General features: G+C 40.4%; 1 long non-coding RNA gene across 1 annotated transcript; it reads right to left on the bottom strand.

Moving 5' to 3' along the window:
• Positions 1-79,169: 79,169 nt before the first annotated feature.
• On the bottom strand, positions 79,170-143,095 carry LOC129636301 (uncharacterized). The gene is made up of 5 exons (XR_008706861.1): positions 142,980-143,095; positions 90,087-90,209; positions 80,887-81,017; positions 80,626-80,788; positions 79,170-79,312 (listed from the first exon to the last, which is right to left on the bottom strand). It is a non-coding gene; the product is annotated as an uncharacterized LOC129636301 (long non-coding RNA).
• Positions 143,096-144,179: the final 1,084 nt, after the last annotated feature.

Raw genomic sequence — 144,179 nt, 5'->3', positions numbered from 1 at the left:
GTTGGGAAGATTCCCCCAGAGAAGAGAAATGGCTACACACTCCAGTATTCTTGCCTGGAGCACTTTATGGACAGAGAAGACTGGCAGGCTACAGTCCATGGGACCACAAAGAGTAGGGAACAACTGAGCGACTAACACATACTAACCCCCTCATTATGGTAGTTATCAGCTTAGAAAAAATTCCTTTTACATGTGAGCATTTTGAGTTTTTTTCTGCTGTGACTAGTTTTAATTTTAACTTAACCAGTTTGTCATTGATAACTTCAGTGCAAAGACATCGTATCAGCTTTGTTATTACTAGTATTTTAAATTAAATCAAGAAATGTCTAACATTTTCCCAAAGGGTTCAGATGTCATTCATTCATATGACTTAATGCAAGAACCTATTCACCACTTCTATCAGAAATTTCTCTCTTCCTCTTAACTATTCTTTACTATGCTCTGAAAAACTTTTGGTTGTAATTATATGCTCAATGTTAGCATAATTTCTATTGACTTCATCACTCACTTTTCATCACTTTGGTTCACATTCATGCATTTTTTAATCTGAAATTACTCTCAGTTAATAAGTAACTTTAAGATGACAAAAGGGATTCATCATATACATCTAACACAGGTCTAATTGCTCATGTTTTACTAAAACATCCCAAAATATCTTTTCAAATTGCTTAGTACCTTGTTGTGTTAGGACACTTGGTCGGTTGGCACACTGGGCAGTGGGAGTATTGCAGGAAGCCACGGAAAAGCCAGGACAGTTAGCACTCATGCAACTGTACTACACAGAAATGAAAACCATGCCAACATGTCCCATTAGACTCAACACAATCTAGTCTTAACTCAGTTATACCGTAGCTAGGTATCAAAATGTCTGCAGCCACCAGATACCACTCAATGTGAGGGTAAGAGGTAATAGAAAGGAAAGAGATTGGAAAGGACAAAAAATTATACCAACTCGGTAACCATGCTAAGACCCAGTAGGGCCCCTTTGCTGGTCCTGGAAAGTGTTTGCACTCATGAAGCCTATCTTCATTAGTCTTTGGGTCAATCCCCCTCTTACCCTTCCCCAAGAGATGTGTCATGCAGCTAAGTAGTCCCCTGAAATACTATCAACCACATTCTCTTGACCATTCTATTCCACAGATAGCCAAAGTTGAACATTAAACAAACAATATTCAGGAGGGAGCTAATGAGAACACATGTATTCCACTTACAAATTACATAAAAGGTATTTAAAAAAAACACACACAAAGTACAGTAAACACTCAATGGTTTAGAAAAAGAACAAATTAGAAAAGTCATCCACTGAGGTTTGAATGTGATGTGTATGCTTAGGACATTTCATTCAACAAAGCTTAGTAGAAAATTTTATATCACAGTCACACATCATAATTACTGATTCTAAATTAATTATGTGATTGCACATATATATTTACTCCAGGTACTACAACAAATATACTGTAATTAAAGAGCATAACAAATAAAAGGCTAAATTTTCAAAGGAAAACAAGAAATTTCACAAACCCTTTTGCAGTTAAATAAGTTTTTGAGAGTGGCAGGTTGAGAGGAGAGACATGCTGCAAAGAGAACATGTTTTAAAGTCAGCATTTCAAAACCAAGGCTTCTGTCTGATGGAACCTGTTACACCTACATAGAAATAAGAGAAATGTGTTTCACGAATTGAGTTGCTCTTGACATTGTATGAAGTCATCTGAACCAATGTATTTGTTCATAAAATAAAGAAGAAGCCACCTAAGCAATGTAATTGTTCATGGAATAAAAATAAAATGTTTTTTGCTGTTTAAAAAAAAATTGAAAAGGTCAATTACAAGCTTACAAAAGCAGTCTATTATGATTTGAAAGATAATTGCAATCAGCTCAATGCCTTTCTCTACTGTACTAGACACTCAGGGAAGCTCAGTTAGTTAGTCGCTCAGTCGTGTCCAACTCTTTGTGACCCCATGAACCACAGCATGCCAGGCCTCCCTGTCCATCACCAGCTCCCAGAGTCCACCCAAACCCATGTCCATTGACTCAGTGATGCCATCTAACCATCTCATCCTCTGTCGTCCCCTTCTCTTCCTGCCCTCAATCGTTTCCAGCATCAGGGTCTTTTCCAATGAGTCAGCCCTTCGCATCAGGTGGCCAAAGTATTGGCGTTTCAGCTTCATCAGTCCTTCCAATGAACACCCAGGACTGCTCTCCTTTAGGATGGACTGGTTGGATCTCCTTGCAGTCCAAAGGACTCTCAAGAGTCTTCTCCAACACCACAGTTCAAAAGCATCAATTCTTCAGCGTTCAGCTATCTTTATAGTCCAACTTTCACATCCATACATGACCACTGGAAAAACCATAGCCTTGACTAGACGGATCTTTGTTGGCAAAATGTCTCTGCTTTTTAATATGCTGTCTAGGTTGGTCATAACTTTTCTTTCAAGAAGTAAGCATCTTTTAATTTCATGGCTGCAATCACCATATGCAGTGATTTTGGAGCCCAGAAAAATAAAGTCAGCCACTGTTTCCCCATCTATTTCCCATGAAGTGATGGGACCGGATGCCATGATCTTAGTTTTCTGAATGTTGCGCTTTAAGCCAACTTTTTCACTCTCCTCTTTCACTTTCATCACTAGGGTCAAAGGAAGCTCAGGTACATCTTATATAGCTTGGAAAGCAACCACATTCATAGAGATCTCCACACAATTCCCGTCATTTGAAATTTAATTAATCTGCAGCTCAGACCTTTGTCCTTTTTTCTCGCATTTAGAGTCTTTGTAATACTTTTCTGGCCTTAAATCCACAAGCTTTTGAGAGTCTATTGCTTTCCTAACATAAACCTAATAGCTTTTTTTTTTTAGTATTGTGGTAATTCATGTAAAGGATAATTAACTCCAAGAAACTACTATTTTTTAAGATACTATAGGAAAATTATAGGTACACCCAAGTGTATTTTCCATACTATTAAATACTATGTTTAATTTAAAAATAACATTAAGAAGTCTGCCTGCATTGAAAAAAACAAATATAAGACATTAGACAAAAATACCAAAAGCAGTTTAGAATAAAGTATTACTCATACTACAGAGAAAATACTTCATTATTTTGTCAGTCTATGGTTTCTCTAAATTACAAGCTAACCTATGGCATTTAAAATATCACTTTTAAAGCACTATACACAATATAATAATTAAACTATCTCCACCTTCCTTAAGCCTTTATCAAACATCCTTATCAGGGTATATTTCTAGTCTATAGCAGTTAATGTCAATAGTAGGATTGTGACTTCATTGAGATCAAAATAATATTTTCATGATTATATCCTCCAGATTTGTTAATTTCTAAGAGCTAATTTCTAGGAATAATTCTATTACTAAGTAACAGATTATTTACAAACATTATAGAGCTTTGAGGAGTATGTGTGGAGAAAATGCTTAATTAAGCCATGGTGTGAATTCTGACATCTTTCTTCATGGTTCATAGAATACTCTTTTGCTGACACATATCTTCAACAGTGTGGTCAACTGAAAATTTTATTATCCTAATATTAAAAACAGCATTACAGTGTCACAATATGGTAAGAAACAAAAAAAAATATTTTTAAAATAAATGTTATCTTACTCACTAAGCCAAAATGATCTAGTAGCACCAAAAATTGCACTGAAATATACCACTCACAAAACATGCTGGATTTGTGATGGGTTAAAACACCTTTGAATCCAAGAAGCTCCATTTTAGCTGGGACTAAGCTTGGGACACAGACATGTTGCTTCAGGGGCTCTGAAGCAATTCACTCACTGCTTCATTATACTATCAATACTGGCACTTTGTGTGTGATAATTTTCCTCCCAGAGGATGTACTAAACTATGGACTTACTAGGTAGGACCCAAAATGGTATCAAAGAGAACTTAGGCTAAAGAATTTACTTTCTTCTTCATTTTCCTCCATTTATATAAGCCATGCAATTCTACCCATGAAAGCATTAATGGAAATCACTAACATCACATCAGAATTCAAGTTTCTAATTCACAGGCGGTTAAATTCTAAAATGCTATTAATTAGGACCAAACCACTAACATATAGTGTTAGTCACTCAGTTTTGTCTGACTCTCTGTGACCCATGGACTGGAGCCCACCAGGTTCCTCTATGCATGCATGGAATTCTCCAAGCAAGAATACAAGAGTGGGTAGCCATTCCCTTCTCCAGGGGAACACATATCGACTGTGATTCAACTCTTTAGCAATTTAGGTATTTCTTTATATTCTAATAGTCCATGTCAGGTTTTCAGGCACAGTATGCATATGTGGTCCATTGCCAACTTCTACACCACTTATAACAATTGCAATGGAAACTGGTAAGTGTTCTCAGTCAGTTTTATTAGCCAAGAAACTGTGTTATAACCAAATTTAAATGGGGTATGCTGTAAATCAGATATTCTCACAACATTCTCACTAACTTCTCACTAAGGGACCTTTATATGTTTGAAAGAGAAGCAGTATTCAGACAAAATTTTGTGATTCATAAATTCAATTTGGCCTCAGAATCAGAGCTGTTCAGATGGGAACCAACTATTCTGCCAATATAGTATTTGCTATTCAGATATTTTTCCAGTATTTTTTCAAGTATTTTTCTAGTAGTTATATATGAATGAGTGTTGGATGACAAAGAAAGCTGAGTGCTGAAGAACTGATGCTTTTGAAGTGTAGTGTTGGGACTCTTGAGAGTCCCTTGGACAGCAAGGAGATCAAACCAGTCAATCCTAAAGGAAATCAGTCCTGAATATTCATTGAAAAGACTGATGCTGAAGCTCCAATACTTTGGCCACCTGATGCAAAGAACTGACTCATTGGAAAAGACCCTGATGCTGGGAAAGATTGAAGGTGGGAGAAGAAGGGGATGACAGAGGATGAGATGGTTGGATGGCATCACTGACTCGATGGACATAAGTTTGAGCAAGCTCCAGGAGTTGGTGATGGACAGGGAAGCCTGGCGTGCTGCAGTTGCAAAGAGTTGGACACGACTGAGTGACTGAACTGATTCAAATGCAGCTGCAAAACACGTCTCTCCCCATTTCAACATAGTATAATTTCTTAGCCCCTCCAAGAAAGAAATACAGAAGCTGTTCTTATTTGAAGGTTTTATTTTTTAAACGTATTTATTTTTAATTGGAGGATAATTGCTTTACAATGTTATGTTGGTTTCTGCCACACATCAATATGAATTAGCCATAGATATACATATGTCTCCTCTATCCTGAACCTCCTTCCCACTTCCCACCCCATCCACCCCTCTAGGTTGTTACAGAGTACCAGGTTGTGTTCCCTGAGTCATACAGCAAATTCCCACTGGCTGTTTTATATATGGTAACATAAATGTTTCCATGCTACACTCAGTTCATCACACCCTGTCCTTCCCCCACTGTGTCCACAAGTCTGTTCTGTCTGCATCTCCACTGCTGCCATGCAAATAGGTTCATTGGTACTCTCTTCGTTTTTATAGCTGAGTACGTATATATTATGTACCACAACTTCTTTATCCATTTATCTGCCAGTGGGTATCTAGGTTGCTTCCATGTCCTAGCTATTGTAAAGTGTGAAGTCACTGAGTCGTGTCCGACTCTGACCCCATGGACTGTAGTCTACCAGGCTCCTCCATCCATGGGATTTTCCAGGCAAAAGTACCGTAGCAGGTTGCCATTTCCTTCTCTAGGGGATCTTCCCAACCCAGGGATCAAACCCAGGTTTCCTGCATTGCAGGTGGATCCTTTACCAGCTGAGCAACCAGGGAAGCCTAGCTATTGTAAACAGTGCTGCAATTAATATTGGGGTACATGGGTCTCTTTTGGTTATGGTTTTTCCAGGTATATGCCCAGTAGAAGAATTGATGGTAGTTCTATGATAGTCAAAGGTAGTTCTATTCCTAGTTTTTTAAGGAATCACCATGATGTTGGAGGTTCTATTTTTTTTAAATCATGTAGTAATAAAGAAAAGAGACTTATATAAAGTTACATATATAGTTCAATCTTCTGTTCAGCTTCCAAAACTCCATATGCATACCCATTCTAGCCCAACCAAATGGTTAGAATTCACCTTCAGGGTTCCAAAGACACTATGAATCAGGTGGAAACAGTCCAAATGACAAATGAAAGAATATACCTGTGACTATCCTATGCAGCTGAGTTTGAACTAGTGGTGAAAAAAAGGAATTGGTGGGCTACATTTTATGAATTTGAAGAAATAAGGTTTTAAGTACCTAGAGTCTATGCTGGAAACATATGACAAGTACAATGAAGTCGAGAAGGCTCTGAAAGAAATCACCCCAGCTTAGTATTTAGTAAAAATGAAAAAGTCATTCAATGTTTCTCATTTCAGACGAATAGTAGGCTTTTATGAAAAGCTCAAGTAAGTCATACTAATTTTAAAATATTCTCAGAAAAGTACCTTGCTGCTTTCAAGAGACACATTTTATCTCATTCCATCACCAAATAATGGAACACAAGGTAGTTTTGACTACAAGTCTTCCTGGGTCTATGGGTTTTACTGACTCTGACTGAGGTTTCCACCCACCTGGGTAATTCCTGGCAAGTTCTAATAAAATATCAACTTACACATTGACAATACTCTTCATTTCCAACATTTCATTCAAGCAATGAAAAGTTTTTCAGAAGTCTTGGGAAAAACTAGAAATTAGCACTAATTCAATTTTACTATCACTAAAATTATATTAATTATGTCAATCATATTTGGTTCCAGTGTAACAGAAGTCAATATTGTAATATATTATGTGAATTAAATACAGATTCTGGGCATTTGGGTAATTCTTATATGCAGCACCATACTGCCCTATGTTTGCCTTTGAAAAAGATTTTCCTTTGTGGATCTATGCTTATAAGGTCCATAAAAATAGATGCATAATCAAGCTGAACTTTTCAAAAATAGTTTCTGAACTTCCATCATGACCCTCTGCCTCTCCAAGATTAGACGGTTCTGATATACCTAGCTAGACAACCATTGCCTCATCTCCTTCAGTGAACCACAATCCTTACCTACCCACCCAACCATCTTAATCTGCTCAGGGTATAAAAAGTTCATGTGTGGGTTTAGTATTTTCATTCTGTTCTATCCAGTACTTGTATGTTCAATCAATCCATGTATCTTAGATAACTGAAGCAAGCATGGTACCAATTTTCTCCTTTAGCACCTGGTTCCCAAGGTTGCTTACTGGACCCTGGGAAAATGGGAGGCTGCTGCCAATGTAAATGTTCTGTCAGTAACAAGAGCAATTTACAAAGCACAACTATGAAGCAGTTCTCAAGTGAAGAATCAGGCGTGGATCCTGGAATCTGTATTTAACATGCACCCCAGGTGATTCTGAAGCTGGTCACTGGCAGCCAGGTGTTCAAAAACACTGCTATCAAGCAGTCAGTGTCGAGTTTCTATGCAATCCTTGTACATTGCTTTTGACACCATCAGCTTGGTATCATCTATTTTTCTCTTCTAAAAGATTTAGCAACTTGTCCTTTGGGAGGTTCTCACCAAGCAGTGGCCTAGAATTTGAAGTTAGTTTTTGTTACTGCAGAAGAACATCAAAGAAAAGCTCCCTGTGATGCAAATGTGTGACACCAAGGTGCTCTGCTGGGTGATTTACAGATGTTTCCTAATCTAATCATAGGGCTCAGTGCTTTCTTTGACATGGATCTTCACAGGAACGATTTTGTGCCAGACAATGCACTGACTGATGAGGATACAGTAGTAAACAGAACATACAAAACTCCTGTCATCATGGAGTTTATCATCTATTAGTGGGGGAAATAAAATAGACATACATTGTACACTAAATGGAAAGAAGTCCCAAGTACAAGATAACTCAGGACAAAGGAAAAGACAGAGAGATATGATAGAGTGATCAGGGCAGGCCTCTCTGAAAAGATGCCCCAGGAAGGGAAGGGAGTGAGAGATGTGATTAGATTTGGTTTATTGATTTATTTTGATCATAGAGTTAATAGGATATGGTGATAGCTAGAGAGTATAACAGGAAAGAAAGAGAAAAACTAAGGATGACTCCAAAACTCTTGAGCAAAATGATGAAATTCCCACTTACTAAGCTGGGCCTTACTGTGAGAGATGGGGCTGTTGCTTGCATTCTGTGTTGAAAGACAGTGAAAGTCTTAGTCGGTCAGTTGCATTTGACTCTGTAAGACTCCATGGATTGCAGCCCACCAGGTTTCTCTGTCCATGGGATTTCCAAGGCAAGAATAATGGATTGGGGTGCCATTTCCTCCTCTAAGGGATCTTCCCAAACTAGAGACTGAACCCAGGTCTCCTGCATTGCAGGCAGATTCTTTACCATCTGAGCCACCAGGAGAGCCAAGAATTAGTAAAGCTGGGCTCCCCTGGACTGTGGCTTTGCCTCAGGTAACACAGCCTGTTTGTGGTGGAAGTGGGCCTGGACCAAGTCAGGCAGACTCTGGAGGGTATACAATCATAAAGGCAGCTCTAAGACCCCTTATTCCACTCCTGACCCAGGCTGGCCTTGAACACAGCCCTAGAATCTCAAGCAGTTCAGAATAAACATGGATGGAAGAGCAGGGCTCAGTCACAGCACAGGGTTTTGAGAGCACAGCCATACCCGTCTATCAGTATCCCTTCACATGGTCCCCCACAGAGCGAAGGGCCCTGCCTGTTCCCTTGGTGTGACATTTCAGAGATGCCTGCTGCTCACGTCTGTCTATATATAGGCAGGTCCAGCCCCAGACAGGTGCAGGATGCAGAACAAATCTCAGTGCCTCTCCTGTCCCCCACCCCCCTCCAGCATATGGTCTGTGGGAGGAATGAGGTTAAAAAGAACATCAAGGACAACCTTGGAGGAGAAATGAAACCATCCCCAAAAGGAAACATGCAGTGGAATAAAGGGGGAGTTGTCGATGATAAAGGAGGTGTTGGAGGGCTGATTATATGGACAAGGAATGACCATCTGCCCGTTGTTTTTCAAAAGCATCCATATAGGTGATTAAGTTTCAGGCTAAGTAGAGGAAGAGGAGGAAAGGAAAAAAGCATCTACTGATCATCTGCCAAGAGCCAGACACTGGACTAGGTGCTTTGTGCACATTTTCCCGACACCGTGTGGCGTTGTCCTTACTGCGCCGGTTGTGTAAAGATGAGGTTGCTAGAGCTGAGACTTGAGCCATCTCTACCGCACAAGGTGAATCTGTACGCTCTGTGCAGGGAGAATCTGTCCCCTTCCAGGTTCACGCTATACTGCCCAGCACAGTGCCTGGCACTCCGAGGGGTGGGGACAGTGGGGGTCCTTGACTCTTCCATGAGTCAATGCTGTCTTCTTTCCAACTCTCATTTCAGACCTGGCATCACCTTCCATTTCACCATAAGGAGAGGCAGGTCTTTGATTCTCAGGGCCACCTTTGCTTTGCCAGTGGCTGAGGCTGAGGGCAGCAGGAACACCCTTCAGCAGTGATGGTGACCATCAAAAAGGGAGTCAAGGGGCAAGAACTAGGCGAGGCGGGTGGGCATTCCTGGACCACTGCCGCTTGTCTGCTCTCAATCTGCACAGGCAAAGGGAGCCCTTCCTTTTAAGCAGACAGTTGTGTCTGCCTGCAGAGGAAAAGACATCCTGAATAATCCATCATCTCCCAGGGGTTCTGCTTCGGAGTCTAGCTCTGGACTGACGCCTCCACCACCCAGGCTCTTTTGGCAGCTGATCCAGCAACTTCCTGTTCTCCACCACCTGCCTCTCTGAGTCACTGGTTTTTATGTCTCTGAAGTAACCCAGGCCCCCAACAGCCTTAATTCACTTGTTCATTCCATTACCAATGGTAATTCATTCTTTTATTATTTATTCTGAGCAGAGGTAGCAATTAAGAATGTGAAATGGTGGCATACACACATGATACAAGCTAAGGAATTGTATAACAATCCATCCTTGAATTTGCAAATGGAAACAGATTTTTTTAAATTTTTGTTCTATATTTACATTCCTACTCAGAAGATTAATTTGGGATGGAATTATTTTATAGCCCAGAAAAAAAAAAAAAAAGTCAGAGGACCAGTGTCAGACTATACTACTGGGAAATTGTCCCAAGTGGCTCAGTGGTAAAGAATCTGCCTATAATGTAGGAGATGAAGGTTCTATCCTCAGGTTGGGAAGATCCCCTGGGTCAAGAAGGAAATGGCAACCCAGTCCTGTATTCTTACCTGGGAAATTCCAAAGACAGAGAAGTTTGACGGGCTACAGTCCATGGGGTCACCAGAGTCAGACACAACTTAGAGACTAAACAAAAAATTAACCAGGCAAAATCCAGCAGCAGTTGTAACCAGTTGACATGTGGGTAGAACTAATTCCTAAAATGTTCAACTTTAGAGCTACAATTCAAAACACTAAAACATAGCATTGTCTAAATAATCAAAAGTAAACAGAGCAATGAACTGCCCATTAGACAATGCAATCTCCCTTTCACTCAAGTAACACGATCTGAGAAAAAGTTCTCCTTTCTTCATCTACAATGTGATGCTTGCTTCCCAGTCTTAAGTGTTTCAATTTAGTCTTACTTGTTATTTGATGACAGATTTAAAGTTGCCTCAGATTCCATTTCCTTCTGTGCTATACAATAGGGAGGGGAAAAAAAAAAAGCAAGCGTGTATTGGGTCTCTTTTTATGCCCCTTACAACTATTCTTTTCAGAATACATTTTATTATTGACCAGAACAGGGCATTTTGTAGTTATAGAAAATCATGGGAGATATATCATGTTCTGAAGTGCTCTCAGAGAACCCATTCTACCCTCCAGCCTGGGTGTTCCTTCATTACAATCCCCTTTTAGAACTTCACAGGCACGAGCACAAATACCAGAAAGTGCTACCCAGCTAGAAGACTCCACCATCAAATTTCTCACTGTGCCAACACACCTCACTTGTCACATCACAAAAAAAAATATAACACTGATGCCCCTGATAAACATTAATAGCAACTGTTTCCAGAGAGAAAGAGGAAAAAAAAAAATAACATGTTCAAAAGCACCTGCATGAAACAGATGCCTTCTAGGAGGAAAATGTGAAAATTAGATATGGAGAAGTCTTAAGATAAGTTTTCACAACAATTAAATGTGAGAAGGTAAAGCAACGGTGTCAGTTCACATTGAATAGGCGTACAACAGGGCTTATTTATGAGAAAAGCATCACTTCCCTAGTAGGATTACAGTCTGAAGCCACTCAAGTCCTGGGGGCCACCCTTTGGAGCTCTGTGAACTCCGTCCATGGAGGCATGGTTCCAGAGCTGTTACTTTCTGTCAGAACGTAAAGACTGATGGCATGTGAGAAACACCCCTAATGGCTTTTACTCAACAGACAAAGATTGTTCCCCACTAAATCAGCCAGGGGCATCGCTTTTACTTCTTGGAGAATTAAGAATAATGGACAACACATTGTGTTTATACCCAGCTAAGGAGGAGACAGTTCAACACCATATGTCTGTTGCAATAGGAAGTGCTGTGGTTTTGTGTTAGGACCCAAGATCTTCTCTCATTTTCCCGCCTTTTTATCTGCCTCAGAGGAAACACAGCCATGAAGAGTTTCAGAGTGGTGGCAGTGGTGATCACAATGCACACACACACACACACTCTCACACACTCACATGATGTGTATGTGCACACACACTTGATGGGGGGGGGGGGCATGTTATTTTATCTCATACCAAAAACAAGCTTGAATATTCTCAGTTCTGTTTTTTCAAGAATATTACCCAAGAAAATTTAATAAAAGGATAAAAAAAGAAATAGACAAAATAAATATCCTTCTGTCACTTGGAGTGAGAACAAAGTTCAGGGTCTCTGAATTCATCCAAGTCCAGACCTCTATTAATATAACAGTTAATGCAGTTAATGTGATCAATTTATCTAATCAAATGTATTAAAATAACCTTTCTAACCTGTTTGAGTACTACCTAACTACCAAGAATTAGGTTCTATTATCAAGATTTATGAAACACTGGCAAATAACTTCTCAGGATTCAAATATACTACAATAGAATGATTGGTTGAGACTTGGGAGAAATGCATATCCATAAAAATGAGATAGAGATAGTATCTGATGAACAGAATTAAGAGGAAAGAATATTTTTTGTCATCTTTTTTCTTCCCTCCTTTCTGTTCTCTCTCTCTCAAACCAGAATATAGCTTGACACAACTTTTAATTATTATTTTCCATACCCTTTTTTTTTTCAATCCTGGTACAAATTATGAGGACTAAATATTTTCTTCTGGAAATTTAATCTTAATGTTTATTCCATATCAGAAATACCATGAGCAATGATGTTTAACCAAGTATCCCATAAAAATTGAGAAGCCTGAAAAAAAATGAGAAAAATACTTTCACCTTTAAATGTCTGGCTTATCTGATATACATTTGGTGACTGTATTTGTTTCTAAGCCTCTGGATTAAAAAAGGTATATGAAATTTCAGTGGATTGATGTTAGTAGCAATTTGTTTTCCCTAAGGATAAAATGAGAATATTTCAATTTAAACAAACAAAAAAATCAACATCTAAAAAGGGGTTAGCACTGTCTACTTATTCAAGGATGTTCCTAGAATTTTATAGTTCTTAAAATTACTTATCAAGCTATACGCAGATCAGATGCTGCTATAGAATGAGTCGTTATTCAAACTGGACAACACAGAAGACTCTGAAGATTTAATGAACATCTTCTCACAGTATTTGGCTACAAGAAACTGAATGTGGCCTCATAAAAATTACTAAGTGGGGGAACATGATCCCGGAACCATCACTTAGGTTTTGGTCATTTTTTTTTACCATCCATCATAATGCTGCCATAGAGGAAATATTAACTGATAAGAAGAATGCATTTTTAAGGTTCTTTAAAAATTCCAAGAAAAAGTGATCCAATCTTCTAGTGCCTTATGTAAAAGTTGCACATAAAATTGCTAAAGAAAGAAAAAGAAAGATCACAGCTCTTCTTCAGTCTCCACAAAGAAGACCAAACTTTATCTTCAGGAGTAAGACAATTTTCTTAACAATCACAGATATTGTAGCTAGAAAGAGTTTCAGAGACTACATCTCCGGCCTCTTCATTTTGCAGATGAGAAAACTGGGCGCCAGACAATTTAAGTGACTCAGGGCCATCTTCATTCTTAGCTTTTAATGAGATACCGTAGACATTCTAATTTTTTAAGACTTGTATTGTAGATTTACTTCACTAAGATGTAAACCACAAAGCTAAGAAAGAATATGCACTCTTGCTTAGAACCTAGAACTGACTGTGAACAGTCAGCCAAGTAAGTGCCGGCTCCTGTGGTTACTTATGAGAAATTCAACACTTAGGTCACTGCCGGCCCTTTCCTCTGCTTTGAAAATCAAGTACTACACTCTTTCTCTCCTTTTACTTTCTCCATATTACTAGTTGTACCTGCCAGCAGAAGCAGGCGAAGAAAGTGAATAGTATATTTACCTTGTGGTTTTCTGAAGACAAATAATCTGGGAATTAATTTAGGAATACTGCTTGCTCAAATAAAATATTTCTGTTTAAAAAATGCTAATTGCTACCTTTAAGAGGACTTATGTTTGGTGGTGACTTTTGTTAAGTTTTCTGGTATTTTTCTCATCAGTTTCAAATGTTGGCCTACTGCCTGGGATAGCTTGGCATGGAAAAGTGTCCAAAAGAGCCACTCCTCAATTGTTAAGAGTCTTTGAGGTACTTCTGAGTGTTGGGATTCCCTGGGGTGTGGACTTTCCTTCCTATAAAGCTCGGTTTAGTCTACATACCTAGGAAGACCTTTAAAGAGTGAAAAAGGAAACATTTGGAGAAACAAACCTCTGGATCCTGTTCCACACTGTTCTCTCCAGGCCTGGAAGACACAGGCGTGATGTTAAAACCATGGGTGTGAGGTCAACACCAGAGTGACCTCTGCTTTGCTGTGAGTTCCTATCTATAAAGGCCCTTGTTGTTGTTTAGTTGCTAAGTTATGTCCGACTCTTTGCAGCCCCATGGACTGTAGTCTGCCAGGTTCCTCTGTCCATGGAATTTCCCAGGCAAGAATATTGGAGTGGATTGCCATTTCCTTCTCCAGGGAATCTTCCCAGCTCAGAGATCAAACTTGTGTCTCTTGCATTGCAGGTAGATTCTTCACCATCTTAGTCAGTCACCAGAGAAGCTATCATTGGTTAGCTATGCTTAAAGCAAAATAGAGAGAGTTGGCCCAGGCCTGACAGCCAAGAAGCGAACCATCACACATGAAGCAAAACTTCCAGATAAGAAAGGGGACAGAGCAGTTTTATACTATTCAGATTCTTTTTTCTTTATTAAGAAAAGTGCCTCCAAACTTAAAGCACAATGAACCAGAACAAATCCTGATATATTTCTAGTGTGAAAGAAAATCTAATTACTCAAAACAGAGTGAATTATATTTCCAAGTTTTGAACCATCTTATAAGTTTGATCAAGAACCATTTGTGATCATCTTTACAATTAGGGGGAATAGAAGAAAGAATAGATTGAAGATGTAAAACATCTTGAACCAAGTTTCAAAAACATACATTTTAGAAACTGTTGACTGTTCCACTTGACTCAGACTCCTGATAAATTCTATAAAGGATTCAAGAACAAGTGGTTTAGAAGACCTGAGCAAACAAGTCACCACAGTTTACTAGGAACAAATCCCAAAGGATTTCTGTTCATTTTGAACCATACATCAGAAAAAGAAGTACAGAATAAAATAAGATTTTTCCAATATATCTGATAGTTTCTTGTGATATTCTCATGAACACCATGGAGAAATATGGATTGGGTAATAATAAACAATTCATTTAACCATACTAATTAAACAAGCTTATTCAAAAGCAATTGGTAGGGCTTCCCTGGTCATCCAGTGGTTAAGAACCCACCTGCCAAAGCAGGAGAGGACATGGGTTTGATCCCTGATCTGGGAAGATCCCACATGCTGCAGAGCAACTAAGCCCATGCACCACAGCTACTGAACCCGCATGCCCTAGAGCCCGTGCTCCACAACGAGAGAAGCCACTGCAATGAGACACTCACACACTACAACTCGAGAGCAGCCTGCATGCAGCATTGAAGACTCAGTGCATAAATAAACAGAAATTTTAAAAAATCAATTGGTAATTCAGAAAGAAAAAAAGTAATCGAAACTTCATGCTAGAGACCACCTGTTCTTAACTAAAGTCATTCCTTCCTGTATCTGCTGTTCTCTTTGACCTAAAATGTTCTCTCAGCTCTTTGAAAAGCTCTTTGAATTCTTCGGAAACTTAAGGCATTAGTTTAAATGCCACCTATTTAGCAACTATGGCCACCTATTCAACCTTATCTTTATCTAACCTACCAATGTTTACCTCCTACCACATTCTGTTTATACTCCTTCTCTTCCACTAAAATATCAGCTTCACAAAAGCTAAGGCTTTAATTATTTATAAGGCCTAACACAGTATCTGGCATGGACTAGGCTTCCATGAACATTTGAATGAATTAATGAAATGAAACCCTATGTTGTGATATTATATCTTCTATTTGGTCTTCAAGAATATATTTTCAGTCATCGTGTATCTCTTATATGGAGATACTCAAGGCATGGCTGGGGGTTCTTGATTGGTTTGGGTTTGGTTTCTTTTTTTCTCATTACAATATCCTAGATAAATACACTGCACAAGGAAATAAGAATTCAAAAGAAACTTAAGGGATTGAGTCCAAACCCACATGACAAAATGACATAATCAGGATTCATGAAAAGTTCTACACTTAGAATCAAAGGAATTGTTGGTGCCATCACAGGATATGGAGACTTGGTTTGTCATTGGGATTTGTTAAAAATGGTTGGGTTTTAGTTAATCCCAGTCTTGTTATAAGCCAACAGCATGATGCTAAAAAGCATTAAGTGCTGGAGTCTTGAAAGCAAATGCGGCACCTCCAGACCAAATTATGTATAATACTTGTTCAATTCTACTACTAACATTTAAAAACATTGGAAAAACTACAAAGGTGGTTGAAAGGAAGATAATGATTATGCAAGGCATGGAAAACCACTCATAAGAATCAAATGTTCACCAATAAGTTGAGTGAGAAGGAAGGATTTTCTAAGTGTTCAGTCACCTCAAGATATGTTGGATTCTTCCATGAAACAGCAAATAAAAAGTGTAAAACCGTACACTTTTCGGTTCCTATGGTGATGTCGTCTATAATGGACGATTCAAGAGACTCAAACCAGCCATGGTGAAATATGCCTCAAGGCTGCCTTCTTCACCTAGCGACTCTAGGTAAATTCACTTTTCAGGGATTCTGATACATTGTACTCATTCAGTTCAGTTCAGTCGCTCAGTCATGTCCGACTCTTTGCGACCCCATGAATCGCAGCACGCCAGACCTCCCTGTCCATCACCAACTCCCAGAGTTCACTCAAACTCACGTCCATTGAGTCAGTGATGCCATCCAGCCATCTCATTGTACTAATCTCCCCATTCTAAACACTCCTTATGGCTTATCATTTTAGTACCCCCTTGGAGGAGGAAATGGCAACCCATTCCAGTATTCTTGCCTGGAAAATCCTGTGGACAGAGGATCCTGGTGGGCTGTACAGTCCATGGGGTCGCAAAGAGTTAGACACAACTGAGCTACGAAGCATACCCTTTAGTGTTACATGATTGATTAGCATGAGTCAGCCCTTCCAATTCCATAAAACATGGAACAACATAATAGGGAGGTAAGTGTGTAGGCTATGGTCATACCACAACATAATGGTACTTTGGGCAGCTCTTTGGTAGACAACCATGTAGACCTCATCTGACCATGCTGACATTCCCTTTCAAACCTACATCATTTCATATGGACTACATGTTTTAACCTGAGCTGTTCACTCTGGCAGAGTTAAGATAAAAAGATGTTTGATTCTTGGTATGAATAGCAACCACTGAACCTAAAGGTCAGTAAAAAGCCTACGGGTTAGAAAGTAACTTAGAGTGCTAGGGAGCACATGAGATGATTTGGAAAGGAAAATTTCAGAGAGCAAAGAAAAGGAAAAACTTAACACTTGGTTATTTTAAACCCTGGAAGCAAGCAACAAAGCCCGACTCTCACCGGGAAAGGACTGACACTGGACAAAAAGGTTAGCGTGAAGCTCGGCATGTGAAGGAAATATATGCAATGATCTGAAGACCTGAAATAATTGCACTCTGAGATGTCAGTGGAGAAACCTCAGATGGGAACCCCAAATGACACAGAGAGAGAGAGACCGTGGAGAAAAGGCTGCTGAATCACGTCCACAAATTTAACAAGAAAGAGGACAAGGCAGTATTCACCCTCGGAGTTCACCCTCAGCACATTTTGAGAAACACAAAAACTCCTGTTTGCATGTTTTTCTTCCAGAAGAGTGGAAGGAGAAACTATTCTGAGTGCGACTTGTGAAATGCATCAGCTGCACAATAGAGCATTCAGCACCCAACTTCTGACTCACTCTCTCCTCTGTCGTGAGGGGCACAGTCTCATTCCACCCAGAATTTATGTGACCCAGGAACGACAGTCCCGAAGAAGAGAAAGTGAGCCTGTCTCCTTGTGTTTCTTATGCTTCATTTGCTTTGGGGAATGATATGGTGACATCACAGCCCAGCGTTTATAAATGATACGTGAAATGTTCTTGACCACTACACACAGAGATCATCATCACAGACTGCTAAGTAATCTTTGTCATGGTGCATTCAGCTCACAGAGCTGTGAAAAACCCACACCCACCACTGCACCCACACATACACACACATCATTTGTTTATATTCTAAAAGAATTTATTATCTATGGTGGCCCCTCTCATTCTTAGACAGTCACTCCAAGATGTTGGACTATGACCTTGGAGAACAAATTACATCCATATACACAATGAGCAGTCCTATAGATTTCATAAATAAAGAAGCATTTTTATTCCACCACCACCCCCCCTTAAATAAGAGCTTTTGAAATTTAGATGGTAGAAGCATGAGACAAAGATGAAAGAGTAAAATAAAGCCACTTGACTTTCTAGTTGGTGTATCTGATGGATAAACTGAAGTTCTTATTTGCCCAGTGACTCCAGGCCAAGCATCCAGCTACTTCTCCAGCCCTAATTAAATCTGTAGCTGACCTGCAAGGAAAGAACAGAGCTTGCCAAGCAGAGAAAAAGAAAGGAGGCATGATCAATATCAGTTATTCCAGCAAATCTATGCTAGAGGCAGAAATTAAGAACTGGTACAACCAGTTCCTTCTCCCAGTCACTAGGTTTAATTTTAGCCTTCAGATGATATAGCAGCTGACCAATAAGAAACAACGATATTATTCCTGCCCATGTATGTATCTTCCAGGGACAAGTATTTAGAATTTTTACAGTACTGACAAATAAGCATACATTACTTTATATGCAGCAAGTAATTTAAGCATCTGGAAATATTTAGAAGCATGATACTGAATCATAAATAAAAACTACACATTTTTATTATGGGATCTGAGCTGTCTATTAACACCACTATAAAAACAGAAAAAAATAATAACAGCCAATTCAGATCAAGATATATGAGCCTTTATTTTTTTTTACCATTAATTTGCTTTTGAAGATGGTCATTTGTAAAACATCCGGACCTAATTATTTAAGTAAACAAGGGTAGTCGTCGGCTTCAGAAGAAAACAAAATATTTACTTTATGGCTACTCCTTCAGTTATGGTCCCCTCTTTCTAGCAGTCTTGGATATTGACCAGCTATAGCAAACAGCTGAAGCAGAGATTCAACCAAGTGGCAAGAATCTATTTTCAATGCCACAAAGGAACCACAGCCAGCATTAACACACACAAGTAATGCAACCTACTGTGTGAAAAAGCCTAACTCCTGGATGGAAGTAATGAGAAAGCTAAGCTAGGAAGCCAATTTACAGAAACCATTTTCACCTGTCTGAAAAGGCACCCACTGAGAAATCATCAGAACATCTCAACAGCCTGCCAAAAAATTTGGAGCAACTTTCATCTGGAAAGGATGCTCACAGCAGCACTGCTTGGAAATTGTTTCAAAGACAGAGCGCAACCGCCACATTGCCCCAGGACTCCACCTAGGCTGCTTATCTTGAGATGCATGGACTTCGTACCCAGGTTTAAAACTCTGCTCAGTGACTGAGTGTCTTGGCTTGATATAGTCTGGACTGTCATTAAGCCTCAGAAATAACCAAACTCATGTGTTAGATTTTGCCATCGCCACTTAGGAAGGTCATCTAGCCCGTGTCAGATGTTTAAAGTATGAAGATCACGGATGGACTTAAGAGAATTCAGTTCTGAGACTTAAAAAAAAAAAAAAAGGGGTTGTGGCTGGGGGAGCTGTTGGATACCTGAGAAAACATGTGCTTGTTTTTTCTGAAATGAATCATTTTGACAAACAAGAGGTTTGTGGCAATTGGGTAAACCTAACACTCATGGTTGGAGTTAAAATACATTCCTCCAAATTTTAATTCAATTCACAGTAGACTAAGGAGTCTAAAGTTCTTATTTTTAGACATCATTGGGTGATGTTTTTATATGATATGGACTTCCCTGGTGGCTCAGACAGTAAAGAGTCTGTCTACAATGCAGGAGACCTGGGTTCAATCCCTGGGTTGGGAAGGTTCCCTGGAGAAGGAAATGGCAACCCACTCCAATACTCTTGCCTAGAAAATCCCATGGACGGAGGAGCCTGGCGTCCATGGGGTCCCAAAGAGTCGGACATGACTGAATGACTTCACTTTTATATGGTATGGGTACTGAAGAGACGAAGAATTCTTCCTTAGCATAAAGACTCGTTTTACTCTGAATGCAAAACGCTCTTTTACTCATTTTCCTTACGTAAATCTGCAATGGTGTTTTACCATCGGAAACTGCCATCCATGAATTTGAATGTCTACATCATTAAATGGGCAACAAGCTAGTTCTGGCTGATGAAAATATGAGCTGGAAGATAATAGCACCATATGGAATGAGGATCACATCATGAACCAGGAAGCCCAAAACTGAGTGAGTCAGCCAGCTTAGAAATACAAAGTTATAGTACTCTTGAAATTACTACTCTCACCAATGGTAAAGAATATTACCTTCCAAATTACCACCTCAGATCAGCATGTCCCCAAATCATTCCTAAGGATGTGGGAAGTTCTCATGAAAATACACACACACACAATATTGTATTTTAATCCTTCCTTTTCAATAAAACTTGAGGCTATGCTTTTGACTGACTCTGTTACTTTCCCACTGACAGGGAAGGCATGTGCTTGGTCACTTAATCATGTCCAGCTGTTTGTGACCCCATGAGCAGTAGCCCACCAGGCTCCTCTGGCCATGGAATTCTCCAGGCAAGAATACTGGAGTGGGTGGCCATTTCCTTCTCTGAGGGAAAGCATAATGATGTGCAATATTATTTTTAAGTTTGAAGCTCTAAACATATAGTCATAGTCAAAGGCTGAGATTTATATAACCAGAGTGTGATTTTACTAACAGAAACCAGTTTCACTGAGCCATGAGTCTTGGAATGATGGTATTATAGGCCACAAATCACGTTTTCTCTAACTTGGTTTAACTCAAGAGACTTTGGTACTTTATGGTTTGGGAAACAACTACTCAATGGTTATGGCGTGAGTACAACAACAAAAAAGTAGTTGAATATACTTTAATAACACACATGCAGTAACATCAAGCAACATATTAAGAGAGTAATAATGATCGAGATTGCTCCCAACGTCTAAACAGCTCCCAGAGAATGATGGGTGTTACGAGTTTAGGATGTGCTCATCATTTTCAGTCACCAGAATACCTTAAATAAAACACTCAAGCCATAGATAGCCTGCCATAGTTAAAAGCAATTGCACACTAGATCGCTTCATGAAATATCTAATTTAATTCTCATGAAAAGCTTGTGAGTTATGTGAGATGCGAATAATAAAACCTAAGAAAGGTTAAAGGATTTACCTTGGATCACATAGCTAATAGAATATCAAAGTAAGCCTGGAAGAAGGATAGTTACACTTGTATTGTGCTTATTATGTGTCAAGCATTGCTCTGAACTTGCTTCACTTAATTTAATTCTCAAGAGGGAAGACTGAGGTCCAACGTCACAAGATCTGGGTTGGCAGAGTGTCTCCAGAATCTGTGCTCTCAACCACCACCTTCTGCTTCCTTCTACTGTCTCCAGGAACTTCTGGAAGAATCAAAGAAGTACTGAGACCCAGTGTTTTGAGATTCTAGCTGACTGTTATGTAATACAGTTAGCCAAATACAAATAGAGTAGTAACAATGGTTAAAAAGCTTCAATTCCCAAATAAACTCTTAAGATGCTAAAATTCTTATTTCTATGTCATTCTCTTGAATTCAATTCATCTTCAAAAAATAGCTTCTTACTGGATGCTTGGGGCTAGTGCACTGGGATGACCCAGAGGGATGGTATGGGGAGGGAGGAGGGAGGAGGGTTCAGGATGGGCAACACATGTTATAGCTGTGGCGGATTCATTTTGATATTTGGCAAAACTAATACAATTATGTAAAGTTTAAAAATAAAATAAAATTAAAATAAATTCTATGTGTAAAGATAAAAAAAAAAAAAGCTTCTTGCTTCAGTTCAGTTGCTCAGTCGTGTCCAACTCTCTGCAACCCCATGAACCACAGCATGCCAGACCTCCCTGTCCATCACCAACTCCCGAAGTCCACCCAAACCCATGTCCATCGAGTTGGCGATGCCATCCAGCCATCTCATCCACTGTCGTCCCCTTCTCCTCCTGCCCTCAATCTTTCCCAGCATCAGGGTCTTTTCAAATGAATCAGCTCTTTGCATCAGGTGGCCAAAATATTGGAGTTCCAGCTTCAACATCAGTCCTTCCAATGAACACCCAGGACTGTTCTCCTTTAGGATGGACTGGTTGGATCTCCTTGCAGTCCAAGAGACTCTCAAGAGTCTTCTCCAACACCACAGTTCAAAAGCATCAATTCTTCGGCGCTCAGCCTTCTTCACAGTCCAACTCTCACATCCATACATGACCACAGGAAAAATCGTAGCCTTGACTAGACAGACCTTTGTTGGCAAAGTAATGTCTCTGCTTTTGAATATGCTCTCTATGTTGGTCGTAACTTTCCTTCCAAGGAGTAAGCGTCTTTTAATTTCATGGCTGCAATCACCATCTTCAGTGAATTTGGAGCCCAGAAAAATAAAGTCAGCCACTGTTTCCACTGTTTCCCCATCTATTTGCCATGAAGTTTTGGGACCAGATGTCATGATCTTCGTTTTCTGAATGTTGAGCTTTAAGCCAACTTTTTCACTCTCCTCTTGCACTTTCATCAAGAGGCTCTTTAGTTCTTCTTCACTTTCTGCCATAGGGGTAGTGTCATCTCCATATCTGAGGTTATTGATATCTCTCCCAGCAATCTTGATTCCAGCTTGTGTTTCTTCCAGTCCAGCGTTTCTCATGATGTACTCTGCATATAAGTTAAATGAGCAGGGTGACAATATACAGCCTTGACGTCCTCCTTTTCCTATTTGGAACCAGTCTGTTGTTCCATGTCCAGTTCTAACTGTTGCTTCATGACCTGCATACAAATTTCTCAAGAGGCAGATCAGGTGGTCTGATATTCCCATCTCTTTTACAATTTTCCATAGTTTATTGTGATCCACACAGTCAAAGGCTTTGGCATAGTCAATAAAGCAGAAGTAGATAATTTTCTGGAACTCTCTTGCTTTTTCCATGATCCAGCGGATGTTGGCAATTTGATCTCTGGTTCCTCTGCTTTTTCTAAAACCAGCTTGAACATCTGGAAGTTTGTGATTCACATATTGCTGAAACCTGGCTTGGAGAATTTTGAGTATTACTTTACTAGCGTGTGAGATGAGTGCAATTGTGCAGTAGTTTGAGCATTCCTTGGCATTGCCTTTATTTGGGATTGGAATGAAAACTGACCTTTTCTAGTCCTGTGGCCACTGTTGAGTTTTCCAAATTTACTGGCATGTTGAGTGCAGCACTTTCACAGCATCATCTTTCAGGATTTGAAATAGCTCAACTGGGATTCCATCACCTCCACTAGCTTTGTTCATAGTGATGCTTCATAAGGCCCACTTGACTTCACATTCCAGGTTGTCTGGCTCTAGGTGAGTGATCACACCATCGTGATTATCTGGGTCATGAAGATCTTTTTTGTACAGTTCTTCTGTGTATTCTTGCCACCTCTTCATAATATCTTCTGCTTCTTTTAGGTCCCTACCATTTATGTCCTTTATTGAACCCATCTTTGCATGAAATGTTTCCTTGCTTCAAACCACCTAAAAATGTTTCAGAAATGACAATATCTTTATCCCCAAGAAATTCCAAAAGAAAATATTGTCAGGAACTGTGCCATTCCATTACCTCATTGGGGGAGAGTTTTGTCAAAACCAAGAGATACAGAATGGTCATAAAATTGTTTTGATGTAAAATATCCTACATTTGCTTCCAATGATTTTGCTATGAAAAGAGGTGAGACAAGAAGTATACATGTTCAATTAGAAAGGACTAGGTGATTAGCTATTTTTAAAAGCAGTTTCATCAATTAAAAAAAAAAAAAAAAAAGCAGTTCATGCACTGCTTTTCTCCCCATATTTGCATCTTGAATTTTTTGTCAAATATATCAGATGAGCTCTTCATGTACTTGAGCATATTCCTTGCTGATATCCTTAAAAAGGATTTATCATTAATTATGCACAGAAATAGGAATAAAGTTCTTAGTTACTCTAAGAATAAAATTTATAGTTGTGTGTGATTTTTAAATATTTATTGAGACTGACAGGTAAACCAAGCATTTAGACATGATTCTTGTCTAGTGAGCTGGAATTTCAAATTCAACATGGCAACAGGTCACATGGGACAGTTTACAAAAATGCGTTTAGAGGAAAGTGGAATTTCAAAAGGCAATAACCAATTAACTTTCCATTATACAGAAAATGTCCATAATATGATTTATGGAAAAAAATGGTCTTCAAAATAGCATTGTCATTGAAAAATAAAATGAGTTTCTAAAACAATCTCAGACAATCATTGAGATATGTGATAGGAAGTTCCCATATGAGACTTCTTCACTTTGTATTCTCATTTACTGAAAATTTAGGAAATACTGAACTGCTTCAATATGGATGTTGTTGGGGGGAGATGGTAAAAAAGGAGCAAAAGAATAGCCAACATAATGACGTCATTTACTAATTGCCATTCTGAGCCTTACTGATCAAAAATCACAAAGCATGTTCTCAAAACAGATGTCGTCTCCAAAAAAAAAAAAAAAAACAGGAAAAAAGTTAGACAAAGCAGCACAGAGGTCTCATCTCAACAATAAAATCCGAGAACAAAGTTTAAGCCTAACTTTATCCTGCATGCATGTGACTGTTCACAAGAGGAAATACTTTTCAATTCAATTGCTTCCTCAACTACAAAGTTTGTATTAGACTATGAACATTCTAGGGCTTCCCTTGTGACTCAGCTAGTAAAGAATCCACCTGCACTGTGGGAGACCCTGGCTCGATCCCCACTCCAGTATTCTGGCCTGGAGAATTCCACGGACTGTAGAGTCCATGGGGTTGCAAAGAGTCGGACATGACTGAGCGACTTTCATTTTCATGAACATTCTAATTCCTAGTAGGACTCTAACAGAAGAGCATCTCTACATATTAAATTATGATTATTCTAATGAAGTGCTCCAGAGAGTGTAAGCCACACTTGAGAGAATAAAGTACTGTTTTTAATAAGAATAGTCATCCCCAAAATGTTACTGTCCTTGGGCAAATGTGTTCCCCAAAAATAAAGACTGAATTCTAATCCCAATATCTCAGAACATGACCTTCTTTGGAAATAGCATCATTGTCGCTGTAAACAGTTAAGATGTGGTCATACTGGAGCAGATTGGGGCCCTCATAGGCTGGCTGTGTGAAGATGGAGGGACACAGGGGAAAGGCCGTGTGAGGACAAGGACAGAGACTGGAATCAGGCCACTGCCAAACAAACAGCAAAGATTGCCAGCCAACCACCAGGAGCTTCCAAGAGGAATGGAGGGATTCTACTACAGATTTCAGAGGGAGGGGTCCTGCCGACCCTTTGATTTTGGGCTCCTAGCCCCCAAAACTGTGAGACAACTGATTGTTGTTTTAAGCCACCCAGTTCATGGTACTTTGCTGCAGAAGCCCTAGAAAACTAATGAAGGCACATTATACATTGTATTTCTCTCCCTTGTTATCCTCCTCCTGGGATTTTGTTGTGTTTTTAAACAGAGAGCAGGGTGGAAGGTATCTGATACACCTGAGTTTGAATCCTGATCCTATTATGCATTTGCTCTCTTCAAACAATTCACTTAACTTCTCCAAGTTGCAGGTTACTCACATAGCAAGTGAGAAGTCTTCTCCATAAAGTTCCCAGAAGATTAAATGAAATGATCATCTAAAGTGCCTGGCATATCCTAGGCACTGTGTACACATTAAGTCTAGTCTCTCCTTCCTCCATCACACTGTCGCAATAAAACTTAAGTGAGGCCAGATGTGTAAGTGCATTAACCCTAGGCACTACCATACACTGTATTAGTCTAAAGTCATCCAAAACCTGGGCATGCCATGAAAGTCCCCAAAGAGTCCCATCACAGGGACAGTTGTTGAGACCTTTAGAGCCAAGGAAAAGAACTTGGGATGGGGTGGAGCTGAGTTCTGCAGGATCAGAAAAGAAGTGAATGTGTTAGTCCTCAGTTGTGTCCAGCTCTTCGTGATCTCCTGGACTGTAGCCTCCCAAGCTCCTCTGTCCATGGGATTTTCCAGGCAAGAATACTGGAGTGAGTAGCCATTCCTTTCTCCAGGGGATCTTCCCAACCCAGGGATCGAACCCAGGTCTCCCACATTGCAGGCTTTACCATCTACAGAAGCCTCAGTGAAATATAATCCCCTTCAGAGCCCTAAAAATTCCCATCAAGCATCAGAAAGGGCAGCCTCACATGCCTTTCACAGCTTCATTCCTTGAGAATATGCCCTGATCAAAGGAAGCATGAAACTTTTTTGAAAGGGCAAAATCACATCCTGTTGGAAAGAAAGCTACTGAAAGAGAAAGGACAAAAACATCCATTGGCTATATTTGCTGCTCCAACAAAGACAAGGCAGAACTAGCAGTTGGTGTAAAATGTCCCCAACTGGGATCAGTAGTAACCATTGCTGGGCAAGGTCAATACAGAGTTCAGAGGAAAAGCAGGATCCAGCCATGGAGAGGTCAAGCCACAGACCTAAAAGCAGCACCAGGAATTGTTACATCCACACCATGGATATTACTGGCCAGCAAACAGGAATAAGCTAGTGATACAAGTCGTCACTATGGAAGACAGTATGGAGCTTTCTCAAAAAATTAAAAATAGAACTGCCATATGATACAGCAATTTCATTCTGAATATTTATCTGAGGAAAACAAAAGACACTGATTCAAAAAGATATGTGCCCCTCCCATGTGCACTGCAGCATTACTTATGGCAGCAACCAAAGTATTCATGGATCCACGGATAAAGAAAATGTCAAATATGTATACAATGGAATATTATTCAGACATTAAAAAGAAGGAAATCCTGCGACAAATGGATGGACATCTAGGGCATCATGTTAAGTTAAATAATTCAGATAGCGAAAGATAAATACAGTACGATCTCAGTTATACATGGATTTCTTTATTAAAAAAAAAAAAGACCCAAACTCTTAAGTACAGAGAACAGATATGTCATTGCCAGAGGTGGGGTAGGGTCAAATGGGTCAAGACAGTTGAAAGATACAAACTTTCCACTTAAAAATAAACAAACACTGGGGATGTAATATACAATATGGTGACAACATTAATACTGTACTGAAAGTTGCTAAGAGAATAAATCTTAAAAGTGCTCAACACAAGAAAAAGATTTTGTGACTATGTGTGGTGATTTATTATGGTGATCATATTGTAATATATGCGTGGATTGACTCATTATGTTATTCATCTGAAACTAGTTTTATGTCTATTGTATTTCAAGTTTTAAAAGTATTGGTATGTACAAGTTGGATGATTCTCAAAGACATCGTGCTGATTGAAGAATGCCAGTCTCAAGCTGTCACATACTGAACGATTTGCAATTGTATAAGAGTCTTGAAAAGATAAAGCTATAGTGACCGATGATAGATGAGTGATTGACAAGAGTTAACGGTGGAGGAATATGTGACCAGGAAGGGACAGCACAAGGGAAGTTTTAGAATGGTGCACTTACTCTCTACCCTAACTGTGATGGTGGTTATGTGAATATATCCCTGTGAAAAAATTCTAGAACTGTACATCAAGAGAAGGATAAGTGTACTATACGCTAATTTGTAACATAAATTTAGCTTAAAAACTACAGTTAAAGATGTGGTACTTATATACAATGGAAAATTACTCAGCCATGTAAAGAACAAAACTTGGCCATTTGCAGAGAGGACAAAAATGGGCCATCCATCCACATGGATGAGCATAGAGACTGTCTTCACTTCAGAGTGAAGTCAGTCAGAAAGACAAAAACAAATATCAAATGCATTCCACCTAATGCATTTAGGGGGAATCTACAAAAATGGTATACATCATCTTATTTGTAAAGCAGAAATAGAGACACAGAGAACAAATATATGGACACCAAGGGGTAAAGGGCAGGTGGGGTGGGATGAATTGGGCTTGACATATGCACATATTGATACTCTGTATAAAATAGATAACTAATGAAAATCTACTGTATAGCTCAGGGAACCCTACTCAATGCTCTGTGGTGACCTAAATGAGAAGGAAATCCAAAAAACAGGAGATATATGTAAATATATAGCTGATTCACTTTGCTGTACAGCAGAAACTAATACAGCTTTGTAAAATGACTATACTCCAATTTAACAACAAAACAAAACTACACACATATATCACCAGGACTCAGAGGGGCCCCAGGAGGTCGAAAGCCTAGTTGATTCTGCTCTACTACTCAAGGAACCTCAGCTCACCTTGAGTAAAGCATCAGCAATCTGCAAGATGGGGAGGGGGAAAAAAAGATTGTTTCCATGAAGGCAAGACTACCCTTTGGGAAATGAGGAAAAAAAAAAATCCAGAATGTGAGCAAATCCTTCTGAAATCGAAGGAGGCAGTCATCAGGAACCTAATCACTGGTTTCCCTATTCGAGAGCTTTAGAGAAGAAGGACCACTTTCTCCCCACACAAGAGTTACTCTGTGCCACGTGGCTTCCCCTTCCTAAGTCCTCTCAGTCAACTTAAGTCAGATAAAGACGAGAGCAAAGGCAGCAAATACATCATTAAAACTTGTGCACCCAAAGCAGGTCTCTAGGATACACTGCTAAGAGAATTCTTTTCTCAGTCATTATTCTGAATAGAAACATCACCCCAACAGTAGGCAAATAATTGTAAGAACTTTTAAGAATAATTAAGAAGAACTGGCAAAAATACACAGAGAAACAACACAAAAAAGATTTGAATGACCTGGATAACCATGATGATGTGATCACTCACCTAGAGCCAGGCATCCAGGAGTGTAAAGTGGGCCTTCGGAAGCATTACTACAAACAAAGCTATTGGAGATGATGGAATTCCAGATGAACTACATCAAATCCTAAAAGATGATACAGTTAAAATGCTGCACTCAATATGCCAGCAAATTTGGAAAACTCAGCAGTGGCCACAGGACTGGAAAAGGTCAGTTTTCATTCCAATTTAACACCACCAAAGAATGCTCATACTACCACACAATTGCACTCATTCCACATGCTAGCAAAGTAATGCTCAAACTCCTCCAAGCTAGGCTTCAATAGTACATGAACTGAGAACTTCCAGATATACAAGCTGGATTTAGGAAAGGCGGAAGAACCAGAGATCAAGTTGCCAATATCCACTGGATCATAGAAAAAGCAGGAGAATTCCAGAAAAACATCTGCTTCATTGACTACACTAAAGCCTTTGACTGTGTGGATCACAACAAACTGTGGAAAATTTTTCAAGAGTTGGGAATACCAAACCACCTTATCTACCTCCTGAGAAACCTGCATGCAGGTCAAGAAGCAGCAATTAGAAATGGACATGAAAAAATGAACTGGTTCCAAATTGGGAAAGGAGTATGTAAAGGCTGTATATTTTCACCCTGCTTATTTAACTTATATGCAGAGTACATCATGAGAAACGCTGGGATGGATGAAGCACAAGCTGGAATCAAGATTGCGGGGAGAAATATCAATAACCTTAGATATGCAGATGACACCACCCTTATGGCAGAAAGTGAAGAGGAACTAAAGAGCCTCTTGATGAATGTGAAAGAGGAGAGTGAAAAAGCTGGCTTAAAACTCACATTCAAAAAATGAAGATCATGGCATCTGGTCCCATCACTCCATGGCAAATAGATGGGGAAACAGTGGAAACAGTGGCAGACTTTATTTTTTGGGCTCCAAAATCACTGCAGATGCAGACTCCAAAATCACCACGCTTGCTCCTTGGAAGAAAAGCTATGACAAACCTAGACAGCATATTAAAAAGCAGAGACATAACTGCCAACAAAGGTCTGTCTAGTCAAAGCTATGGTTTTTCCAATAGTCATGTATGGATATGAGAGTTGGATCATAAAGAACGCTGAGTATCAAAGAATTGATACTTTTGAACTGTGGTGTTGGAGAAGACTCTTGAGAGTCCCTGGACTGCAAGGAGGTCAAACCAATCAATCCTAAAGGAACTCAGTCCTGAATATTCATTCAAAGAACTGATGCTGAAGCTGAAACTCCAATACTTTGGCCACCTGATGAGAACAGACTCATTTGAAAAATAAGACCCTGATGCTGGCAAAGATTGAAGGCAGGAGGAGAAGGGAATGACAGAGGATGAGATGGTTCGATGGTATCACTGACCCAGTGGACATGAGTTTGAACAAGCTCCAGGAGTTGGTGATAAATAGGGAAGCCCTGTGTGCTGCAGTCCATGGGGTCACAAAGAGTCAGACAGGACTGAATGACTGAACCGAATCAGTTTCTAGGTTAATGACTGTCTTTGGTAAGCATGGTTTCCAGGGCTTTGAAGAGGCTTAGAGGTTCATGTAAGAGGTGACCCCTCTTTCACACAGGGCATCTGGAGGCAGATGGCACCCTGCCCTCCTGAAAAGGGAAATCGCATAATGGAGAGTTCCCTCCTGAGGAGAGCAGCACGTGAATGACAGGTCACGGAGATCACACAGGACACCAAGAGAGGATGAGCTGCAGGTGGGTCAGCTGCACAAATTCCTCCCACCACCTGGCTGGTCCTCTCACCCAGGGCACAACCCCAGGGGAGCTCCAAGAGGGAGAAGGCGGGAGGGAGACACGGAGAAGACCATGCCCTTTCCCTCAGCATGTGGAGCTCCCTAGAGTCAAGCACCACTCCTGAACCATAAAGGGAGTCATGACAGGAGTTCTGAAGCAGAGTGGCCAGGATTTTAACAGAGGCGAGTGAATGGACCGCTGTTCCAGGTATCAGGGGATGAAGGAACAAGTCTGAAGAACACAGTTTAAAGTGACGATTGAATAAAAATAAAATCTTTTCATATTTGCCTCCTCCCCTGACCCACCACACCGAGTGCAAAGCCACTTCAGTGAACACAGAGGAACAGATCTGGAGAGAAGAGCTGCTGAATAATGCAGTGACCAACTTCCGGGAACGAGTCCAGTGGGGCTGTGTGAGTCAAGGTAACTGGTGGGAGCCAGGCGGGCAGAGACTCAGAGCCGAGACTGGGAAGTGCTGCTGTTATTCTGAAGTAATGAGCGGCCTCCAATGCCACTGATGTTGGGGCCGTCACTTGACATTTTAAGAAGCCAATTCTGACAGTGGCCTAGAGTGTGGAGGAGGAACACAGGCAGGGGTGAGAGCCAGGCAGGAAGGCCGAATATGATTTGAGTCAGCTAGTCCTTCATCAGCCCCTGGATCTAACCTCTGTGGAGGGAGTTCAAGGACAAAATGGAACCCAGAATGGCAAAGGATGGAGTTGTCATAGCCGAGATGAACTCGTTGGGGGGCTTTTTAAAATAATTTTAATCAACTGATACTTGAATTTGTCTGATTCGCAGAGCAATGTGTGAAATTCCTCCTGCTTGGATAGCAAACTTGCCTTGGCGGGGTGCCAGGTAACAGACCCAGTATGGTTCAAGTCAAAACAAAAACTGGAATACGTGGCTGTAGGCCACATAATACTCTCTAGGCCACAAGAGAGTCTGTGGAGAAATAGTCTTTGAAACTCAAATACAGCTTAGCACTCCATGGGAAGAGAACTGCCAGTGTTTTGAAACTCAGGCTTCAATTAATACAACAAAGAAGATATTCTGTCTGGAACAGTCCTTACCCTCCTGTAGATATCTCTAGAACCTACCACAGTAGGGGACAACTGCATGAAAATTTTGGAGGTGGGGTCTGGCCTGTATGCAATTCTTGAAGAAACAGCTATTAGTACTGAGGAGCTGAATACAGAACATTTGACGAGGAATGGTGACGTGAAAGTAGCCACAAGAGATAGGTTGAAAATAACCTGTTGTTGTTTAGTCACTAAGTTATGTCCAACTCTCTTGTGACCCCATTGACTGTAGCCCACCAGGCTCCTCTGTCCATAGCATTTCTCAGGCAAGAATACTGGAGTGGGTTGTCATTTCTCTCTCCAGGGGATCTTCATGACCCAGGGATCAAACCCAAGTTTCCTGCATTGTAGGTGAATTCTTTACCACTGAGCCACCAGGGAAGACCACCACCTACCTTGTTGTGTTCTTGTTGCTGAGTCACTCAGTCATGTCATCCCATGGACTGCAACCTGCCAGTCTCCTCTGTCCATGGAATTTCCCAGCAAGAATACTGGAGTGGGTTGCTAGTTCCTTCTCCAGGGGATCTTCCTGATCCAGGGATTGAACCTGTGTCTCCTGCATTGCAGGCAGTTTCTTTACCACTGAGCCACCTGGGAAGCCTAAAGGAAACTTAAACAGGGACTTACACTCCATTAGATATCAAGTATGAAGGGAGACACAACAATTGCAGGTTTTGAGCAGGAATGAATGAGGAAGTGAAGTGAAAGTCACTCAGTTATGTATGACTCTTTGTGACCCCGTGGACTATACAGTCCATGGAATTCTCCAGGCCAGAATACTGGAGTGGGTAGCCTATCCTCTCTCCAGCAGATCTTCCTGACCCAGGAATCGAACCAGGGCTTCCTGCATTGCAGGCGGACTCTTTACCAACTGAGCTATCAGGGAAGACAATGAATGAGAAAATGGCTATTAATTAATAGAAACGGAGGGTGAGAGAAGATTCAGAGAGAAGAGGTAAGTTTAATCTTCTCTCAAACTTTTTTTTACCTATTTTGTTTTCCTTCCAGTTTTGGGATATGATCGACATGCTGTGTAAAGGCAAGGGGCACAGCCTCAGGACTGGACATGTACATATACTGCAAAATGACCACCACAGGAAGCTGAGCTAACAACCATCACCTCATATGGTTACAGAAAATACAGTTCTCTGTGATGAGAACCTTTAGTATTTACCCTTACAGCAACTTTCAGATACACCATACAGCTTTTTTAGTTACGGTCATCATGTTGTATGTTATAGCTCCAATGCTTATTTACCTTATAGCTGGAAATCTAAACACTTTGCCCAGTTCCCCCTGCATACTAGAAGAACTGCTTGCATTACATTCACTGATATTGGGAGTGAGAGACTGCTGGGGCACAAGATGGGGCGGGGGGCTGTCCCTTCCCTACAGACGCCTCCAGCAGCAGGATTGGACTTTTTGTGTTCTTGCACCAGAAAGAAGAACCAAACTCTGGCTGCAATGCACAAAACAGCTCCAAGAAAGAGAAACCTATTTTGCACAGAGACTGATGTGACTCTGAGGGCTGGCAATGCTTCCAGGTGTTAGAGAGTGAACACCCAGCTTACGTCAATACTGAACTAATCACCAAGGGCCCCAACTGCAGACTCTGTGAGGTTTGTGGCAGACAGAAACAAAAATGTCAGATGCTGCAAGGATGAGGAACTCAGTGCCTAGGAAACACACGTTATTTAACAATCTGCCACAGAGTGAACAGAAACCAGCTGAAATCAAGCCAGAGGCAGCCAAGAATGCACCACTGAAGTCATCACGGAGCACTGTCAGGATTGGCTCGGGAGTAGAGCTGCAAGTCTCATTCTGGCAGAAGGGGAGAGAAGGAGGGCCCTGACAGAGTGTGCTGGAAACTGGTAATGAGGGCGGGGAAAGGCAAGCACTCATTTAAAGCTAATTAATCTACTGAGTGGCCAGGCCAAAGAAGAAGAGGGCCTCACTGCTGCAAAGAATACAGCTGTCTGTGGGCTTACCTCAGGGACAGTTCTACTTGGTCAGCTACATTCTCTGTATCTTTCATGAAGCAGAGTAGTAACCTCCAAACCCAGCAGTTTCCCAAGTGCACTGAGCAGCATATACCAGTCTCTCTTAGGGGAAGAGGCTCCTTTAGCAGGGAGGGAACAGAGCACTCCTGACTTTAAGAGGTGGGGATGCACAGCACCCAAAACCACAGGCTCACTGGGAGGAAGAGCAGGTTTCATCAGTAACACAGGTTGGAACTAAACAAAGCACATGACACAAGTAGACAAATATAAGCGCTAACTCAGCAGAAACACTGTACAACAAATGATACATTTCAATTGTATGGCCATTTAGCCTTGGTTTTCTCATCTGCAAAATGGGGATAGCAATGTCTCTGTTACAGGGATGTCATAAGAATTAGATGAAAATAAGATTCTGGTCAGAAGACCAATTGAATACATGGAATCTGACGTTAAAAAGAGAACTGATATATTTAAACCAGAACTAGCTGTTTCACCTAAGCAAGTTAACACCTCTGTGCTCTCTTCTCTCACCTTAAAAAATGCATCTACCTACTAGAGTCCACATATAAGGGATGTCATATGATATTTCTCCTTCTCTGTCTGACTTACTTCACTCAGTATGATACTCTCTAGATCCAGCCCTATTGCTGTAAATGGCATTATTTCATTGCTTTTTATGGCTGAGTTATATTCCATTTTACACACCACCCCCCCAACACACACACAACTTCTTTATCTATTCCTCTATCAAATGAACTTATTTACAAAACAGAAACAGACCCACAGACTTCAAGAACAAGCTTATAGTTGCCGGGGCATGGGGGGAGGATGGAGGAAAAGGATAGTTACAGAAATTTTGGGATGGGTATATACACACTGCTAAATTTAAAATGGATAACCAACAAGGGGCTACTATATAGCACACGGAACTCTGCTCAATGTTCTGTGGCAGCCTGGATGGCAAAGGGACTGGGGAAGAATGGACGCATGTATATGTATAGCTGAGTTCTTTAGCTGTTCACCTGAAAGCGTCACAACATTGTTTATCCCAATATAAAACAAAAAGTTTAAAAAAAGCAAAAACAAACAAAATGGATGTACTTAAAGTACCTTGTTCTTAGGTCTATTCAGGATTAGTGAATATGCTCGACGTTCTTACAAGAGTGCCAGGCACATAGTACGTGCTCATTAAAGGTTAGTTGTCATTTTTAAGCAGAAGCAGAAGTTCCCTAAAACTTCCTCAGCTGCTTAAGCTACGGGCTCATCCTCAGAAAACCTGCTTTATTATTTTTGTGTTTTTATTCTAGTTGTATAGAACTGTAGAATCAGCAGCAAATCTGAACATAAATATCAAGCCATCCAAACACCTACATGGTCTTTTTTTCTATCTATGATTGAATTTAGGGGAGAAGAGGGGAGTAACAGTGTTTGCAGCGCCTACTCAGGGTAGAAACTATGTAAAGGCTGGACGTAATCAGGGCTGACTCACAGGCAGGTGCCCAGACACATCAGTTCTTAAGATGCTAAAGTATTTCACCAGCTGATTAATAGCAACTCCCTTAAGCTCCCCACTGACCCCCTTCCTTGAACACCGGGGGATGCCTCGTTAACTAGCAGCAGGAAGGTTTACTCTGAGTTAAAGGATAATTTTTCAGAATAAGGTACAATCATGACTCACACAGATATAACACTAACTATGCCACAGATTCAACTCACTAATGAGGGAACCGGAAAAGCTGTCATAAACAGTGCAAAGGAGAATTCAAAGCCCATCAGGAATGTTGAAACAAATTTGCTGAAGGGATGCAAAACTGACTTCTACAACAGTGACGGAAGTCAACTGAATGTCGGTAGCACACACACAAAAACTTACTGCCAATAATTTTATCTACAGACATGCATTGTATCAGTATTGTACACGTTAATGTCAGTAAGTTAATATCTAGCTATCTCTAGGGTTGTCAAATAACTCGAAGACCATGAAAAGCTCAAATGCTATAGACTCAGATAATTCTGAAAGGTATGCTCTAAACAATGCACAGGTCTCCCCTGAAAAGCCTTGGAAATCTTTTGGCTTAAAAGTCTTTCACAATTTTTTTGATTATGATTTTCTACCTTGATCAAGGATAATCCCAAAGGGAAAAAAAAAATCATCCTTGTAGGGCTGGTCTCAGTAGATGTAGCTTCATTACTTGCATAGATGCAAGTAATGCAAGGCCACCCCAGAATGTGCCACTCTGGTACCTGGATTATTTTGAGTTGAGCACCACCAAGGCCCAAAGACTCAGGAAGAACTTTGAACTTCTTCCTCAATGCTTAAAAGAATTTAAGATAGGAGGCCTGTCTCAGGAAGAAACTATCCCCATTGATAACTATGTTAAATATTGTGGTAGATAGACAGGAACCAGGCCAGGCCCATGTGATCAAAGTCCTTTCTGTGTCCCACTGTGTCTAGATGTCCCATTGACTCTTTTTCTTCCTATAAATTATTTTACTGCCCCCATGAAGCCTCAGACCCCTACCTCTTTCTCTTTAGTCCAGTGTGTGTGAGTGTGTGTGTGTGTATATTATATATATAATATACATAGTACTGGAGTGGGTTGCCATTGCCTTCTCCCATATATATATATATATATATATCAGATCAGATCAGTCGCTCAGTCATGTCCGACTCTTTGCGACCCCATGAATCGCAGCACGCCAGGCCTCCCTGTCCATCACCAACTCCTGGAGTTCACTCAGACTCACGTCTTTCGAGTCAGTGATGCCATCCAGCCATCTTATCCTCTGTTGTCCCCTTTTCCTCCTGCCCCCAATCCCTCCCAGCATCAGAGTCTTTTCCAATGAGTCAGCTCTTCGCATGAGGTGGCCAAAGTACTGGAGTTTCAGCTTTAGCATCATTCCTTCCAAAGAAATCCCAGAGCTGATCTCCTTCAGAATGGACTGGTTGGATCTCCTTGCAGTCCAAGGGACTCTCAAGAGTCTTCTCCAACACCACAGTTCAAAAGCATCAATTCTTTGGCGCTCAGCCTTCTTCACAGTCCAACTCTCACATCCATACATGACCACAGGAAAAACCATAGCCTTGACTAGATGGACCTTTGTTGGCAAAGTAATGTCTTTGCTTTTGAATATGCTATCTAGGTTGGTCATAACTTTTCTTCCAAGGAGTAAGCGTCTTTTAATTTCATGGCTGCAGTCACCATCTGCAGTGATTTTGGAGCCCAGAAAAATAAAGTCTGACACTGTTCCCACTGTTTCCCCATCTATTTGCCATGAAGTGATGGGACCAGATGCCATGATCTTCGTTTTCTGAATGTTGAGCTTTAAGCCAACTTTTTCACTCTCCACTTTCACTTTCATCAAGAGGCTTTTGAGTTCCTCTTCACTTTCTGCCATAAGGGTGGTGTCATCTGCATATCTGAGGTTATTGATATTTCTCCCAGCAATCTTGATTCCAGCTTGTGTTTCTTCCAGTCCAGCATTTGTCATGATGTACTCTGCGTATAAGTTAAATAAACAGGGTGACAATATACAGCCTTGACGTACTCCTTTTCCTATTTGGAACCAGTCTGTTGTTCCATGTCCAGTTCTAACTGTTGCTTCCTGACCTGCATACAAATTTCTCAAGAGGCAGATCAGGTGGTCTGGTATTCCCATCTCTTTCAGAATTTCGCACAGTTTATTGTGATCCACACAGTCAAAGGCTTTGGCATAGTCAATAAAGCAGAAATAGATGTTTTTCTTGAACTCTCTTGCTTTTTCCATGATCCATTGGATGTTGGCAATTTGATCTCTGGTTCCTCTGCCTTTTCTAAAACCAGCTTGAACATCAGGAAGTTCACGGTTCACATATTGCTTAAACCTGGCTTGGAGAATTTTGAGCATTACTTTACTAGCATGTGAGATGAGTGCAATTGTGCAGTAGTTTGAGCATTCTTTGGCATTGCCTTTCTTTGGGATTGGAATGAAAACTGACCTTTTCCAGTCCTGTGGCCACTGCTGAGTTTTCCAAATTTGCTGGCATATTAAGTGCAGCACTTTCACAGCATCATCTTTCAGGATTTGGATGGATATATATATATATATATATATTATAAATTGCCTTGCTGTCTCTGGAATTCAACCCATGTGAATTTCGTGCACATATAGTAAATTTGATTTTCTCCTGTTAACCTGCCTTATATGATTTTAATTGCTAGCCAAAAGAACTAAGGGGGAAATTTTTCCTCCCTCACAGTATCAAGAGGCTTTATCAAGTTGGCTTTGGCAAAGCTTGATAGTATGGAACAATCACAAAGTAAAGTTCTGGTGGGAAGTTTTCTCATAAAAAATTTCAGATTGGACCCTTTCATGTTTCTAGTATGCTATCTTGAGGATAAGAAAGCAAGCCCCCAAAGCACTCTTCACCAAATGTCACCTGCAGTATCTGTAAGCATGGGTGAATCCCTCTCTCTTCAATGCCCCAGGCCTCCCTGCAGGTGGCTTCTTCACCATGGGTAAGACTGGGCCCCACTAAGCAAGATTCTAGGCCAGTTTTCCTGAGGAGCTTTCAAAAGACATTGGCTTCATTTAAAAGGCTGTAAATGAAATATAAGTAGTCAATCTTATTTTCTTAAAAGTGAGTCTCATACCTGACTGAAAACTATTCTCAAATAAGACATTCCAGGTAAGGCTTTGTGTGTATACCTGATTTTTTCAATTAACTCCTGGTGTTAATTGAACACTAGGAGAACACGTTCTTATTGAACCTACACAAATAGAACAAGATGATTCTACACTAGTAGAACAAGAACAGAAGATGACTGAGTGAGTGTTTCCCATTTCCAGTAGAAGTGAGGGCGAAGGAATTAGTGAGAATCAGGTATCATTTGAAAAGGCTACGTTTTTTGTTTAAAATAGCATCTGTTAAAAACAGTTGGTTACAGATAGCTGAAGAACTTTTTTCAAAAGATGCTTCTTACATATCTAGAAGAAAGAACATTAAAAGAACATCAACCAGTATTCTAAACAAATACTCATAATAAATATTTCCACATGAGTTCATTTCGCCCTGTGTAATTTAGTAGTGTTCTGCTAGATCTCAGCATAGCCGACTCAGGAAGCCCTCTTATTCTGAACTAAAGAATTTGAAGATTCTGACTCAGCCTACCGGCAAGCAATGGCTTCTGCACCCAAGAGTCTCTTCTTAGAAGAGGCAATAGTTTGACGTAGCTTATACACCATGGGGCCAGTACAATCCTTATTGAAGACACGAACTGACAGACTCTGCTCATTCAGGTAAAAATTGGAGTAAAATAAAAACTATCCATGGAGGAAAGAGATGTGAAATAGGTGTGGTTAGTTATTACTGATAATTTTCAAATGTGAAAGATCTGTTGAGAGAATAAAGTGACAAGGAAACATGGTCACTTCTGTGGGATCCAAAGCTAGATAATAAGGCCTTTCCAAAAAATGTAGATGGAATGTTTCTGTGTAATGATTAAGTCAATTTTAAAGTATTACATCTGATTCATAAATGCACAAATGTGATTTTTAAAGGGAAAAAGTCCTTGAGCTATACAGTGATCCCAAGAGGAATGTATCAGGAATATCAAGTAACTCTGGAGCAGGGACTAGACTTTTGTATTTTTATAAAACTCTACAGATAAGTCTAATGTGCATCACCAATTTAGAAATACCAGCCTAGAAGATGCCAGATTCAAATTAAAGCCTATCAAGAAGACAAAAGATACAGAGAGAGAGCAATAATGTGGGGGAAAAAGGGAACTCCTAAGTACCATAGTAGAAATGTAAATTGGTATAGTCACTATGGGAAATAGTATAGAGGTTCCTCAAAAAATTAAAAATAGAATTACCATAAGGTCTACTGGGTTTCCCAGGCGGCACTAGAGGGAAGAATCCGCTTGCCAATACAGGAGATGCAAGAGATGCAGGTTTGATCCCTGGGTCGGGAAGATCCCCTGGAGTAGGAAATAGCAACCCACTCCAGTATTCTTGCCTGGAAAATGCCATGGACAGAGGAGCTTGGTGGGCTACAGTCCATGGGGTTACAGAGTCGGACACAACTGAGCATACTCACACACACACACACACTCTAGTATTCCCACTTCTGGGTATTCACCTCTAAAGGAAATGAAATCACCATCTTGAGAAGGTACTTGCAGCCCCGACCATTGTCTGTATTATGAGCAATGAGGTCATTGACCCAACCTCTAGGAATTTTCCATGAAAACAATTTCTGAAATATTTATACACATTTTATGTGTTCAAATGTAACCTAGGGAAATCTCAGCATGTCTTCTGATTGAGTAGCTCATTAAAAAAACCTCTTTCTAGCATCATTTTATAAGAACAAATCACTAAATTTCCAGAGATCTTATGGGAAATCTCAAAGATGGTTTCAGGCATAAAAAGATATCCTGAAGTTTTCCTTTCCTATATTTAGAATATTTTGAAGGCAAAAAACCAACAAAAAAAGTCAGATAAAATTTATACACATCTGACTAACATAGGACCTCATGTGGATGCCCCAGAGAAATACTTGATTACCTACTTAATCAAAGTGACATTAAAGCATTTAAATGTAAACAAAGATAACACAACTAAAAGGAACCTTCTTTCCTGAGACAGGAAGTTTCATCTTCTGTTAGGTGTATTTTCTTTAAATAATCTTGATGGAAGAGCTCCACAACTATTTAAGGACAAATTTTTTGTGTGAAAAGATAAAATGACTCTCATACAGACTTAGAATAAACACCTGTCAGAGATTTTAACTGTAATTAACAAGGGAACCCAAAAAGGTGTTATGACCAGTTCAAAGGAAAATTCAAAGACCATGTAAATATATAAGCCCATCAGGCCTGTGAAAATCAAATTACTAGGTAGATGCAACACTGACTGCTTCCACAGTGGGGAACAGAAATCAACTGAACATCCACCAGACATTTTTGAATGTCTATAAATAAAAATTATTTTCCTGTTACTGATGTGCAAATTAACTTCAGCAAGTTAACTTCTGTTTCTGCAGAGGTGCAGGATAGTGTGAAGACAATGAAAGATCCAGACTTCACAGATTCAGACAAACTGGAAGAATGGTCCCCATACCATGCATGTTCCACTGAACACAACTGCTAATCATTTGAATCATCGACTCAATAGACATGAGTTTGAGCAACCTTAGGGAGATGGTGAAGGGCAGGGAAGCCTGGTGTACTGCAGTCCATGGGGTCACAAATAGTCAGACATGACTGAGCGAATGAACAACAACAATCATTTGAAAATCATGCACAATTTCTCCTTCACTCTGGCCCAGCAGGGGGCTTCCAGGGCCCATTAGCTGGCCAGGTTTATTAAAAGTATAATCATACAATAAGTATATTTACTATCGCTCCTATACACAGATAAAAAGACAGTTTCTGTCTTTGATGGGCTCTTAGTCCAGTGATAAAGACTCACCAATAAATAGAGCAGAGATAAGCACAGTGGCTTGCAGGAGGCACTTAAACCAGAGAAGTAGGAATTAGAAAAGAGATGGGGGACCCAGAGGGATGGAATGGGGAGGGAGGAGGGAGGAGGGTTCAGGATGGGGAACACATGTATACCTGTGGCGGATGCATTTTGATATTTGGCAAAACTAATACAATTATGTAAAGTTTAAAAATAAAATAAAATTAAAAAAAAAACATTTCAAAACAAACAAACAAAGAAAGAGATGGGGGAGTGTGTGCATGAGGAGAAAAAGAAAGGAAAGGGGCTCTATACAGGAGAGGTGGGAGAAGCCATAACGTGGAGGCAAATTAGACCATGGAGAGGTCAAGAAACTCCAAGTTCATTTAGGCTTAGGACAGGAAAAGAAAAAATGTTTATCATATCCTTGACTTGGCAAAGGATAAACCCCTGAGTATCAATGCTTCCTCTCCGCTTCAAGGGTGCTAAGAAAAATACATAGTGAACATATGACAGGCAAAGGGTGCGAGTTGGGTATGGTAAATAATTCTCAACCAATCCTAAAAATGGCTTGTGGCCATTCTAAATATTGCCTGGGAATTATTTATAATGCCTGATATAACATTCTATGAGAACATAAGCACACACAATTGAGAGTTGGTTAAAATTTAATTCCAATGTGAAAGCTAGGCGGAGAGGGCCAAGACCAGAATGGGCAAAGGATTTTCATCAGGACATACTAAACAAGTAAAAGTTAGAAAAGACCCTCAAACTCAAAAAATTAAAATTACCATTTTCCAGAGCTGGTAAATTCTTAAGTGGGCAGAAAGCTATCTCTTCTCGTGATTGGTTGCCACATTCACAGAGGACTTGACTTTCACTGGTCTTGTTGAAGAGAGTTATTAGTCGACAGGCCCCTTCCTGGTACATGTCCCCAGCCTATCCTAACTCTAAAATCACATCTGGAAAAATGAAATTATAATCAGAGCTTCCAGATGGTTTCAACAGTGAAGAACTCTTCATAAAAAGAGCAGCTACCATTTACTCACTATGTATCAGGCACTTTTAAAACATTGCTTGTTTAATCTCAACACAACTCTATGTGATAGACAGCAAGTTATCATGCCCATTTTACAGATGAAGAAACCATGAATCAGGGAGGTTAAATAACTTGCCTAAATTTTTCATCCATCCAAAAACTTGAGAAGCTCAGATTCTAATCCACATTAATTCTAAAGCCCATTGTCTTAAAAATACTCTCTCAAGAAAAATGGAGCTCCCGCAAGAACTTTTCGATGATGACAGTTATTCACAGCGTCTGAGTTGATAGAAGGGGCTTTTGTTCTCTCTCCAGTAGGCTTCCAAAACCATAACCAGGCCTGCCTTCAGCATTTGCAGGGCTCTGGACAAGAATACAAATTAAAAATCCACACGCCGTATGTCTAAATGTTACAAGTAGTAAATCAGTTTAACAAGTAGTGGTGCTGGGAAAACTGGTCAACCACTTGTAAAAGAATGAAACTAGAACACTTTCTAACACCATACACAAAAATAAACTCAAAATGGATTAAAGATCTAAATGTAAGGCCAGAAATTGTAAAACTCCTAGAGGAAAACATAGGCAAAACAGTCTCTGACATAAATCATAGCAGGATCCTCTATGACCCACCTCCCAGAGTAATGGAAATAAAAGCAAAAATAAACAAATGGGACCTAATTAAACTTAAAAGCTTTTGCACAATGAAGGAAACTATAAGCAAGGTGAAAAGACAGCCTTCAGAATGGGAGAAAATAATAGCAAATAAAGCAACTGACAAAGAATTTATCTCTAAAATATACAAGCAGCTCCTGCAGCTCAATTCCAGAAAAATAAATGACCCAATCAAAAAATGGGCCAAAGAACTAAACAGACATTTTTCCAAAGAAGACATAGAGATGGCTAACAAACACATGAAAAGATGCTCAACATCTCTCATTATCAGAGAAATGCAAATCAAAACCACAATGAGGTACCATCTCACACTGGTCAGAATGGCTGCTATCAAAAAGTCTACAAACAATAAATGCTGGAGAGGGTATGGAGAAAAAGAGAACCCTCTTACACTTCTGGTGGGCATGCAAACTAGTACAGCCACTATGGAGAACAGTGTGGAGATTCCTTAAAAAACTGGAAATAGAACTGCCTTATGATCCAGCAATCCCACTGCTGGGCATACACACTGAGGAAACCAGAAGGGAAAGAGACACGTGTACCCCAATGTTCATCGCAGCACTGTTTATAATAGCCAGGACATGGAAGCAACCTAGATGCCCATCAGCAGATGAATGGATAAGAAAGCTGTGGTACATATACACAATGGAGTATTACTCAGCCATTAAAAAGAATATTTAAATCAGTTCTAATGAGGTGGATGAAACTGGAGCCTATTATACAGAGTGAAGTAAGTCAGAAAGAAAAACCCCAATACAGTATACTAACGCATATATATGGAATTTAGAAAGATGGTAACGATGACCCTATATGCGAGACAGCAAAAGAGACACAGATGTAAAGAACAGACTTTTGGACTCTGTGGGAGAGGGCGAGGGTGGGATGATTTGAGAGAATAGCATTGAAACGTGTATTATCATATGTGAAATAGATCGCCAGTCCAAGGTCAATGCATGAGACAGGGTGCTCAGGGCTGGTGCACTGGGATGACCCTGAGGGATGGGATGGGGAGGGAGGTGAGAGGGGGCTTCAGGATGGGGAACAGATGTACACCCATGGCTGGTTCATGTAAATGTATGGCAAAAACCATACTATAATTAGCCTCCAATTAAAATAAATACATTAATTTAAAAAAAGTTATTAAGTATGTTCACTTCTACATTGATAAATATACCTTATATTGACTGCAAGACCAGGCACAAATTTAGAATATCTCAGCTCAGAGCATGGCTCCCAACCTCTCCCCCATCTCCTTCCCACACGCTCTCTTCCAAGCTCCATTCTGTCCCACTCTGCAAGGGGGCCTGGGACCCACATGGGTGGCCACCCCATCCCACACATCCAAGCTCTAGCCTCAATCTCCACACAGCAGCCTGTGGCCACTGGCAGTGTGATCTGCCTCCAGAGCGTGGATTTAGGGGAAAGTTCTACACAGATCCAGGAAGCAAGTGCAGGTCCCTTTGGGCAGGGGATTCTGGGGCCCCACACACGGTCTAGAAAGTACTATTCAAAGTATAGTCTTTGAACCTGGTTCTTGAACTAGTATAGTCTGCATCAAGTACGACAAGGAAAGCAAGCATTTCACAGCAGTTTGATACTGCTGCATTATCCCAGGATAGAATTTTGTTATTTTATAGGAGCACTGATCACCCACAAAATGGAAAACAAAAATTTGAAGAAGGGAGGGCCTCTTACTCATGAATGCCTAGAACAGGGAAGCAGTGGGGGCAGGGGTGGTCACATCCTTTGCTCTGTGGGCAGGGGCCTAAGTATGGGCTTCTAAAACGAGACTTCTCTCACTCAGGTCTAAGGGCAGCTGTGATGATGACCGTACGTTTTCTGCTTTTCCAATCTTGCTTTGAAGATCTGCCACCTTTGGGGCCTTGTGCTCTGAAGAAGCTGCAGGAACCGTGAAAGCAGCTCCAGTGTCAAGTGCAGGGGCCCTAGGGCTCCCCCATGACCATAAGCAGACGCAGAGCCAGCGAGTGGCCGAGAGGAAGCCGCTAAGCCCTGAGAACACCTGCTGCCAGCATCCTACTGACCAGCTCCAATAGGAAACGCAGGTCAAAGCCAGTAAAATTCAGCTCCCAAAAATTCAGGATGATTTTGATAGTTCGATGGCAAGATATTAGATCTCCTGTAACATTTTTTCAGGAGTACGTCAAGGCTGTATACTGTCGCCCTGCTTATCTAACTTATGCAGAGTACCTCATGAGATGTACATGTACATGTACATATGCCGAGTACATCATGAGAAACGCTGGCCTGGAAGAAGCACAATCTGGAATCAAGATTGCCGGGAGAAATATGAATCACCTCAGATATGCAGATGACACCACCCTTATGGCAGAAAGTGAAGAGGAACTCAAAAGCCTCTTGATGAAGGTGAAAGAGGAGAGTGAAAAAGTTGGCTTAAAGTTCAACATTCAGAAAACTAAAATCATGGCATCTGGTCCCATCACTTCATGGGAAATAGATGGGGAAACAGTGGAAACAGTGTCAGACTTTATTTTCTTGGGGCTCCAAAATCACTGCAGATGGTGACTGCAGTCATGAAATTAAAAGACATTTACTCCTTGGAAGAAAAGTTATGACCAAGCTAGGTAGCATATTGAAAAGCAGAGACATTACTTTGCCAACAAAGGTCCGTCTAGTCAAGGCTATGGTTTTTCCAGTGGTCACATAGGGATGTGAGAGTTGGACCGTGAAGAAGGCTGAGCGCTGAAGAATTGACGCTTTTGAACTATGGTGTTGGAGAAGACTCTTGAGAGTCCCCTGGACTGCAAGGAGATCCAACCAGTCCTTTCTGAAGGAGATCAGCCCTGGGATTTCTTTGGAAGGAATGATGCTAAAGCTGAAAACTCCAGTACTTTGGCTACCTCATGCGAAGAGTTGATTCATTGGAAAAGACTCTGATGCTGGGAGGGATTGGGGGCAGGAGGAGAAGGGGACGACAGAGGATGAGATGGCTGGATGGCATCACTGATTCAATGGACGTGAGTCTAAGTGAACTCCTGGAGCTGGTGATGGACAGGGAGGCCTGGCGTGCTGCAATTCATGGGGTTGCAAAGAGTTGGACACGACTGAGCGACTGAACTGAACATTTTTTCTTGCTTCAAACCTCAATTCTTACTGAAGACACATTTCTTAACCATTTGTGTTTGTTTCTGTGTCTCCTGATAAAGTGATTTTAAAGGAAAATATTTGAGATGCTTCAAAGTAAATGCATTTTTCAAAGGGTAAAGCAAAAATATCCTGAAACACTATTTGCAATCATTTTGATATTATTGCCTAAAGGTTTTGGCCAGGAAAAAAAAAAAATTTTTTTAATGACAGGGAATAAGTAATTTTTGCCCCTGCATTCTTTTTTTTTTTTTTTTTTTTTTGCACTTCATAATTGTATTGGTTCAACATTGAACCTACTTTTTTCCTTTTGTCTACCCCTTCCTTTTTGGCATCCCCCTCAATGGATACATATATACCCAACCCCAATAAGCTAACAGCTGATGAGAATTTTAGTAGCTCTACATTTAGTTATTAATAATTTAGCAAAGGCCTATTTCTGATAGAGACCATGTAATAAGATACATTTTTAAAGCAATAAATTGAGAACCAGAACAACTTGTTTTGATAAAAATATCCAGCTTCTGATCCTACAACAGCATTCAGAAATTTTCTTTTGGAACACAAAATTTCATGATTCAGGTTTACGTGCACAGGCAGCAAAGGAGGTATAATGAAAGGAGAGCGCTCTCAATACCTGTTGTAAGAGGGCTCCTCTCTCTCTCATAGCACATACACATTTTATGACAAATTCACTCTCTTTCCTTTGAGGCCAACGTTTTGTTCAACACCTAAGATCGCTATCAACTTAACAGGGAAGTTAAGTTCAAGACTGTAAACCAACAAAAGTTTTCGCTATCACACTTAAAATTACACAAATACTGTTCAGTAACACCAATACCGTAGTGAATAAGAGACCCCTTAAGTACAAACACCATTTTTAACCCCAGAACCGTCTGTCAACAACTACCCTTTTTGCTCAAACAGTGACTTGATCCCTGGAGACACAAAATGACTTAGGTCTGTTTTCCTGAGCTTTTCTTGGTATTAACTTATTTTAGGCAGGAGCCTTTCCTTCCACCTAGACAACTGCGTATTCCCAGGCCATCTCCCCAGAGACTGAGCTTCACTAGGCCTGACATCTTGCCAGGAGTCTGAGTTTTTAACAAGTATCCCAGGTGATTCCAATGAAGTTGTTCTACAGAACAGCTTTTAACGAACACTGTATTGGAATCTTGAATGTTTTATGTGCTGAATGGATGAACTAGTGCTTACTGGCAACTTAAGCTCATTTAATTTTGATAACACACACATCATGGTGGGAAAAAGTAACTTTATAGACTAAGTCACAAACCAATACGTCATAGAAGTTGACTGAATAATGACAGAGCCAAAGTTGCCAAAGTAAATTCAGATCCATGGTCTCTTATAGGAACTTTGCTAATTAAAAGTCACCAAAATTTAGAAATAAAGATGATGACCATATGTGTTTCAACCCTACTGTTTAACTGGCTCAACCCAAGGAATATTAAAGTATATGAAGTATCTTCTTTTTAATGTTTAACTAGACTGGACATTGTGAAGTTACATGTAAACTTGTAGATTTCTATCCATAGGAAAGGTAATCCCCAAAGTTAGAGTTGTGTGCCCTGTAATGCATTAACCAGATTTGCATCTACAAACAAATTCACCCTGTTCTTCTTTGATGTGACTTCATTTTTTAAGCTTTCTTGAGCCATCTTACCATCTTAGTGATCTCTTCATTAAGCAATGGGCTGAATAAAATCATTAGTATGTATTTAATGTTTCTATGAGTCGCATTTAATTTTTTGACACTGGCAGTTTTGGAGGTTCTACTGAGATGTTCAGATGCACTTACCTGCAAAGCCAATTAAACTGCATTGATCAAGAAGTGCAATTTCTTGGGCTTTGTGAGCCCAGGCCCACCTTCCCTGGGCTCCCACAGCCCATCTCAAGCAGCAGCAGACTTGCTGACCCTTTCTGCCTGTGCTTTTGTTTCACTTCTGGTCCTTGGCCACATTCAGATCTGATTCTAGTTTGTGCACAACCAGTGTACTCTTTCCCACTGGAAGCAGTGGGGTCTGGTTGTGAGGTTTGACACTGTGTCATTTGTATTGAGATGGGCGTCTGCTTTCTGTCAGGGAGGCAGGGAAGAACTTTTTGTCTGTCTCTATGTGCTCGCATCAATTAAAACAATATTTTGTACCCATTAAAAAGGAAAACAGCTCTTGGGGAAAGAAACTGGTTAGTCTGTTGTTTCTGTTTTGACCTATGGCTCAGAGAGTTTTAGTGAAATATAGATCTGTGTATCTAAGGTTGAGAGAAAGCCTTAAGCTCTCACTGTGTAAATTTTGAAATATTGTCCTGCCTCTGGAAGTTATTAATACATTAATGGCAGAGTCTCAAAATAAAGGGACTCCGTTTTGCGTGGGTTTAGAGATACTAACACCTACTTGAGTGAACCATTCCTAAAATTTCTCCAGAAAATAAAACTGAATTTTAAATGGGATAGCTTTTGAAGATAAAACAAATAAATCACTACACCAAAAGTATGATTATATAAGAATCCAAGTTCATATAATCAAGTTGAACCACTGGGAAAATGAGACTGCCTTGATAGTTTTGGTTATGAAAACAGTGATATATCTTTCCTGTGATTATATCAGAATTCGGTATTATATAAAAATACATTTTAGAGATTTGATTTTGTTTTCATGAATTTCCTAAGCTTCTTCACTCACTTTTGATCAAAAGCTTATACTATTCCTACATTATATTTTAAGATTATGAAAAAATATAAAAAATAAACTAAGATAAATTATAATTCTGATCAACTTTTTGATATGAATAGTAATTATGTTCTGTAGCATTTCAGCTTAAACATAATTCCCTAGATCCTTCATTAACTAAAAAAAAAGCCTCGAACTGACTGTAGAGTTAATTACTGTATAGTCTTCAGATACCTGAATAATTTCCAAGTAAAATACTGAAATTCAAGCACAGGTTTACTATATGTGCCTTCAGTTTCTTTACTACAGAGTGATTATAATTTTGGATATTATTGGATGTGCTCATCTTTGCCACTTTAACGATGCATAAAGCTGTTATGTGTGGCTATAGGAACTGAGTCATGCTTATTGTTTGCTAAACTATAAGATTGGAAATTATCAATTACCTACCTCTCAGCAAAATAGAAGTAAGCTTATTTGGAGCACTTAGGAGCAGAAAAATACAACTGAATACACAAGTTATGGAATGCAAATGTTTTTTCAGGAAAATCAGAAAAGTACTGTTGGAAAGTATCTGTGTGTTCCAGAATATGAAAGAGCATAATGGAGAACAAAATTTGAATTTGTATAGCAAGTTGTGGACATTCAGAGGGAACTGAATTTCATTTACCTTGGTTTAAAATACCTGAGTCTGAAAAGAATGAAATGTTAAAATTGACAGCTTGCTTAGTTTTGATGAGCTTAAGTTAATTTGAAAACCCTTACTGACAAATATTGTATTAATATGAAACAGAACTTGGCTTGCTATTAAAATAACAACTGGTCTTGAAATACTTAGTCATAACAATGGATAGTAAATGGTTACTTTTTAGTGTAACCTGTCCAAATAGGATTCCACACTCACAAGGATAATTCTCTGTACTTTGCATTGTTTCATTTTGTCCTTGATTTAACAAAAAATAATAGAGGACAAAGTGTACTCATTTGTGAGGGTGTTAAGGTGTGAAGGAGGCTGGGTTCCACGTGAGCAGATAGTGTCAAGATAGAAGCAGAGTACAGAACTGGCAGGAGTTAAAGTATGCAGGCCCCACAACACTTCAGCCAACCCCCTGGACAACCCTGGAACATATATGGCTCAAAGTGTTCAGAGTTGGACCAAGATGTGAGGCCTTTCCACCTGGGATCACTGGATCTGAGCCACCCTGGAAGAAGAAAACTTGGACAAGGCAGCTCTATGCATCTGAGCAAAGTTCTTGGGAGCTGAAAGCTTGAGGCTGCCTACTGACTGCTGGGCAGGTCCTTCCATGAACAGGAACCCTACCGTCCACAATCCCCTATGGTCATGTTACCTTCTACTGCATTCATTTTGAAATATTGTAAAGTTACCTTGATTAAATAGGTAGTCAAGTATTTGGATTTTATCTCAAGAATCCATAAAGCCTATCTTAACCAGGTAAGACATCTAATAATTCTTAGCTTGGACTTAAGATCAGAACTCATATGTACAAAACACATAAATTTCCAGATTTTTTTTATTTTTTAGAAATAATTTTGCAATTTCCCATTCAGCCTCTATATAACCACAAATATGTCTTTTTGCCTTGAGTTTCCCTGGTAGCTCAGTGGGTAAAGAATCTGCCTGCAGTGCAGGAGACCCCAGTTCGATCCCTGGGTTGGGAAGGTCCCCTGGAAAAGGGAATGGCTACCCACTCCAATATTCTTGCCTGGAGAATCCCATGGACAGAGGAGCCTAGCAGGCTATAGTCCATTGGGTTACAAAGAGTCGGACATGAGGGAGCGACTAAGCAAACGCTAGAAAAGGAAGGCCCCTAGAAATGACAGAGTGTGTTTGGGGTGCTTTCTTGTTCACAAAGGGGAACAAAATATGTCACCCCAAAATATATCTCTTTGGTATGAAGTTTATTTTAGGCTGATTACTTTTAATGAACAGGCAAGTCAGGAAGTCTTGTTTGCTTGTTTTTTAACCTCTCCCTTCACTGCCTAAAAGAATTTATATAAAGCGCCTGGTCCAGGAAGAGCCCTGTCACCAGAGAAACCTATAGCTTATGGGCAAGGTGTGGTAAAAGGAGCTGAAGACCAGCCTTCAGTGCCCTACTGTCTCTGAATGGCACCAATAAACGTTTGGTTATCAAATATTCGTTTTCCCATCTCTGTGAACTGAATGCCTTCCCTTTGATGTCCCAGATCCCCAGCCCCGCTCTTTCCTTAAATGGTACATAAGTTCCATTGGAACCTCCTCCACCCCTGTACATACATAATTAAATTTGACTTTCTCCTGCTAATGTCTGATGTCAATTTAATTCTTAGACCTGCCAGAAGAACCTAGAGGATAAAGTAAAGTTCTTTTCCCACACATTAGAAATACCAATTCTCAGGGACTTCCCTCGTGGTCCAGTGGCTAAGACTCCACTCTCTCAATGCAAGGAGGTCCTGGGTACCATCTCTGGTCAGCAAACTGGATCCCACAATCTGAAACTAAGTTTGTATGCCACAAGTAGAGCCCACACGCCATAACCAAGACCTGCTGCAGCCAAATAAATAAAAATAAATTTTTCTTTAAAAAAAGAAATACCAATTCTAGACACCCACCTCAGACCTACCTACCTGAAATTCTCCAGGTGGGGCCCAACAATCTGACCTTTATATAAGCCTCCCTATGTGATACCAGTGATACCATACTGTGAGATGCCATGATCTCACAGAACTGATTGAAAGACCCTAGAAATTCATAAATACCCTCAATCTGCTTTATATATCCTTACTCAGGAGTAACACTGATCAAACAGTGTATTTTATTGCAACAGAGAATTTTACCCTCTTGTATTTTTACATTATTGTTTACTGTGATAAATGAATCACAGCAACTACCCTCATAATCAAACAGGCTTCTGTCCTACCAGGATGCTTGCCTGAAGACTCTGCTACAGTCTACCGGCATGAGTTTATTTCTTCAACAACAGAAAAAGATGATCTCAGCCAACTCCTAGAAAAGTCTATATCAGAGATTCAAAGGTCAAAACTCACAGATCAGGCTTTGGAGCTTAAAGATGACGTGACTTAGCTAGTTATTCCTGAAGGCAGTCAGGATTTGTAAAACCCTTTGTCCAAGAAGCTGACAATTTCATGGGAATTGAGCAAAATTTAATTACAGCAGACTAAATGAACCAATGAGAGAAATATAGTTGTAGTTATTTATTTTGGAATATATTTAGCCTTATTTGTAGCGTTCTATTTTCTAGTCAGTATATGAGAAAAGCTCTCTCAAATTAGCAGACTGTGCTTCTACAGATTGGATCATTTGACAAATGATATCCAATTTATGTTGATCCACAGAATTCAAATGATTTTCAGAGTCTCTATTTGTAATAAAAAAATGCATATTTGCTCTTCTTGCTTTTAATAGGAGCATGGTTATTTGCATAGATTCTCTCCTAGTAAAGAGAGTCAGTTCTCCCTACTAAGGTATAACTGTACTAATTGGGTAACCACAACCATACCTAGAGTGTCATGTAAGAATCTTTATTTGATATGGTATAATGAACATTAAAAGAATACAAAATAAACAATAAAAATAATTCTTGATGTGTGGAGATAATGTTTACCAATCCTTCCCAGGAAAGCTGGCCTGGAAACTATTCTACTGCTTAGAAAGGTCCAGTCTCACAGTGGTAAGGAAGGTCACTTGCTAAGAGAACCTTTTAAAATGGTGGGAATATCTATGAGATGGGACTTCACCCCACCTTACAGGTACTGCAAGTGAAATTTCATGATGAGAGGTTCTTAGCCTTGGCTTCCTACTCTCAAGAGAAAAGCACGTAACCGAGTACATTAATCACTCAGCCGTGCTCTACTCTTTGTGACCCCATGGACTCTAGCCCTCCAAGCTCCTCTGTCCATGGGACTCTCCAGGCAAGAATGCTGCAGTGGGTAGCCATGCCCTTCTGCAGGGTATCTCCATGACCCAGGGATCAAACCCAGGTTTCCTGCATTGCAGGCAGATTCTTTATCACCTGTGCCACCAGGGAAGGCCAAGTAACAGAGTTGTCAAATAAAAAGTGTCCCTTGTACTGTCTACGGTAATGAAGTCACTGGGCTTCCCTGGTGGCTCAGCTGGTAAAGAATCCGCCTGCAGTGCGGGAGACCTGGGTTCAATCCCTGGGTTGGGAAGATCCCCTGGAGAAGGGAATGGCTACCTTCTCCAGTATTCTGGTCTGGAGAATTCCATGGACTGTATAGTCCATGGGGTCTCAAGAACTGAGCTATTTTCACTTTCACTTTCTTTCAATGAAGTCACTAACCACTGCCGTCACTGGCCTTCAACATACCCTGAAAGGAGTTTCAGACAAAGATCAGGAATGAGGCACTCTGTGCTCTGAGGAAGCACAGGCAGAATAGGCAGGTATATTCAGGACAAGATTTTGAGTCCAATTTCTTACATCTTCTCCATCTTAGTTTGCAAAGGACTATATGCCAGAAGAGGCTTGTATGTGGTAACATACACATCTCACTCCACCTGTGTAAAGAATGGGGCCAAAATTAATAAGACTACCTCTTGTTGCTCTCAAAAATAAGCTTTAGAAATTATTTACGGTCATAGTGGAGACTGAGCAAGGAGTTGAGGAAAAAAATCCAAAAATTGGAAATAAAACTTAAGGATAACAGCATGTCCTTTTAAAAAAATATATTTATTTGGCTGCACCAGGTCTTAATTATGTTGTGGCACGTGGGATCTAGTTCCGTGACCAGGGATTGAACCTGGGCTCCCATGTGCCTAAACATGGGGTCTTAGGCACTGAACCGACAGGGAAGTCTCCACATGTCCTTTCAATGTCATTATTTAACTAAGGATTATATAAATATCTTGGCGAATACACCTATGTATTTGACTTTGTTATTTAATATTAAGTCAAAAGTACTGATACTTTGAAATCACATGAAAATTTGAAGACTCCTCTTGAATTAAGTTCTTAATTTGTAAGCCATTAACCATTTTTTAATCTAGTCACACACATTTATTTCAGTTTTCCTTTGACTGTCTGACTACATAGATCTTTATTCCAATTCTCCTTTGAACAAGGCTTACCATCTTACTGGTTTCCTCATCAATTAATGAGTTGAATAAAATCTTTGACATGTGTTCATTTTATATTTATGAAGAGCCTTTTTTTCTGAAAATTATGCTTTGATACCTGGAACTGGATGTGTTTGGAATTCAGAAGTCAGATTTTAGAAAGTGCAGAGATGTATATTTTATATTTTTCTATTTCATAGAAATAGATAACTCCAGCAGCATCTGGGAGATCACCCCATAAGTAAACATCTTGATGTTTTTTCAGTGAAACACATAAATATTTATACTCACTGGGATTAAAGACAAGATTGTAAATAGCCTCATGTCATTTCAGGTTTGGTTTTACCACTGAAGGAGCTCAGAACAGGTCAGGATGCTACCAAAAGAGTTATGAAAAATTTGTCAGTTTTCAACACTTTGTTTTTGCCTACCACAGATTTTGGTAGGAAATTAAGGACTGTGAACCTAAAATTTCTATCACCATCTCAAACTACAGTTATTCAGTTACAGGAGATTCACGTCAAAGATAATAAGAGAAAGAGGAAGTGTGAAGCCTTAGAAACCATTCATAATTTAATAGAGTAGAATGTAATCCAATGTGAGTCATTTCTTTGAGGAGAGTAATAGAGTTAGAAAATGTAACATTCCCAAAGTAATGACTAAAGCTCCATGATCCATGTTTTAAAGACTTCATAAACAAGAGCCCTAGTAACCAAATAAACTGCAAACAAAACTGGAAGATACTTGAAATGTATAAAGTGAAAGTTGCTCAGTCATGTCCAGCTCTTTGTGACCCCATGGACTGCAGCCTGCCAGGTTCCTCTGTCTATAGAATTCTCCAGACAAGACTGGAGTGAGTAGTCATTTCCTTCTCCAGGGAATATTCCCAACCCAGGGATCAAACCCAGGTCTCCCACAATGCAGGTGGATTTTTTTTTTTTTTTTTTTTTACCATCTGAGCTACCAGGGAAGCCCTGAAATGTATAAACAAATGTATAAAACTTTCTAAAGTTTAAAAAAGATAACTTTTCATATAGTGATACTTCATGGCAAATATAAACTTCTGTGTAACATAATAAACTTTTTGAAATCTTAAAATAAGTGAAATATTTAAAAGTAGCACATTCAGAGAAACTGATAATTTACTGATGGTAAGATTGAAAAGGGTTACATCAAGTCATGCAAAAGGTACTCTTCACTGAATAAAGATGAAAGATGATCTCTAGATTGGGGGTAAAAACTAGAGACTAAGTTAAAACATAAATCAGTTTAGGAAATCAAGAACAGAGAAAGATAAAAGGAAGTTTTACTGCAAAGACTATGCTTTTGTATCTTAACACAAGTCTTTTATAACATTTGTCATATTTTGAGTGCTGATAACCTTGATTTGAATTTCAAAATACTAATTAAATTCCTTCACTCTCTTCTCAGTAAACAGTAAGCTTTTGTTTGTTTATAGAAAAGGATCAAGAGACAAGTAGAGATTTCTGGCTTTTTAAGATGATATTTATGGTTATCCACCACCCACTCCCCAAATTTAACAGAAAAACAAAAAGATATAGTAGAAGAGAAAAGGAGATGGGCAGGGGGCTCTGAACAAGCTGGAGAACTGGGGTTACAGGCAGATGAAAGGACTGCGTGAACATCCCATGCTGCAGACAGTCCTCCTTTGGTTGCCTGAAGATACAAACCCACAATGTTGAAAGTCCTGGGACCACATCACAGGAGACTCAACACAGTATTGAAACTTCTGCCAGAGTAGGGCCACCCCATTCATCTTGTCATACTCTGGGAAACCTGATATATTAGCCTTACTTAACACAGGCTAATTTCTCTGGGCACTATATCAGCGCCCCACCCCCACCCCACCCCCAACGGCCCAGGGAAATTTAACATTCTTTGCTGACCCTCTTTTGCCACTATCCTAGGGGTTTGCTGAGATGAGCTTGTATCTATCTGTATGTCATCTGTCCATCCATCGATCTAAATATATATTCTAACACAAATATGTTCCGCCTATAAAATTTTCACACATAATCCACATTCATGAACTACATTCCTGGAACTTCTGAAACAGGATATGACTCAATTCAAAACACAAAATGATGATTGCTGATTAAAGGTTCTCCCTAAATGCCATCTCTCTCAAAATTTACCCTATCAAAAAATAGGACAGCCTGAATCAAGCCTGAATCATTTCTAACACCAAGGAATACTTACTGAATGCTTAGTAAATAATTTACTATTTGAAAAACTTTTGTGCACAGAAACTTTTGCTTCTATGGTAAAAAAAAAAAAAAAAAAAAACTAAGTTATTAATCTTTTCTATTAGTCTAGGAGTGTTTTATGTTTCATGCGTTACAATTCACCTTTCCTCTAAGAAACAGAGTAAGAGCGCCGAAGTTTTAGTTTGAATTTTACATGTATGTACACATTTAACAAATTTAAAGACATTAGTTTTAGTCTTTAAGTTGAAGATTTGTCTAGAGTGTTCTCCCTGCCCTCTTGCCCCATCCATTTTCCCATGCACTGTTCATGTATTAGTCTTCCTACAAGGAAAATGCCCTATGATGTTCCCCTGCCACGCTTTTCCATCAATACCGGCAAGGTAATCAGCTTGGAATTGTTTTATCAGTTTATATATGTTAGCTACCCCAACTAAATTCTAAGTGTAACCCCCACTGGACAATATAGTTAAATATAATAAAGAAGTGAAGAAAGTAAAATCATGTTTGATAAGCTGATGTAAACAGTCAGTGATTTTGCACAGTGAAGGAGGCAGTCAAGGCCTTCCCAAGGGAGCCTCTCTCCAGACATCCAAGAATATGATCAACTCCAGAATACTTCCAATTAATTGTCGTGCATATAGGAAACATCAGGACAGAGCCCAAATCATGGCAGCATCATCCTCACATGGAAATACAATCCTAGGGAGGACACATTATAGGAGAGACCAGCTCCCTCAGTTTTGGCCCCACAGATATATGTTGATCAGAAAACAGAGATCGCTGGAATATAAAATGTCAACCTTGTACTTAAAGTATGAATTTCAGAATCTTCAGCTTAAGGTGTCTGAGAAATCGATACCATTGGGAAAGAGTCTGAAGTCCAGCAACTGCTGTTTCCAAGCAAATGTCATAGATATAGAAGAGCAGAGACTCCTGAAGAGGGGGTAACCTGGAGCCAGAAGGGCCAATGAGGAGAGTCCAGGCAGGTCCTGGACAGATGCAAGCCTGGGCTGCCTGTGATTAACCCATCTGAAGAGGACTCCAGGTTAGCATCAGAGCCGTGCTATTTCCTATGAGCAATCGCTATGCCTCTGGGCCTCCCAGGTGGCACTAGTGGTAAAGAATTCACCTGCTAATGCAGGAAATGCAGGTTCAATCCCTGAATCAGGAAGATCCCTGGGAGGAGGAAATGGCAGCCCACTCCAATTATTCTTCCCCGGGAAATCCCACGGACAGAGGACTCTGGCAGGCAGCATCTGAACACAGTTGCTCTGTCTCTATCAGACAAGCGGCAGATATAAATGTGACACATTGATGCTGAAATCACCATGGCTCCCAGCCATTCTAACGCAGCCATAGTCCACTATCCCACCACTCCCTTGGCATAGTCTCCTCCTGTTTCTCTGGAAATCGCTGTTGAGTGTTACTCAAAACAATACTCATTCATGTTCTTCCCCTTCTCCTGACTTCCTGACAAGATACCTTAGCGCAGCCTCAGCCACCTGTCCTCTCATAGGAATGGTCCTCTGCCAGACACAGCTGTTATTGCCCAGGTGCTGCCCCAGCCCTTCAGAAGTTTGAAGCTGACTGTGATCCATGACTCCGTGGGTATTTAGTCTCCCATACAATCAGCATTTGCCCACACCTCTGCAGTAACTGCTTCTTACCCATCTCTCAGATGGTTCCTTGCTCAGTTTTCCACTAGAAATGTGTGGCAGACCATTTGTGGACACGGTATCATCTCTCCAGCCCCCTCTTCCTTTATCCACAACATTTTCAGTAACAGATGGAATCTATTTCCCTGACCTGTTAATCTGGACTCACCTCGCAACTTGCTTTGGCAAACAAAATATAGCCAAGGTGACATGTGTCTTACCTGCCCTCTACAACCAAGAGCAAAAGCCCAGCTAAGGGCTGGGATCTGAGGGATCACATGACCAGTCACCCCTGTCATTCCAGGTGACAGCTGGCCAACACCCAGGAGCAGGGCCACCCAAGAGGCCTGCAGTTCCCCAGAGATGTGTGAGGCAGCCCAGCCAATATCAGAACCACCCAGCTGGGGCCAGCCTAAACTGCTGACCCACAGAGTCATGAGTCATTTAACTGTTTGTTATTTTAAGCCATTAAATTTGAGAGTGGTTTGTTACATGATAATAAGTAATTAGCAGAATAGGCTACCTATGACAAACGGTCCACATAGCAGGTAACTCTCTAGATCAGTTAACTCCCTCCACAGAAATATCTCAACTGTTATGTATTATAATGTACATTAGAGTATTAAAATAACATTTCATTATAACACTGCATCATAGTGTTATTATGCTGTAATACTGGGCTTCCCTAATGGCTCAGATGGTAAAGAATCTGCCTGTCAATATAGAGGACACAGTTTCGATCCCTGGGTCAGGAAGGTCCCCCGGAGAAGGAAATGGCAACACACTCCAGTATTCTTGCCTGGGATTTCTCATGGACAGAGGAGAATGGCAGGCCACAATTCATGGTGCCGCAAAGTTGGACACGACTGAGCAACTGAAAACAGCAATGCTGTAATATTATCTTGAGTTACAGTATTTTTTGCCCCTCCTTTTCAGAAGGCACAGGTATTCAGGGGAAGCTAGGTCCATGGTGGGGAGGAAGAATGGTGTTACCCTTAGACTCCCGCTGTACCAGGAAATGCTGTTCCTTCCAGCAGCCAGGCCTTGCTGCTCTGACTGAACTTCCTCCTTTCTTGTTTTTGCTCCCCCACCCTCCCACCAAATTGCTCCTCATTCTGTCTTTCACTAACGTTCCAGTTCTTTCAGACATATCTGTATATACTTCTCACCTGTCATTTGGGATGCCTACAGATGCAGGCACCTAAATTGGCTGTCTAAAAGAGTGAGAAAATTTCTTCTCACGTGTCAAAGATATCCAGATGTAGACAGTTCCATGTTTGCTTAATTCAGCAGTTCCCTCAGTATCACCAAGAATTCATCTTTCTGCCCAACTTTTGAATAAGACTGCAGCTTTGTCTTGAGAACAACTCTCTCTCCTGGGCACAAATTGTTGCCACTATTGTAGACATCAGAACCAGACATGATAGCATCTCTTCTTTAAAGTGTCTGGCTAAGAATCTTTCCCAGAAATCCACCATCAGACCTCCTTTTAGATCTCATTGGCCAGAACTGTGTCACATGCCTCACTGTAGACCAATCACTAGCAACTGGTATACCACAATCATAATTCACTTGAGCCAGTTAGAATTTTCCCCATTAGTACCATCTGCTAAAATAGCTGGGTGTTGTTTTTTTACTTTTTTTTTTGGCTGTGCCAGGCAGCTTGTAGGATCTTAGTTCCCTGACAAGGGACTGAACTTGGGCTCCCAACAGTGTAAGCACAGAGTCCTAACCACTGGACCACCAGGGAAGTCCCTAATATACCTAACTTCTATTTAGGAATGAGGTCAAACCATTTTTATGATGTTCAGAAGTCTGCGCCACTTAACGTATTTGGCCTAAGAGTCTATTTTAAAATGTCTCTGTTCATTCCATGACAGTTCTCTGGGACAAATTCTTCCGTCAGCTTGTGTGTCAGTTCAGCCAATATTTCCTATCCTATGTGGCTTTAGATAAGGAGCACTATGTAAGTGATTGGAGTTGGAGACACCCACTTTTACTTCCTAATACTGCTCCAAGTTCAACCATTTTCAAATATGATCCCTGGGCCAGTAGTTTCAGCATCACCTGGGATCTTTTGTTTTGGCCCCTTCCCAGATTAGTGTAACCATCTGAGGGTAAGACCCAGCCATGTGTGTTTTCAGCAAGTCTTTTAGGTCATTCAGATGATCCGTAAAGTTGGAGAACCATTGCACTACAGACTAGCTATGTGGCTTTGGGCAAGACATATACTCATGTAGGTTCAGATTGTCAGTCTTTATAATGGGGTAATAAGGTCTCTTAAGGTGATATAAAATGCTTAGTATAGTGCTGGCAAAATAAATACAACATGTTAGCATATCTTCATGTACATAAAGCTATATATTAATTCTTAAAATCTATATACATCAAGATATGTATATTTTAAATGAACTGATTATTAAACTATGCATTTTTAAATATGTACATATAATTTCTACTTGATTTTATATCTTATTAGTGTTATATGTTTTTATTATAGTTCCCAAAAAAGTAATATGAAAACTTTATAGAAATAGCAGTTTCCTGGCTGCATCACAGCCACTTGGCTATATTTTAGCAAATTTTTATGCCATTTATCTCCGTATTACTGAATAAGATGCCCAGATTTCTATTTTTTAATTTACCAATTTTAGACATTCCTTTCATAAGGATGAGGATTTAGTTCTCTTAAACTACTATCTCTAGTTCCTTCTGCCTCATGTTACAAATGAGATTTTATCTCAGTATTTAGATAAATCAATATTTTTTTAAATTACGATGACTGTGTAAATGTAGGTGTTTTTAAATCAATAATTTACAGCAACATTTGTGTATTTTTTCTACTTTAGAGGCAATAATAGTTCAATATTCCAAGAGCTCAGGAAAATTAATCTCAGTAATACTTTCTATACAAATATATCAGGTAAACTATCACTTTCATCTTTGTCTCAAGAACTTTCTGCCAGCTGCTTTCTCTATCACATTCTTCCACTGTGTTGGAGGCATTCTTTCCTGATCCTCCACCTTGCAGTCTTCTAGGTTTACTTCAGCAGCTTCCTGAGAAGGACTATAGGAAAGGCAAGTGCTTTGGGTTCTCCCATAAACGCAAATGACTTCCCTTTCACTTTGTCAGTTTGTGCTTAGAATTGAATTCCAGGTTAAAAACCATTTTTCATCAGAATTAAAAGGGATCACTCTAGTAGTTTCTACCTTCCAGGGTTCAATGCCACATTTTCTTCCAGTTTATTCACCATTAGTTTTCTTTCTGCAAGTTCTCATCGTTCAGTCAGTTCAGTTGCTCAGTGGTGTCCGACTCTTTGTAACCCCATGGACTGCAGCACGCCAGTCCTCCCTGTTCATCACCAACTCCGAGACCTTGCTCAAGCTCATGTCCATCGAGTCAGTGATGCCACCCAACCATTTCATCCTCTGTCGTCCCCTTCTCCTCTGGCCTTCAATCTTTCCCAGCATCAGGGTCTTTTCAAATGAGTCCGTTCTTCGCATCAGGTGGCCCAAGTATTGGAGTTTCAGCTTCAGCATCAGTCCTTCCAATGAATATTCAGGACTGATTTCTTTTAGGACTGATCTCCTTGCAGTTCAAGGGACTCTCAAGAGTCTTCTTCAATACTACAGTTTAAAAGCATCAATTCTTCGGTGCTTAGCTTCTTTATAGTACAACTCTCACATCCATACATGACCACTGGAAAACCATAGCTCTGACTAGACAGACCTTTGTTAGCAAACTAATGTCTCTGCTTTTTAATATGCTGTCTAGGTTGGTCATAGCTTTTCTTCTGAGGAGCAAGCATCTTTTAATTTCATGGCTGCAGTCACCATCTGCAGTGATTTTGGAGCCTAAGAAGATAGTCTGTCACTGTTTCCATTGTTTCTCCATCTATTTACCTTGAAGTGATGGGACCGGATGCCATGATCTTAGTTTTCTGATTGTTGAGTTTTAAGCCAACTTTTTCACTCTCCTGTTTCACCTTCATTAAGAAGCCCATTAGTTCCTCCTCAATTTCTGCCATAAGGGTGGTGTCATCTGCATATCTGAGGTTATTGATATTTCTCCTGGCAATCTTGATTCCAGCTTGTGCTTCACTCAGCCCTGCATTTCTCATGATGTACTCTGCATCTAAGTTAGATAAGCAGGGTGACAATATACAGCCTTGACGTACTCCTTTCCTGATTTGGAACCAGTCTGTTGTTCCACATCCAGTTCTAACTGTTGCTTCCTGACCTGCACACAGATTTCTCAGGAGGCAGGTAAGGTGGTCTGGTATTCCCATTTCTTGAAGAATTTTCCACAGTTTGTTGTGATCTACACAAAGGCTTTGGCATAATCAATAAAGCAGATGTTTTTCTAGAACTTTGTTTTGATGATCCAACAGATGTCAGCAATTTAATCTCTGGTTCCTCCGCCTTTTCTAAATCCAGCTTGAACATCTGAAAGTTCACAGTTCACATACTGTTGAAGCCTGGCTTGGAGGATTTTGAGTATTACTTTGCTAGCATGTGAGATGAGTGCAATCCTGTGGTAGTTTGAGCGTTCTTTGGCATTGCTTTTCTTTGGGATTGGAATGAAAACTGAACTCTTCTAGTCCTGTGGCCACTGCCGAGTTTTCCAGATTTGCTGGCATATTGAGTGCAGCACTTTCACAGCATCATCTTTCAGGATTTGAAATAGCTCAACTGGATTTCCTGGAGAAGGAAATGGCAACCCACTCCAGTATTCTTGCCTGGAGAATCCCATGGACAGAGGAGCCTGGTGGGCTACAGTCCACAGGGTCACAAAGAGTCGGACATGACTGAGCGACTTCACTTCCATCACCTCCACTAGCTTTGTTTGTATTGATGCTTCCTCAAGTTCATTTGACTTCACATTCCAGAATGTCTGGCTCTAGGTGAGTGATCACACCATCATGGTTATCTGGGTCATGAAGCTCTTTTCTTATAGTTCTTCTATGTATTCTTGCCACCTCTTGTATCTTCTGCTTCTGTTAGGTCCATGCCAAGATCATCCCCAAGAAAAAGAAAAGCAAAATGGTTGTCTGAGGAAGCCTTACAAATAGCTGAGAAAAGAAGAGAAGCTAAAGGCAAAGAAGAAAAGGAAATCTATACGTATTTGAGTGCAGAGTTTCAAAGAATAGCAAGGAGAGATAAGAAAGCCTTCCTCGGTGATCAATGGAAAGAAATAAAGGAAAACAATAGAATGGGAAAGACTAGAGATCTCTGAAAGAAAATTAGAGATACCAAGGGAACATTTCTCATCGTTAGTGCTTTGAGATAGCATCTCTTCATGGGAGTCTCTTTATTCATTGTACTGGGTACTCTGTGGGCCCTTTACTGTCTGCAACTTGTATTTTGTTTTGGTTGGTCTTCCTGTTAGATTTTCTTATCTCATGGTCCTTTGCTATCTGTGGACACTGTAGAATGAGGCACTAAAAATCTAATCTGATACTCTGGGTTTTGAGTAATTTTTGAGACTAGATACTACTTGTAAGATAATCAGGATAGCAACTGGATTTTTCTTTGGAGAAACTCCAAGCACCAATATTCTATTTCCTATAGTGTTTAGTTTCTTATTTGAAAAATCTGCCAATTTTCTACTCAGGGGTATGAGTTCCAAAAACAGAAGAGAGCTAGAAAATCTGCCTCTCAGTACATAAAATTATGCTTAATCTTCAACACCCTCAAAAGAAATTAAAAAAAAATTGCCCACTGCTCAGGAAAGTGACCAATATCTTTCAGTAGTGACCCAATTACACAAACTCCTCTAAGATCTGGATAACCCTGTGTTTCTCTTATGCATCTGATAGTTGTTATGGACTGAATTGTGTTCCCCCCAAAATTCATATGCTGACGTCCTAACTCCCAGTACTTCAGAATGTGACACTAATTAGAAACAGAGTCTTGAAGGTGGCAATTAAGGTAAGATAAACCCTTTAGGGTAGGTCCTAATCCCATCTGACTGGTGCCCTTCTAGGAGATTAGGGATGGAAGAGACACTAGGGATTCTTGGGCACAGAATGAAAAACCACGTGTGAACAGTGAGAAAACAGCCATCTGCTCACCAAGGAGCAAGGCCTCAGCAAAGCCAACCCAGCAAACACTCTCATCTTAGGCTTACATCCCCTAAGACTGTGAGAAAGTAAGTTTCTCTTGTTTAAGTCACCCAGGCTGCAGTACTTTAATATAGCAGCCCTAACAAACTGATATTAGTAACTTATGTATAGGTGGGTACTATTAAGTATTCATTATTGAATAACCGATTTGACTATAGTAAGTCCCCTACATACAAACCTTCAAGTTGCAGACTTTTAAAGATGGAAATACACATTCCATCAACATTAGCCATGAGTGACATTGTGGCTGGTCTCCATCCCCTGTTGCTGACAAACCTTCAGCTCTATCATATCCCACCCCACTCCCTCCTCTAGTCAGTAACTCTTCCTGCCTGTTCACTTGGTACCAGCGCCTGTATGCCAGCTGTTGTATCTACTACTGAACTTTCCAAGGTACCATAAGATTTAAAATGTTTTGTTCTTCATGTATTATTTTTATGAGAAGTGTTACAAACCTATTTCAGTACTATGTAGTCCATTGTGTTAGTTGGGTACCTGGGCTAACTTTTTCAAACTTAAGCTCTATTTGTATGTAGAGGACTTATTGTAATTGGCTCATTGGTGCCTTGCCCACATGCACTCACCTACTACTGAGGCGTCATCTACAAACAACTCCCAGACATAATGAGAGCTTCCCTCATCCCTGGAGGTCAAGGGTGCAAGCTGGAGAGGCCACAGTTTGTGCTCCCTAGGCCACACTCAACCAACAAGGGGTCGGAGTGGGGGGCCAGCTTCTTCCCCTCTTAATGGGAGGATTCCAACCTGTGTCTCTCAGAAGGTTCCCAGCAGAGCTGAGCAGCCTCTGTCTGCTGTCACCCCACAGCCAAGTCTTAAAGTTGGAAGGATTGCGTAAGGGGGAAAACACTCAAACAAAAATTCCACAAGAGTTATGTATTTCAAATTATATGATCCTTTATCCCCACTACACTAATAATTCAACCTGCTGCTGCTCCAGGCTTTTTCTCTTATAGCATCAGTGATGTCAACTATAAAAAGGCTGCTCTCAAATCACACTTAGGTCACATCGAAGGTTTGCATAAGGGCTTGAAAAAGAATTACAAATCGATTTCATTACACAGTAAAATATTAAAGTTCCTACTATCTTATGTTATTAGATTTAGAAAAAAATTTAAATTTTATCAGCAGAAGATGTTGTGTTATACCAGTGACTCATGTCTGCTGAGGAGTTTGTGGAATGCCATTCCACTGTAATAATTCCAAGTATGAAATCCCAGAGTGGATTTCACTACATCTTCCCCCTAAAATTAGCATCGATTTTTGTACAGCCACACACTACAGAAAAGACGCTATTAGAAAGTTTTTGACCACAAAATGACGAAGCTCAACAAAAGTGTACAATATGAAGATTTTAATTCCATTTGGCCTGATTCTGTGATGAGTCTCACTCTAGAATTTCTCGCCCCTGATAATTCACTCTTCTCATACCTGGGTCTTAGATTCAGTTCCTCCCAAAGCACATTGGAAGCGTGCAGCTATTTGGGAAGCTGTAAGTATCGAGCAGAAGGATGAAGGGGAGAATCCAAACTTGACTGAGTTTAAATCCCCCAAAGATGGAATATTTCCAAAGGAGACCAAATTCAGAGACAGTCTTAAACCAGAATTGCCTACAATGTCTTTAAGTAACAGAACAGGTGAAGTTATACTACACAAGTGTGTCTACTACTAGAAAAATTGTAGACCAAGAACAAAGTTTGTTGGTTTTTCTTTTTTTTTTTAAATCACCAACTATGGCTAGTGATGAGTGAAAGTCTAAAGTGGGAGAAGGCAGAAACAGAATTCAAGTTCAAGGGCAGGGATGGCTGCCTTCTGTTCAACACTGTCAACGTCGTGCTTTGAACATTGCCTGGATGTAGGAGTCAATAGCAAACTTTGACAGGGGAAGGATTAGGTGGGATGGAAAGGACTCAGGGTTCCCCAGTGCATCATTTCACTTGAAGCTGAAATTAAAAATCTTCCTGAAACTCTCAGACTTGAGAAGGGCACACTGACAGTGTATCCAACAGGAGAAGCAATCAAAAAGGTCATACGTATGCCAGTGTGTGTATATTATTTCTGAACAGGGAAGGAAAGATTTCTTTGTTCTGAAACACAGAAAATACTGTGAAAATACCAGGTCAAGTACTATTGGATAAAACTTACCTTTATGAATGTTTGGAAGCTAAGTCTTTTAGTCCACTAGGGCCCCATTCACTAAACTAAAATATTCACATTCTCATTATCATGTTAATTTGTAGTAGTATAAGTAAACACAGAAACCAGACAGAAGTCATGTATTTGTTCACAGCACCTAATACATTCTAGAATCTGAACATTCAAAATGACCCAACTTTAGGGACGACCAAACTCCTGAAGTCACAATGCCCAGGTTTGAAACCCAGCTTCACAACTTGCCATCTGAATGACTTGTTGCAATATTCTTAACATCTCTGCAGCTCTCTTTTCCCAACTCTAAAATGGGAATTAGATTAGTCCCTCATCATTAGGTGATAGTAGCTGTTTAGTCACTAAGTCATGTCTTTCTCTTTTGCAACCCCACAGAATATAGCCTGCCAGGTTCCTCTGTCCATGGGATTTCCCAGGCAAGAATAATGGAGTGGCTTGCCATTTCCTTCTCCAGGGGATCTTCCTGACCCAGGGATTGAAACTGTGTCTCATGGATTGCAGGCAGATTCTTTACCACTGTGCCACCAGGAAAGCCCAGGTTATAGTTAGGATAAGAGATTATCTCTGTAAAGCATGTAGTTAATGTTTGGCACATGGCATCAAGGTGTGAGTCTTATTCAATGCAGGGACTTTACCTAATTAAAAGCGGACTCAGTTACAACAGCTGATGCTAACTTAACATTTATATTGGGCTAGTCACCATGCAAAAGTGTTTTGTGTGCCTCTACAAGTTTTAACATGCATTACATCTCAAAATGGCCTAAAATGCCATTATTTGCTCTGATAACTCCTGTTGAATGAAGGACTCAAGCAATACCAGAATTTTTTTAATATAAATTGCCATTTTCAGATTTCTCTCAGCCCTATCTTTATAATGGTTAATTTTCTTTAATGTATAAGTACATGAATTTTCCTGCTCTTGGACCATCATTCCAGCTAATTATAATCTGTTTTCCAAAATATTAAATGACTTGCAGCTTTGGGTTGAATACTGAAAGCAAGAGAAAACCCCCAATAGTTAACTAGCAATGACCTCTTCCCAGTTAATCCACAAGTCAGTTGTTTTAATATTGTCTGATAGCCTTTAAACTTTCCCAGCTGACCCACCTAGTCAAATTTCTAAACTCAAAGATCTTATCTGTAAAATGGGTGGAGTCTTACAATGTTGTATACAAGGTTCAAGTGAAAACACACTGAACCATCAATACTTATGCTACATTACACTGTGTTACGTTTTCCCTCCCCAAACCCCATTTAACGGACTGTGAGATTTGCAGTGCTGGCTGGGTCTTCTAAAGAAATTATATCTCATCACGGAATTCTTCTTCTACTCACTAGCCTGTGGTCTAAGCTAGCTGAAACCCAGAGGCCAAGGAAAAAAAAAAGAAAACTCAAATGGATTAGAAAGCATCAACTTAGGTCATGATGCCACGTTAGAAATGTAAAAAGTATGAATGGCTTTTCGTTCTGTAATTCAGAAGGATGGGTGTTACTTGTGCTGAGACATTGCCCAGTACCTCTAGCCACTTAGATTAAGAATAAAATGGATAATGGATGATCTGAGGCCTGGCTCCCACCCCTGCTGTGTGGGAGACCCACCTGGGAAACACTCTTCCTGTTCTATGCAGGTGAAACAGGCTGCCCCAAACTATTCCACTGTCTGCACTCCCGTGTGGTCAGTACTTACCTCCCCTGTAGGCACAAGATGGCAGCAGCTGCAGCCTCACCTCCTCCCGCACCGAGTCCTTGGAGAACCGCAAGGGCAGTCAAGCTTGCCTTTTGGGGGGGGGGTCCATCACCTTATAAAGCCTATGAGTCTCGCAAGTAAGCCCACTATCGCGAGAGCTAGCCCACTGGTCTCGTGAGTCTCAAACCCAGCTACACATTGGAAACACCTGGGGATCCTGACGCCCTAAATGAGCCAGGGGTCTAGCCCACGAGATGCTGACTAACTGGCTTCATGTGTGGGCTGGATCAGGTGATGAGATACAATGCACAGCAGCCATTGAAAATCACTGCTTCAAAGGGCAAAGAACCTGTGCCGGATTCCACCTCTGGACTTGCTGGAGGAGCACCCAAGAGTGGGCTCCTATCTAACACTCGGAAGCGAATTATCCAAAGAGATAAAGGCCCTGTACTGACAAGGCAAAAGACCTATTGCAAACCGGTGCTTGAGGGGAGATCCTGGGGGAAGAGAACTCAAGACAGCTCTGCCTGCAGGCTTGAAGTCTTGGGATTAGTTTCCAGTTTGTCTTGGGTCAGTCATCTTGCTCTGCCCGTATTTGGCTCCACTCAGAGCCCTTCAGCGCATCTCTCAGTCAGGATGGAGTCTAGTTCAAGACTTTCTGAGAAGTCAGGCATCACGTGGTCTGGCATCTCCTACCTCTTTTAGCCTCTTTGGTTTTGGTGGCAACTTGTTAGTTTCCTGTTCCTTTATCAGGACCTCTTCTCGTGAGACACTTATGCAAGCTATTATTTTCATGCCTGGCCAGGACAGGTGGTTTTGATCAAAGGTTCCATACCAGAACTACAAAGAAGACCATCATTCAGATCAGCGAATCCAGGAGTCTAGATCCTGCTCTCTCTATTCCTTTTTCTTTCCCTCATCCCATAGATTCTACTCACCTACCTGGTCTCCGAGGTTCTTCATGAGCCCTAATGGAGGTGAGGGTTCTATTGGGAGTTCTTACTACTTAGTCCACCCTTACTAACCTCTCACCCAGATTCAGATTCAACTCTGACAACATAATGCTAATACAGGATTAATTCCATAAATTCACTTAAACAATTTGATTTCACAAGAAATCAAATCAGTCCAGCCCATTGTGTCCTTTTTGTGGGCAAAAATGTTGTAAATGACCTGGTTTTTTCCAACTATTCTAATATAAACACCTCAGCTTTTTTTTTTTTAACCTAAACGTAACAACTGAAAACATCTCCCAGAGAATATTTCCCCAGGTGACAGTTTGGACAGCTCAGGCCACTTTTAAAAAATATTATTTATGAATCAGTGGATTAAATATCAGTAATAGACATTCTATTCTTCACATTCTCAAAGGCACTCAATATGTATATTTATCAAGCAACATAAAATGAAACAGTAGATTTTTTTTCCCAAAGAGAAATGATTTGGTAAACAGCATTATCTTAAAAGCACCTAGTTCTTTTTAATGCTTATCATGCTTTCCCTGTATTCAGTTTAAATGTCACACATCAGCATCTACAGGTAGGCTATTGTCAGTGACCTTTATATTATGTTGAAAGACACCAGGAATTTCTGGGTCTTTTTTTTTCTCCTGTATTTTCAAAGAATTGGTGGTGGGGGGGCGGTTTCAGCCCACTCTTTCATTGCCAGAAATATTTGCACTTAAGAGTCTAATGTTCCTTGTTCAGTGATATCACAAATGTAGTTAATAAATATTGATAACAAATTCAACTCTGTGGATCCCTTGAGCTAACAGCCAAATGCATGGGGGGGTGAAGGGTGGAAATCTCTTCTTAATAGGTTTTGCATGTGCCTCTGCTCTGCAGAAAATGGTAACCTTAACCTAGGGTCTAGTGGGTTCATAAATAATATAAAGCATTTGTGTCTAAACATAAACTTGTGTCCTAAAGTGTTTTTTTTAAGTGTGTGTATATATGCACATATGATGAATGTACCCTTCATTGTAAACCAACAACAAAAACTGGTAGATAATTAAATGCTAATGTTTCAAACTGGGTGCTTATGTTTTGGATTACTTGCTTCATGGTGTTAGCATTTAAATGGTCAGCTTTGAAGTTAACAAACAGCCATTAAGATGCATCAGGGGAGTTTTCAGTTTTTTTGCAGTCATTGTTTTCATCTGGCTGGCTACAGGCTCAACTAAACGATACACACAGGATTTACATAGCGAAGGCTATTTTTGTTAGTGAGAGGGATGAAAACTTTTCTTCCAAATAAATAAATAAGAGGGATGGTCTTGAGAGACTGGCATGTGGGAAAAGCTAAATCCCCCGTCCCCCTTCTCTACCAGCCTTGAGGTTTCCATTGTTTTTCCCTCTTTCCCTCCAAAGCTTCAATGCAAATTTTTTAGTTCCCAAGCCTTTGCCTTGTAGGTTGCTCACAGCATCTCAGCCTCCTCTCAAAGGATTCCTTGGAAACTGCGCCAACTGTCTACAAGATTCATTATTCTGGACTTTCTGGGGTTAATACCCAAATCCTCTCCCATGGCATTACAAGTCAGAAGAGGAACCAGAGGGGAAAAAATTACATGAAAATTCCTAAAGGCATTGTCTATTGAAAAGAGGGCAATAATTAAGAGATAATGTGAAAGGGGAGAAAACATTCTCACAGGATAATGGGCTCCCACTGTTGCAAGAATGCTGAGGCAAACCCAGACCATTTATGGAAAATAAATGCCATGGTGAGGGAGGGGAAGACATTTACTTTCAAATCAATCAGAAAAGCCAGTCCCTTGGCAGAGTCCTGTGATGCCAAATTATCAAAACAGATTGAATCATTTTATCCAATGGCTATTCCTGCAGAAGAGGGGCGCTTACTCTGGCATTAGTAGCCTGCAGAGTTAGAGGCCCTCTTAATAACTGATAGAGAGAGAAGTGGATAGATTGTTGTTGTTTAGTTGCTAAGACATTTCCGACTCTTTTACGACCCCGTGGACGATAGCCCATGAGGCTCCTCTGACCATGGGATTTCCCAGGCAAGAATACTGGACTGGGTTGCCATTTCCTTCTCCAGAGAATCTTCCTGATCCAGGAATCAAACCCACATCTCTTTCATCTCCTGCATTGGCCGGCAGGTTCTTTACAACTATTGCCACTTGGGAAGCCCTGAGAAGCCAGGATGGATCAATAAATCGGAGTTAAAATCATGGACAGCTTCACGGGGAGATAATGTGGCTGCCGGAGCATGACCAAATCAGGACCATAGCACTATTTAAAACCCCCACTGGCTTCCCCATATCATTCAAGGTAAAAGCCGAAGTCCCTCCTATAACTTACAAGTTCTAGGTTAGCTTCTCTGAGAGTATCTTCTACCACTTTTTTCTCATTCATTCCACCTACTCTGGCCTGTCTGCTGCTTCTAGAAAGTCACAGGCACAGTGCTGCCTCTGGGCCTTTAAACAGGCAGTTCCCTCTGAATGAAGTACGCCTGGCATAGGTAGCCACATCCTCACTGCTCGCTATATCAATCTCAGGTTTGTATTTTGTTGTTGTTGTTGTTGATGTTTGCAATAGAATTAGTTTTTAAATTTTTTTATACAATTTTGAAATGTCGCTTTCCATTTACATTTATTACAAATACTGGCTATATTCTCTGCATTGTAAAATACATCCTTGGTAGGGGGCAGGGAGTGGGAAGTACTCTTTCAGATCTTCTTTTTTAAAATTATTTTTTACTGCAGTATATTTGCATTAGGGCTTCCCAGGTAGCACAGTGGTAAGGAATCCGCCTGCCAATGCAGGAGACAAGGGTTCGATTCCTGGGTTGGGAAGATCCTCTGGTAGAAACTGGCAACCCACTCCAGTATTCTTGCTTGGAAAATCCCATAGTCAGAGGAGACTGGTAGGCTACAGTCCATGGGGTCTCAAAGAGTCGGACATGATTGAGTGACTGAGCATGCACGAGTAAGTGGTTGCTTGACAATGTTGTGTTAACTTCTGCATAGAAAAATGAATCCATCATAATATCCATACATCCCCTCCCTTTTGGACTTCCTTCCCATTTAGGTCACCACAGAACATTGAGTTGCCTGAGCTATACCGTAGGTTCCCATCAGTTGTCTGTTTTATGCCTAGCATCAGTAGTGTATATACATCAATCTCAATTTCACAATTTTTCAGACCTTAAATGTTCCCCTTTTCAGCCACACCTTGCTTGGCCATCATTCTTGAAACTAGGACTTTTCACAACTCCCCCAACATTTCTTGCTCCCCTTTCCTGCTCTTTTCTTCTCCTTACCATTTACCACCTTCTAAATGACTATACCAGAGAAGGCAATGGCAACCCACTCCAGTGTTCTTGCCTGGAGAATCCCAGGGATGGTGGAGCCTAGTTGGCTGCCGTCTAACGTCTATGGGGTCGTACAGAGTCGGACACGACTGAAGTGACTTAGCAGCAGCAGCAGCAAATGACTATACGTTTTGCTTATTTTCCACTCCCCCAGTTAGAATATAATCCTATAAGGACAGAAGCTTCTTTATGCTTTATTTAGTTGGAAGAATGCCTGGTCCATAGTAGAGAATCTTAATTGAATTCTTCAACAGCTTCATTGTTCTCATGTTTCACAAGAGGATTTTACCATGGGTGCTCTAATTCTCTAGCTGGTCATATAATGCTGTTTCTACAGAATTTCTCCTTGGAACATTACAGAATGTCTTTAAACAAAATGTTGTCTTCATACTATTCCATCAGACCAAAATAGAAATTGAAAATAGAAACTGGTCATTGAATGTTTCCATCTGGAAAATAAAGATGTTCAACTAACAATAATCATCATTTGAGTAATAATATCAACCATTTAATCTGTGCATACAATGTCCAAGTTAGATTAGTCATTCAACACTTAAAGAGATGTTTGTTGAGTTTCTAATATAGGCTAGCCTCTTGGAAATGTACAGTGAGTAAGAAGTACACATCATTTTATTTGACTCTTAAATCCCTCCATAATCTAATCTACCCATTTATTCAATCACCAAATATTTACTGAGCACCTATTATGTATCAAGCATGGTGAAATGTACCCTCCCTTTTCTACAATATTTTCTTCTACTCTTGGAAGTAAGATTAGCCTTATCATTTCCTTTTATGTATCCAGGATGTATTCATTGCTCCAGCTGTTCATGCCGTTCTCCTTGGTAATTCTTCTTTACTTGTTCAGACATCACCCCTCCTGGGAGGTGTTCCAGCTTCATACAGTCTGCTCTCCTTTCTGTAGGCACCTTCATTTAGATTTTACTTTAGCCCTTGACACCTCTTCCCACCTGTCACCTTGCCAACTCTTCCTCTGAACTTGACTTCATGTCAGAATTCCCAAGGATTGCCAATTTGAACCCAAAGTTGAAAATAAATTCAAGTAACAAATAATCGGCCTAAATTTAATAAGATTGTTGGTATTGTTTGCTTTTTGTTACAATGTCACCAGGTATAACAAGAGGCGATCAGTCAACAAGATGGTGATTTTCATCTTGAATATTCCTTAACCACCAATTTAAACAAAATCCTGGGAATATGATCTAAAACCATATTAAATGTCTGTCACAGGCCTTCTGTATCCCCTATTTGTAACTACAAAATAATGAATTCTGTACTACAGGAGTACCTGTGGTCACCCATGGCACTCACATTCCCATTGTTTTCTGGACTGCAAATGCTTTTTAAGTAAAAGACATATAATAAATAGGGGCTTCCAGCTGTAACTTGCCACCTCTCCTCCAGCATGACAGGTTTTTAGTGACAATAATAAAGGTTTGGGGAACTTAGGACACTCAAGTCTTAACTTTTATAGCTCTCCTCAGAGTTTCTCGATAGAGAGATTTCTGCTGAAAATGTTTTTAGAACAACTGAAAGATAGAGGTCATTTTTCAAGCAATCATCACTTTTTTCAATACATATTTATCTTTGAACAGAGGAAATTCTAAGTTCCCTGAAGCTGAACTATGTTCTCACAAACCATCATGTGATGGACTGTGGCTCAGATGGTAAAGAATCTGCCTGCAATGCAGGAGGCTAGGTTTGATCCCTGGTCAGGAAGATCCCCTGGAGAAGGAAATGGCAACCCACTCCTGTATTCTTGCCTGGAGAATCCCATGGACAGAGGAGCCTGATGGGCTACAGCCCATGGATTTGCAAAGAGTCAAACAAGACTGAGTGACTAACATATACACAGAGGAAAGTCAGGGAGGTGGGAAACTTAAGGCCTGACATTGCCTCCTGATTGTCATGTAGGAAATATAGGTTCTAATCAAAACCCTGGTTTCTAACTACACCCCTCTCATACAATCGTACTGTGAAGATTTACAGAATACATAAGAATGTACCTAACACTTAAAAGTTACTCAAAAGGGTTTATTCTCTCCATTTGTCTCCATTCTATCTCCACTCAACCCATCATCATCTCCTTAGCACTTTCCATTTATGAGCCATAATTGTTACCTAGGAAATGTTGACATCTGAGATATTCTTTGTATTTAAAATATGGGCATTCAGAAATGTTATAAAATAATACATTAGTAAAACCAATTTTGATCAAAAATAAAGCTTTTGCTGATTTATTCTGCAGTCACACGAATTAAAATATATTTTCACTTCTTCATCCATCTTCTTCACAGAAGGAAATATAATCAAAGTGTTCTAATATGTAATTTTGGTGCCACAGTTCCTTCACGCTGCACAGGCAGATCATGAGTCCACAGAACTTCTCTGAACGTTGATATTCTCTCTGGCAACTCCACATCACAAACACTGTGGAAAATGAGATATAAACTGACATTCGCATGTGGTTGTCTATCTCCAGGTGTCTTCCATGCGTTGATTCTTTCAGCAACAGAAAAATCACACAACATTCATCATAAGAAGTCCATCGCATTCATGGTTTATTCCCAACGCATTGCACTGTGAGGAGCTCTGACATTAAAACCAGTAATTGCTCATATTCAGATAGAATACATGAAAATCATACTGTGTTACAATGCATACAAGGATGACTTGCTGTCCTGCTCACATCTTTTAGTGGAAGTGAAAGGATTATGTCACCCCTCTTAGAATGGTCTCTGACTCTACACAGCCCTTTGGCTTTTTCAGGGAAGCTTTAAATTCTTAAACCAGAGTCAAGTCACTCTCAGATACCTACATCAGTGTCTTACCACACTGCTGGAAATTTCTGATACTGGCATCATTTCTTAGGGGCCTTTAAAAATCTTTATTATTTTAACTTGTTTTAGGTATTGTAAAGTTATTGGGAACTACAACCTATCGGGTCAAAGGATTCTTTTGTCTGATGAAGCCTGTATCACTTTCTTCCACAGAGAAAGCATGGTTCTGTAGAAATGGAGTGCAAAACTCATGTAATTATATTCAGAGGGAGAAGAGGAAAGGGAAAAGTTAGATTGTCTCTGAACGACACTTTCAGGATGGAGAGAACACAGCAGGACAGACAGAGCAGAAGGCAAGCAGCTCTACAGAGCTGAGAGAGAGACTAGACTTTGCCTACTTCAAATTTTGCCCAGGCCTGAATACCTCTGCCTACCCTACAGACATTTGATAAGCACCAACTTCCTGCTGGGAGCAAAACTTTTTCTGCATTTTGTTTCAACTACTTCAGCTTCCATGAAGGCAAATGTTGACCTAAGCAAACACTGAGACATTCTACCTTCATACTGGAAAAACCATCATATAGATAGCAACTGCTCATCAAGAACTTGGAAGATTTTTTTTATCATTTTCAAAAATATTCTGCCTGCAGCAAATCAATAAGATAGACACTCATTATATGAAATTAATTTCTGCATGAAGAGACTTAAGTCTTTTTGCCTGTTATCTTTACCATGTCCCTGCTCATACCAACTGCTGACACAGGCCCACAATCCTGGAAGTGAAGTCGCTCAGTCGTATCCAACTCTTTGCGACCCCATGGACTGCAGCCTGCCAGGCTCCTCTGTCCATGGGATTTTCCAGGCAAGAAAACTGGAGTGGGTTGCCATTTCCTTCTCCAGGGGATCTTCCCAACCCAGGTATTGAACCCAGGTCTCCTGCATTGTAGGCAGATGCTTTTACCATCTGAGCCACCAGGGAAGTCCACCATCCTGGAGTCCATACTTAGTCTTTCATAGACAACATCCAAGTCCACATCAAGTTCAAATGCTCTTTTCCTCAATTTTTTTTTCTTTGCTTTATTTTTATTCATGCTCTCAACAAATATTTAAAGAGTGCTCACAATGTGCCTAATTGATGCAGAACACTGGGATATGGCTCTGAGCAAAACAGACCAAAGTTCTAGCTTATACTCTAACGGGCACAAAAAAACAAGTACAATATGGTAATTTGATGGTAAAGGGGATAGGTGTGCAAGGGTAAGGATGGGTGTGCAGCAGGTATGGGAAAAGGGATTAGAATTGGAGGAACAGGGCTTCCCTGGTGACTTAGTGGTTAGGAATCCACCTGCCAATGCAGGAGACGTGGATTCGATCCCTGGTCCCAGAAGGTCCCACATGCCGCGGAGCAACAAAGTTGTGTGCCACAACTGCTGAAGCCTGTGCTTTAGAGTCCATGAGCCGCAACTACTGAAGCCCACATGCTGCAGTTACTGAAGCTCGGACATCCTAGAGTCTGTGCTCCACAACAAGAGAAGCCCCCACAACGAGAAACCCTCACACCACAACTAGGGTGTCGGCATTGCCCCTGCTTACCACAACCAGAGAAAAGACCACGTGCAGGAACAAAAACCCGTTGCAGCCAAAAATAAACTAATTAATTAGTTAAAAAAGAAAAAAAGCATTGGAGGAAGGAAGGATGATGTGGGGGCCTCAGCTCCCATAGTGACTGATGTCAACAGGGATGGGAGATATATCAGGGTGGTCATACTCTCAAAGCAAATGCTGGCTTAGGTCTAGAGGGAAGGAATGTTATCCAAGCTCTAGAAGCTGACTGTTTTTGGAAAACCTTCTTTATTCTTGCAAATGATGACATAGAGACAGTAGAGGGCCTCGGAAATTGACCTTCTTATCTAGAGCCAGGGAACTCAAGGGCTCCCTCCTGCCTCCTTTGTTCACTGACAGATTCTTTGCTAAATTCCCTGGTGGAGTTGAATCCAGATCCCTGTCCTCCAGATAGACTGAAATAGAACATTTCTTCTTTGAAATCCCTGGAGAAATTACTAAAAATATACAAGCAAGTAAGAAGGCTCGGACGTCTTTTTAAAATTTTTAACATTTGATGGCTTTTGTCCTCCCAAAGAAATTAAATACTATCCATAACTAAATTTACTCTTCTTTTTCTTTCATTTCCAAGTGGGAAAGAAAAAAAGAAATCAATTATCCCTGTTTTTGGCATACTGTGATTAAACTGTGTGTTTCTAACTGCGAGCTATCTACTCAAATTGAGAAAAAAAAAAATGTGTTAAGTTTTCAAAACATAACCAGCACCACAAAATTATACCTAAGTCCCAGAGTGCAGTGGCAGGAATTAGCTGACTGAGTACATCAACAAAGGATAAATGTTCTTTATAATGGGATTACTGGGCACCTCACACATCAGCTGGGACTTTTCTACATGGCTGCTTCTGTGGGCCCTGGGGAGGGAGTATTTGGAGAGAGCTCAGCTTTGGGCATCGACAAACTGATTTGCTGGCTATAAATAAGAAATGCATCCTGAACAGAGGAAGGGAAGCGGCTGAGCACAGAGGACAAAGCGAGTGGAGTGAACAAGGTGCATTTCCTCTAAGTGTGATTACAGCAGGTTGTATATGGAGAGTGGTGCCGTGTATCTTTGTATAGGTTGCAAGTTGCACGTGGGACCTGAAATGAAGCCCTCACTCTTCTATTCACCAAACCATGTGCCCCAGTGAGGGGTCGCAGTCCATATCCACCAAGGGATGTGCTTTTGTCTAGACATCATGTAGGCTATTGGAAGAGCTCTGTGTGTGTGTGGTGTGTGTCTTAACAACACTTTCCAGCCTCCCCTATATATCCAAACTTCCTTTCTCTTGGGTATTTCCACGTAGCCAGGAAGCACTCTGTAAAATATGTATGCATTTGAAACTTAGCACTCTGCTTATTCATTCCTCAAGCCCACTTTGGTCTTTAATTCCTCTTCATTCACCATCTCCAGGACCTGCCCCCTCTTCCCACCCTACAATCTGTATCCAGCCGCTCTGCTGAAATCTCACCTTCAATCTCACCATTCTTTCCCTTGGTATCAAATTTACCCATCTCCTCAATGATCCTTTTCTCCTCCAACATCCCACTGCTGATCAGTATCTCTTCATGCTAAATCTTTCCTCTCTGGCACTGTTCATCCTATTTCTTTCATTCCTTGGAATCATTTTTTCCCTGACCTCACCTCTGGTCTAGCTCCCTGTCTCAGGCCCCTGGAGTTCTCTATTAAGCCTTCATCTCCACTCTCTGTCTTCTAGGAAAATATATTTACTTCTGTCACTTCAATTATTAGACTTCCAAATAGCTATGGAATGTTTTGACTTCTCTCTTGAGCTCTAATCCCAAATATTGAATTCTGTACTGGATCAACTGGCAGAACCAAACTGATGCAGCTTGCAGCTGGGCCTGGCAAAGGCACTTTTCTCCAACTGGAACAAGACCCAGAGCAGCCACAGCTTCACTCTTTTCTGAAGACTCTACAGAAAAGGAAATTGTGACAGAGGGAGATAGGAAAGAAAAGCTGGGGCAAGAAAGAGAGAGAGAATGATGCTTAGATGGGCATTGGCTCCCACTCAGCGCTCAAAGCTTGGATTCCTGCTAACAGTTCAAAGTTAATCTAGAATATGTGAATTTGTCATTCTCCCTCCCATCCTTTAGTTCTTCTCTCTGGGTACCATGTTTATGTCAGTTCATCTTTTGATTCACCTGAGTTCCAAACATCTACACAGCTAGTTCCTTTCCAGTTTTACCTAACCTGTATGTTTTCCATTATATCTTCTTCCATCCTTAGACTTAACCTTGGTTTCAGTTCCTGCTGCAACTGGCCTGGGCTGTTACGGTAGTGCTGTGTAACCATTACCCCCTAAAGATTCTAAAGATTCTCTAAAGATTCTACTTCTCTATGCCATTTTCAGAGGTCTAGTCTTATCCAAACACTTCCTGTTTATATGGACATATTTTAATAAATGCACAAGTTCTGAGAGGTCTCAGGACAAATAATTAAAACTATAAGGGTTGAAAATAATATAATGCTAAAAAATCTGGCAGGCAATTTCCTAAAGTAAGGTCAAGCCCTGTTTCCAGGTGCCAGCACACAAAGGGTTAGTATTATAAATATTCTTTCTATTGAATAGTGTACTTCTCCTAGCTATAAACAAGGGCCATTTATTACTATAGTGTGTGTGTGTATATATATATATATATATATATATATATATATATATATATATATATTTTTTTTTTTTTTTTTTTAATGTTGTAAAGATTCTTTGGTGATCCAGGAGAGAAAATCTGGGAAAAGATCCACCAGCAAATAAAAGATTTTGTTTGTTGGGAAATAGAAATGTGTACCAACTAAAGAAAGTCTAAGTAAACCAGGAAAGCATGTTATTCTGCAGAATAAACTAGAGTCTAAAGTCTTAATGTGACAAAAGGGAATAGGGGAGGGTGTGTGTGTGTGTGTGTGTGTGTGTTCCCAGCTAAATAGAAGAGCTCCAATTCTTCAAAATGACCAACTTTGAGTAGGAAGAAACCAAACTCAGAGTACTAAGCAGGAATTCCAGAACATAAGAAATCAACGTTAAGACTGTTCTTCCTAATTAACAACGCTAAACTCTGTAAACACACTTTTCACTGTTGAACTTGGCCAGTATATGGTGCCTAATCACCATATATTGAAGACTGTTCTTTCAAAGAGGAGGGGCATCAAGGTCAGTCGTACAAACTTCTGGGACTTCCTTCACGTTCTTGGAGAATGATGCCAATCACAACAGCGCCATTTACATAGAATATAGTATGACTGTCCCCCTGGAGTTGTGTAAAAAATCTGTTAATGAGGAGTCAATATCATGGGCCACTTCCTAATTCCCACATCCCCTACCCTGCAAAAGAACCAGGAAATGCCCCTAAATAAGCATTTGTAAAATCAGAAGCCCCCTGCTAGTGAGAGAGAAGCAAGACAGGAATCTACGATTTTGCTTGTATTTTTCCCATGAGAAGTTTTAACAGTTTTGGTGATCTAACATTGTATATCCTTCTCCCAACATCCCACCTCCTTAGTCTCCTGGCTCACAGTCCATCCGCCACCTCCCACCTCCACCCCACCCAGCCACATTACACCATCAGTCATCTCCTTGAAGGCAATCTGTCTTATTTACCTTTGCTCTGGCACTTGTGTAATACTGTGTAAGTGAATCAATAAATTAATGTGATGGTTCTCAAAACATGAGGTTAAAAATAACAAAATATGGTATTAATTGGACATAAATTATATTTGTATAAAAGTATTGTTATCCCAAATATAAATTTCAGAATTAAGTAGGAGAATACATACACCAAAGGACATGCACTTTTCTCTATCTGATTATATCCAGCTGACCCCTGTCCACACTTTAACTCAAGTCTTCCCAATTTCCTTCTTGCCTTTTATTATTATTTTTTTTACTTTTTTAGCTATTAGTTTTATTTTATTTTATTTTAATTTTATTTTATTTTTAAACTTTACATAATTGTATTAGTTTTGCCAAATATCAAAATGAATCCACCACAGGTATACATGTGTTCCCCATCCTGAACCCTCCTCCCTCCTCCCTCCCCATTCCAGCCCTCTGGGTCGTCCCAGTGCACCAGCCCCAAGCATCCAGTATCGTGCATCGAACCTGGACTGGCAACTCGTTTCATACATGATATTTTACATGTTTCAATGCCATTCTCCCAAATCTTCCCACCCTCTCCCTCTCTCACAGAGTCCATAAGACTGTTCTATACATCAGTGTCTCTTTTGCTTCTTGCCTTTTAGACTCAGTGTTTAAACATCTTTCAATGCCTCCAACACTCCACAAGCTCACTGGTCTTTGTCACTCTACAGGCAATAGAAACATTTGCCCCTTTTACCTTCTTAACACTCAGGTCTTAACTTGAAGATGATGTCCTAAGGGAGGCCACTTTTGACACCTTGTTTATTACATCCCTTATTTGTTACAGCCCTGGACAACTACATTCCTTCCTGTGTAAACATGCTATTAACATATTTGGCATCAATTAAGCTATTTTGCTGTACAACCCCACACAGTTCATTATGTAGTAGATAAGTTTCCAAAAACATCTAAAAAGAAAATTACCTTTTCCAAGTGAAGAGCATTGTCATCTCAAGGATTAAGTTTTCTTCATTTTTATTGCGCCTCTGTTGGCAGTACCTCTTCACACTTTGTTTCTCTGCTCTAGAATCTTTCTCTCAGTTCATTAGTTATGCACAAACTAGACTTCAAAGTATTGGAGGAATAGCTATTGAAATAAATATTTCAACGAATCCTTTTGTGTTAATGAATGACACATTATTTAACTTTTGTGTAATGATTCTTTGCTAAACAACCCACACATACCTGGGATGTGATCTGTCCTTTCACTAAGAATGTATCAACGTTTCATTTTTGCAGTGATGACATTCAGATTCAGTTTTCCCTTTTTAAAGTTTTTTTTCTTCACTCTGACATTGCCAATATTGGAGTTGCCACTAACAGATTTTTCAGGAGTCAGGATGAAACGATGTGTGAGAGAAAAAAAAAAATTATGTGATAGGAAAGTTTGACAAAGTGTTTTAACTAAGCAGAGGCTGAAATTAGAAGGTGGTTGGTTATATGAGACATAGCTAAGAAGACATGACATAAAATATGCAGTGATACACAGAAACCCTGTTGAAATAAGAGATCATCACAAGGAAAGGTATAGCAGTTTTTCCATGAAAAATAAAAAATTAAAATATCAGAAGCTTTTCTAATTCAAACCAGAATAATAATAATGCATTCATGACTGGAACAAGGGAAAGATGAATGGAGACTTATCCCTTTGTAAACTCCATGCTTCCCTGGTGGCTCTGGTGAAAAATCCACCTGCCAATGCAGGAGACACGGGTTCGATCCCTGGGCCAGGAAAATCCTACATGCCACAGAGCAACCAAGCCCATATGCCACAACTTCTGATGCCCGCAAGCCTAGAGCCTGTGCTCCACAGCAAAAGAAGCCACTGCAATGAGAAGCCTGCACACTGAAAGTAGAGAGTAGCCTGAGCAGCAATGAAGACCCAGCACAGCCAAAAATAAATAAACAAAGCAAGGTGGACTGCTGAAGCAACACTTGCATTTTTATACCTATTTCTAAAATCCTATGATCAAAACCATTTTATTCCCTATGTTAGGGAAGTTTGATTCATTCACCTTTGAACTCTACCAGCTCCTCAGAGAAACAAACAAAATAAGTCCTAATACATTTCATATCTTTGCAGCCACAAACATGAAGAGAATATGTCCATGACACGTGATGAGAAAAATAGGTGACTTCTATTTGGAGGAAGAAAGAGCAAGTCATCTCAAAATACAGGTGAAGGCAGAAGTCATTTTTGAGGACTGTATACAAAGAAGCCAGGGACAGAGAAGAAACCATTAAAAGGCAACATCTTGTCTCCTACTAGGTACTGATTTATTATCAGTGCAAAGGAAGAAGTGCTGGTTGGCTTTCTAGCACCACTTACTGCAACTCCCCAGGAGATCCTTCATCTGCCACCCAGGAGCTGACTTGGTCTGCCCTTGTTTTATTTATAAGATCCAATGAGATTGTAGTCAAACTAATATGACTGCAGGGTTCCTAAGTCCCTTGGCACACAAACACTTAGATCTTTTTCATCAGAAACATGATCAGCTCAACTTCTGGTGGTTTCGCTTTTTCCATGTCCGTGACCCAGAGGGCAGAGTCAGCCAAGGTGATGTGACTCTCCTAATGCTGGTGTAATTTAGTTTGAATTTATAAGATGACAAGAAACCCAAGATAGATCTCACAAGAGCCTGTTACTTTGTCTCAGATTGATGTGTATTTTAGTCGCTTAGTTGTGTCAGATTCTTTGCTATGCCATGGACTGTAGCCGGCCAGGCTCCTCTGTTCTCCAGGCAAGAATACTAGAATGGGTAGCCATACCCTTCTCCAGGAGATCCTCCCGACTCAGGGGTCAAACCTGGGTCTCCTGCATTGCTGGCAGATTCTTTACCATCTGAGCCACCAGGGAAACCCCTAGGATGACATGTCCAGCTACAAATTGGAAAGTTAGCTGGCTTATATTTTGGTTGGTCCTCAACCAACCAGTATGACTAATAATTGTCACTAAAATGAATTATTTCTCCAAGGTCTCACTACGTCGCTTGTCTAAATCATGAGATTTAGAAAGCCCAAGAGTAGCTGTCTGGTTGATGACTGTTACCGACATGGGCAGTGCCTTCATCATGCACAGAGATGCTTGGTGATCTCTAGTTTCAAATCAGTGCTGACTTAAGCCTGGGAAAAAGCTGATCAGACAGTTTTAAAGGTCAAAGCAGAAGAATAGCTAGCACCCTCAGAAAGAGTCAATATCAACTATATAAGAATGATTCCAGTAATGCTACATTTACGGATTCTTAGAATCAACAAATGACAGTTAAATGTTATTCCTGTCGGGGCTGTTTCACTGCATTGGTCACAGAGATTCTGACTTACTAGCTGAGTGGGATGTGAATCTACTACTTGGCCAGGGGAAAATGTTAAATTGTAAATGGAAGCCTAACTCTAATACATGTGGATGCTTCTCAAATGACCCTGTAATGTGGAAAGGCTTTCTCCCCTTTCTTTGTCTGCAAGGTGATAGCCCTGCATGGAGCCACCCATTGCTTTCTGAGTGGGCCTCTAGCCTGATCACAAGGATGTATAAACAACTTGTGTATCAGCTCTGAAGTCTCTTTCTCAGTTCAGTTCAGTCACTCAGTCATGTCCAACTCTTTGCAACCACATAGACTGCAGGACACCAGGCTTCCCTGTCCATCACTAACTCCCAGACCTTGCTCAAACTCATGTCCATTGAGTCAGTGATGCCATCCAACCATCTCATCCTCTGTCGTTACCTTCTCCTCCTGCCTTCAACCTTTCCCAGCATCAAGGTCTTTTCAAATGAGTCAGTTCTTTGCATCAGGTGGGCAAAGTATTGGAGCTTCAGCTTCGGCATCAGTCCTTCCAATGAATATTCAGGACTGATTTCCTTTAGGATTGATTGCTTAGATCTCATTACAGTCCAAGGGACTCTCAAACATCTTCTCCAACACCACAGTTCAAAAGCATCAACTCTTCAGTGCTCAGCTTTCTTTATACTCCAACTCTCACATCCATACATGACTACTGGAAAAACCATAGCTGTGACTAGAAGGACTTTTTTTTGCAAAGTAATGTCTCTGCTTTTTAATATGCTATCTAGGTTGGTCAAAGCTTTGCTTCCAAGGAGCAAGCATCTTTTAATTTCATGACTGCAGTTGCCATCTGCAGTGATTTTGGAGTCCAAGAAAATAAAGTCTCTCACTGTTTCCATTGTTTCCCAATCTATTTGTCATGAAGTGATGGGACTGGATGCCATGATCTTAGTTTTCTGAATGTTGAGCTTTAAGCCAACTTTTCCACTCTCCTCTTTCACTTTCATCAAGGGGCTATTTAGTTCCTTTTAGCTTTCTGCCACAAAGGTGGTGTCATCTGCATATCTGAGGTTATTGATATTTCTCCCGGCTATCTTGATTCCAGCTTGTGCTTCATCCATCTCAGAATTTCTCATGATGTACTCTGCATCTAAGTTAAATAAGCAGGGTGACAATATAGGAGTATATCAAGGTGACAGCCTTGATGTACTCCTTTCCCAATTTGGAACCAGTCTATTGTTCCATGTCCGTTTCTAACTGTTGCTTCTTGACCTGCATACAGATTTCTCAGGAGGCAGGTCTGGTGGTCTGGTGTTCCCATCTCTTGAAGAATTTCCCACAGTTTGTTGTGATCCACACAGTCAAAGACTTTGGCATAGCCAATAAAGCAGATGTTTTTCTGGAACTCTCTTGCTTTTTCTATGATCCAGCAGATGTTGGCAATTTTATCTCTGGTTCCTCTGCCTTTTCTAAAACCAGCTTGAACATCTGGAATTTCATGGTTCATGTACTGTTGAAGCCTGGCTTGGAGAATTTTGAGTATTACTTTGCTAGTGTGTGAGATGAGTGCAATTGTGTGGTAGTTTGAGCATTCTTTGGCATTGCCTTTCTTTGGGATTGGAATGAAAACTGACCTTTGCCAGTCCCTTGGCCACTGCTGAGTTTTCCAAATTTGCTGGCATATTGAGTTCAGCTAGAGCAGTATAGAAACCTCCTGAGATTTCCCTGGTGGTGCCGTGGATGGGAATCCACCTGCCAGTGCAGGTTTCAGTCTCTGGTCTGGGAAGATTCCACATCCTGAAGAGTAATTAAAGCCCATGAGCCCACCACTGCTGAGCATGCATGCTGCAACTACCAACACCAGCACACCCTAGAGTCTGTGCTCTGTAACAAGAGAAGCCATTGCAACGAATAACCCGTGCACCACAATGAGGAGTAGCCTGTTATCACTGCAACTAGAGAAAACCCACGTGCAACAAGGAAGACTCAGTGCAGCCAAAAATAGATGAATTAGAAACCAAAAACTCCTAGAGTCAGATCTTCAGAAGTCATATAAATAAGGGATTCTTTGATCAAACTAAATGCAAACCAGATTCAAAGGATCAAGGGGAAATATACAAAGTTAGTTAATCTATTTCAGATCCAACGAACATCTGTGGTTATTGTCAGGAATATGCCTGCTATTTTTCACAACAAGCCTGTCGGGTAGCTTTTATTATCTCCAGGTGAGAAAAGTTCATCTCATCCACTGGTTAAGGAAGAAGGTACAGAGCTGAGATGCCAACCCAGTGCTGTCTGCCTCCGAAGATTTATCTTTCCATTAAGAGCTGTTGTTTCTCTGTTAAAGGCAAATTTAAAAGAAGACTGGCAGAATAATGCTAGCAGTGTTAATGGAAACATTAATTACAGTTACTGTTGCCGTTGCTCAAACTCATTCTCCACCCCACCTCTGTGATGATGGTGCTGTTTTTTTCCCTAATTTTCTAATCACCATATATAAAAAAATCAAGGCTCACAAAAAGGAAATGATATACTCAAGTCCATGAACAAGTCACTGACAATGTTGTCATTCTGTTTCCATCACTAAATCTCTTCTTACCTCAATATTCTAATTAGTAAAAAGAATAAATGATCTCCCCTCCTCCTACATCAGTGGTCAGGGAAGAAGCCAGGAAAGAAATTCAGCATCCTTGTTTCTCTGTCTAAATGTTTTATCGACAAAACCATATCTACATGCTTGAATTCAAGCTAGGGCAGAAAAAAAACCTCAAAAAGAGCAGGAAGGGTGTGGAAAAAGCAGCTCATTTTCTCCTTTCTCAAGAAAAAGGAACAATGGCATTGATTCATTTGGAGGTAAAACTGGAAAATTCAAGAACTATGGCATTGACAGTTGAACTCTGTTTCCCACTCCGCCTTGTCTGCCGCTGGCAATTTAGGGCAGAAACTGCCCCATGAAACATGATCCCGAATTCAGGGCAGGGGTGCAAAGCTACGAAAGACCACCTCCCCCCCGCCCGCCCCCACCACACACACACTTTTAAATATTCAATTGCATTCTTTATTTCTAATTCATGGAAAGGAATCATCTGGGTATACTGATTACCTTGGGATTTGCAGAGTATTCTGCCAGAAACGCTATAAGCTTATTTCCAATGTACCCTCCTGGACAAATCAGGAAGTTTCTAGTCCATTCGCCCTATTCTAGAGGATCTGAGCACCTTTGTGTTCAGAGCAAAATCATTCTAGCAAGTTTCCATCTGTGGGGATAACTAAGCAGTGGGTATAACAATCTGGAATTTAAGAAACACAGTATCAAGACTCACACTGGGTGGACACTATATGATTTTTTTTCAAACTTCCAATTTGCTCACCTGTAAATGGGAATTTTAATATTATTTTCATAAACCATGGGAAGAATCTAATGAAACTATAGATAGGTCTCCAACATGAAATGAATGTCCATTAACCTTCCTGACATATTCTATACACTCGGATGTATCCTTGGTGGCTCCATACTCATTACAGATACCTACACCCTATTTATCCTTCGGATCTCAACTCAAATATCTTTTCCTCAGAGCAGCATTCCTTCTCTAAATAAGCTCACAGTAACACTTTACTGCGCTTTGTGGTCTGCTGGCCAAGTCCTAGAGCAAGAAAGGCAAGCTTCCTCCTCCATAATCACGTGTGGGCACCCAGCATCGTGTACACACATGTGTAAGATATCACACACACACACATGTGTTTGAAAGTGAAAATGTTAGTCACTCACTTGTGTCTGACCCTTTGCAACCCCATGGACTGTAGCCCACCAGGCTCCTCTGTCCTTGGGATTCTCCAGGCAAAAATACTAGAGTGGGTTGCCAGGACCTTCTCCAGGGGATCTTCCTGGCTCAGGGATCAAACTCAGGTCTCCTGCATTAGAGGCAGATTCTTTATGGTTTGAGCCATAAATGCAATCCTGATAGAATTCTTCAAAGTTTAAATTCCACTCTATCCTACACACACACGATGTAAATCTTGATGACTGCTGACTTGGGGTCTGGGGTGTATGTGGGATGAAAGTGACTGGCATCCATGGAGTGTATGTGTGTGGGTTTGGGAATATTCCAGCCCTGCACTGATGCCCATTGGAGAATTAAAAAGTTAACCTGGATCCCACGTGGCCCCCAGAGTGCTTCTGTTTGTATAATAATTCTTTTTGTTGTTTACTCACTAAGTTATGTCCGACTCTTCTGAGACCCCATGGACTATAGCCCGTCAGGCTCTTCTGTCCATGGGATTTCCCAGGCAAGAATACTAGCGTGGGTTGCTATGCCTTCCTCCAGGGGATCTTCCCAACCCAAGAATCGAACCCCATCTCTTATGTCTTCTGCATTGGCAGTCGGGTTCTTTACCATTAGTGCTGCCCGAGAAGCCCACTGTCTGAACCCCACTGTGTGCTGTGCTGTGCTTAGTCACTTCAGTCGTGTCTGACTCTTTGTGACCCTATGGACTGTGGCTCGCCAGGCTCCTCTGTCCATGAGATTCTCCAGGCAAGAACACTGGAGTGGGTTGCCCTGCCCCGAGCCCCGCTATAACCATATACTATTCCCTCTGTCACACCACCCTGGCTGTAGAGCAACTTCTTCCTGTTCCTTAAACATACTGAGTTTGTTCCCCTGTTGTCTCTTCTGGAATACCGCCTGTTTCTGACCTTGTATCTGCCTCCTTCTGACCTTGTATAGCTAGCTGCTTATTATTTAGGTCTCAGACTGAAAACATACAAACAAACCAAAAAAACACCTCCCATCCTATCTAAAACAGCCTCCACCTCAAACCATTATCACATTATCATATTTTCTTTTCTTTATACCAGTTATCTCAGTCCAGGCTGCTATAACAAAATACCAGACTTTAAGCAGCCTATAAACAACAAACATTTAATTCTTACAGTGCTGGAGGCTGAGAAGTCCAGGATCACTGTGCCAGCAGATTCCATATCTGATGAAACCTGCTTGCTCATTGACAGCTGTATGGTCACTGTAATCTCACATGGCAGGAGAGGGCAGGGGGGCTCTCTAGGGTTCCCTTAGCAGGAGACATAAGAGACATGCGGTCTGTCCCTGAGTTGGGAAAAATCCCCTGGATGGAGAGCCCAGGAACCCACTCCAGTATTCTTGCCTAGGAAATCCCATGAGCAGAGGAGCCTGGTGGACTATAGTTCATGGGGTCCCAAAGAGTTAGACTGAAGCGACTTAAGCACAGGAGTACTTGAGGGCACTGATCCTATTCATGAGGGCTCCACCCACATTACCAAACACCTCCCAAAGGCCCCACCTCCTAATACCATCACACCACACATTACATTGTCATTTAGTCACTAAGTTCTGTCCAACTCTTTGAGATGCCATGGACTGCAGCACTCCAGGCTTCCCTGTCTTTCAATATTTTCCGGTTTGCTCAAATTCATGTTCACTGAGTCAGAGACGCTATTAAATTACATTATATATAGCAAAATATACAGCATTATATTTTGCGTATGAATGTTGAAGGGAGCAAATAATCAGTCCATAGCAGCAATTATCACTATCTGAATTTATCTTGCCTCTTTATTATTTATTTCCTATACCCTTTTGAAAACATAAGCTTCATAAGACAGAATTGGTCCACAATAAATATTTAATGAATAAACAAGTGCTTGGCTCCACTAACTCTGCTGTACACACATCTTGTGGACTTAGACATACAGTGTGCCAGTAACCAGGACTGAGCCACAGAGATATTCACCTACATCTTCTTCCTAAGGTTTCTCTGTTTTTTTCTTTTCTTTATATTTTTGGAAGGAGGAAGCAGGCAGGGGTTCAATACTTTTCATTCATTCATTTATTTATTTGGCTGTGCTGGGTCTTCCTTGCTGTGAGCAGGGTTTCTCCAGTTGCTGTGTGTGAATTTCTCATTGCAGTGGCTTCTCTTGTTGAGGAGCATGGACTCTAGGGCAAGCGGGCTTCATTGGTTGTGGCGCACAAGCTTAGTTGCTCTGTGGCATATGGGATCTTCCCCAACCAGGGATCAAACCCATGTCCCCTGCACTGGCAGGTGGATTCTTAACCACTGCATCACCAGGGAAGTTAGTTTTTCATTTCTTTAACCAGCAATTAAAGGCTAGAACTCAAGTCTTGGGTTTCTGTCTGCACTCCATTGTGTTACAGCCTTGAAGCCATTTGTTCTTATTGTTACTTTAAACAACATTTGAAGATTCAGAGCACTGAGATAGTTTTCCCTTACCTTGTGCAAAGGCATAGAGAAATTCACTCTACCTGTCCCTCTCTCCTGGAAAAAACCCTTACATAGCCTACTTCAAGTGCAAGTTACTTACCTGCCAGTTCCTTAATTCTTAACCCATCTGCAGGTTTAACGTCATGCCTCTTTTCCATGCAGAAAAGACTATGTCTTACTCATCTTTCTATACCCACACACACCATAGGAATGAGCATATAGTAAGTATTCCACAATATTTTTTAAAACAACTAAACATAGTTCAAAAAATTATTAAGCTAAAGTGCTAGTCTCTCAGTCATGTCCGACTATGTGCAACCCCCTGGACTGTATAGCCCACTGGGCCCCTCTGTCCCTGTAATTCTCCAGGCAAGAAAACTGAAGTGGGTAGCCATTTCCTTCTCCAGGGGATCTCACCGATCCAGGGATCAAATCTGCATCTCCCACACTGCAGGCATATTCTTTACTGTCTGAGCCACCAGGCAAGCCCCTATTAAGCTAAAAGAGAGAGACTAAAAGGGAAAAACAAGTCCCTCCCCATAGGGGAAAAATAACTCTCTTGGATGGAATGAAATTTACTGAATCAAAATATATATAACCAGTTAGACAGAAAAAGCCTTCCACAAGATCAAAATTACCTCCCAAAGGATATAATGAATGTTTTCATCTTGGAGTCACTTCAAACTATACTGAGTAATCTAAAACACGCAATTATAAAGTCCTGTAGAAATAAAACTCTGGGGTCCAAACAAAGATGCTGGGCTTCTGATTCAAATCCAAGATGGGCCAGCATTCACTGCGTGTTAATCTCCTCAAACTTCAGATTCCACATCTGATAGCACTTACCTGTCTCCCAGGGCTGTCAGGAAGTGGATGAGTCGTGTCTGCAAAGCACATGAAGACTTTACATAAAAGGTGTTCCAGAAGGCCAAGAAATTCATCTTGGCATTTGTTTCCATTGGAAAATTCCTTCAAGTATAATAGGAAAAAAATTCCACATATGACTCACTAGGTTTTGACCCTTTGTAAATTTTAAAATCAAAAGATCTTTTAGCTTTACAATGTAAATCTAATTATAGATAAAGGTTATAGGAAATTCTGCAGCACTGTATAAGGCCAAGGGCTCTGGTAATGGCCAGCCTGAAACACCGGCATATATTGTCTCTAATGGCTGTGAACATTCATTGGAAGGACTGATGCTGGAGCTGAAGCTCCAATACTTTGACCACCTGATGTGAAGAGTTGACTCATTGGAAAAAACCCTGATGCTGGGAAAGACTGAGGGCAGGAGGAGAAAGGGCTACAGAGTATAAGATGGTTAGATGACATCACCAACTCAATGGATGTGAATTTGAGCAAACTCTGGGAGATGGTGGAGGACAGGGAGGCCTGGCATGCTGCAGTCCATGGGGTCAAAAAAATCGGACATGACTGAGTGAACAACAACAATGGCTGAAGGAGGATCAACTCTTTATTCTTTGCTGCGGTTTCAAGCAAAGGACCGATGCTTACATAAGAACATAAATATCACCAACCATCCTATAGACCCATGAAAGACACTGCAAGGAAAACTCCAAAGGGGATTCCCTTGTGGGCAGAGTGGATAAACTCTGTCATTTATATTCTCCACTCTATATGACTGACGGAAACCAATCTTATCTCTAAAAGATGATTGTTATGAGAAAGTTTTTTCAAGTCTTTTTAGACTTCACATCAGGAAAAAAAATGCTGTCATCTGTCCTTTCCTTCTGAGTCTAATTCTCTGAAAAGAACAAGGTCATAAATCATTTAAGCGTATGTACAGAGGAGAATATAGTTTTGTTACATTTCAAGATAAGACTTTTTCTTTAGTTTCCCTTCTGTTGTATTATATAGAAGAAGATACAAAAAATTGTTTTTGAGTATTTTTTAAAAATATGTTTTTCTACAAAAACCATGCTTGCATCAAATTTATATTAATGATAAATGGTAGTGGGTTAATAGTATGAAAATTCAGAATGAAGGCATGGAATCAAAACATTTAAATTCCATCTCTGTGACTCCTATCCCACTAAAACATATGATTTTTATCAAGTTATAACATCCCTTAGTTTCCTCATCAATTTTAAAGGAGAATGTATTTGATCTAATGCATTTGATCATTTGTGTGGTTAGTTGGTGATGGACAGGGAGGCCTGGCGTGCTGTGATTCATGGGGTCACAAAGAGTCAGACACAACTGAGTGACTGAACTGAACTGAAAGATTAAATAAAATAACTTATCAGAAAGCATTAGTAAAGGGTAATTTATAATATTTTAAACAAAACACACAGACATCATTAATACTCCTGACATCTGGATCACTTCATTCAATAATTATTCTTGTCATAATATATCAATCAGAAAAATTGTATCCAATTTCTGCCCTTTTGAAAGAAAGGACCATTTTAATTACAGTCATTGTGATCCTATCTTAATTTTTGTGTTGTTCAATATTTTGATTCTATCTTATTTTTATCCCCAAATTTGATATTATTATTGTTTTATTCAGTCAATATTGGTTTGCTGTGCTGTGCTTAGTTGTGTCCCGCTCTTTGTGACCCCATGAACTGTAGCCCATGAGACTCCTCTGTCCATAGGGATTCTCCAGGCAAGAATACTGGAGTGGGTTGCCATGCCCTCCTCCAGAGGACCTTCCCAACCCAGGGATCGAACTCAGGTCTCCCACATTGTGGGCAATTTCTTTACTGTCTGAGCCACCAGGGATGCCCAAGAATACTGGAGTGGGTAGCCTATCCCTTCTCCAGGGGAACTTCCCAACCCAAGAATCGAACCAGGATCTCCTGCACTGTAGGATTCTTTACCAGCTGAGCTGCCCAGGAAGCCCCCAGTATTTGTTTAAGTTAACCTAAAGTTTACCAAATGATTTGCTTGAGTTCCAGTTTAGTCTCAGACCTCCCCTCAGAGATCTTTCTCTTCTGCCTCATAAACTGCCTCAGGAACAGTGATTCTCCCATTGAAACAGCATCAGAAAACCTGGAAATGTGGATATAACACAATTATAACCCACTCAAGAGTTTCTGGGGCTTTCCAGGTGGTGCTAGTGGTAAAGGACCCACCTGCTAAGGAAGGAGACATAAGAGACACGGATTTAATCCCTGGGTAGGGAAGATCCCCTGGAGGAAGATACGGCAACCCATTCCAGTATTCTTGCCTGGAGAATCACAGAATGGACAGAGGAGCCTGGCAGGCTAGAGTCCATAGGGTCACATAGAGTTGGACACGACTGCAGCAGTGGCCATAGGACTGGAAAAGGTCAGTTTCATTCCAATCCCAAAGAAAGGCAAAGCCAAAGAATGCTCAAACTACCGCACAATTGCACTCATCTCACACGCTAGTACAGTAATGCTCAAAATTCTCCAAGCCAGGCTTCAGCAATATGTGAACCATGAACTTCCTGATGTTCAAGCTGGTTTCAGAAAAGGCAGACGAACCAGAGATCAAGTTGCCAACATCCGCTGGATCATGGAAAAAGCAAGAGAGTTCCAGAAAAACATCTATTTCTGCTTTATTGACTATGCCAAAGCCTTTGACTGTGTGGATCACAATAAACTGTGGGAAATTCTGAAAGAGATGGGAATACCAGACCACCTGATCTGCCTCTTGAGAAATTTGTATGCAGGTCAGGAAGCAACAGTTAGAACTGGACATGGAACAACAGACTGGTTCCAAATAGGAAAAGGAGTACATCAAGGCTGTATATTGTCACCCTGCTTATTTAACTTATATGCAGAGTACATCATGAGAAATGCTGGGCTGGAGAAGGCACAATCTGGAATCCAGATTTCTGGGAGAAATATCAAATAAACTCAGATATGCAGATGACACCACCCTTATGGCAGAAAGTGAAAAGGAACTAAAGAGCCTCTTGATGAAAGTGAAAGAGGAGAGTGAAAAAGTTAGCTTAAAGCTCAACATTCAGAAAACTAAGATCATGGCATCCAGTCCCTTCACTTCATGGCAAAGAGATGGGGAAACAGTGGAAACAGTGTCAGACTTTATTTTTCTGGGCTCCAAAATCACAGCAGATGGTGACTGCAGCCATGAAATTAAAAGACGCTTACTCCTTGGAAGGAAAGTTATGACCAACTTAGCATATTAAAAAGCAGAGACATTATTTTGCCAACAAAAGTCCATCTAGTCAAGGCTATGGTTTTTCCAGTGGTCATGTATGGATGTGAGAGTTGGACTGTGAAGAAAGCTGAGCACCGAAGAATTGATGCTTTTGAACTGTGGTGTTGGAGAAGACTCTTGAGAGTCCCTTGGACTGCAAGGAGATTCAACCAGTCCATCCTAAAGGAGATCAGCCCTGGGTGTTCTTTGGAAGGAATGATGCTAAAGCTGAAACTCCAATACTTTGGCCACCTCATGCAAAGAGTTGACTCATTGGAAAAGACTCTGATGCTGGGAGGGATTGGGGGCAAGAGGAGAAGGGGACGACAGAGGATGAGATGGTTGGATGGCATCACCGACTTGATGGACATGAGTTTGGGTGGACTTCGGGAGTTGGTGATGGACAGGGAGGCCTGGTGTGCTGCAGTTCATGGGGTCGCAGAGTCAGACACGACTGAGCGACTGAACTGAACTGAACTGAACTGAAGTGACTTAACACACACACGTTGATCAGGAAACAGTGTCATTGTCGCCCTGGAAGCTTATTGAGGCCTTTGCTGAACTGTCGCCACCCCAAATAGGCCAGATCTCCTGTGGCACTTTCTCTTCAGAGCACTAAATTAGGTTCCCTTATAATTTGCTGATGGGAATCTTCCTCTTACCCTGTTGTAACATTCCTCAAACATGATATTATTTATGCCATGTCCATCTTCCCTGTCATACTGTAAACTCAATGAAGGCAAAGACCATGATTATTTTTGTTCAAAACTTAATATGCATGATGAATACTAAATATACATTTGTTGAAAAAAAACAATAAAAGCAAAATATAATAGGTTTCTACCCATATTTTATTTCCAAACTTTCCTCTGAGCGTCAGACCCAAATGTAGTCTACCAAACATCACCACTCAGGAATCTTGATACAGCTCTAAGATAAAACTCTCTTATGGAGGAGTACAATTTTACTATGGGGTTAGCTTCTAAAGAAAACACAAAAGCCACAATCAAAAATAGACAAGAGTGCCCTTATAAATACTTAAAGCACAGTGATAATCCGAGACACTGTCTCTCAAGTAAAACCAACACAGCACCTAGGGCTTATTGTGGAACTTTTCAGAAAGCAGGTAAGATAAATAATATTTATTTATTGACTACATCAAGTTGTACATTTGGATGTAGTCAGGGAGCAGGGCAAACCAAAGAAACATAATCGTATTGCCAAAAAGGAAGCATTCCAAATTCCTCATGCCTTCTAATTATGCCTGTCTAGAAAAACCTGTCATCAGCTCTAAAATGCTGATTTACATCCTAATTATGCATTCACTAAGCCCAACAACATGACCTGGATATTTTCTAGTTTTTCATTTGGACCTAAAGGACACAGTCCCCATTAAACAATTAGAAATGCAAACCACTATGGTGAAACTGCTTCCAGGCAAACAAATATACCCGGAAGCAACCCATCAATTTTGGAGACTTGTATTTAACTGTGAACGTTGTCTTCTATTACTGGAAACCACTTAAGGATCCTCTAAAGTGGGTCTCTTAAGAAGAGGATATTTCCTCTTACAGAGACAACTCTGTGATTCCTACCTTCTTAAGGTTCTCTTGAAAGACTGACCAAGGCTTTAGTGTTTTGCTGGTTAGGACAGAGGTGGAGTAGGAGCTATGGAAATATACTTTTGTCAGAAAGAGCACCTGGTATTCATTCAAAGTAACTATTTTAACCTGATTTTTTCTATCATGATTCATGAATTTCTTTCATTCAGTGGATTTATGAGCTGGCACAGCTCCAGGCCCTGGGTCTAGGGAGATAAAATAGAGTAAGTGGGAACAAGAGTATATCATTCTCTAGTGGAGAAGAAAGAAAATAACCTTATAGATGATTATAGCACAGCAGCAGCATGAAAAAAAGAATTTCTCATGCCTTTCCCTGGTTATACATTCATCTTAAGGCATTTCTTCCATAAAATGTCTATCGTGAATCATAGCTGAGAGACTCATGAGGACCATTTTCAGGCCCACCATGGAAGGATGCTGTGGTTGTACACCGCACAAAAGTGTGACATCTAGGGAGATCATTCCCGTCATGGACATATCTTGACATGGACATATATGAAGGCTGAGTCCCAAATGTATTCAGACGTGTCTCCAGTCACTTCTTTCCTGTGCTTCTACTTGAGAAGTCCAGTTCCTTTCATCCTGTTAGATTCAAATCATTTATGGTTGTTTACCCTGGGGGTAGGTCAGGAAGATCCACTGGAGAAGGGATAGGCTACCCACTCCAGTATTCTTGGGCTTCCCTTGTGGCTCAGGTGGTAAAGAATCTGCCTGCAATGTGGGAGGCTTGGGTTCGATCCCTGGATTTGGAAGATCTCCTGGAGTAGGAAATGTCAACCCATCCCAGTATTCTTGCCTAGAAAATCCCATGGACAGAGGAGACTGGTGGGCTACAGTCCATGGGAACTGCAGAGCTGCACATGACTGAGCACGCACACACACGCACACACACAAGCTTTCTCCATCTCTTCAATCCCTCTGTTTGAGTCTTCCTGCTGCTATTGGCTTTATAGGGTATGCTGGGGGCTGGGGGGCTGGGGATGGGGCGTGGGAGGTAAGCAGACAAGCGTATAGGTACAGGTAAGTGTCTGGCTAATATCATTGTCTGTGGGGCTCCAGAAAACTCCCCCAGCGTAGAGCTATTTAAGTTACCTAACTTTTTTCTTTTTTAATCTTAAGAACCAAACAACTCCTTGTAATTCCCAGACAGGTACTAACAGCAACCATCATCCCATTTCACTTTCCCACAAAACAAAACTGAACAAAATAAAACCAAAACCACACATCTTTCTCTTTACTTTGTATATGCTCCTTGTCAGAAGATGATGACAAGATAGCAGAAACCCCAGCATCTAACCAGCACCGCCTTCTGTGCTGCACACGTGTAAAACTCCTTTGATCTGCAGCTGTGGCTGCTATTTCTAGAGTTGGCTCTGACTGAGGAATTCCTAGTAAACCCAGAACTTTCACTCTAGAGAAGCTGTGCCAGACTGTCCCAGCAGTCCCTCTGGTCTCCCAGCTGCCCACGACTCCCCGTGGAGTGGGACTGCCCTGGGTCTGCCCAGGATTCATCTGTCTCTACTGCTTGTGGCAGCTTTGCAGCAATTCACTAAGAGTCAGGGAGCAGCCACAGCTCTTTTGCTTTCTTGCTTTTCTATCCCTCTGTGCTAAGCTGCTTTGGTCGTGTCTGACTCTTTGTGATCCCTTGGACTACAGCCCACCAGGCTCCTCTGTCCATGGAATTCTCCAGGCAAGAATACCGGGTTGCCTGCCTGCTCCAGGGGATCTTCCCAATGCAGGGTTTGAACCCATGTCTCCTGTGTCTCCTGCATTGCAGGTGGATCTTTTACTAGCTAAATCATAGGGGTAACACTCTAGGGATGGGTTAAACAGGTATAGGTAGAAACGTGAGTTTTGTAAGCACCTTTCTGGAATACATACAGTTTCTGTCTCCCAAATTACCTCCCTTGACTCAGTAAAAATCTTAAGACAACAACAAAGGAAACAATAGTGTGTAATTGTATTCATTCCCCCGAGGCCTATAGTAAAGGATCAGAAATGATGACCTTAGTCACCTGAAGCAAGAATAATTCCCGGGGCTCAGTTAACGACCTCATCCCCATAGGACTGGATCCTCAATAACTAGAAATCCCAAGCCGTATAAACTGCACAGCCTGGGGAAATGGGAGAAAGGAGAAAAACATTATCCATGATCTGGATTTGAAGGACCTTAAACCACCTTGCTTCTGATTTCAGGATGGTCACTGCTGTGCAAACCCTCCTGCATGAGCAAAACTGTTTGAAAAACTATCCCTTTAAGGTGTGATTGATTTAGTCATAAATAAATCCTGGAGGGAGTGTCCTGCTTTTTGCCAGGATGGTCAGCTCACACGAAGAGCATGTTCTTTCACACGGAGATATTTGATAGGCCCCAGCACTGGCTAGAAAATGTAATTTGCTCAGTGAGGCATGTCCATTCCTTTCTTCTGATGACTCCCCTACTCCTTTTACCAATGCGCCAGCCCCTCCCCTCTCGGGATCCATCTGGACTTATTCACAGAGGGCAATTAGTTTTCAAATTGGTGATCATTTTTACTATAAAGAAAATACACGGGCCAAACAGCCACGTTGATTCAATTATAGAAATGATATCTTTTCCTCCAGTAATTCCTCATTAAGTAATGATAAGGCTTCTGATCCCCTGGAGGAGGAAATGGCAACTCACTCCAGTATTCTTGCCTGGGAAATCCCATGGACAGAGGAGCCCATGGAGCTACAGTTCAAGGGGTTGCAAAGAGTTGGAGACGCCTCAGCAACTAAACAACAACAGCAAGGCTCACCGAGACTTTCCTGGATACCAATAATTCCCTAGTCGTCTTCCATGAACCATTTTTCTTGGTATTTCTCTTTTGAGAGAAGGTTAATCTTTATCAGTAAAGTTTCCTCTGAGAGGACATTGGTGCTCATCAGTGTTATCACACTGGTGAGTCTGATTTTCATCAAGAGCTTTTTAAGATGAATAGCCTCTGGGTTTTCTATAAACACCCAAATGCACTAATGTGAAATATTGCTGAGTGGGTCAGGGATCAAAGTGTGTTTCCATTTCTGCCAGCCTGCCACTGTTCTTTCAATTACTGCTCCTGCCTTCAGTCCCAGTTCTTAAGGTTTGTGTCCTATTGGCAGAGGGAATAGCTATTCTTATCTCCGCAGGAGTGGAGTGCAGTCTGGCTCCTTCAACTAGATAACAAGTGCAAATGATTATAATTTCTCAAGATACAAATTTAAACTTTGCTATATAGCTAAGTGCATGATGAACACAGTTTTTTTATTGCTCAACCAGAGAAAAGAGTACTTTGACAAAGCACTAGAAAAATATGAATACTAAATAATGGTCTATAAGAAGCATGTGTTTTTGAAAAGGAGAGAAAAAGGCACGAACAGTGACATAAGTTGTCTCCAAATAATCCTCCAATTTTCAGTGCAGACCACTTCTGTTGCTATATTCTACTAGGGAATATTGTTACGTGCATGTTTGGACAGGGCTTGAGTCACACAAGGAGAGGGGTGTTTGTAAGGATAATAATACAATAATGTGTGCTCATTCATGTCTGACTCTTTGCAACCCCATGGACTGTAACCCACTGGGCTCCTCTGTCCGTGGGATTCTCCAGGAAAGAATACTGGTGTGGGTAGCCATTCCCTTCTCCAAGGGATCTTCCTGACCCAGGGATCAAATCCTGGTCTCCTGAATTGCAAGCTGATTCTTTACCGTCCGAGTTACCAGGGAAACTCAATGACACCTGTAATGACCCTATTTTGCTGTAAGGTCACATTCTGAAGTCTTGGGTGGGGAGTTGGGGGGTGGGGCATGGGGTGGGGACTAGAACTTCAATATATAAAATCTGGAGGGCTGGATTTCAGTGCATAACAGATTGTTAAAAATCTCTAAATTCCGGCTCAAGTTCCGAATTGTACAAGTTTTTCTTAATAATCCAGAAAAACAAACCATAATTGTTTTTGGAAGCCAAAAATGAGGAGTAGGTAAGCTAAATTGTATTAATTAGTTACTTGCAATAATAAAGTTACCAGGTCATGCCTCTTCTCTTCGCCGCTCTCTTTAGAGTACAGAGACTCGCCAGCAGGTTCACTCACAGGTCTGGGTCCCAACTGTCCTTTTGGGTGGTGCAGCCACAGTTGTTAAAATCCTGCCTTCCTCTGCTGCCCTATGCCCCAGGTCAGAACCTGTCTCTGCTGCTCTGAATGACCAGAGACTTTATTTTATTTAATTTATTTTGTACTAACTGAATCACATTCCTAGATGGGTTTGTTTACTGTGTGCGCATTTTTTTTCTTGAGCTCCAGAAATTGGAGCAGCTTGTAAAGCACACAGTGGTAGGTGCTCCAACACTGTTTAGTGGTGACATGAAGCTTTAGGTTGTGCAACTAACAGCTTTATCTGGGGCCTGAGTACGGTAGAAGCTTTTGTAACTTCTGTGTATTACACCGAATGTGTGCAAAGTACTGTGTATCCAAAAGATTCGTATAAACGCTACATGTTCTTTGTTTTTAATTTTTGTATATTTATTATTTATTTTTGTCTGTGCTGGCTCTTTGTTGCTGCACACGGGCTTTCTCTAGTTGCGGCGAGCAGGGGCTACTCTGTGGGTCTGCTGCCCAGGCCTCTCACTGTGCTAGCTTCTCTTAATGCCGAGTAGGGGCTCTAAGGACTCACTGGCTTCAGTAGCTGTGATGCATGCGCTCACTTGCCGTGTGGTGTATGGGATCTTAGTTCCCAGACCAGGAATCAAACCCCTGTCCACTGCATTGGCAGGCAGATTCTCAACCACTGGATTACCAGAGAAGTCCTCTAGGTGATCTAACAGTTGATGTGATCAGATGGGGAAGAGTTGAGATGCTTTCTTAGCTGGGTAGAGGCACTGGTGAGGAATTAGAAATGATCCTTGGTTCATCTCTTTTCAAAATATATCTGCTGCAGAAGTGTTGAAGCATGTTATTTTAAGAGAGGCTTTAGCTGTTATTAAAAGAATATATCTTTAAATGGAATTTGGTAGTATACCCAAGTCACTCAAAGAGAAGATTAAGGTTTCTTTACACAGTCTGAGCTCAAGGCTCAAAACCTTCAGTGTATCTTCATTCTTTACAGAGTCCATCACAAAGACAATTCAAGTAGGGAAAAGATGTACACAACCTGGGAGGATTTTGAATGTTCACATTTCCTTAACATTTGGAAATAGTTTTTACTCAATCTGATAGAAAAGTTACAGTGACCCAGAAAGAATTGGATATTCACTTGAGTTTTGAATGAGAAATGAAGTACCAGGACATTTCATTATAGCCACGGGCTCTAGATTCATTCTGAACATGAACTCTTTGATTGGTTTCTTTATGAGCACACAGCCCTGGTGCCCTTCTCTGTACACATCTGATGAATGGGCACTGTTCCCACCCAGAGAAGATTCCTCTAAGTGTCTTCAGTGACTCCTGGTCTGAAGATGGCAATTGCTGAGCCACGTCTTGAAAGTATGTGATAAAGAAACAAAACAGTATAAGCCTTCTCCACGTATGGACACCTTTTGTCTACTGAGGAGAAGAACTGTGCCTTGGAACTGATTTTTTGGATTATCAGTGTTAAGAAGTTCTCATGGGTTTCCCTGGTGGTTCAAAGGTTAAGAATCTGCCTGTCAGTGAAGATGCATGGATTTAAACCCTGGTCCAGGAGGATCCCCCATGCCTCAGGGCAGATAAGCCTGTGAGCTACAACTTCTGAGCCCCAACTACTGAAACTGGTGGGCCTTAGAGCCTGTGTTCAGAAACAAGAGAAGATACTGCAATGAGAAGCCTGCACACCACAACAGAAAAAGCTCACAGGCAACAACAAACACCCAGCACAGCCAAAAATAAATAAATAAGTAAGTAAAATAAAATTTTTTTAAAAAGAAGCAAATTGAATTCCTAATAAATTAGAGAGTAACTTTTGAATCTACATATATTGCAGTTTTGGAGTAGAGCCCAAGAGATTTTTAATAAGTAAATCCTGTAACTAAAGTATAGGGTGAAAGATGATTATATTATGTTCCCCCCACAGATAAGACTTATAACTATTAATATGTTATAATATGTGAATATTGTATGTAGGATCTTCTTTAAAAGAGTATATGGATTGGATTTACACTTAGTATGCTTAGTGTTAAAGCCTATGAATGCTGAAGATGAGTGGGTTAGAAGTGTAAAGAAAATAAGTGATATACCAATATATAATCCAGTCATTTATGACATCATCTCTGAATGTAGGTAAATCTATTTTTTATTTAGCCCACTGGAAGCTTAGGAAACATGATCTTCCAAGCATTCTTCAAAACATAAAATAATTACTGTTAAAAAAATACCTTACTTGTCACTTTTGTTTATAAAGCATTTACACTGTTTCATAATTTAATAAATACATGATAGAAGCATTGACTTTTATGCTTAAAAAAGACACTCAGTTCAGTTCAGTTCAGTCACTCAGTCATGTCCAACTCTTTGCAACCCCATGGACTGCAGCATGCCAGGCTTCCCTATCCATCACCAACTCAAACTCACATCTATTGAGTCAGTGATTCCATCCAACCATTTCATCCTCAGTCATCCCCTTCTCCTCCTGCCTTCAATCTTTCCCAGCATTAGAGTCTTTTCAAATGAGTCAGTTCTTTGCATCAGGTGGCCAAAATAAGGAGTTTCAGCTTCAACATCAGTCCTTCCAATAAATATTCAGGACTGATCTCCTTTAGGATTGAAGAGTCTTCTCCAAGACCACAGTTCAAAAGCATCAATTCTTCAGCACTCAGTTTTCTTTATAGTCTAGCTCTCACATCCATACATGACCACTAGAAAAGCCATAGCTTTGATTAGATGGACCTTTGTTGGCAAAATAATATCTCTGCCTATTAATATGCTATCTAGGTTGGTCATAGCTTTTCTTCCAAGGGGAAAGCATCTTTTAATTTCATGACTGCAGTTACCATCTGCAGTGATTTTGGAGCCCCAAAAAATAAAGTCTCTCACTGTTTCCATTGTTTACTCATCTATTTGTCATGAAGTGATGGGACCAGATGCCATGATCTTGGTTTTCTGAATGTTGAGTTTTAAGCCAAATTTTTCACTCTCCTCTTTCACTTTCATCAAGAGGCTCTTTAGTTCTTCTTCGCTTTCTGCCATAAAAGTGGTATCATCTGCATATCTGACATTGCTACTACTGCTACTGCTAAGTCGCTTCAGTCGTGTCCGACTCTGTGCGACCCCATAGACGGCAGCCCACCAGGCTCCCCCGTCCCTGGGATTCTCCAGGCAAGAACACTGGAGTGGGGTGCCATTTCCTTCTCCAATGCATGAAAGGGAAAAGTGAAAGTGAAGTCGCTCAGTCGTGTCTGACCCTCAGCGACCCCATGGATTGCAGCCTTCCAGGCTCCTCCATCCATGGGATTTTTCAGGCAGGAGTACTGGAGTGGGGTGCCATTGCCTTCTCCGATATCTGACATTAGTGGTCACCTAATCCTCTTCTGTTACAGAAATACCTCATTTTATCATGCTTGGCTTTGTTGCACTTCAAAGATGCTATGTTTTTTGTGAATTGAAGGCTCATGGCAACCCTGTATCAAACAAGTCTATTGGTATCATTTTTCCAACAGCGTCTATTCACTTCTTGTCTCTGTGTTACAATTTTCACTGTTTCACTAGTATTATACTTGTTATCGTGATATGTGATCAGTGATCTTTGATGTTACCATTGCAATCATTTTGGAGCACCACTAGCCATGCCTATATAAGACATTGAACATAACTGATAAATATTGTATGTGTTCTAACTTCTACCAACTAGCCATTCCCCCATCTCTCTCCCTCTCCTAAGTCTTCTCTGTTTCCTGAGAAACAACAATATTGAAATTAGGGCAATTGACAACCCTGAAATGGCTTCCAAGTGTTCAAGTAAAAGGAAGAGTCACTCATCTCTCACTTTAAATCAAATGCTAGAAATGATTAAGTTGAATGGGGAAGGCATGTCTCATAAAGCAAGAGAGGCCAAAAGCTAGGCCTCTTGCACCAGTTATCCAAGTTGTGAATGCAAAGGGAAAGTTCTTGAAAGAAATTCAAAGAGCCTCTCCAGTGAACACAAATAATAAGAAAGCAAAACAGCCTTATTGCTGATATGGAGAAATTTTGAGTGATCTGGATAGAAGATAAAACCAGCCCCACATTCCCTTCAGCCAAAGCCTAATTCAGAGTGAGGTCCTAACTCTCCTCAGTCCTATGAAGTCTGAGAGAGGTGAAAAAGCTGCAGAAGGAGAGCTTGAAGCTAGCAGAGGTTGAAAGGAGAGGTTATGGAGAGGAAGATAGCCCTCTCCATAACATTAAAGTGCAAGGTGAAAAAGCAAGTGCTGATGCGGAAGTTGCAGCAAGTTATACAGAAGATCTAGCTAAGATAATGAATGAAAGTGGCTACACTAAACAACAGATTTCCAGTGTAGGCAAACCAGCCTTCTATTGGAAGATGATACCATCTAGGACTTTCATAGCTAAAGAGGAGAAGTCAATGACTTGTTTCAAAGTTTCAAAAGATAAGCTGACTCTTTTGTTAGGGGCTAATGCTGCTGGTGACTTGAAGTTGGAGCCAATGGTCATTTACCATTCCAAAAATCCTACAGGACTTAAGAATTATCTACTCTGCCTGTGCTCTATGGAACAACAAAGCTTGGATGACACCATGTCTGTTAACAACATGCTTTACTGAATATTTTAAGCCAACTGTTGTGATCAACTGCTCAGGGAAACGATTCAACATACATTGCTTGTTGACAATGCACCTGATCACTCAAAAACTCTAATGGAGACAAAATAAGATTCATATTTTCATGCCTGCTACCATACTACATTGGAGCTTCAGCTTCAGCACCAGTCCTTCCAATGAACATTCAGAGTTAATTTCCTATAAGATTGATTGATCTCCTTGCAGACCAAGGGACTCTCAAGATTCTTCTCCAGGATCACAATTCAAAAGCAGCAATTCTTCTGCACTCAGCCTTCTTTATGGTCCAACTCTCACATCCATACATGACTACTGGAAAAACCGTAGGTTTGACTCTATGGACCTTTGTTGGAAAGTGATGTTTCTGTTTTAATACTCTGTCTAGGTTTGTCATAGCTTTCCTTCCAAGGAACATCTTTTAGTTTCATGGCTGCAGTCACTGTCTGCAGTGATTTTGGAGCCCATGGATCAAGGATACATTTTAACTCTCAAATGTTATTATTTAAGAAATACATTTCAAGAGGCTATAGCTGACAAAGATAGTGATCCTAACCATATAAATTCATAGGCTAAATATGTTTCACTATTCTCATAACCCTTGAAAACTATTACACCTCTAGCCAAAATGGTCTTTTACCATATTCTTGACATTAAGTCTGTACCTTGAAGTCTGTGATCCTAGTAGGGAATGTTAGAATGCCTAGAAAAGGATTGTGATTTGGGGAGAGGACTAAAAATGCAACACAATCTGTGATTTTGCATGAGTCAGCAAATAATTTTTAATGTGACATATGTATGTCAGTTGTTCAATCGTGTCCAAATCTTTGAGACCCCATGGACTGTAGCCAGCCAGGCTCCTCTGTCCATGGGATTCTCCAGGCAAGAATACTGGAGTGTGTTGTCATTCCCTTCTCTAGAAGATCTTCTGGACCCAGGGATCAAACCTGGATCTTCTACATTGCAGGCATATTCTTTACCATCTTAGCCACCAGGGAAGCCCTTTTAATGTGATCAGATCAGATCATTCGCTCAGTCGTGTCTGACTCTTTGCGACCCCATGAATCGCAGCACACCAGGCCTCCCTGTCCATCACCAACTCCCAGAGTTCACTCAGACTCACGTCCATCGAGTCAGTGATGCCATCCAGCCATCTCATCCTCTGTCGTCCCCTTCTCCTCCTGCCCCCAATCCCTCCCAGCATCAGAGTCTTTTCCAATGAGTCAACTCTTTGCATGAGGTGGCCAAAGAACTGGAGTTTCAGCTTTAGCATCATTCCCTCCAAAGAAATCCCAGGGCTGATCTCCTTCAGAATGGACTGGTTGGATCTCCTTGCAGTCCAAGGGACTCTCAAGAGTCTTCTCCAACACCACAGTTCAAAAGAACCTCTAAATTTTAGAGGCTTTTAAATTCACACATGATTATAATGAAAACCTATCTATGTTAACTGGCTAATTATTGACTGATATATCAAAATCGGACATCAAATAATGTGCATGTGTATCTTCCTTCGAAAAATTAGCAATTCAGTCTTCTTAAAGGGATACAGTCAGGGCCAGTCACTGTAACATTCCCAAAAAATTGAGAATGTTTCCAAATGATCATTTTATGTATTATTTTTCTCTTCCAAGAAGATGCTCTAGAAATCTTGGTATTTTTCACATGCATTGTAAATGCCACAACCTCTCTTTGGGACGGTCATAATTTTATTTTGCGATGCTCTTAACATAATCTTGGCAGGAGAAAAGTTCCCAGGTGCACCTGCAGAGAGCAGATGGCTCGAATGGCTCTGCATGAGGGAAGGTCTCAGTTCCCTCCATGCAGCACCCTTTCTGGGGAGCAAAGCACCAGGTGCTTCACAAGCTCCATTTATATTCCACACACACTACGTTTCTATTTTGCATCCAAACTTACAGAAAACTATTTCTCCATCATTTTGTATTGATAGCATCTGTTTTTTTTCTGTTTTAGAGAGAGCTAGCAGGTGGGGATGACTGAAAGGGGACAGGGCAAGCTGGAGTGGGAATGGAGAAATTTCCACCAGTTCATCACAGAACTGAGAGAGATACGGGAGAAATTTTAAAGGGAAAAATATTAAAGAAAAAAATTATCATCTCTTGTTTTTCTTCTCAGTACTTATCCTACAAGCTGAGTTCATTCAAATTAATAGTATTACCAACAGATAAACTGAAGAAGGCTATGGCTATGGTCATCCCACAGAGGAGATAATACATTGTAGGCAAGCTTTTGAAAACAAGAAGGCAATGGCACCCCACTCCAGTACTCTTGCCTGGAAAATCCCATGGGCGGAGGAGCCTGGTAGGCTGCGGTCCATGGGGTCGCTAAGAGTCGGACACGACTGAGCAACTTCACTTTCACTTTTCACTTTCATGCACTGGAGAAGGAAATGGCAACCCACTCCAGTGTTCTTGCCTGGAGAATCCCAGGGACGGGGGAGCCGGTGGGCTGACGTCTATGGGGTCGCACAGAGTCGGACATGACTGAAGTGACTTAGCATAGCATAACATTGCATAGCAATCTCATTTTATTTTCTTGGACTCTAAAATCACTGCCGACAGTGACTGCAGTCATGAAATGAAAAGATGCTTGCTCCTTGGAAGAAAAGTTATGACAAACCTAGGCAGCATATTAAAAGCAGACATATAACTTTGCCAACAAAGGTGCATATAGCCAAAGCTATGATTTTTCCAGTAGTCATTTATGGATGTGAGAGTTGAACCATAAAGAAGGCTGAGCACCCAAAGATTGATGCTTTTGAACTGTGGTGCAGGAGAAGATTCTTGAGAGTCCTTTGGACGGCAAGGAGATCAAACCAGTCAATCCCAAAGGAAATCAATCCTGAATATTCATTGGAAGCATTGATGCTGAACCTGAAACTTCAATACTCTGGTCACCTGATACCAAGAGCCGATTCACTGAAGAGACCCTGATGCTGGGAAAGATTGAGGGCAGGAGAAGAAGGGGGCAACAGAGGATGAGATGGTTGCATGGAATCATCAGCTCAGTGACCATGACTTTGAGCAAACTGCAGGTGACAGTGATGGACAGGGAAGCCTGGCGTGCCGTAGTCCATGGGGTCACTAAGACTCAGACACAACTTAGCAACTGAACAACATCTTTTTCAAAGTTATGAAAATTAAAATGCTGTAGAACAGTCTTATGGACTCTGTGGGAGAGGGAGAGGGTGGGAAGATTTGGGAGAATGGCATTGAAACATGTAAAATATCATGTATGAAATGAGTTGCCAGTCCAGGTTCCATGCACAATACTGGATGCTTGGGGCTAGTGCACTGGGACTACCCAGAGGGATGGTATGGGGAGGGAGGAGGGAGCAGGGTTCAGGATGGGGAACACATGTATACCTGTGGCAGATTCATTTTGATATTTGGCAAAACTAATACAATTTTGTAAAGTTTAAAAATAAAATAAAATTTTTAAAAATAAATAAATAAAATGATAAAAAAAATGCTGTATCATTATCTCTTCTATTAAATTACTGAAACTTAAAAATAATCATACCCAACTCTGTTATATACTCATGTCCTGTAAGTAGCAGTTTTAAGTTAGAAAGTTGAAACTCTAGCTCAACATTTTTGATAATGCTTCTATTATTTTGCCAAGATTTCCAAATTGTTGGAATGTATCATTTTTTAAAAGTTACAAAAGACAGAATGATACCAACATACATCATGATATTCAGGGCAGTTATTATATTAATAATAAATTGGAAAAATAGAAACTTAAAAGTTCAATAAGACAATAGTCAAGTCCATAGTTGCAGATCACCAACTTTATAGGATACAATGCTGTTAAAATAGTTCTTTAACATAATATAGCAATATGGAAATGCATTTATTATACAGTGTTACTTAACACAAATTATCTCTTTACTGTGATTACATCAGTGCTATGAAATAGACTTAAGTAAATGAAAACAATTTGGGTATTACAAAAATATGATTATAGATATTTGTTCTTTTTTGTTTCCTTTTTTTATAATGTGACAATATTTTAAAGTTTTGTTATTGTTCACTTGCTAAGTTGTTCCGACTCTTTGCAACCTCATGGACTGCAGTACACAGTTTTAAAGTTTATGATGCTAATATACTTGTCTCTCAAAGCCGTAGTCTAACCTTTAACAATTCGTTCAGTCAAAATCTTCCTGATTGTCACCAAAATTCAAGTGTAACCAAAACAGCACATATAATAAGGAATGCTGTTTTTTAAGGAAAGCTACTTTTCCTAGTACCCATGATTTCAGTAATAATTTCATGTTAGAATGTTATCTGTGGTAGTTAAACTGAAATAAAATAACTCAAGCAATATGCATGATTTAAAACTCAATTTGGCTTAGCTTCTTAGGCAGCTTCACTACGGCCTTTCTTATTGACTCTGGCAACTTCCCAGATTCTGAAGTATCGTTAAAAACTGTAAGAAAGAAAAAAAAAACTATGCACGTCAGGTATAACTTTGTCAAAATTAAGCTGAAAGCCCATCTGGCTCCATTGTCTTATTGAATTTGTCACTTTTTATAAGCAGTTGAGTTTCTTTCCTAATAATCCATCTTTCCAAAGGATGATAAGAATTACTTCATTGTGTAAGTAAAGTGCTACAGTTGGTCACATCAACATGACATTTTCTCTCTCAGAATTTCACTGTTTATATACATTTGGAAATTTTTATTTTGAAGATGTCATTTTGAAACCACCAGTAGGCCTCAAAGGAGTCATTTTTTTTTCTTTTATTTTTATTTATTTATTTATTTATTTATTTTAATTTTATTTTATTTTTTAAACTTTACATAATTGTATTAGTTTTGCCAAATATCAAAATGAATCTGCCACAGGTATACATGTGTTCCCCATCCTGAACCCTCCTCCCTCCTCCCTCCCCACACCATCCCTCTGGGTCGTCCCAGTGCACCAGCCCCAAGCATCCAGTATCGTGCATCGAACCTGGACTGGCATCTCGTTTCATACATGATATTTTACATGTTTCAATGCCATTCTCCCAAATCTTCCCACCCTCTCCCTCTCTCTCAGGGTCCATAAGACTGTTCTATACATCAGTGTCTCTTTTGCTGTCTCGTACACAGGGTTATTGTTACCATCTTTCTAAATTCCATATATATGCGTTAGTATACTGTATTGGTGTTTTTCTTTCTGGCTTACTTCACTCTGTATAATAGGCTCCAGTTTCATCCACCTCATTAGAACTGATTCAAATGCATTCTTTTTAATGGCTGAGTAATACTCCATTGTGTATATGTACCACTGCTTTCTTATCCATTCATCTGCTGATGGACATCTAGGTTGCTTCCATGTCCTGGCTATTATAAACAGTGCTGCGATGAACATTGGGGTACATGTGTCTCTTTCCCTTCTGGTTTCCTCAGTGTGTATGCCCAGCAGTGGGATTGCTGGATCATAAGGCAGTTCTATTTCCAGTTTTTTAAGGAATCTCCACACTGTTCTCCATAGTGGCTGTACTAGTTTGCATTCCCACCAACAGTGTAGAAAAGGGAACCCTCTTACACTGTTGGTGGGAATGCAAAGGAGTCATTTTATCTCTACCACCACCCAGCTCCAGCCACCATCACATCTTACCCTGAATTTCAAAGAGCCTTTTAATGGATCATCGCACATCTCGCCTTCTGACTTCAGTAAGTCCTTACTCTGGAGTCAGAGTGATATTTTCAAAACACAATTTGAATCATTTTACAAAATCACCAACCTCACCCTCTAGCCTCTTATTTTTCCGTGTGTGTGTGCGCACGCTAAGTCACTTCAGTCCTGTCTGAATCTTTGCAACCCCATGGACTGTAGCCCACCAGGCTCCTCTGTCCATAGGATTCTCCAGGCAAGAATCCTGGAGTGGGTTGCCATGCCCTCCTCCGGGGGATCTTCCCAACCCAGGGATTGAACCCAGGTCTCCCACATTGCAAGCAGATAATTTATCATCTGAGCCACAGGGATCTAACCCACATCCCCTGCATTGCAAGGCAGATTCTTAACCACTGGACCATCAAGGAAGTCTCAAAGATGATTTTACTTGCTTTTCTTTTCATATTTTTTTCCTTTCTTGCTCTGATAGGTTTTATGTCAACTCCTTTTGGTATTTATCTAATCATATTTTTTCTAATTTCTAGAATTCTAATTCTAATTTTAATGTTTAATTATTCAAACTCTATACAGTACTGGGCTTCCCTGATAGCTCAGTTGGTAAAGAATCCACCTGCACTTCAGGAGACACTGGTTCGATTCCTGGGTTGGGAAGATCCGCTGGAGGAGGGAAAGGTTACCCACTCCAGTATTCTGCCTTGGACAATTCCATGGACTGCATAGTCCATGGAGTCCCAAATAGTTGGACACAACTAAGCAACTTTCACTATACAGTACTATCAATCTGTCTGATCTTTTCTTGTCTAATCTAATCCTTTTCGTATCTAATCTTGTTTGTTGTTTAGTCCCAAAGTTGTGTCTGACTTTTGGCCACCCCCCCAGCCTCCTCTGTCCATGGGATTCTCCAGGCAAGAATACTGGAGTGGGTTACTATTTCCTTCTCCAGGGAACCTTCCCAACCCAGGGATAGAACCTGTGTCTCCTTCTTGGCAGGCAGATCCTTTACTGCTGAGACACCCCAATTGCCTCCTATGAATATAGTCTCCCATTCCTTTCCTGATCTTGCCCCAACCTAACCCTCTAGCTCCGTCTCATACCAACCTTTCACTCTTCTTACTGCTTCATTCCCATTGGTCTTCCCCCATTTTCCTCAGCTGTTATTAGGTTCCCCTCCCCATCCCACCAACCCACTCAAAACCACAGCTTTAGCTCCTACTGCTCTTTCTTTGCCTGAATATTCCTTGATCCCTCACTAAGTAAACTCTACTGACCATTCAGATATCAGTTAAAGGAAGGCTTGCCTGACTCTCCAGCACAGTTCAGATCAACCACTGTACTTACTCTTTGCACCCTTAACTTCTTCCTGATGCTTATCACCAGTTTATATACTTGTGTACTTGTTTGATTAATGTCTTATTCTTCACTATCTTCTGTTGGTTTATTTGTTTCTTCCAACATTTTATTAAGAAATTTTTCAACCATGCAAAAAAGTTGAAAGAATTTCATAGTGAACACAAAACCTATATCTACAATTTATAATTTTTTAATTGTAGTCAGTTTACAACATTGTCTTAGCTTCTGTTGTACAGAAGAGTGAATCAATCACACATATACATATATCCCCTTTTTCCTTGGATTTCCTTCCCTTTTACATCACCATGGAGCATTGAGTAGAGTTCCCTGTGCTCTACAGTCAGTTCTCATTAGTTGCCTATTTTATATGTAGTAGTGTATCTATCTTGTAAGCCCCAGTAAAGCAGAGACCACATTAGATTTTCTTATTATTATATTGTCAGCATTCAGCAGAGTTCTGCTCATTAAGTGAGAACTTGATAAATGAATGAATGAAAGCCAAGAATAGATTATATTTTCTCTGTTTCTTTATGTTTCTGAGTTTTTTCCCCTAAAAGCCAAAATGGTGTTCTTGTTATTAACCTAATGCAGATTATAGGGATTGCCCCAATGTTACTTTAAGTGATAGATATTGATATTACTTGCTAACACAAAATTCTTGATGTGCGTATGGTAGGCCCTCAGAAAAACTTTGATGAGCAACAGAAATATCTGTATACATCTGGCCAACAGTCAAATAAGGGCAGGGGTTAAATGTCAATGTCTCCAGCTATTATATTTCAGCTATGTGATGGGTAGAAGTCTAAAAACCAGAAATAGCACTTTTGCTTCTTGTTTTTCAAGTATCCTGTAGACAGAGTGTTGGTCTCAGACACTGCATGGCTTGGACACATAGGTGAAATAAATACAACCCCAGTTCTCAAGGAACCCTGGTCTCACATGGTTCTTGCTCTGGATAGATCTTCTAATATTGTAGTCTTACAATCCAAAATTTTAAATCTGAAGTTCTTTCTCTGGTGTGTATATATATATATTCTAACTTAAATGTATTCCAGTTTTACAAATAGACTGATGACCTCTGTTTCCATAATGAGAAGAGTTAAAAAAAATATCCTTAACTATTCAATAAATTTTGGTTGAATGGACAAAATTGCCTATCTATCCATCTATCTATCAGTTTTTTAGCAATTTTAAAACAAAACTTTACTAACAGTTTTTTTTCACCTGGAGTTGACTCATTGGAAAAGACTCTGATGCTGGGAGGGATTGGGGGCAGGAGGAAAAGGGGACAGCAGAGGATGAGATGGCTGGATGGCATCACCGACTCAATGGACATGAGTCTGAGTGAACTCCGGGAGTTGGTGATGGACAGGGAGGCCTGGTTGCTGCAATGCATGGAGTTTCAAAGAGTCAGACACGACTGAGCAACTGAACTGAACTGAACTGAGGCTTTATCTGAAGTTTCTTCAAGATGCTAGTAGCATGCAGTTGTAGTGGAAAACAGGTAACTCATAACTGTTCTTGAGTACACTTATGGATATGAGAAACATATAGGCCAGATCAGAACATTTTAGTTGCAAACCCTATTCCCAATTCACTATATAACCTTCAGAAATCTCAAGATACCTTGAAATAACAGGAATGAGATGGCAACTTCTGATTAGAAGCAAATAACAGCAGGAGTCCAAGTCAGCAAGTCAGACATGAACTAGATCAAGGATGTAAAAGTCTATGGATTTCCTGGGCAGTCCAGTAGTTAGGACTCTGCACTTCCAATGCAGGGGGCACAGGTTCAATCCCTGGTCAGGGAACTAAAATCCAGCATGGCATGTGGCGTGGCCCAAAAATAAATAAATAAATAGTAAAAACTAAAGAAAATAATTTTTTTTTAACTTAAAAAAATTTGTTATTTATGTTTTATTGAAGGATAATTGTTTTACAGAATTTTGTTGTTTTCTGTCAAACCTCAACATGAATCATCCATAGGTATAAATATATTCCCTCCCTTTTGAATCTCCCTCCCCATCCCACCCCTCTGGGTTGATACAGAGCCCCTGTTTGAGCTTCCTGAGCTATACAGCAAATTCCTGTTGGCTATCTATTTTACATATGGTAATGTAAGTTTCCATGTTATTCTTACCATACATCTCACCCTCTCCTCCTCTCTCCGCATGTCAATAAGTCTATTCTCTATGTCTGTTTCTCCATTGTTGCCCTGTAAATAAATTCTTCAGTACCATTTTTCTAGATTTGGTATATATGCGTTAGAATACGATATTTATCTTTCTCTTTCTGTCGTCACTCTGTATAATAGGTTCTAGGTTCATCCACTTCATTAGAAGTGACTCAAGTGCATTCCTTTTTATGGCTGAGTAATACTCCATTGTGTATATGTACCATAACTTCTTTACCCATTCATCTGTCAATGGACATCCAGGTTGCTTCCATGTTCTAACTATTGTAAATAGTGCTGCAATGAACAATGGGTACATGTGTCTTTTTCAATTTTTGTTTCCTCAGCGTATATGCCTGGGAGTGGGATTGCTAGGTCTTTTGGTGGTTTTATTCCTAGTTTTTTAAGGGATCTCTATACCATCTTCCATAGTGGCTGTATCAATTTACATTTCCACCAACAGTGCAAGAGCGTTCCCTTTTCTCCACACCTCTCCAGCATTTATTGTTTGCAGACTTTTTGATGATGGCCATTCTGACCGGTGTGAGGTGATATCTCATTGTAATTTTGATTTGCATTTTTCTAATAAAGAACAATTTTGAGCATCTTTTCATGTGTTTGTTAGCCATCTCTATGTCTTCTTTGGAGAAATGTCTGTTTAGGTCTTTTTCTCACTTTTTGATTGGGCTGTTTGTTTTTCTGGTATTGAGTTGTATGAGCTGCTTGTATATTTTGAAAATTAATCCTTTATCAGTTGTTTCATTTGCTATTATTTTCTTCCATTCTGTGAGGGTTGTCCTTTCACCTTGCTTATGGTTTCCTTTGCTGTGCAAAAGCTTTTAAGCTTAATCAGGTCCCACTTCTTTACTTTTGTTTTTATTTCCATTACTCTAGGAGGTGGATCATAGAGGATCTTGCTTTGATTTATGTCAATGAGTGTTATGCCTATGTTTTCCTCTAAGAGTTTTATAGTTTCCAGTCTTACGTTAAGGTCTTTAATCCATTTTGAGTTATCATTGTGTATAGTGTTAGGAAGAGTTCTAATTTCATTCTTTTACATATAGCTGTCCAATTTTCCCAGCACCAATTATTGAAGAGGCTGTCTTTGCTTCATTGTATATTCTTGCCTCCTTTGTCAAAAATAAGGTACCCATAGGTGCTTGGGTTTATTTCTGGGCTTTTTATCTTATTCCATAGTTCCAGAAATACTATATTTCTGTTTTGTGCCAGTACCATACTGTCTTGATGACTGTAGCTTTGCAGTGTAGTCTGAAGTCAGGACAGTTGATTCCTCCAGCTCAATTCTTCTTTCTCAAGACTGCTTTGGCTATTTGGGGTCTTTTGTGTTTCCATATGAATTGTAAAATTTTTTGTTCTAGTTCTGTGAAAAATGCCATTGGTGATTTGATAGGGATCGCGTTGAGTCTGTAGACTGCATTTGGTAGTAGAGTCATTTTTACAGTATTGATTCTTCCTATCCAGGAACATGGAATATCTCTCCATGTGTTTATGTCATCTTTGATTTCTTTCATTAGTGTCTTATAGTTTTTTGTGTACAGTCCTTTTGTCTCCTTAGGTAGGTTTGTTCCTAGATTTTTTTTTTTTTTAAACTTTACAAAATTGTATTAGTTTTGCCCAATATCAGAATGAATCCACTACAGGTATACATGTGTTCCCCATCTTGAACCCTCCTCCCTCCTCCCTCCCCATACCATCCCTCTGGGTCGTCCCAGTACGCTAGCCCCAAGCATCCAATATTGTGCATTGAACCTGGACTGGCAACTTGTTTCATACATGATATTTTACATGTTTCAATGCCATTCTCCCAAATCTTCCCACCCTCTCCCTCTCCCACAGAGTCCATAAGACTGTTCTATACATCAGTGTCTCTTTTGCTGTCTCGTACACAGGGTTATTGTTACCATCTTTCTAAATTCCATATATATGCGTTAGTATACTGTATTGGTGTTTTTCTTTCTGGCTTACTTCACTCTGTATAATAGGCTCCAGTTTCATCCACCTCATTAGAACTGATTCAAATGTGTTCTTCTTAATGGCTGAGTAATACTCCATTGTGTATATGTACCACTGCTTTCTTATCCATTCATCTGCTGATGGACATCTAGGTTGCTTCCATGTCCTGGCTATTATAAACAGTGCTGTGATGAACATTGGGGTACACGTGTCTCTTTCCCTTCTGGTTTCCTCAGTGTGTATGCCCAGCAGTGGGATTGCTGGATCATAAGGCAGTTCTATTTCCAGTTTTTTAAGGAATCTCCACACTGTTCTCCATAGTGGCTGTACTAGTTTGCATTCCCACCAACAGTGTAAGAGGGTTCCCTTTTCTCCACACCCTCTCCAGCATTTATTGCTTGTAGACTTTTGGATCACAGCCATTCTGACTGGTGTGAAATGGTACCTCATAGTGGTTTTGATTTGCATTTCTCTGATAATGAGTGATGTTGAGCATCTTTTCATGTGTTTGTTAGCCATCTGTATGTCTTCTTTGGAGAAATGTCTATTTAGGTCTTTGGCCCATTTTTTGATTGGGTCATTTATTTTTCTGGAGTTGAGCTGTAGGAGTTGCTTGTATATTCTCGAGATTAGTTGTTTGTCAGTTGCTTCATTTGCTATTATCTTCTCCCATTCTGAAGGCTGTCTTTTCACCTTGCTAATAGTTTCCTTTGATGTGCAGAAGCTTTTAAGGTTAAATAGGTCCCATTTGTTTATTTTTGCTTTTATTTCCAATATTCTGGGAGGTGGGTCATAGAGGATCCTGCTGTGATGTATGTCAGAGAGTGTTTTGCCTATGTTCTCCTCTAGGAGTTTTATAGTTTCTGGTCTTACATTGAGATCTTTAATCCATTTGGAGTTTATTTTTGTGTATGGTGTTAGAAAGTGGTCTAGTTTCATTCTTTTACAAGTGGTTGACCAGATTTCCCAGCACCACTTGTTAAAGAGATTGTCTTTAATCCATTGTATATTCTTGCCTCCTTTGTCAAAGATAAGGTGTCCATATGTGCGTGGATTTATCTCTGGGCTTTCTATTTTGTTCCATTGATCTATATTTCTATCTTTGTGCCAGTACCATACTGTCTTGATAACTGTGGCTTTGTAGTTGAGCCTGAAGTCAGGTAGGTTGATTCCTCCAGTTCCATTCTTCTTTCTCAAGATCGCTTTGGCTATTCGAGGTTTTTTGTATTTCCATACAAATTGTGAAATTATTTGTTCTAGCTCTGTGAAGAATACAGTTGGTAGCTTGATAGGGATTGCATTGAATCTATAGATTGCTTTGGGTAGTATACTCATTTTCACTATATTGATTCTTCCAATCCATGAACATGGTATATTTCTCCATCTATTAGTGTCCTCTTTGATTTCTTTCACCAGTGTTTTATAGTTTTCTATATATAGGTCTTTAGTTTCTTTAGGTAGATATATTCCTAAGTATTTTATTCTTTCCATTGCAATGGTGAATGGAATTGTTTCCTTAATTTCTCTTTCTGTTTTCTCATTATTAGTGTATAGGAATGCAAGGGATTTCTGTGTGTTGATTTTATATCCTGCAACTTTACTATAATCATTGATTAGTTCTAGTAATTTTCTGGTGGAATCTTTAGGGTTTTCTATGTAGAGGATCATGTCATCTGCAAATAGTGAGAGTTTTACTTCTTCTTTTCCAATTTGGATTCCTTTTATTTCTTTTTCTGTTTTGATTGCTGTGGCCAAAACTTCCAAAACTATGTTGAATAGTAATGGTGAAAGTGGGCACCCTTGTCTTGTTCCTGACTTTAGAGGAAATGCTTTCTATTTTTCACCATTGAGGATAATGTTTGCTGTGGGTTTGTCATATATAGCTTTTATTATGTTGATGTATGTTCCTTCTATTCATGCTTTCTGGAGAGTTTTTATCATAAATGGATGTTGAATTTTGTCAAAGGCTTTCTCTGCATCTATTGAGATAATCATATGGTTTTTATTTTTCAATTTGTTAATGTGGTGTATTACATTGATTGATTTGCGGATATTGAAGAATCCTTGCATCCCTGGGATAAAGCCCACTTGGCCATGGTGTATGATCTTTTTAATGTGTTGTTGGATTCTGATTGCTAAAATTTTGTTAAGGATTTTTGCATCTATGTTCATCAGTGATATTGGCCTGTAGTTTTCTTTTTTTGTGGGATCTTTGTCAGGTTTTGGTATTAGGGTGATGGTGGCCTCATAGAATGAGTTTGGAAGTTTACCTTCCTCTGCAATTTTCTGGAAGAGTTTGAGCAGGATAGGTGTTAGCTCTTCTCTAAATTTTTGGTAGAATTCAGCTGTGAAGCCATCTGGACCTGGGCTTTTGTTTGCTGGAAAATTCTTGATTACAGTTTCAATTTCCGTGCTTGTGATGGGTCTGTTAAGATTTTCTATTTCTTCCTGTAAAGAAAATAATTTTAAAAGCCCAATAATGAGCAACTCTGCTGAGACAGATGTATCTTCAGCAGTAAAACAGGGGTAATAATAATTATACTTTCTTCAAGTGTTTTTGAGAAGGCCTGGGTTTGCTCCCTGTGTGCACAAGGACCCAGAGGCTCCACAGAAACTGAGCCAGAACTGTGTTTGAGTGTCTCCTGTGGAGTATGGGTCAGCTACAGGGGCAGGGGCCCTGGGCGCAGCAGACCTGTGTATGGCATAAGCCCTCTTGGAGGAGGTTGCCATTAACCCCACCATAGAGCCATTAGAACTTACACAGGACTAGGGAGACAGACTCTTGGAGGGTACAGACAAAACCCTGTGCGCACCAGAACCCAGGAGAAAGGAGCAGTGACCCCACAAGGGACTGACCCAGACTTGCCCATGAGTGTCCAGGAGTCTCCAGCAGAGGCGTGGGTTGGCAGTGGCCTGGTGCAGGGTCAGGGGCACTGAGTGTGTCAGTGCATGCACGGGACCTTTTGAAGGAGGTCACCATTATCTTCATTACCTCCACCATAGTTTGGTCTTAGGTCAAACAACAGGAAGGGAACACAGCACTGCCCATCAACATAAAATTGGATTAAAGATTTACTGAGCATGCCCCCCGCCATCAGAACAAGACGCAGTTTCCCCCTCAGTCAGTCTCTCCCATCAAGAAGATTCCATAAGCCTCTTATTCTTATCCATCAGAGGGAAGACAGGATGAAAACCACAATCACTAATCAACACTAATCAAACTGATCACATGGACCACTGCTGCTGATGCTGCCAAGTTGCTTCAGTCATGTCCAACTCTATGCGATTCCACAGACGGCAGCCCTCCAAGGCTCCGCCATCCCTGGAATTCTCCAGACAAGAACGCTGGAGTGGGTTGCCATTTCCTTCTCCAATGCATGAAAGTGAAAAATGAAAGTGAAGTTGCTCAGTTGTGTCTGACTCGTAGTGACCCCATCGACTGCAGCCCATGAGGCTCCTCCATCCATGGGAATTTCCAGGCAAGAGTACTAGAGTTGGGTGCCATTGCCTTCTCCAACATGGACCACAGCCTTGTCTAATTCAGTGAAACCATGAACCATGCCATGTAGGACCATCAAAGACAAATGGGTCATGGTGGAGAGTTCTGACAAAACATGGTCCACTGGAGAAGGGAATGGCAAACCACTTCAGTATTCTTGCCTTGAGAACCCCATGAACAGTATGATAAGGCAAAAAGATAGGACACTGAAAGATGAACTTCCCAGGTTGTTAGGTGCCCAATATGCTACTGGAGATCAGTGGAGAAATAACCCCAGAAAGAATGAAGAGACAGAGCCAAAGCAAAAACAACACCCAGCTGTGGATGTGAATGGTGATGGAAGTAAAGTCTGATGCCATAAAAAACAATATTGCATGGGAACCTGGAATGTTAGGTCCATGACTCAAGGTAAATTGGAAGTGGTCAAACAGGAGATGACAAGAGCGAACATCGACATTTTAGGAATCAGTGAACTGAAATGGACTGGAATGGGTGAATTTAACTCAGATGACCATTTTATCTACCACTGTGGGCAAGAATCCCTTAGGAGAAATGGGGTGGCCCTCATAGTCAATGAAAGAGTCCAAAATGCAATACTTGTGTGCAGTCTCAAAAATGACAGAATGATCTCTGTTAATTTCCAAGGCAAACCATTCAATATCACAGTAATCTAAATCTATGCCCTGATTAGTAATGCTGAAGAAGCTGAAGTTGAACAATTCTATGAAGACCTACAAGACCTTTTAGAACTAAACCCAAAAAAGATGTCCTTTTCATTATAGGGGATTGGAATGCAAAAGTAAGAAGTCAATAGATACCTGGAGTAACAGGCAAATTTGGCCTTGGAGTACAGAATGAAGCAGGGCAAAGGCTAATAGAGTTCTGCCAAGAGAACGCACTGGTCATAGTAAACACCCTGTTCCAACAACACAAGAGAAGACTCTACACATGGACTTACTGAAATCAGATTGATTATATTCTTTGCAGCCAAAAATGGAGAAGCTCTATACATTCAGCAAAAACAAGACCAGGAGATGACTGTGACTCAGATTATGAACTCCTTATTGCCAAATTCAGACTTAAATTGAAAAAAGTAGGGAAAGCCATTAGAACATTCAGATATGACTTAAGTAAAATCCCTTATGATTATACACTGGAAGTGACAAATATATTCAAGGGATTAGATCTGATAGACAGAGTGCCTGAAGAACTATGGACGGAGGTTCATGACCTTGTACAAGAGGCAGTGATCAAAACCATCCCCAAGAAAAAGAAATGCAAAAAGGCAAAATGGTTGCCTGGGGAGGCCTTACAAATAGCTGAGAAACAAGAAGAGAAGCAAAAGGCAAAGGAGAAAAGGAAAGATATATCCATTTGAATGCAGAGTTCCAAAGAATAGCAAGGAGAGATAAGAAACCCTTCCTCAGTGATCAATGCAAAGAAATAGAGGAAAACAATAGAATGGGAAAGACTAGAGATTTCTTCAAGAAAATTAGAGATACCAAGGGAACATTTCATGCAAAGACGGGCACAATAAAGAACAGAAATAGTATGGACATAACAGAAGCAGGAGATATTAGGAAGAGGAGGCAAGAACACACAGAAAAACTATACAAGAAAGATCTCAGATAACCCCAAGGTTTGATCACTCACCTAGAGCCAGACATCCTGGAATGTGAAGTCAAGTGGGCCTTAAGAAGCATCACTATGAACAAAGCTAGTGGAGGTGATGGAATTCCAGTTGAGCTATTTCAAATCCTAAAAGATGATGCTGTGAAAGTGCTGCACTCAATATGCCAGCAAATCTGGAAAGCTCAGCAGTGGCCACAGGACTGGAAAAGGTCAGTTTCCATTCCAATCCCCAAAAACGGCAATGCCAAAGAATGTTCAAACTATCACATGATTGCACTCATCTGACATGCTAGTAGAGTAATGCTCAAAATCCTCCAAGCCAGGCTTCAACAGTACATGAAGCATGAACTTCCTAATATTCAAGCTGGATTTTAAAAAGACAGAGGACCAGAGATCAAACTGCCGACATCCGTTGGTTCATCGAAAAAGCAAGAAAGTTCCAGAAAAGCATCTGATTTATTGACTACGCCTAATCCTTTGACTGTGTGGATCACAAAAAACTGTGGAAAATGCTTCAAGAGATGGGAATACCAGACCACCTGACTTGCCTCCTGAGAAATCTGTATGCAGATCAAGAAGCAACAGTTAGAACTGGACATGGAAAAACAGACTGGTTTCAAAATGGGTAGGAGTATCTCAAGGCTGTATATTGTCATCCTGCTTATTTAACTTTTATGCAGAGTATATCATGAGAAATTCCAGGCTTGATGAAGCACAAGCTGGAATCAAGATGGCTGGGAGAAAATATCAATAACCTCAGATATGCAGATAACACCACCCTAAAGGCCGAAGAATTGATGCTTTTGAACTGTGGTGTTGGAGAAGACTCTTGAGAGTCCCTTGGACTGCAAGTAGACCCAACCAGTCCATTCTGAAGGAGATCAGCCCTGGGATTTCTTTGGAAGGATGATGCTAAAGCTGAAACTCCAGTACTTTGGCCACCTCATGTGAAGAGTTGACTCATTGGAAAAGTCTTTGATGCTGGGAGGGATTGGGGGCAGGAGGAGAAGGGGACGACAGGGGATGAGATGGCTGGATGGCATCACTGACTTGATGGACGTGAGTCTGAGTGAACTCTGGGAGTTGGTGATGGACAGGGAGGCCTGGCGTGCTGCGATTCATGGGGTGGCAAAGAGTCGGACACGACTGAGTGACTGATCTGATCTGATCTGATCTGAATGGCAGAAAGTGAAGAGGAACTAAAGAGCCTCTTGATGAAGGTGAACTTAACCTTCAGAAAACTAAGATCATGTCATCTGGTCCCATCACTTCAAGGAAAATAGATGGGGAAACAATGGAAACAGTGAGACTTTATTTTCTTGGGCTCCAAAATCACTGCAGATGGTGACTGCAGCCATGAAATTAAAAGATTCTTGCTCCTTAGAAGAAAAGCTATGACCAACATAGACAGCATATTCAAAAGCAGAGATATTACTTTGCTAACAAAGGTCCATCTAGTCAAAGCTATGGTTTTTCCGGTAGTCATGTATGGATGTGAGAGTTGGACTATAAAGAAAGCTGAACATCAAAGAATTGATGCTTTTGAACTGTAGTGTTGGAGAAGACTCCTGAGAGTCCCTTGGACTGCAAGGAGATCCAACCAGTCTATCCTAAAGGAAATCAGTCCTCAATATTCATTGGAAGGACTGATGCTGAAGCTGAAGCTCCAATACTTTGGTTACCTGATGTGAAGAATTGACTCACTGGAAAAGACCCTGATGCTGGGAAAGATTGGAGGCAGGAGGAAAAGGGGATGACAGAGGATGAGATGGTTGGATGGCATCACTGCCTCGATGGATGTGAGTTTGAGTAAGCTCCGGGAGTTGGTGATGGCCAGGGAAGCCTGGCATTCTGAAATCCTTGGGGTCACAAAGAGTTGGACATGACTGAGTGACTGAACTGAACAGGAGTTTTCATTAATATTTGAAAAGTGCTTTAATCCGATGTTGCAAAGGTGTTATGGAAGAAAAATATCTTTGGGGTGTGGGGTGTGTGTGTGTGGGGTGTGGGAGAGTGTTGGTTCTTCTCAACAAGCATCCAGTCACAGCTTTTCAAGAAAGTGCGAATTCAAAGAGGTTTTATTTCCAAAGCTTATTTTGAAAGTGAGAAGATTTTTGCATGATTATGTTTTTTACATAACATTCCTTAAGCTATTTATCAAGGCACAGAATAGAAGAAACATGATAACAGCTGGTACTGGCTAGGAATTACTGTACTTAATTAAAAATTAGATGTAGATACTGGCAGTTTTGGTTTCACAAGGTACCTGTCCTACCCACCTAGGGAAATTTAAATTCCACTTAGTAGAATCAGTACATCAATAAGGGAAGAGTGTTGTAAGCAGATACTCTGCAGGGAGACAGAAGACCATCTATAGCTGACTAGGAAAACAGATGGAAAACTATAAATATTTTTATTAAGACTATTTAAATTGTGTTTGTTTTGAATAATGATCAGAAATATGTGCTAATTTTCATATTCAGAGGATTGGGAAATGTATAGGAAATAAGGCAGGCTTCCCTGGTGGCTCAGTAGTAAAGAATCCACCTGCCAATGCAAGAGCTGGAGGTTCAATCCCTAGATCAGGAAGATCTCCTAGAAAAGGAACTGGTAATCCACTCCAGTGTTCTTGCCTGAGAAATCTCTTGGACAGAGGAGCCTGGTGAGCTATAATCCATGGGACTGCAAAGGAGTCGTACATGACATAGCAACTTAACAAGAACAACAATAGGAAATAAGATCAATTCCTAGAGCTATGACAGTACTCTAAACCACTGTTAAAATGCTGTTGTTTCCCTTCCAATTTTTATATGCATATAGACATTTAATTTTTCTTGCAAAACTGTGACTATGATTATATATTTAAATTGTAAGGGTTAAATTTAAGATTGAGTTTACAGATAGAGAAGGTCAAGATCATTGCTATAAAAACTATCTTATTGTAGTACATTTTCTTATAAGGTTTGTTTTTAATAACTATATAATATTTAATTATATAGTTATACTATGTTTTAATCCATTTCCTACTGTAGATATATAGAGGGGTAATATGTTTGTTTATTTCTCTTATACATTTCTCAGTTCAGTCAGTTCAGTCGCTCAGTTGTGTCTGACTCTGCAAGCCCATGAATCGCAGCACGCCAGGCCTCCCTGTCCATCACCAACTCCCAGAGTTCACTCAGACTCAAGTCCTTTGAGTCAGTGATGCCATCCAGCCATCTCATCCCCTGTTGTCCCCTTCTCCTCCTGCCCCCAATCCCTCCCAGCATCAGGGTCTTTTCGAATGAGTCAACTCTTCGCATGAGGTGGCCAAAGTACTGGAGTTTCAGCTTTAGCATCATTCCTTCCAAAGAAATCCCAGGGCTGATCTCCTTCAGAACGGATTGGTTGGATTTCCTTGCTGTCCAAGGGACTCTCAAGAGTCTTCTCCAACACCACAGTTCAAAAGCATCAGTTCTTCGGCGCTCAGCCTTCTTCACAGTCCAACTCTCACATCCATACATGACCACAGGAAAAGCCATAGCCTTGACTAGACAAACCTTTGTTGGCAAAGTAATGTCTCTGCTTTTGAATATGCTGTCTAGGTTGGACATAACTTTCCTTCCAAGGAGTAAGCGTCTTTTAATTTCATGGCTGCAGTCACCATCTGCAGTGATTTTGGAGCCCAGAAAAATAAAGTCTGACACTGTTTCCACTGTTTCCCCATCTATTTCCCATCAAGTGATGGGACCAGATGCCATGATCTTCGTTTTCTGAATGTTGAGCTTTAAGCCAACTTTTTCACTCTCCACTTTCACTTTCATCGAGAGGCTTTTGAGTTCCTCTTCACTTTCTGCCATAAGGATGGTGTCATCTGCATATCCGAGGTTATTGATATTTCTTCCAGCAACCTTGATTCCAGCTTGTGTTTCTTCCAGTCCAGCGTTTCTGATGATGTACTCTGCATATAAGTTAAATAAGCAGGGTGACAATATACAGCCTTGACGTACTCCTTTTCCTATTTGGAACCAGTCTGTTGTTCCAAATAGGAACAACTGACTACTTTTAGGTGTCTCTAAAAGTAGACTTTTGTGATCTAAATCTTTAAATATCATGTATAAGCTTTTTAACATGTATTACAAAATTGATTAAAAGATTTGTGATGCCCATAAGAAATATATCAAAGGATCCATTTCTTCACAAACTTGATGTACTTGAATATCACAAATTTTATCTCTCTGCAAAATTAATAAATATATATACAATTTGATTATTGTAATTGAATTTTTTTATACACTGAGGTTCCATTGTTTTGTACATATAATTTATTTTTGTAAATTATTTAAAGTATGATTTTATTTTTTAAATAGAGATGTTGGTATTTTTATTGCTCTTTAAACAAATACATCTCAAATATATTAATAAACTAATGCATTTTAAACCATTTCCCCAATTTTTATTTCTGTCTTAATTTTATTCAGAGTACCATTTGACATACATTCATGAAATAATTGTTGAAATCTTGCTTTGGATTTCACACTGTTCTAAGCCCTGTGACACAGAAATGAAAAACAGTGGGGAAAAAAAAAAAATCCAGCCTTTCTGAAACTAAAAAAAAATAGTCAAAAATCCTGGAGTTCATGAAGTTTGTATTCCAGTTGAGGGAGAAAGACAACAGGATTTTTTTAAAGTAACAGATTTTATGTTAGAAGATAGTGATGCTATGAATAAAAATGATACAGAGGAGATAAAGATGCTAGTGATGGTGACTGCAGCTTTTAGTGGGGTGGTCCGAGGGATGACACCTGAGCAAAAACTTGAAGGAGAGGTAGGGCTAGCCAGGCAGAAGAAACAGTGAGTACAGAGTCAACAGATGAGACAAGACAGTTATGTTTGCTGCTGCTGCTGCTAAGTCGCTTCAGTCGTGTCCGACTCTGTGTGACCCCATAGACGTCAGCCCACCAGGCTCCCTCGTCCCTGGGATTCTCCAGGCAAGAACACTGGAGTGGGTTGCCATTTCCTTCTCCAATGCATGAAAGTGAAAAGTGAAAGTGAAGTTGCTCAGTCGTGTCCGACTCTTAGCGACCGCATGGACGGCAGCCTACCAGTCTCCTCTGTCCATGGGATTTTCCAGGCAAGAGTACTGGAGTGGGTTGCCATTGCCTTCTCTGACAGTTATGTTTAAGGAAGGGTAAAAAGCTACTCATGCAGCTGGACTCAATCAAGGTTGAGATGCCATTAGAGGTTACAGGGATCCAGATGGCGAAAAACCTAGTGCAGCATTGTTAGCCTGTGGCATGCACTTTTTTTGAATGAAAAATGGATCATTGCAAAATTTTACATCCATAAGTGCCATGACTTGACTTACAGGCTCATTATGGGTGCCATATTTTAAAAGGTGGAAGCAGGTACCAATAGAAAAGCTATTACAATAATCCAAACAGGAGATAGAATAGGGTGATAGTAATTTGGAATGGTCAGACACTAGATATACATTGAGAAAGAGTTGGCAGGATTTACTCAAGGCAAGGTTTTAGAAGGTGAAACAAGTCAATGAGGACCAAAAAAAAAAAAAAAAAAAAGATTTTTGGCCTGAGTAACTAGAAGGATGGAATGGTCATAAAGATAGTCAAGTGAAAGAAAAAAGGCTATGCAGTGAGCTGAGATGACTCAGGGAATGATTGTAGACGTGAAAGAGAAGAGGAGAGAAGTCTGAACTCTGGGGAATGTCAACCAGCAGAAGAGTCTGAGAAGTGGCCATCTGGGAGGAGGAAAGCTGGAAGATTCCTGAAATATAAGGAAAGAAATAGTTTGAAGAAGAGAGAATAATCAGCTGGGCAAATGCTGGTGACTGATCGGACAAAGCAGTAACTGAGATTCAGACATGCCGTAAAAATAATGACATGAAAGTTGTCAATCACCTTGGCAGGAAGAATTTTAGTGAAAGCCTCTTGGAATGGGTTTGAGAGGAAAATAGGAGGAAAGACGTTGGAAATAGTAAGTAAAGACAACACTTAGGTTGAGTTTTGCTGCAAAGAGGAGCAGCAGTAGCTAGAGGGGAAACTGGATGAGAGTTTTATTTGAGATGAGACTAATGTGACTGGTTTTTATTTTGATGAGAAAGGTTGAGAGAGGTGAAAAAGATTCAGAATAAAGAAGATTTAATGGAGCACTATATTTACTTGGAAAGAGACCCAAGGATCTGCTAGATAAATGAAAGACTTTAGTGACATTTAGTGACATATTCATAGTGACATAGGGGAGAGGAGATAGATATGGACATAGGTGCTGGTATATCGGTAGATATGGTAGTGGAAACTTGAAAGTTTCATCTAATTGGACTTTATTTTCTTAGTAAAACAGAAGGCAACTTGATCAGCTGAGAGTGACACTTTTATATTTTTATAAGGGCAAATCTGTTGAGTTTTGGGGGGGTTTTTTTGGTGTTTTTTTTTTTTCCATTGCTTGTCAGTTTAGGAGTCCTCTTTCACATTGAGGTCAGTGCTTTAAATTTCTCATATTAAGATTTTTAATGTGTGAGTTTTACTTTTAATTTTTAATTGGAGGATAATTGCTTTACCATATGTGTTGGTTTCTGCCATACATCAACATGAATCAGCCATAGATATACATATGTCCCATCCTTCTTGAACCTCCCTCCCACCTCCAACCCCATGCCACCCCTCTAGGTTGTCACAAAGCACCAGGTTGAGCTCCCTGCGTCATACTGCAAATTCCCACTGGCTATCTATTATACAGTTTAACTGTTATTTTTAAGAGAAAAATAATCAAATAAACAAGTCTAACTAAGACACCAAGCCCAGGATTCATAAATTATTAATTGACAAATTTTACTACTTAAATATTTATGCATGGCAAAATATACTATAAGTAAGGTTAAAAGACCAACCTAAACTAATTCTGCATCAGCTGGCCTGCATTTGTGACTTATAAAATGTGATGGTGTGCCAGTTTTAATCCTAGGCCTCAAGAGTTTTTGCAGGTTTCTATGCTGTCTCAACCATCATGTGAGCAACCCTGGGTTAGCCTCCTGGAGGATGAGAGGCCATATGGTGGAGAGTCCAGTTGACCTTATGCATCATGACCAAGTCATGTGAGAGACACTCCACTCTGCAGCCATATTTGCCTGCAGCCATGTGAATGAGCCCAGCAAAGACCAGAATAACCACCCAGCTGAGTCCAGTCTGAGTCATTAACCCATGAGTTAAATAAATGATTGTTACTGTTTTAAGCCCCTAAAGTCTGGTGGGCTTGTTATGCAAACATAGCTAACTCAAACACTTGTTATGAGTATTTCCAAATGTTGGTGAGAAGATAGAAGATGCTTACATACCATCCTCTCCAGTCCTGAGAAAGATTTAACTCTGTAATTATTAACATGCAGTTGGTCAACTTAAATCTGATGTTAATTATAAGGTGAAATGTGAGTTTAAGTCATTATTTCCCAAACTGTTCTCTTCCATGCGTTAGTCTTATTACGTGTTCATCAAAAGAGGGTTCTCCCTAGTGAAATAATTTTAAGAAAGGAAACATATTACAGTGTGTTATTGGAGGTTCACAATGTACATTAGCACAAAAAAACCTCTGAGAAGTTTTAGTTCATGGCCTAAAGCCTAGGAAACACTCAACAAATGCTCACATACTCACAACATCATCAGTAATCAACATCCTTATTATTTGCTGGCCACAAATTAAATATGTCAGTTCAGATCCTTGAAACTTCATAGTTAATTGAGTTAATTGATTTATCACTCAGATTCTTCCAGTCAGTTGACTTTTTGTCTTAATATAGACTAAACAATAATTTCATAAAATTATTTTATATACTAAATGATTTTGTCATTTTAGATGTTAAAAGAAAGAAATGAACTTATATTGGTATGCCAGTGGGAGTTAGTTATATAACACACATTTCTCAAAAGGGAGTTCTAAGTAAATAAATACAATTTCTATGAATAGCTTATGAACCTGAAATTTGGTGACACTCTTTGGAATTCACTACTCTGAGGTGATGATGACTAAATGGAAAATATCACAGGTAAATAGTCTCTGATCTTTTAAAAAACTGCGTAAGTGAAAGGCAGATAAAGTTAATCATCTTCACTTCCCACCAAAAAAAAAAAAAGAACCAAGAATCAAAGTTTTAAGTAACTCTGGAAAGTCCCCTTGAAAATTCAACTCTGATGAATGCTAGTGGCCATGCATTATAATAACAAACAGGGCAAAGAAAAGGAGGGTACTTTCTCAGAGTTCAACTCGATCTATAAAAACAATGACCTTTGCTGAAAGAAATAACAACCATAGTTTGCATCTTGTGTCTTCTCATTAAGCATTTCTCATTTATTGAATTCTTCCTTTTTGGCATTGATTCTCATTGGTTATTCAATGTTTATGTTTCTTCTGCCTTTTTACTTGGTAATTAATTATTATTAATCCATTAATTTTTATCTTATAGCCACTTTCTTCTTTGATCTAAGCACCAAAACACTTGGCAGTCTTTACTGGTCAACAGATAGAAGAAATGTCCTAGATCTAATTTATCTGTTTCTCCTGCCTAAGAGCTTGGAACGCAGTTGACTTAATACACTTGAATAGTAACAATTCTATTTATTTAGATAGCATCTCCAATTGATACTAGTCATAGGGATTGTGGAATCAATTTATTCTACATGTTACCCTAAGCCCTTATCTTAGGCTTATATTAGTTTACTGCTGCTGCTAAGTCACTTCAGTCATGTCTGATTCTGTGCGACCCCATAGACGGCAGCCCACCAGGCTCCCCCATCCCTGGGATTCTCCTGGCAAGAACATTGGAGTGGGTTACCATTTCCTTCTCCAATGCATGAAAGTGAGAAGTAAAAGTGAAGTCGTTCAGCTGTGTCCGACCCTCAGCGACACCATGGACTGCAGCCCTCCAGGCTCCTCCGTCCATGGGATTTTCCAGGCACTAGGACTGCCCTAATGAAAAAAGAAGTACTATAGACAGTGACTCAAACAATAGAAATTTATTTTCTCATAATTCTGGAGGGAAAAGTCTGAGCTCAAGCCATTGGTAAGTTTACTTTCTCTGTGGTGTATCTTTACCCAGGTTTTCATATGGTCTTCCCCACATACTTGTCTGTGTATAAATTTCTTCTTCTTATAAGGACACTGGTCATTGTCAGGAAGCATTTAACAGGAGGCTTCCTGTGTGTTGTTTTGGATCTGTCAGGAATTCTCTGCTCCTTATTAATTCCTGAATATTCAGAAATTAAGAGGAGAGGAAAGCCTCTCCCAGGACTGAGGAATCCAGGCATTTCCTTCGTTAGTTTTTCTATACGGTGATAAGTACCCTCTTCCTTTTTATGAACCATATGGTAAAAGTGGTTATTTACAACTCTCTCTTTCACATGGATGCTGCTGAAAATAGCTATCTTGTAAGACAGTATAAATACCTACACAATGTTGAATAAAACACCTTTGCTCCATCAGAGCTCTGGTCCCCGTGTCTCTCTCTCTCTCTCTCTCTCTCACTGATTTACTCGCTTGCTCGCTCCCTCTCTTTTTCAGACTGATGCCCTGGAGTGCAGAGGCTCTCTGAGTTCACTTTCCTGCCCAGGCTTCTAAGACCCTCTCAAGAAGGTGCTCTGCGCCTTCACCCCATCAAGAGGGCGCCTGAGGCTATCCTGAACAGAGCAAGCCCCATGCAGGGCCTTTATTGGCTTTCTGTGTAAACCAAGGAATATCAGCCTCTTTCTCTCCTTTACTTTCTTATCATCGACTCCGGACCACCAGGTTCTGGTCCATTAAAGGACTTCAACAGGTCATAATGGATTAGAGCTTACTTTAATTATACCTATAAAGGCCCTATCTCCAAATAATATCTCATTTAACGAAACTGGTGGTTAGGACTTTTACACACGGATTTAGAAGGGCCACAGGGCTCCCTGATAGCTCAGTTGGTAAAGAATCTGCCTGCAGTGCAGGAGACCTGGTTTGATTCCTGGGTCGGGAAGATCCCCTAGAGAAGGGGTAGGCTACCCATGCCATTGGAGAACGCAATGGCACCCCACTCCAGTACTCTTGCCTGGAAAATCCCATGGACCAAGGAGCCTGGTGGGTTGCAGTTCTTGGGGTCGCTCAGAGTCGGACACGACTGAGCAACTTCACTTTCACTTTTCACTTTCATGCATTGGAGAAGGAAATGGCAACCCACTCCAGTATTCTTGCCTGGAGAATCCCAGGGACAGGGGAGCCTGGTGGGCTGCCATCTATGGGGTTGCACAGAGTCAGACACGACTGAAGCAACTTAGCAGCAGCAGCAGCAGCACCCATCCCATTATTCTTGGGCTTCCCTTGTGGCTCAGCTGGTTAAGAATCTGCCTGCAGTGCGGGAGACCTGGGTTTGATCCTTGGGTCGGGAAGAACCCCTGGAGAAGGAAAAGGCTACCCACTACAGTATTCTGACCTAGAGAATTCCACAGACTGTATAGTCCATGGGGTCATAAAGAGTCAGACATGACTTTCATTTTCATTTTAGAAGGGCCACAACATCGTACTTCACAACTTCCCTCTTAGTCTTCTTCCTTAACCTTCTTACACACATGCTCTGTTCTCTGTCTTTAAAATAAGGATAATGAAGCAATTAGAATAATGCTGGAAGTACCATAAACCATGAAGACTCAGTAAGTGTTAGCATATCCTATCATGGTTGTTGTTGTTCAGTCGCTAAGTCGTGTCCGACTTTTTATGACCCCATGGACTGCAGCACGCCAGGCTTCCCTGTCCTTCACTATCTCCCGGAGTTTGTTCAAATTCATATCCATTGAGTCAGTGATGCTATCTTACCATCTCATCTTCTGCTGCCCATTTATTCTTTGGCCTTCAATCTTTCCCAGCATCAGGGTCTTTTCTAACAAACTGACTGTTTGCATCAGGTGGCCAAAGAATTGGACCTTCAGCTGCAGCATCAGTCCTTCCAATGAATATTCAGGGTTGATTTCCTTTAGGATGCACTGTTGGATCTCCTTGCAGTCCAAGGGACTCTCAAGAGTCTCCTCCAACACCACAGTTCAAAGGAATCAATTCTTCCTCACTCAGATTTCTTTATGGTCCAACTCTCACATCTGTACATGACTACTAGAAAAATATAGCTTTGACTATATAGACTTTTGTTGGCAAAATGACGTCTCTGCTTTTTAATACACTGTCTAGATTTGTTGTAGCTTTCCTTCCATGGTGCAAGGAAGGCAATATTCTTGTGTGGTGAATCCCATGGATGGTATGAAAAGGCTATACATTTTAGGTTGCTTATAAATCCATGTTCCTCATCAAGTTGTTGAAAAGATTAAAGGAGATAAAGAGAGGAGATGACTGGGGATGTTCTTGGCCCACCTGGGAGCTGGATAACCAGTGGCTATTATTGTTAAACTGCCTCCAGGCTAATAAAGAGTTCCTTGTATTCCACTTAACTTCTTTGTATCCAAAGAAGTGAATTTGAATATTTATCAAACCAAACACTATATTATTGTCATTAAAAATGATAAGCCAAACAAATATATCCTTTTCACTTAGGTAAAGGAGTGATAACTATGAATATACTGTTTGTAAAGAGTTCTTACACGTAAGTCTCAGTTCTTGAGCTTTGCAGGCTATTTCTTACATTCTGCACACAATTTCTCCAAGTCCAGGAAGTAACCTCACAAAAAATTTAGTTGATCTGATTCAATCACAAAATAATCAATTGGTCCCTTAAAAAAATGCCCAAATAAGTCCACATATTAGCAGAAAAACTTTTATTTTGATTTTGAAATGTTGTATCTAGTGAGAAAATATATAGCATTATAAGTTCTGCTTGATGACAGTATGTATGATCAAAGCAAATTACCTAGATTACATAACTTTCCAAATATTACATATTTTATTTTAAAAGTATCTTGGAATACCTTTATTTTATTTTATAATAGAAAGGAACAAAAAGAAAAAATATTTCTGTGTGATTGTAATGAAAGCACAAGTCAGCTTATTTACCCTTGAAAGGGGAGAATTGCATCTAAATATTATATTTGGGGTATTTTATTTGCCTCTAGATTTTGGAACACAATAATAACATTTGCTTTTACCTAACTTCCATTAAATTGGAATGATATTTATGTTAAAGTAAAACTCACTCTAGAGGCAATACAATAATGCTCAGAAATGTGAAATGATTCTTTTTCTTTGTGCTTAGACACCTCTAATAAGCTTCAATATGCAGTTCACTCATCTTTTTTAATAGTAGAGACTTTGGGGATTGAATGAAATAGCTGTGAACCTACTAAAGAAAAATTAGGCAGGAGGTATTGAACAATCATGTCTTATTTATTCAGTTAACAATTCCTTTTACTAAAAATTTTCTAGACAAATGAGAGGAATTAGAATGGTTATCCAGGAAGTTTTCTATGAATTTCTTTTCAACTATGTTTGGCATTTAGCAGAGATTTGTCATAAAAGTGCATCTATTGCTTTCATCCTTAGGATTCTAAGAATAAGGCAAGGAGCATGCAATGAAGAAGATAACTCCAAAATTAAATGTTAAATTTTCATCTCTAGCAGAATCCTTGGGTGTTTCCATTATTGGAAATACTTTTTTTTTTTAATGGGGGAGAAAAAGAATTCAGTGTTTCTTTTCTGAAGGTAAAGAGAAGTATTAATATTTCCTTAAATTCAGACTCTGTAATCATATCTATTTAAATCAGCCTTACTGAATATAGCAATATCAGCATGTTATCTTGTAAAGAAGGATAAAATTATGCATCCCACTTGCTGAATTATTAATGGTGTTTAATTTCTCCAACATTCACTTTTGATTTAAGGTCATACACAGAAATGCATTTGCTGATTCACAAGAACAAAAGTGGAAGAATTAGCCGACACTCTCCAGTATCTATGGCCAATCATTGTCCTACTCTAAGGGCCTATTTCAAACCAAGTATGTCATTCAGAAAAACTTTGGGGAGTGAAAAAGTCGTCTTGAGCTTTTAATGCAGAGTGGTAAAGAAGAAATGGTGTTTTGAGGAGGCCAAAGAAGTGGAACAAAATCCTTTCAAATGCTAACAATCACAGTTTAGAGATGCTTGCCACTCCAAAGTTCACTAGAAAGGGTAATCAGAATTTTATAGTGAATTTCAGTATATACACTTAATATGACTGTAGAGTGTTTCGTCAAGGTAGCCAAAGGAAATTCTTCTATTTCTGTCACTGGAGTTGGTTTAACTAAAGGAATAAAAGAATAAGATGACCACATTAAATATGAAAGACAAATAATCCAACACATCAATAAACAACAGAACTATCTCTTGAAAATGTAGCTTTCCACAAAAATCTTGGGTTGTATGATTTGATTTAACCTCTCTATTCCTGCAAATGTGTATACAAAATGATTCTTCTGTATGGTTGCCAGGGGGAAGGATAGGGGGAAGGGATATGTAGTTAGGGAGTTTGGAATGGACATGTACACACTGCTATATTTAAAAGGATCTACTGTATAGCATATGAAACTCTGCTCAATGTTATATGGCAGCCTAGATGGGAGGCAAGTTTGGGGGAGATTGGGTACATGTATATGTGTGGCTGAATCCCTTTGCTATTTGCCTGAAATTATCACAAGATTGTTACTCTGCCAAACCCCAGTACAAAATTAAAAGTTAAAAAAAATTTTTTTTGAACTAAAAGAGTAAAATCTGATTAATTTCAGCCACAAAGGAGAAGGGGACATTGAAACCTACAGGGGATCAAAGAGTCAGAAAAAGGAGTCAGACCTTGGGAAAGCCAGGTGCTGGGGTAGCTTTGATGATGTCAACAAGAGGGGCCACAGACCACCTTGTAGCCTCCTAGCATGAGAATATTCAACTTGGGTCTCTTGTGCCCTTGGGTATCCTTGTTCAAATTCACATTATTGAGATAAAATCCATAGCCCTTGCTTAGGAGGTGAGTATATCCCTGTGGTAAGCTAGGGGGGGTAAGGCATGGGAGCAGGAATAGAGAAGAGAGCAGAGGGGAAAATTATAGGGAAGTATAGGATGCCGGTGAGGCATGCACACCAAATCCCATGGAAGGAGGCAGAGCTACCCCTCCCCCTCCTCCAATGAAAAGGGAAGGCTTTCTCTAGACAAGGGATAGAGACATTGGATGGACCCTGGTCCCCATCAGAAAGAAGGAAAATGTAAGTGATAAGAGCACAGTTAGTTTCTGATGGGCTTCCCTGGTGGCTCAGACAGTAAAGAATCTGCCTGCAATGCAGGAAACACAGATTCAAGCCCTGGGTTGGGAAGATCCCTTGGAGAAGGGAATGGCAACCCACTCCAGGATTCTTGCCTGAAGAATCCCATGGACAGAGGAGCCTGGCGGGCTATAGCCCCTGGGGTTGCGAAGAGTCAGACACATCTGAGTGACTAGGCAAACATTAAACCTAATGAGCAGCTGCGCTTTGCTGGAGCAGCCGTGAAGAGACACCCCACGCCCAAGGTAAGAGAAACCCAAGTAAGATGTTGCAAGAGGGCATCAGAGGGCAGACACACTGAAACCATACTCACAGAAAACTAGTCAGTCTAATCATACTAGGACCACAGCCTTGTCTAACTCAGTGAAACTAAGCCATGCCCATGGGGCCACCCAAGACCGGCGGGTCACGGTGGAGAGGTCTGACACAATGTGGTCCACTGGAGAAGGGAATGGCAAACCACTTCAGTATTCTTGCCTTGAGAACCCCATGAACAGTATGAAAAGGCAAAATAATAGGACACTGAAAGAGAAACTCCCCAGGTCAGTAGGTGCCCAATATGCTACTGGAGATCCGTGGAGAAATAACTCCAGAAAGAATGAAGAGATGGAGCCAAAGAAAAACAATACCCAGTTGCGGATGTGACTGGTGATAGAAGAAAGGTCCGATGCTATAAAGAGCAATATTGCATAGGAACCTGGAATGTCAGGTCCATGAATCAAGGCAAATTGGAAGTGGTCAAACAAGAGATGGCAAGAGTGAACGTCGACATTCTAGGAAGCAGCGAACTAAAATGGACTGGAATGGGTGAATTTAACTCAGATGACCATTGTATCTACTACTGCGGGCAGGAATCCCTCAGAAGAAATGGAGTAGCCATCATGGTCAACAAAAGAGTCTGAAATGCAGTAGTTGGATGCAATCTCAAAAATGACAGAATGATCTCTGTTCATTTCCAAAGCAAACCATTCAATATCACAGTAATCCAAGTCTATACCCCAACCAATAACGCTGAATAAGCTGAAGTTGAACGGTTCTATGAAGACCTACAAGACCTTTTAGAACTAACACCCCAAAAAGATGTCCTTTTCATTATAGGGGACTGGAATGCAAAAGTAGGAAGTCAAGAAACCCCCAGGATAACAGGGAAATTTGGCCTTGGAATACGGAATGAAGCAGGGCAAAGACTAATAGAGTTTTGCCAAGAAAATGCACTGGTCATAACAAGCACCCTCTTCCAACAACACAAGAGAAGACTCTACACATGGACATCACCAGATGGTCAACACCGAAATCAGATTGATTATATTCTTTGTAGCCAAAGATGGAGAAGCTCTATACAGTCAACAAAAACAAGACCAGGAGCTGACTGTGGCTTAGATCATGAACTCCTTATTGCCAAATTCAGACTTAAATAGAAGAAAGTGGGAAAAACCACTAGACCATTCAGGTATCACCTCAATCAAATCCCTTATGATTATACAGTGGAAGTGAGAAATAGATTTGAGGGACTAGATCTGATAGATAGAGTGCCTGATGAACTATGGACTGAGGTTCGTGACAGTGTACAGGAGACAGGGATCAAGACCATCCCCATGGAAAAGAAATGCAAAAGAGCAAAATGGCTGTCTGGGGAGGCCTTACAAATAGCTGTGAAAAGAAGAGAAGTGAAAAGCAAAGGAGAAAAGGAAAGATATAAACATCTGAATGCAGAGTTCCAAAGAATAGCAAGAAGAGATAAGAAAGCCTTCCTCAGTGATCAATGCAAAGAAATAGAGGAAAACAACAGAATGGGAAAGACTAGAGATCTCTTCAAGAAAATTAGAGATACCAAGGGAACATTTCATGCAAAGATGGTCTCAATAAAGGACAGAAATGGTATGGACCTAACAGAAGCAGAAGATATTAAGAAGAGGTGGCAAGAATACACAGAAGAACTGTACAAAAAAGATCTTCACGACCCAGATAATCACGATGGTGTGATCACTCACCTAGAGCCAGACATCCTGGAATGTGAAGTCAAGTGGGCCTTAGAAAGCATCATTACGAACAAAGCTAGTGGAGGTGATGGAATTCCAGTTAAGCTATTTCAAATCCTGAAAGATGATGCTGTGAAAGTGCTGAACTCAATATGCCAGCAAATTTGGAAAACTCGGCAGTGGCCATAGGACTGGTAAAGGTCAGTTTCCATTCCAATCCCAAAGAAAGGCAATGCCAAAGAATGCTCAAATAACCACACAATTGCACTCATCTCACACGCTAGTAAAGTAATGCTCGAAATTCTCCAAGCCAGGCTTCAGCAATACGTGAACCATGAACTTTCAGATGTTTAAGCTGGTTTTAGAAAAGGCAGAGGAACCAGAGACCAAATTGCTAACACCCGCTGGATCATCAAAAAAGCAAGAGAGTTCAAGAAAAACATCTATTTCTGCTTTATTGACTATGCCAAAGCCTTTGACTGTGTGGATCACAATAAACTGTGGAAAATTCTGAGAGAGATGGGAATACCAGACCACCTGACCTGCCTCTTGAGAAATTTGTATGCAGGTCAGGAAGCAACAGTTAGAACTGGACATGGAACAACAGACTGGTTCCAAATAGGAAAAGGAGTACGTCAAGGCTGTATATTGTCACCATGCTTATTTAACTTTTATGCAGAGTACATCATGAGAAATGCTGGGCTGGAAGAAGCACACACTGGAATCAAGATTGCCGGAAGAAATATCAATAACCTCAGATATGCAGATGACACCACCCTTATGGCAGAAAGTGAAGAGGAACTAAAGAGCCTCTTCATGAAAGAGAAAGAGGAGAGTGAAAATGTTGGCTTAAAACTCAGCGTTCGAAAATGAAGATCATGGCATCTGGTCCCATCACTTCATGGGAAATAGATGGGGAAACAATGGAAACAGTGTCAGGCTTTATTTTTCTGGGCTCCAAAATCACTGCAGATGGTGACTGCAGCCATGAAATTAAAAGACGCTTACACCTTGGAAGGAAAGTTATGACCAACCTAGATAGCATATTCAAAAGCAGAGACATTACTTTGCCAACAAAGGTCCGTCTAATCAAGGCTATGGTTTTCCCAGTGGTCATGTATGGATGTGAGAGTTGGACTGTGAAGAAAGCTGAGTGCCGAAGAATTGATGCTTTTGAACTGTGGTGTTGGAGAAGACTCTTGAGAGTCCCTTGGACTGCAAGGAGATCCAAGCAGTCCATTCTGAAGGAGATCAGCCCTGGGATTTCTTTGGAAGGAATGATGCTGAAGCTGAAACTCCAGTACTTTGGCCACCTCATGCGAAGAGTTGACTCATTGGAAAAGACTCTGATGCTGGGAGGGATTGGGGGCAGGAGGAAAAGGGGACGGCAGAGGATGAGATGGCTGGATGGCATCACTGACTCGATGGACGTGAGTCTGAGTGAACTCTGGGAGTTGGTGATGGACAGGGAGGCCTGGCGTGCTGTGATCCATGGGGTCGCAAAGAGTCGGACAAGACTGAGCGACTGAACTGAACTGAACTGAATGATATTTTTGGACATCTTCAGGATTATTAGGAGGCCTAGAATAAACTAAACAAACTCAGGAATGCAGAGTGTGTCTTTTTTGTGGCTGCAAATATTCTTTTTAAACATTTCCAACCTTAATTAATTTTCAGTTTCCCTAGGATTCTGGAATTGCTCCACTATCAGATGGAACCTTTTTTTTTTTTTAACCATATCCTTCAGCATGTGGGGCTTCCCTGGTGGCTCAGCTGGTAAAAAATCCTCCTGCAATGCAGGAGAAAGTGAAGTCACTCAGTTGTGTCTGACTCTTTGGGACCCCATGTACTGTAGCCTACCAGGCTCCTCTGTCCATGGGATTCTCCAGGCAAGAATACTGGAGTGGGTCACCATTTCCTTTGAACCCGGGTCTCCTGCACTGGAGGCAGATGTTTTAAGCTCTGAGGTTCAATCCTTGGCTTGGGAAGATTTGCTGGAGAAGGGAAAGTCTACCCACTCCAGCATTCTGGCCTGGAGAATTCCATGGACTGTACAGTCCATGGTCCCAAAGATTCGGACATGACTGAGCAACTTTCACTTTCACTGTAGCATGTGGGATCTTAGTTCCCTGACCAAGAATCGAACCTATGCCCCCAGCACTGGAAGTGTGGAGTCTTAGCCACTAGACCACTGGGACATCCGAGAAGGAGCCCTTTTTAATCAGTTTACCCACACGGTTAGTATCTTCCTACTCTTATCATCCAACCCTTGTCAAAACTCCTCTTGAGTGCTTCCTCTGGACGGTTTACATTCAAACAGAAAAAAGACACTTATAGGAAAAAGAAGAAAACGCTAACCTGAGAATTCCAACCCCTTCAGAATGGACAAGATTTGATAGGTTGTCCATGTTTTAGAAATGGAGGTCTTGTCAGGGGAAAAACACTGAAATAAGCAAGAGCCTGCCCTAATACAAGTCCTTCTTGCCCACAAAGTCAGTATGAGATGAAAATCTTCCCCTGTCATTCTGAATGGTTGATCTATCAGCCCCTCCAGTTTTCATTTTCAGAGTCCAATCGCCATATGACAGCACTCAAATGCAGTATTTCACCTGAAGTTTGTTACCCGGTGACTCTGGGTCATGCCCTCTGTGTTTGTTCCTTTGTATTTTACTGTTGTTTGTGCCCTCCCTTCTTTCCTTCCTTCATCCTTCTTTTTAACTGGACACAGGAAAATGCTATAGAAAATCTGATTTTAATGAGGACACGGTAGAGTGCAACCAAAATCATTTAAAAAGGTGAGACTTACAGTTTCTACATCTTCGTCGGCCACTAACTAGCTCTCTGAGCCTGTGTTCTCCCCTCTAGTGGATTGTTTAAAACAACAGTCCACTGATGCCCCCCTTGCTCTCTGCCCCAACCAGCTCTGTGCCAGGTGGTGAATCAGAATGTCCTGCCTGGCACTGGTGTTTTAAATGATGCAGATGCTTTGTTACCCCCACAAAGTCCTGTGAGGCCCCTCTCCGTGCTCTCACCTGGAGAAGTCCTTCACCAGACTCCACACTCAATGTTACTGATGGGATATGCTGTTTTCTTTAGGGGTATGGGGGCAAAGTCAAGCTTGGGAACCACCTCGAACGTCTTTTCTGAAACCAATTCTACGTGTCTTTGAGCTGATCACATTCTTTCATCTCTTAGGCTAAATCAAGGAGTCCTCTTACTCCAAGAGAGGAATACTCCAAGGACACATAATTAGGCTACTGCTCTAAGGCATGTGGCTTCCCACTGTGGTGCAGTGGTAAAGAGTCTGAATGCCAATACAGGAGACAAAGGTTCGATCCCTGGGTTGAGAAGATCCCAACCCTCCCCAGTATTCTTGCCTGGGAAATCCCATGGACAGAGGAGCTTGGCGGGCTACAGGCCATGGGGTCACAAAGAGTCTGACATGACTGAGCAGCTGAGAATGCACGCTCGCACTAAGGGGTGTAGCTTTAAAGGGGAAATGAATTATAAAGAGTATAGGACTGGGACAAGTCCTTTAAAACTTAGTTTCTTCACATAGTTCTCTGCTCTCCCTCTCCTTCTCTCCTACGTGGCCAGTATCATAAGAGTCCTCTCTTCTTTTTGAAAATAGAGTGTAGAAAACAAGCTTATGGTTATCAAAGGGGAAAGGGAGAGAGGAGGGATAAAGTAGGCATTTGGGATTAACATATATAACTACTATATATAAAATATTAATAGCTAACCAACAAGGACCTACTGGATAGCACTAGGAATACTCAATATTTTGTATACTCAAATATTTCATAATAACCTATAAGAAAAAAATCTGAAAAAAAAAGAGATATATGTATGGTGATGACTGAATCACTTTGCTGTACACCTGAAATTAACACAGCAATTATACTTCTATGAAAATAAATATGTATATAAATAAATATATGAAAAGAAAATGACTGGGACCAAGGGAGGGTTCAGAAAAATGAAGGCAGGATCAAGCCTTCTGTCTGCTGCTGCTGCTGCTAAGTCGCACAGTCCGACTCTGTGCGACCCCATAGACAGCAGCCCACCAGGCTTACCCATCCCTGGGGTTCTTCAGGCAAGAACACTGGAGTGGGTTGCCATTTCCTCCTCCAATGCATGAAACCGAAAAGTGAAAGTGAAGTCGCTCAGTCGTGTCTGACTCTTCGCGACCCCACGGACTGCAGCCTACCAGGCTCCTCCATCCACGGGATTTTCCAGGCAAGAGTACTGGAGTGGGGTGCCATTGCCTTCTCCGTTCTCCTGTCTGCTCTTAGCCAAATGGACCATTGTACTGCACCCACGGAATAATGAAGTAACGCAGCTCAGCAGTGTAGAAGCCCAGCCAGGAACTCAGAGATGAAACCCAGGCAAATATAAAGATTGTGCATCTGCCTGGTGTGCATTTTCTGCATGTATCCTATGGGAACCTAAGGAGCCCATCAACAGCTAAACTAGTGTCTGAGTCAAGGATTGAGCATTTTAGATGACCTAAGAAAGATGACCAAAAATGGACTATTAGATGGTCCTGGTTTTTTAACTGCCAGAATTGTGACTGGCTAAAAGTAAGATTTTTAAATTCATGAGAAAGGTAAGTGCATCATTTGAATTTCCTGATATTATTCAGATATTAGAATTCCTTAAAAAAAATGTCTGCAGTGGATAAAAGAGTTTAATTTCTCACCTGGATGATACATAAACATTCCACCAAATCTTCCATCAAAACAGTCTATTTAATAATAGCAAACTATTCCTTGTTTATTCCTTCTTCACATTTTTATTCATTGCTAGTTTTAGGATTATAGGAACAATTACGCTTACAATTGAGGCTGTATCTGCAGCAAAGATCTGCTTGGAGAAATAAAAAGCATGTTTGAACTTGGCAAATAACTGCTTATTTTGTAAACAACTTTTTAGAGACTAATGTAATTGATCTATATTAAATATTTTTCCTTTAAAACAATGTGTGCTGATAATCAATTAAGTTAAAACAATATTTACATTACAGCTACTATGGATATGGTATGATAATCAAGATTTTTTATTACCTTAAAAGAATATAGAATATAGCAAAAGAAACTAGGTTAAAATGGAAAATATCTCACATAACATAGGTCTTATGATAAGACTATGCATAAACATTTTGGAGTCACTCTAATCATAGAACTGGTCAATCTTAAACATAAAATATAATACTTTAATGTTAAAATTCAGATACTTCACATGAAATACAAGGTTCTCGCTCATCTGGTCCATACTGACATTTCCAATCACTTACTCTTGTTTATATTTATAACACAAGAATATTGGCTCAGTTCAGTTCAGTCGCTCAGTCTTGTATGACTCTGCGACCCCATGGACTGCAGCACACCAGCTCCCGGAGTTTGCTCAAACTCATGTCCATCGAGTTGGTGATGCCATCCAACCATCTCATCCTCTGTAATTTCTAAAGATGGACATTGTTCTTTTATGCCTCCATTTATGACTGACTGGTTATTTGTTTATGCGTCTGTTCCCTGGTTTGACTATGAGAGCTTTGCAGGGTGGCTTAATAGACTCTCATAACCCCAGCACCCTGCCTCAGAAAAAGGCATTTAATTGCTGTCCATAAAGATTTATGAAATTAAGCTGAGTTAATTGATTTATTCTCCACGAGATCTTGCAAGTAAAAATCATTGCTCTGTTCAGTGCTTGCACATTATTTTATCCTTTCTATCCTTTTATTTTTTCTTCTCTTTATCATGTAAACTGTAGAGGACAAAATTGATGCCTTTTTTCTTCTTTCACCAGCTCCTTGCACAGTATTCAACATCCTACTGGTGTCAAATATATTAACTGAATTAATGATAAGGAGTCTTGTCTGGGGAATACCATGTACAAAGGAGCTTTGCAGGCTACAGTCTATGGGGTCACAAAAGAGTCGGACATAACTTAGTGACTAAACAGCAACAACAGACTAGACTGATCAAACACCTTGGCCAGAAATCTCAATTGATGGCATCTTAATTATTTCTCCCAATTGCCATTTTTGAGGGGGTCCCAAAACTTCAGACCCTATATTGGATGCCATGAAATGTAAAATATTATATTCAGGATCATTAAAATCTACCCTAGTGAGAAAAGCAGCAAAAGTTAAAATAGTCAAGTATTTAGAGGCTCAGATAATAAAACAAGGATATATAACAAGTGTTAGAAAAGGCAGCTCCTAACCAAGGATTTTCTCAGGAATGCACTCATCAGGATTATACTTTGTAGAACTTAACAAACTTTTTGTTTGTAAGTCACCAACTTGTTGTCACCAAGAAAATTTCAGGCATAGATAGTGGTGAAAAAACACCATCCCCTGATTCCTCCCTGCAGTCCAGCATCCTCATCTCATGAAGGTGTAAGTTATACTAGAAATACAGCTTAAAATGTATGTTATATTAAAAATCTTTTTTAAACATATAAAATGTAAGTTATGCCAGAAGTAAATACATTTAATCTAATTTTCAAGAGTTTCATAAAGTGAAATGAGAAGACAAAATATTCCAGCACAAAAAGCTCAAATCTAATCAAAGCTAATTCTAATCTAATTTCATTTAATACTTGACATGGGGCTTCCCCAGTGGCTCAGCAATAAAGAATTCACCTGCAATGCAGGAGGTTCGGGTTCAGTCCCTGGCTTGGGAAGATGCCCTGGAAAAAGAAATGGCAACTCAGTCCAGTATTCTTACCTGGGAAATCCCATGGACAGAGGAGACTGGCAGGCTGCAGTCCATGGGGTCTCAAAAGAGTGGGTCATGATTTAGCGACTAAACAACCAACAATCCCTGATGTAGGCCACTAACAGAGCCAGAGTCTTCCCTGGTCTTGGATAAAGGGAAGTGGATGTGAACGCCAAAAATAAGAGAGCAGGGAGGAGCAGACTGAAGTGACAGGAGGTAGGGAGGCGGCCGGGAAGATGGAGAAGAGCAAGGCAAATTGGGAGCCAGAGAGGCAAAGAAATATGCTACTTTTATTCTTTGTTACAGAAAATAGCTTTTGCTTTGAAGAAGTTGCTGCATATTTTCTGCCCCTGGCTGCCTCTATATCTATCACCCCACTTACTGCAAAATTTATAGACATCTAAGGGGAAACAGTGAACAGAAACATTAGAAGGTTACCTCTTACTTTCCACATTTAATTTTAAATCAAACAAACATACAAAATGTACTTAGTTAGCTTTTAGTGGTAGGTTTTTTTGAAAGGTGGTTTTTATCTATCACTTAATTGACATCAAATCTTTGAAACTCTGCTGATTGGTAAGCACTCAAGAATATCCCTGCCCCCAAATTCTTACCTTGGCATTTGGGTGATTGTCAAACCTAGGAATGGTGAAGAATATCCAGGCCTTCCTTTTTGAAGCAGACTTGATAATAGCAAGCCAAGGGTCTACCTTGTTTTTGTTATTTGCTTGTCTGGTTGATTGATTTTTATTTGTGTATCTGGTTTGATCTAGTATCTGACAATATAACAGGTACTTGGGTACAAAGACTTGTCTTTCCCCTGAGTAGCTCACAAAAGTCAAGTTCTTATTCAGTGACAAAAAATACACTTTTTAAAACTCTATCTTCTTTCCTATTTGGAAAAATTTCTGGCTAAACTACTGGGCTTTGCAATGATTATATGGTGATTTTTAACAACTTACTTGTGGTTTCTGTATTGAAGACAGCACGATTAAATTAAGGAGGAAACATTCACCAATTCATCTGTTTTTCAGTGTGAAGGGAATGATTCATTAGCCCATATCTATATCATCCTTTGAGCAATTCAGTAGACAACAAATATTTTGTTACAATTTCATTAATCATTCATTATCATCCATTAGATAATGGACATTAGAATATCCACATAAGTTGTATGTCAAAATAAACCATTCTGGGCTGAAATCAAAC

This window comes from Bubalus kerabau, chromosome 21 (genome assembly GCF_029407905.1).
Source record: "Bubalus kerabau isolate K-KA32 ecotype Philippines breed swamp buffalo chromosome 21, PCC_UOA_SB_1v2, whole genome shotgun sequence".
In the NCBI taxonomy this organism is placed as follows: Eukaryota; Metazoa; Chordata; class Mammalia; order Artiodactyla; family Bovidae; genus Bubalus; species Bubalus kerabau.
This window is presented reverse-complemented; position numbering and strand designations above follow the sequence as displayed.